Raw genomic sequence first — 121,896 nt, 5'->3', positions numbered from 1 at the left:
ACCCTGCAATTTCTCATAGGTGGCTGCTTAATACAGGTCTGACTGTATAAGAACTGGGAAACATCAGTTAGCTATCGAGCAACCATCAGTGAACAGAAGATCAAATATTTATAAATTGTCAACCAAATATTAAGTCAGTTAACTTTTGGTGGACTTTTCCATCAGTTGTTGAATGATATAGCAACCAAGGCTATGTGTAGCTTATACACATGATCAGATGCTAATAACCATAGGCCTACTCTGATAAGAAGAGCCCTAGCATTAATAGGAAATTAGAACATGGTGATCAAATATTCTCTTCTTGCAGTGACTGTGGAAACTTTACCTATTACGTCTTACAATCCTAAGAGGTCTGATAGAATTTTGGTATCAATTTGATTGTTTACCATTTTCATAACCAGAGATTTTTTTATTTACTTTGATTTTTACAAACTTTCAAACAAAAACTTATTTGACCATAAACATTGTTCCCTAGCAAACAGATCTTTAAGCTTACTCTGAATTAGCCTCAAGAGAGCAGCCTGGAAGAAAATTAGAGTATACCATTAAAGATTGCACTTAATATGCACAGAAATCTTGCATCGCCACATCAACTCTCAATTACTTTGAGGGCTTTTTCATACAGAGCCATGTTCACTTCAACATTTGCAATTCAGTGGGTTTTGTTTGTTGATTGTGCGATTGATGTGATGTTAAAACAGAACTTGAGGTCAATAGCGATCATTAGTGTGGAGATAAAGTTGTTTTGCGGATCAGCTTACTGCAGCTTTTAAGACCAAATTGTCATATTTGTTTCAGTGAGACAAAGCAATAAGCACTACTAAAAGTCAACTTCAAATTCTCAGAAGAGATCATTGGTCACAGCAAATTTGATCTTTTAAATTTTTGGCAGACTGAGTGGATAATCCCAGAAACGATTAAGATTGTGCCACCGCCCAACCAGAAGTTGATAATCTGGCATTCTTAAACCTAAGAGACTTGATTAATCCTTTCTGTCTTATATTCCGTGGTGAGAGAACTTCAAGATCCTAATTTTTTTTGTCAGGGATGCTGATCAGCATACTACAGATAAAAAACAGTCATTGGAACACAGCAATCACAGCATTGATCTTTTTTCAAGTAATGTGTAACTCAGACCCTTTGGAATGAATTCCCAGGGAAGAAGACAGCTGTGAATACTTTGAACTTTTTGAGATTTCAAGACAAATCCCTTTAAACCATGAAATTTTGAGACAGTACTTCCCATTACTTAGAACAGATTTCCTGTTGCTAGACAATCAAATTTACTATTTTTAGATAGAACATAATGCTATGGAGAAATGTAAATATTTTATTGTACATGAATATAATTTTATAGGAAAAATATAAAAGGCAAAAACTGGTTTAGTAAATATTTGTGGTATATGTTGACTTTCAATTGCTTCATCTCACATCTGGCTTTAGTTCAGTGAATCAAATACCCAAACAGGAATCTATCACTGGGTTCTGTAACCTGTGAGCAGCTCTCCCTTCTCTTCCTCCTCCTCATGGAGAAAATACAGAAAGATACTTGAATACGTCAAATACTTTGCAAGAGTAAGCAATGGCCACTTCGTCTGTCCCTTGTTTCTTTTTTTGGGGGGGGGAGGGGTGGGGGGGAAAGGGAGGGTAGGGAAGGGAGTGGTAAGATGTCATGACCATGCCATCCCCTCTGCCCTCTAATCTCTGTTTCCGTCCTGTTGTTCTCAACCAATAATTCGGCTGCTCATCTCACCCATTCATTCATAACAAAAATTTCCCATTTCTTCATGAATCCATCCCACTTCTGGATTTTTCCATTTTCCCATTTTCCCTGTCACCATTTCCTCGTCTCCCTATTTTTCTTTTTCTCGGTTTCTTAGTTTCTCCGTTTCCCCTTTCCCATAATTTCCATCACCTTGTTATCCCGTTCCTCTCTTCTCTTCTTTCCATTTTCCATTTTACCATTTCCTGTGTAAACGTTTTGCAAGACTCCGTCCCTTTTCTTCTTTCACCACAAAATTTCTATGTCCCAATGTCACTGTTTATCCATTTCTTTACTTTCCCTTTTCACCGCTCATTCCTGCGTACTTCGCGCCCGGGCCAGTGGCGGAATGGAAAAGCGAGGGAGGATTGGGACCTCCGCGTTCTGACGCAAATCTCCCTCGTTTTCTCTCTTTTTTCGAACTCTTCCGCAACTATCTCACCGTTTTCAATCACGCTTCGTTTTGCATGGTAAACGCCTGGAACAGGCTTATACATATCAATAGGAGAAATAAGGGAAACAAGTGATCACGTGACCAAGTGCCTGGCATTGCTAAACATGGCAAAAAAACAGACTTTTTATTTTTTTCAAAGTTTCTTTTTCTCTGTCTTCTTCCTGTCCTTCTTGTTCCTTTTTTAATACCAGTGTTGCTAAAAAAAAAATGATGCCTCGAGATTATGAAAAAAACAATTCCAGTTCTGATCATTACGCACAGAATGCTGAAGTTAAGGATGATTTGGTCCGCTAGTCATTCAACTCGTTTGTTATATCCTAAAGTAGGGGCATGACGAAAGCGCTTGTTAACCTCACTGTCAGTCAACACGGCAGATATTTACCTTCTCTCCAGTGAGAAATTGCACAACGAAAGTCTCTGCGCAACTATGAAAACTTGGCCTGAACAGTGTCAAAATTACCCGCAAAAAACTAAATATGACCAGAATTTCCTTAAAAGGAAGAATGATTGTAAACTTTGAAGGGACTCAAAACATCGAAAACATCATCAATTAATAATAATTTTTCGCAAGTCTGAATTTGGTCTTTCGTCTTCCTGGAGCTATTCGGCAACATGACGTCTATAACTGCTCAGAAAAGCAGAATGAACTAGAATTCTTCACATTGTTAGTTGCATACTTTCTTGAGAATAAAATGCGTATTGGATTATGAGAATTAAACTTCAGATCAGGACACCCACTTTATTCACATTGAAGCCAATCCTATACTCCTAATTCCAAAATGGCGGCGGCCGATGAGAGTCTGGATCGAATAGCATGAAAACGAGGCATCGAGGGCCAAGTCTCGTGTTTACGTATGTAAATTAATGGCAAAGAAAGAGCGCATCATGCCGCAAAATTGCTGTGTCCCTGGCTGCACTAAGAAAGTTTACGAAGAAGATGGTATTAAGATCTCTTACCACAAGTTTCCTGAAAATAGAGATTTATTTATGAAGTGGATCGTTGCCATTCGAAGAGATGAGGGTAAAGATTTCAAGGTGACAGAACACACGAGAGTTTGCTCGCGACATTTCAAATCGTCAGATTATCTACCGTCACTCACAGGCCGTAAAAAGAGTTTGAAATCCATGGCAGTCCCATCTTTGTTTCCTTGGAAGCAGGGTTCGCCGATCAAGCGAAAATCACCGAGGAAAAGAACTCTGATTTTGAAAAAAACCGCGACAAAATCACAGGAGACGACAATTGCGCCAGCACGAGTCGACAACTGTTCCACGTGCGATCTAGTGACATTTCAAGAATCTCGCGCTTCCTCCCCGTCAACACTAGCAGATTCGGCAAGCACCACAGTAGAAGAACCAGCTGAGGATCTGGAAGCTCTTATTTGCGAACTTAAACTTGAAAATGAACGGCTTGTCGGGGAAATCCGTAAAATCACTATTTCAAATAACAATTTCCAGTCGGAAGTAGAGGAACTTAAACGCCGGAACGATTCCTTGCAGTCAAGAGTGTTCTGCATTGAGAAATTTTTGCCCTCGGAGAAGGATGTCGCTTTTTATACGGGGTTCCCAAACAAAAATGTCTTAGAAAGTGTTTTCGCGTTTTTAGATCCTGGTAAGAAAGGGGAAAATATAAATTACTGGCACTCGGATTCACCATGTGATGTCCCCTCCCCACCCTGTCAGAGGGATGAGGAAGATATTCCCAAGCAGGGTAGGCCACGCCAATTGAGCCCAAAGGAAGAATTCTTTTTGACCCTTTGCAGACTAAGGCAGGGGTTCAAGGAGGAGCATTTAAGCCACTTGTATGGAGTCTCACAGACAACAGTAAGCAGAATAATAATTTCATGGATAAATTTTATGTTCTTAAAATTCAGTGTAATTCCAGTGTGGCCATCAAGAGCAAAAGTGGATTTGTGCATGCCTGCTGACTTTAAAGACAAATACCCCTCAACTAGGGTCGTTATTGACTGTACTGAGGTACGATGCCAGATGCCCAAGAGTCTACGCCTTAACAGTGAACTTTTTAGTTCTTACAAAAACCACACAACTCTTAAAGGTTTGATTGGCATCTCACCAGGAGGTGCTATTACCTTCATCAGCCAGCTATACACTGGTCATATTTCTGACAGGGAAATTGTTACAAGATCAGGATTTCTGAATCTGCCTTTTAATAGGGGAGATTCTGTCATGGCCGATAAAGGCTTTACTATTCAGGACCTTCTACCCCTTGGAGTGTCCCTAAATATTCCACCTTTTTTGGGAAGCAAGGGTCAAATGAGCGCAGCAGAAGTTGTTGAGACACAGTCGATCGCTTCTGTTCGGATTCATGTTGAAAGGGCAATAAATAAAATTAAAAATTTTCATATATGGGATAGTGTAGTACCGTTCACCCTGTTTGGGGTTGTAAACCAAATGTGGGCGGTATGTGCCATGCTATGCAATTTTCAGAACAGTATCATAAGTGCATAACTTGTTTTGATAGCAAAATATTTATGTTTGAGGGAAAACTGAAAAAGGCCCTGGTGTTGAAATCTCTTGGCAAATGATTTTTTTAATTCAATTCTTATCCTTTTAGTTTTTATTTTGTATGTAAAATTTTCAAGAAGTAAGTTGTAAAATAACTTTTTGGGCTAATTAACAGCACGATGTTTGTTGAAATTGTGCATTGCCACGTGATGTAGACACCGTAGAGACTTGCGCTATGATTACAAAATTGCAATCCAATATATAGTAATTTTGCAAATATTTTTCTATTCAATAGTCTCAACTGACACTGAAATATTTGCCAGTATTTTTTATTATTACAATAAATTATGATAAAAGGCCAGTTGTCTTTGTCAGGGTATTTGGTTTCTATAAAAAAAAAAAAGAAAAAGAAAAAAACTACAGTTGGCTCCTGATTACTTGAACCCTCAGGGAAATAGCAATGATTTGAGTTATCGAGGGTAAAAATCATATAGAAAATGACCTGAAGGAAAATGTAAATTACTTCGAGTTAGCGGTAAGTTAGAGAGGGTTCGTCAATTATCTGAGTCAAATGTAGTCTTGATTTCTTTACACATTTATGATCACGACTAACTTCATATGAATAGATCATGAGTATTCATTAGACAATAAAATTTGTAACATACTGCTTTGTATTTTTTGGCTATGTTTTACAGAGCAGCAACTGGAAGAAAGTGCTTGAAATAATAGTCACATAGTTTTCCACATAAGTTGTTCCAGTGGTCCTGATCAAACTTGATCCTCTCCACACTTAGTCCTTTACTAGTGTAAACAAGAAAGTCACACCATGGTACCCCTGATAGGCCCATAAGTCCTTGCACCTGATCGTAGTAAACATGGCTTCTTTTTAAAGATGGCTTCCCATTTTTGTTTTCCATAAAGAAGCCAGGGTCATCACAAGCCTCGAGGGGAGTCACATGGAATTTCGACGATGGGCATTTTACCTCACCAAGCCCAAACCTGTCTTTGCAGCTCAAGTCAATGATTTTGGCATCTGGGGAAAATCCTAAAATTGGAACCTTCGGAGAAACAAACAGTCCACTCTTTAACACTTTTACAGGTTTTCCCATTTTCCTCATATGTTTCTCATATTCCTTCAGTGCCACCGGCTCATACTTTTTGCCATGTTCTACAGCAGCTGAAGAAAATGTCTTCTGTGCTAAAAGATCTTCCACAAATTTGGTGTGGTTCCTCTGTCTTCGAGAAATTTTTCCAAAATTAGAGGCAGTGAATCTCAATTTTCTTTCTCGCATCCATTCCTCACAACTTGCTTGCTCTCTGGTTTTCTCTTCCATTTTGTTTGCCTCTATAACACCAACAGTCAAGCTCTTCAGCAGTTCCATTTCTTTAACAGTGAGGTTGTCAGGGGTCTGAAATGATCCGCAGAAATCATCCAATGGGAACGAAGGGTAGGCCGGGAATTCATTTGCTGTGCAGTGTTCTGTACAGTCAAATCCATCAAACAAGGTTACAAATGTGAAGTTCGATTCAGTAAAGGAAAGCTGATACGATCCAAATGACCCAACTGGGCATTGCCCAAAACGAGTGTCAACAACAGGTGATCTATCAATACTCGAGGGATCAACCACTTGAGTTATGCCAAGCGTTGAGCTATGCTGCTCAAGAGAATGTAGTAATTGTTCAAGCTTCCTCTTCTGACCACTTTCTCCCTTTCTTGCTTCTGTCAGAAGACAAGTTACTCCTGTTTTTTTGACACGTTCAGCATTATTTGCAGGATTTGAAACAACCACATCCATGACAGGCTGGGAGCGGATACCTTCTAGTCTTGATTTGTGCCAATTTTGCAAAGCTGATGTGCATGCACTGGTTGGATTTTCATCCTCCTCATCCTTCAAATCTCGCACATCTTTGCAATTATAAATAGTGTATTTGCAAACTTTTATCATTAAAGCCAGAATGTGATTGCAAAAACCAGATTTACCTGCAGCACAACTTGGCCCACAGTAGGCATACTCCACATTTCCTGTCACCATACAGAGTGCTAGTTTTAAGTTGTGCGGTGCTTCATTGACCTTGAAACTATGAAAACACTTAGCACGGAAGTAAAAATACCTCTGATCAGAGTGCGTTTGTATTTCATGCAAATACTCATCAGCCAGAAACTGCTTGGCTTTTTGTAATCCTGTGGGCAGCGAATGATGCTCACCATGTCGATGCTTTTTTCCAGAATCACTTATATGTTTCTCTAATTCTGCACGAGTAAACATCGGGCCTTTGGCAAGGGATGTACCCCATCCGTTCGCAGGAAAAGCGATGTTCTTTGTGTTGTCCGGGTCCGGCGGAGTCGACAAGTCGGAATCGGCGGATTCGGCTCTTTGGTCCTCAGTACAGACTCTGTTACGATTCTGTTTACGCCTTGTGTAGATAAAGCTTTCATCCGGATCCACAAGGAGATGAGCAACATTTGCTTGGAGGTAGTCGTTGACTCTGTAAAGGAATGAATCCAGTAAGATTCAAGGCCATAGCAACCACAGCAATGATTTGAAGTCAACATAAACACATATCTTACCGCTTGCAAAGTTGCGCTTTAGTCGATAATCCTTTACAGCTATCCCCGCGACATTTCAACCAAAACTTCAGCTCAGAATTTTTTAAACGATTCGGATCTCTTCCGTTTAATGAACTTCCCGGAATATCGTCTTCAGTTAAAAACGGAGGACCGTACACAAGAGTGTTTGCAAGAGACGCCATCTTCTGTTGTCTTTCGCGTTGGCCCTCGATGCCTCGCTTTCGTGTCAACTCGGCCCAGACCATCCGCGGTGGCCGCCATTTTGGAATTAAGCGTATTTGGGTTCGGCTAGCAGTTTTCTTTATTTGTGCTATTTCCACCATCACACCCTTCCGGAAATCCGAGTATTATTTTGTTTTCGTATAATACTATCATTTCTTAGTGATCCGCTTTTTGTATGATCGATAAGGATTGCTCTTTGCATACATCCCAAAAAAATCCCTAATTGTCTTAAATTTTTGCGATAGAAACAATTAAAGTTATGCTTCCACAAACTAAAAGTCGCTCAAAGAAGTTCCTGAACTCCATGGAAACTGTTTTCAAAGCCTTTGTTTGTTTTCCTTTGAAGCGATAATTTGTATCTAGTAAATGTTTTAGGGCTTCCTATGGGGCCAATATTGTCTTGGTTCATTAAAACAAAACAAAAATTGTCAGAAGTTAACAACGTTTACGTCATTCTTTTTCAAAGCACACGTTTTGTTGTGTTTGTTTTCTTTCCATCACAATGTTATTTTGCATATAAAGGGACTCGGAAATAGTAATTCTGTCATTGGTGTTTTGGGCTTGCTGCCAGAAGTGTGAAAGACGCTTTTACAAGTTGAGAGGCTAACCAGCTTGTGAAAATCTTAAACGTCGAAAAAGGTTTGCTAACTTTATTTTGCTTTATTGTGCGTTGGAAAATTGTCAGTATACTGGAGTGAAAATTCAAGAGCTAAATATATGGTATGGTGGATTAAGATAATTTGGCTTTCCTACAAGATGGAAATACCATCGCATGAAACACGAAGTTTTGAACGAAGGCGGAGTGTTAAAAATTCAAGGAACTGCTTCCCAGATAATCAACACTAAATATATCTTAGCTCCTCTCATGGGAAGTTCATTTTGCTGCTAACCACACTTGCATGACCCAAGAGACTCCAGCTGACAAAGGTACGTAACTTGAGCTCCAAATTAAATAAATATCGTATTATGCAAATATAATGCGAGCTTACTATTTCGCTTTCGTTAAACGATCTTGCGGTCGACTAATTCCTCATCTCTTTCAGCTAAAATGCCGAAGTGTCCCAAGTGCAACAAGGAAGTGTATTTTGGTAAGTGCACCCTTCTTTTCGTCATTACAGTAACATAAGGGAACGGTTTAGTTAGCTTCACAATTTCGAGACGTACATGGGGATTAAAAATTCTTGACAAGGTCACCCATTCTGATCGAATTCATCGAAACTGTTTTGTCGTGCAGAAAAACTGATTCTCTATCGATTTGATTTCGTAGTTCCAGCTGGAGCTTCTAACACGAATGATCGAATCAACTGTAATCCCTGTTCGAAAGATTCTTGCAAATGCTTGCAACTTTGGAGAAATGTTCACCACACTCTGCATATTTAATTATTTTAGTTGGAGCGGGACCACCTTTTGGGAGCTTTCTAGCCGTTGGTATTCAGCAAATCGTAGAAATCTGCGGTATTCATGGAGAAATTTAATTTGAATTTATTATTATGTAAAGTTAGAGGGTTTGTTGAACCGGACTTTCGCGTTTTTGAGGTAACATGTTAGGATAGACTTTAAGCCATTGCAGCCTCAACGCCCTGATAGAAGGCCCCTCCGTTTTGCATATCACGCCTTTGGCGCTGACTTATTACACTAATTGGCCCCAGTAGGGCGTTCTTACAATCTAAAAAGCCTTGACTCAAACGGGTGAATAAAAAGTAATATTAGAGATATGCAATCCATCCTCTGAATAATATTAAAATAACGAAATTCGATGATTGAATTGTATATGGGAACAGTAACACGATAATTTGAACTCCGTCTACGAGGTCTTGGAATTAATTGCAATGATACTTCTCTAAGTACTGAATTTAGGGATACTGGACCATCGATACTAGACACTCCTCCGAGCAGTGGACCGGCAAATGACAATAATTCGTTTGTCTGTGTTTCAGCTGAGAAGGTGACTTCTCTCGGCAAAGATTGGCACAGGCCTTGCTTGAGATGTGAAAAATGCAATAAGACTCTGAGTTCTGGTGGTCATGCCGAGGTAAGAGTTTTTCCTTTTAAACTTGTCGGAGAGTTGTTTTTCGAGATTCTCTTGTAGTCAGAATTAGTCTCTATGGTATTCAGAGAATTCCTAACAGGAAATTTATATTATTAGCGTCTGTTCAGGGACTATCATTAAGACAAATAGAAAATGCTAGAAGCTATGTTATCTGTCTCATTAAATTGATAGCCGCGCATTGTTTACAGCGAACGGATGACGAGCTCTGTCTGGTATAAAAAATTGTGTTAATAATCGCTGTGCGCCACCACGCGAGACCCTGTCCTCATGTGCATTCTTTTCATAAAGGCGCGCGGCACGGAAGGATGAGAGGAAAGAGAAAAGAAGTAACGCTTTCTCCGTTCCCAAAACACCTAGCGTTCCCTCGCTCGACGTGTTATCAAGACGATTGGGAACTAGTCTGCCCGAAAGCCGATTAGAGTGTGCAGGAGTACCTTGAGACGTAAGGTCTGAAGTTGATTTTTACAAAAGTTGTGCAAAAAAAATGTGCGGGGTCCACGTTGCTCAAGTGCTACAACGCAGTTGTTCGTGGCCTGCACAGGTAGCGGTTCTCTAGGTGTTCGATGAAAATAAAGGCGTTGGAGCCGCGAAAATAAGGGGAAAAACCTTCCGCCCCAAGCCCCACCCGTTTTGTCCAGGTCTGCTTCTCGACACTTAAAAGCGCACTCAAAAACCGCTAGCTATGCCGGCTAAGGTGACCGCTAAATCAAAGCCTCAGTAGCGCATAATAGCCCCTAAATCCTGGATTGCATTGTTAATATGACTATATTTTTTTTAAATTTTCCAGCACAAGGGTAAGCCGTATTGCAATAAGCCATGCTACTCTGCTTTGTTTGGCCCAGGAGGTTTTGGCCACGGTGGAACAGAGTCACATAAATACTGACTTCACCACGCACTACAAGTGAGAGTCACTCTGTTGCTTACTGTATCCGCACACGCCAAGCTCTCGTTTGAGCAAGCGGCGAACGAAGCGAGCGCGGGAGAGTTTTGCGAAAGGTCTGGAACGAGAAATCCTCACGTTTTGAACCCTCGCAGATCCTGCACAGAGCACTCGCGCACTTCCATAGCTCGCGGGCTCAAAACTCGCAGGCTTTCCTTGTTCGCTCGTTTCGCTGTGCCAATGGATGCCTGGGAGCCTAATACGCGCCACGCACTGATGGAAAGAAAATGTAGGTATATAATTTGACACTCCTATCAACAAAGTGCTTTTCGATTGATCGTCATTAAACTGTATTCGATATAATCCACCAGAGTAAATAATAACAACAATTCGAAGATTGCAAAGAGCCAGTGGAAGCTCAAATGATGTTAAAAAACAGATCACCTATTACTTTCTGACGTCCAGACACACATCAACACACACCGCTCGCGTGCAAGCTTGCATATCCCCAATTGGAGCTCACAATCCTTTTTTTTGGGGGGGGGGGAGGGGGGATGGGACAGAAATATCCCAGCCCTGGCTACACCCTCCTACAAAAAGAAGCATTCCCCTCTTCCTACTAGGGAAAGTCTTGCGTTCGTTCTCGATCATCAAAAAAAAAAAAAAAACTGCAAAAAATGAATGTTAATAAACAAATTAACGTCTATCCCACTTGCTGCAGAAGAGATGATGGGAGATAACCGTATACCTTAAAACATGACAGTGAGCATATTTTTGAATCTCTAATCCCTAGGTTCAGTTCAGACATGACTGACGCTGACCGCACCCAAGGCATCATTAGGACGATGACATGTTTTGTCTTTTGTAGCTCTTGCCAGTAATCCTAAATAAAGACGAATGTATTTTGTCACTTGTTGGTTTATTTGTTTGTATGTACTTTTTGACATCGGTTTTTGCTCTCTCGCAAACGGCAAGTAATGTATTTCTCAAGATTTAGTACAGTTACCTTCTCAATATTATCAGGAGGGCTCCTTGCCTTTAGTCTGAACATGAGTTGGCTTTTTTTCCCTTCAAACTCCAGTAGATATTTATTATGGAAAAAGGAAGATTTTCGAAAGGTTTCACATTCCCAGCGACTGCAACTGAAAAAAAATACGTTGCGTGAAGAACAAAAATTATCATAACAGTCTCCCAATCGACCCTACAACCTTTTCTGTAGACTTTCATTTAAAGTTACCTTCGTCTCATGCTCTCTTATGATCATGGGATATTTACTGTATTCCTTACCTCTCGTCTGTTGACCGTAATTGTTATTATTTAATTATTGACGTAGTAATTTGCGGCCGATTTGTCTCATTCTTGTGCGTCTCTGTTTACTGCATTTCCCCCGAAATGTCAAAGTGTCCGACTTGTAATAAAGAAGTGTTCTTTGGTAAGTAAAAACTACCTTAGAGGGGTTTATTTAAATCAACACCGCTCACATGAAAACTACACGCGCGCTGTTCATATTTCTGTCAACGTGATATTTGTATTTTCAGTATCTGTTTTGTCCTTTTTGCTTTCTACGCGTTGAATTTCATCAGTTTTGATTCATGGACTCTTAACTTGACGTTGTTAGTAGAAAATTATCAATAAAATCTTGTTCAGTATCTGAGGTAATGGCCTAACAAATATTTACAGATTTGGAAAATGCGTTGGCTTACGCAGGTCGGGAGATTAATTCATTCGCAGTCTTCGTACACGAATAATTTTATTTCGGTATTGTTGCTTATTTCTAGCTACTCAGTATATAGGTCAAAGCCTTATTATAGGACGACAAGATTAACAGTTAATTGTCAAACAAGCTCTTTGTATAGCGGAGATTGTTAAACTAATTAAAATAGTTGTCTGGGGTTAAAAAAGATCTTGACTTTATTGATTTATCTTTTTATCGCGAGTGAAACCTGTGTCTGATTAAAAACTCTCTCGTTTTTCTTCATTTCTAGCCGAAAAAGTGTCTTCTTTAGGAAAAGACTGGCACAGGGGCTGTTTAAAATGTACAAGATGCGGGAAAACGCTCACTTCAGGTGGCCATGCAGAGGTACATTGTCTGTTTCCTATCAACCTATCTTGTGCTGCGGTTTACCTTTTAAAGTTCGGAATCTGAAGAATTTGTCAAAAGTTAATCGAAACAGGGGGTAATTTATATGAAATCCATCAGCTAATTATAATTATCAAATTCCCTCTTACACTCTTACAACATGCTAAGATAAACATTTATTTGTGAACTTTCTGGCTACCATTTGTAGTAAATTATTTTGAAATGCGCGGGGTTGAATACTTTGCACCTTTCAGTCAATCTGAAATTTGAATTTGCACTTTTCATGCAATTAAGCAGTAACTTTTAGTGGTTCTTTTATTCATCAATTGTCGTTTTGTGGTGACAAACGATTCAAAAGATTGACAGGTGCTGTCTATATGATTTATAGTACAAATGGAATAAATTAAGATTCTTAACCCTCTCTACATGCACAGGAGTTCTCTGAGTCAGAGTGAAATTAATTTTTCTGTGCTATAAAAATTCCTAAATCTGTTCAATTCATGACTGTTTTATATGTTTCGTTTTTAAAGATGAATCCACAGATCTGAACAATAATAATTATGATTTCTTACACAATATTCATGACCTCTTTCTCAAAGGTACCCTGGTATACCAGTGAGATAGCCGAGGCAAAAAGGCGACGCCGGAAAGCAGAACGGAGATGGAGAAGAACACGATGACAGGAAGATTTGTTGGCATTCAAGAAACTCAAGAACCACGTTACTTATTTAAGTACACGGGCTAAGCATGCTTTCTACTCAGATTTTGTGAACGACAATAGTGAAAACCAAGGAAAGCTATTCAGGGCCACTCGATCATTGTTCAGGGTCGGCCAGGGGGGGTAGTGGAATACCAATATACCCGAAAAAAAATCGACAAAATACCCCAAAATACCCCAAATTCCTCCAAATATACCCAAAAATAATCGAAGCTTTGAATACTTTATACCTGAAATTCAAAGAAAGTGATATACTGAATACCCATATTTAAGCTGCAATATACCGTATACCCGATTTAAAACGCCCCTGAATACCGAATACCCAAAAACCCTGGCCGACCCTGATTGTTACTTCCTAGGAATGAGTTGTGTTTTCCAGAATACACGGACAACTCAATCTTAGCCAACGATATCGGGCGGTTTTTCGACCGTAAGATTGCAAAGATTCGGGCAGAGCTTGATGTGTGTACTCTTCATCCTGGGGCGGTGGCTGAGGATAGAGTGTTTACAGGCGATAGGAAACTTGATCATTTCAATACGTATTCTGTGGAAGATATAAGGAAGCTGGTCAGTAGATCATCGAAGAAAAGCTGTCAACTTGATCCTATGCCGACCAATTTAGTAGTCGGCATGTCCGATATGCTTCTCCCCATCATCACTAATGTCGTGAATTCTTCACTTTCCTTGGGACACTTTCCATCTGATTGGAAAACGGCCCTTGTGGATCCAAGACTGAAGAAGACCAAGCAAGGGACTTCCTTATCCAATTTAAGACCTGTGAGTAATCTGCAATACCTCTCTAAATTGGTTGAAAGTGCAGTTTATGATCAGACAACCGATCACGTTACTCAGTCGGGTTTGTATCCCATCCTCCACTCAGCCTATCGACTTGGTCATAGCACAGAGACTGCCCTATTGAAGATACAGAATGACATACTAGCTGCAATGGACAATCAACGAGTTACTCTTTTGGTATTGCTAGACCTGAGTGCAGCATTCGACACGATTGACCACCAAGTGTTGTTGAATCGCCTGTGCGTGACGTATGGAATTACAGGTACCGCTCTTAAATGGTTTCACTCGTATTTATCAAACAGGAAACAGCGAATCCTGATTAACGGGAGCTATTCGAGTGACTTTGATCTGCCTCAAGGGGTACCTCAAGGATCATGTCTTGGTCCCTTGCTCTTCACGTTGTACGCAAGTAAGCTCTTCGATGTTGTTGAATCCCATCTCCCTAACGTTCACGCATACGCTGATGATACGCAGCTCTATATCTCATTTAAGCTGGATGGTTCTGCTACTGAGACGGATGCTGTTGACGCTCTACAAGCTTGCATCAGGGAAATAAGAACCTGGATGGTCCAAGACAAACTTCGGCTGAACGATGCTAAGACCGAGTTTCTTATTATAGGTACACGCGCACAGTTAAATAAGGTTATGATAAGTGACTTGCAAGTAGGTAAGGTAAAGGTTTCTGCGGTTTACTCTGTTAGAAACCTGGGTGCTTGGTTTGATGCAAACATGAATATGACCACACATATTAACAGCATATGTCAGAATATTTATTACCATCTACATAACATCCGGCGTATTAGAAAGTATTTATCATATGATAATAGGAAGTCCATTGTACAGGCTATTATAATGTCACGATTAGACTATTGTAACGGTCTATTATATGGTACGCCCGCTGGTCATCTTGGTAAGCTGCAACGCCTGCAGAACGCGGGTGCTCGCCTGGTATGTACTATATCTAGGTATGATCCTATCACACCATCCCTGATCAACCTGCACTGGCTTCCGGTTACCCACAGAATAGAATTCAAGATAGCAATGCTAGTTCACAAATGTATCTACGGTGTCGCACCACAATATCTTTCAGACTTGATAAAAATCAAAGAGAGCTCGCGGTATCAGTTGAGATCATACCGGGGCATACTCCTAATGGACAATACCTATAGAACAAAAAAGACACTCGGGGATAGGGCGTTTGAAAATGCTGCGCCCAAAGTATGGAATCGACTCCCTCTAGAAATTAGACAATGTCAATCATTGAACATTTTTAAAGTTTTACTAAAGACACATCTTTTTAAATTAGCTTTTTATTAGTTCTTTTATTAACTCATATTTTACTTTTATTGTTTTCCGAAAATTGTAAATTATTATTATTATTATCATTATCTGGACTAGCCATTTATTACTTTAAGATTTTAGGGTTGTAATGCGCACTCGATCATATCTTTATCGCATGCTAGACTGCGCAATATAAGAAATAAACATTATTATTAAGGTTTTCTTTTTTCATACTTTTTTTTCCACTTGGGCCTCCACCCTACCCTGAGGGGAATTCCAATTCTGCTTCAAACTTTCCTTCCTTCCCTCAAAGTATTTTCTTTCTTTTTTTCCCTTTTAAATCTCTACCTTACCCATTACTTACCCTTACCAACTTTCCATTGCATGAAATGACTAGCCATAATACCACATACCCAGGACAGTTGGAAAGTCCTTTACAGACCCCCCATCCCTCCCCCACTCCTTGAAGTCCTGTACTTCACTGTGGTTGACCTGGCAGACCTAATTACCCTGCACCCCGTGTCTGCCGTGCTAGGAACGCAACAACAATATCAACACAATATAAGAATAAAGAAAAATATCAATTAGGGGATCATTGGTTGATTTAATACCAAATACTTGGAACTAATATTGTAGGAATTGTATAGCATCGGCAGTAAAAGGGTTAAAGAACTCAACACAGTAATCACATATCAGAATACCAATGCAACCCTTTTTTGATTCTAGAGTCCCATGACACTGTGTCACTGACAGTTTTGCTCAGATGATTGTTTTTTTTTTGGTATTTGCAGAAGGATGGTAAACCATACTGCCATATCCCATGTTATAGTCCCTTGTTCGGCCCCAAAGGGTATGGTCATGGTGGAACAGAATCACACTCATACAACTAAGGATGTCAAGTTATCATTCCTGAAGAGCATTTTGGTAGGTGAGATTTCAAGGCACATACACTTAACCCTTTAACTCTCAAAAGTGATTAACATAAAACTTCTCCCTACAATATCCATACGTTATTTAGCAAACAGATAATGAGAATATTCAAACTTATCAGGTAGAAGCTGCTATCTTGATCTAGCAGCAAGTTCTCACAATTAATTTACAAGGAAATGAGTAGCAGCTAGAGGAGAGAATTAACAATCAGATCTTGGGAGTTAAAGGGTTAATTATCATATGACCCCCTATGGCCCTGCTGGTGCTTTTACTGAAAAACATTATCCACAAATTTGCCTTATGGGGGCTGTATTTGATGATGTAAACCTGCGAGCTTCAAGCTTAACCCTCTAACTCTAAGAAGTGATTAACCTGTAACTTCTTCCCTTAGTATTCATATGCTATCCAGCAAACGTGTGATTAGAATACTCAAACTTATCAGGTCGAAGTTATCATGATTTAATGCCTAATTCTTGTTACTAATTTACAGGGAAATATGCAGCAGCTAGAGGGGAGAATTAACTATTAGATCTTGGGAGTTAAAGGGTTAAAGAAGAAAGTGTAAAAAGATAGAATGATGGCAATATGATAACATGCTTCTTGACTGAGTTAACTTGGGAAGAACAGGAAGGTATTTGGCTCTTAAAGGTCATGACACTTATTTCTTCACCCCAACTTTTTCATCAGCCATGGTGACCAAATTGGTCACAGCTCAGAGTACTGGGAGATGTAAATCATGGTCTAAATAAAGGTTGACCTAATTGATAGGAAAGGGCTCCAAAGCATCTCAATTAATTAAGAAAGTGCAGGGGTTAATCCACAAAACCTAAAGACTGATATCTAATTTCTTCATACAATATCTCCCCTAAATCAAATATTAAGGTCAGGAAAATAAAGAAAATGATCTCCAAAAGGAGGAGCTCTTGATTATTTGACAAATTTTCTTATCAGTACCATAGGAAATGTACAGAATATGAATCAGAATATGCATCCAGATGTAAGGGTGCTTAGGGTTAATGTTAGTGTCCATGGACCAGGTTTGAAAAAAAATATATGAGAAGCATGATTGTTGTTAGTTTTGGAGCTTTATGAATGTTTATGTTTGTTTTCCTTTTACAGGTTAGAGAGAGAGTACAGTTTTCGTTAAGATATATTTCCTTTATAAATCACCTTTGTTCACTTTTTGGAATGACACAAGAATAAAGGTTGACAATAAAGTAAAGTTTGTTTTGTGACAGAGTCAGTTATTTCACCGTAGGGTGGGGTTTGTTCGCCCGCGTGAGAGCAAAGCAAGCCGGTGAGAGGTTTCGAAGAATCAGGCGCCAATAATGAGGCCTCCAGCGATAAAATGCTAAAATATACCACTCGGTGTGTATACTAATCGGTTCCCCTGGAATAAATACAAAGCTGAAACCAATGGCGACTTGATCAAACGCGGGATTTCTCGCTTCTGGCAATTTTTTTTCCCTTTGTGTGAGCCATTGAGGGATTTTCAATCGGGCCAATCAAAAGTAATCCACGGATACTTTTGGTCTTGCTTCACTACGACCCATAACAAATCACGCCATTCTCTCAGCCAATGAAATGCATAGCTGAAACCAATCGCGACTTGTTCACCGGTGGGTTTTCCCGCGCTTCAATCAGTCTGCTTGTTTCTACTTTGAGTTCTCATTGGCTGGCTTCTTGTGATATTTTCCTTTATTCTAATTGGTCGCGCTCTGATGGGCTCCCTGTGACATTTTCTCTACCCCAGATCGGTCGTAGGGATTAGTTCGCTTTTGGCTTTAGTACATCCAATCAAAACGCGCTCTGAAGAACATGTGGATGGTTTTGGTAGTCGTATGTAGACGGAAAAGATTAAGGTGCCTTATGAGATAGATATGAATTAAATGAAGATCTTTTGAGCTTTAAAACTAATCCAACCACTCTTCTCTAATCAATCTTATTAAGGCACTTCCTTGCTTTACGCTAACAGAGGCTAATGCAAAGCTTATGTTAATCTCATCGAGTAGCATGGGAGTGGCTAAAACCTGACGGTAAGATCGAAGGATACTGTGGGATACTTTTATACCTTAATTTTTACCAACGAGATACCAATGTACCTATAAACTTTTTAAAAACGTCCTCAACAAATTCATGAAAATATTGTGCACCAAAAGTGAATATAAAGACCACGAATACCTGAAGAACTAAAACACCTGGCTTGCGAGAATTCCCTCTGTTATCGCTGCAGGACACACGGGTTATCAGTCCCAGACCCCTTAAATACCTCTCGCCAGCTCATGTTGTTCAAGGCCTTGTGCTGAACCGCCGATAATAAGAGCGTGCTCCCAGTCTATAAAACACCCGGCGGGGCTTGGTTTCGACACAATACACGTCAAACTGAGTATAACAAAGCACGCTTCAGTCAATCTTCTCTGCTGAATAATCGACTCCGCGTGAGGCCTTTGACAAATCAACTGTTCTATCGACAAAACAATTTTCTTTTGTGCTTTCATGCACACAGCTTACCCTATGGCGACATCTTCAGTGCTAGACTGTCATAATCTGTGTATCAACGTTTCAAATCAACATTTTCTTGTACTCAACCTCTAATAGTGTTTTTATTTTAGTTTCAACAACAGTTTGTACGATTTTTAATTCAGTTTTAAATTCTGAAACCTCAGAATACAGAAGGAAAATCTTGTGTTATTTTCGTATGTTAATTTTGAGAGAGCATAATGGCCATATGAGAACTCTTGAACATTACCAGATGTTCATGTAATATTTTTCATGAAAACTTGCGATCAATGATTCGGCCTCATTTTGAAAAGAAGTGTTTACTAAAATGCTCTTCTTTCCTCTCGTCTCGTGGAATTGAGAGAACTAGAAAAAAAGAAGAGAAAACTGTGTCTACTGTTTGTTATTTTATATCGGCTGTACAAAAACTCGCAAATAGTTCTTTTGTACTCTAGTATTCAACTTTACTTGTCCGTAAGGGGACCTCGGGCATGTAGACTACGAGCAACCCCCCTTTTCGGTAGTCGCGCGAGAAAAAAAAAACTCAGCAAAAAAGAAATTGATTTTAGTACTAAAATCGTTTTTTTAAGTTGAGTTTTCTTGACTGATTTCCCCAAAAAAGAAAGGACTGCTCGGAGTGTAATGGGCACGCTAAATTTAACATTTTTCTCGGAACAAGACACGGTTTTAGATGTATAAACTAACCAGCTAAACTACGATGCTCATTCAAAATTGATCGATCCTGTTTTTTCCTTTTCCATCTCCTCGTGTTGGAAGCGTTACCCACGCGCATTCTGATTGGACAAAAAAGAAGATCACCCGGTGAAAATATATGCAATTTGTATTCAAATGGATTGTCTTCTTATAACAACAGGCAGGTGAGAATTCGGAAAACGCCGAGCGATCTTGATTTCACAACCAGGAAGAAAGCTTTTTCGATCTGCTTTGAGAACAACAAGAATCTATCTGGATCATGTCGCGAAAATGTCCAACTTGCGAGAAGACCGTCTACATGGGTATGCTCTTAATTTTTTGTCGATCATTTGAAAATTTAGGATCTGTTGTTTTGACTTCGACGCGCGCTTTTCCCGAGTGGTATTTTACATCCGTGATGTGAACGACTCATGATAAAAGCTGAAGAATTCCTCGTTGCTTTTGACCTTCATTGATGCTACTGGCGCTAAATGGAAAACGTTCTTATGAAGTTTTTTTGCTAATGGGTAAAAAATAACAGATTTTGTTCTTCGATGATCATGATCTCATATTCATATCTGCCATTTCTTTGACAGGCGAGAAAAAAGAGTCTGTTGGAAATTGGTATCATCCATTGTGTCTAAAATGTAAGAAGTGTGGCAGGCAGCTTGCGAAAGGAAACCATGCTGAGGTCTGTTGATTTACTACTATTTGAGCGTATGCTTTGCTTTGACAAGCTAAGATTTCGATTTGATGCAAATTCAATAGAAAAATGTCTGAAAGTACGCTCTTGTTTATATATGATATTGGATGTCGTGACTTGAATTCATTAACCTAAAATTAAGCTTAAGGTAACAAACCCCACCTAAAGAATTCGCATTTGTTTTATCATGTTACCAGAACCTATGAGGTAAGTCAACGAGAATATTCAGAGAGAGGTCAGTCATCAAAAGAGGCGACCCTTCAATAGTTGCAAATTGGAGACTTCTCGTTTTATCAGGAAACAAAGAAAACTCCCTTGCTCATATACAAAATACACAGAGAGGGTGAACTGTGCCGTTGGTAAATGTTTCAAATTTTTGATTAACCTGTGGATGGGTTTTCTTATTTGTCTTGATTTAGTTTCTTCAAACGGCCTATGTAAAGTGACCTTCATTTACGATAGTAAAGGGGTGCTAAATAAGGAACTATTACAGTTTCGTATCCTGGGGGGGGGAGGGGGGGGGAGGATTAATAACCAGCTAAGGTAGCTGGCTACATTTTCCGAAGAGTAGGGAATTTTCGTCCGGGATGACGAAGTACGCTATTGCTTAGGCCTCTCTGCCCCCAGTTCCCCCGCCTATGTTGAGTTATTCGTCCCGTCTTATTCCCTTAGACCAGACACCTCAAGTCATACTCGTTTCTAGGATTGCTCTTCTCCCTTCCCGCTGGAGGGAGGGGAGCGGGAAGAGGAAGAAGAAAGACCTGAAAACGAGGTTAACCTTTGGTCTAAAATTACTGTTAATCGGAGGATGCAATATATTTGCTTGATCTTCTCTTGGCGGAAATTTTTCGTTTTAAATTGTTCGATGTTTTCAGCGCAAGGGTCAGCCATACTGTCATAATCCTTGTTATGCCTCAGAGTTCGGCCCTGGAGGATTCGGACATGGCGGAACGGAGTCACACAAGTACTGACACATGACCGTTTTTAAGTAAGTTGCCAACTCTAAATATAGCTTACATTTGCAATACAGAGGTTGTCCTTAAACAAATCCACGTTTAATCGGCAAAACAACCTCTACACAGTAACATGGCTAATACTAAAACTTCGTAAAAGTCCTCAAAAATACGGCTCTCTAAAAACTAAACTCGCACACGCGATAATTATATGCGTCACTTTGCCTACGAGCTTACAAATTGAAAATATCTCTGAGCCTGCGCGCCATGCCAACTCGGTTACTGTCTTCTTGACAGAGGTTATAAAGGGGTGTTCGCGCGCGAGGGAAGGACTGCCCCTTCTCTCGTACGTGACACACCTTTCGCGTTCGTCTCGCGCTTGCCAAACTTCTCGCCTGAAAAATAAAAATGTACGCATCCGTCCAGTTTCTACATTAAGCTCATCAAAGAATAGATGATTTATCTTTAATTAACTCAGCTATTTTCATTTGTTTATTGATGTAGGGTTTAGGTGTTCCCAGATCAGATTGGTCAACCATAAGGAAACATGATACCTGCCATCAGTAAACCCGAAGGAAACTTCCACTGACTAGATTATAAAACAGACACAGTCTCTCAGGAAACATAAACTTTTTAATAAAGTGCCTTCGTGCCGTGAGTGCACCAGCTGTTGATTCATAAGTTTGTTGGCGTGTAGAAGCACAAAAAGATTGAGCGCGCGGACAGGTAAAATTTATCCCCTTGCGCATGCCCAATGTTTGACCGCTGTGTTGCCGCGTGCCAATTTCCCGCGTAAAATTTCATACAAAACAGGAGAAACAACTGTATTCACAAAGCTGTTTTCAAATCTCTCTGACGTATTTTGCGAGGCTTTTAATACCACAAAATAATAATAATGTTCCTGGTCTAGGCTGCAGGCAGCCATCATTATTAGCGCTATAGGAAAAGCGTTTCTCTGCACACGGGAGAATTTGAGTCGAGTAGGGGAGAAGTTTGCTGGGGTCTGACTAATTCAAAATCATCAGTGACGGACCACTTGTAGACCTATCATTGGCTAGCGTTCCTCAAAGCCTAAACGCTCTTGCAGATGAAGAAACGCGCGCCCTGAAGCTCTGATAATGAGGGCCTGACCGTAGGCTATTCGTGCCCCAACAGATATCAAAGTAATTTAGGCAGCACCGTCATATCTTTCAGGGCTACATAGATTCTCTGTTATAAAACAAAATGTTTCCTCTCTGATTTCCAACCAGTCAGCCTACTGTTTAAATGCTTACGAAAATAAGGTAACGTAACCAGTTAGGGATACCGCTTGCTATTGAACTACCGAGCAGTCGTGGATTTCAAATCTAAACTTATTGGAGAAATACTTCTTGCACACGTTGCATTTGCAAATAAAAATAGAGCTTTGTTCTTCCTTCCTGTTCTCTTCAAGATTTGATTTCAGTCGCGGTGGTAAGTGTCCTGCACTGAGAAAGTCGATATGACAATCAAGAATACACCTGAAAGTATAAACAGCCTAGTCATGTCTTCGTTAGAGACTTGCAAGGGCTTATAAAGCTGAGAAAAAAGTCTACCCTGTTCCAGGCGTTCAGTCAGTAGAACGAAGCGCGATGGTAGCGGCAGAGTGAAAAAGCGAAAGGGTTTGGGTCGGGTCGGGTCGGGTCGGGTCGGGTAAAACGCTTGCACCCGACCCAGACTTCCCTCGCTTTTACTATCACGCTTTGTTTTACAAACATATGCATATTCACGATTCTGTTCTCTATACATGTCCTACTGGGCTGACAAGAAGAGTTTGTTTCACAATTAAGAGCTTCTTTAGTTGGTGATCCTTTCCTTAATTCTCGTAACCTTCAATTTTTGATTCAGGGGTGATATTGTAAGGAGAAATTAATTGCTTGTCATGTCACTCTTAGGGTCAAAGGATTTCAAAAGAACAGAAATACGTACAAATTCTTTGACACGACGAAGCAATACTTACTTGATAGAGAGTTCAAACAATGTAGATACTTCGGCAATAACAGGGCCTTTGTCCTCACAAAACCACGGTTTGAAGTTGCAAAACAGGTTTCTCCTACCCTTCCTCTTTTTTAAGCAATCTAAAATGGATTGTAACCCTTGTTCTACAATTTCTGGTGGAGGTGATGTTAAAGGATTCTCTCGAACATCAAGACTTGTTAAACTTGGTAAATTGAGAAGCTCTGTTGGCAAATAAGTTATATAGTTGCCCCTGCAAGAAGGAAACAAATTAAACACTGATTGTTAGGACTTTGCAAAGCGAACACTAAGTTGGAAGAATTGCTGGTTACCAGTTGTCTACGCCACCTTTGAGACATCTTACCACCAGCTTTTTAGCCAGCCAGCAGACTCTTGTGTCTGAGTTTTGCCTTACATCCCCTCTTTGGGTAAAGCTGCCTATTACACTACCAGCAGCTGCTTATGGAGGAGTAATTAAAACCTCCTGGATATCTCCTTCTTTATGCAGGTATTTGTATGACTATGATGATACATAACTATTTTTTTTCTACATGTTTGAGGCAATTATCAATTGAGTGTCAAAAGTAAACTGAGGCTGCTTTGGTTGTACTCCAACTTGCTATGTGATTGGCCACCTCCTTAACCAATCAGACTCAAAGCTAATACCACTAATGTCTTGCTTATCTGCGATTTCTTGTACTTCATGCCCTTTGGTTTTTTTCAAACCTTTCAATAACAACCATGTTAAAGCAAGATTCTCAAATAGATTACTTTTTAAGAACAGAAAAAATGTGTGGACTAAAATGGAATTGCATTGTTGGTACCTGACTGAAAGAACTTCCAGGGTTGGAATATATGCAATGATTCTTGGAAACCTTTCCTAGAGAAGAAAGAGGAACAAAAGCCCTTTGACTCTCAGAAATGAAAAACATGCAAGTTTGTTGAATACATTACCCAGCTGGTGGGTGATAATTTACTTACTGACCAAGTAGGAGGGCCAGACTGAAAAAATATTTGGCTTGAGGTTATGAAGTATGAACCATGAGCAATACCATTCACACAGTATAACTATGAGTGAAATGCCTTCCTGTCCCGCCTGACCAGACACAGCTAATAAGCACTTTAACATATCACAGTCACTAACAATTTTTTGGATCAACCTCAGTATCTGAGCAACTGCATACCTACCCCTCCCCTCAAGTGATAAAAAGTTAGGCTTGATAACAGCTTAGGGGAGGGGTAGGTGCGATACACTTGCTCAGATACTGACATTAATGCATTTTTTTGTTTCCCTTTTGGAGCTCGGCGATAAAGCTTAGTCTCATCAACATTAATTGTTAATATTAGCTACTACTGCAACTAATGAATAGCCCATAAATAAATCAAAATAATTACTTTAGATGGGTACTTACCAAGGCATTAAATGATAAATCAAGCTCTTTGAGTTGTTTGAGGTAAATTACCGACCAAGAAATATCAGTCAATTGATTCCCACGCAATATGATTTTTTGGAGATTTGAGAAGGAGCAAAGCTGAATTGGAATTGAACAAATTTGTTTACCTTGGGAAAGAAAAACAACATTATATTCAATCAATTCACATCAATAGTAAGTAATCAAGCAAGAAATATTGCTTATTAAAAATAAACAGACAATAATATGGGAGAATCAAAAATTGGGTCTATTGTGGTAATGATGATGGTGGCCATAATGATGTTGACAATGGTGACAATGATAATGATAACCCAGATGACCTGTCTGGAATGAACTGTAAGGAAAGCCACATGAAATGCTGAGCACTACTTTGGGATAGACAAGCATATGGGAACTAATTTTAGGGGAGTAACAGTATATCCTGTTTCTTCGGTATTTTCCAATTTTCATAAGAATAATATGCAATAATGTTATTAATTAATATTAATCGTTTGGCACACCTTCTAGAATAAATTGCTGAACTTTGAGAGGATTTTTGTAAGCCTCCAAAATTCTACCCACATCTTCTTCTTGTTCAGATGTGAGGTCAACATCGGATAAAGATATCTAGAAATCAAATGAAAAAAACAGCTTCGCACTATTCCGAAAAAAGCCGTGGTTCCACTTGGTAGACGAGCACTAAAGATACAACCGCATAATAAACAACGTCTTGAAGTTACCGATCAGAGAGGGAAAGTAAATAAATATCTCGATCTCATAAACATGCGAAAAACAATTTCACCTTTGTTGGATTCGAAGTCAGCCCTCTACCAAACAAGAAGGAAATTATATTTCTGAATGGCTCAAGAATGCGATCCATGAAAGACAGACTCGAAATCAAGATATGCTCTTATTTCAAAAGCAACCTGTCACTTCTTTCCACGTGGAATATTTCTCATTGCATTAATTTCATAAACTCTTCGCGAAATTTGCAGACCTCAGTTTGTTTTGCTTACGTCTAAAACTAAATGTCGTGTAAGAATCATCGAAACATCTCTAATTACCAGCTCTCCTACCTCGCGCCGGCAGGATCTCAGGAGGCTTAGAAAACACTACCAGCTAGAGGTACAGCTTGCATATCTAGTCAACTTTGCCCTATTGTTACAATAGTTTGCTTCGCATTTTAGTCTTACACTCCTTTGAATCACTTTTTTCAGGAATATGTAGACATTTATATATTTTTATTTGGTCTTGAACCTTTAGCTGGTAGGATCTTAGGAGGCTTCTAAAATGCTACTGGCTAGAGGTACAACTTGCATGCTTTGCATGGTTTGCTCCACATTTTGCTTTTCTGCACTCAAAGTTGTAGTCTTACACTCCTAGGAATCATTTTTTTTAAGAATACATTTGAATTTTTTTTCTCTTATTCGGTCTTGTACCTCTAGCCAGTAGGATCTCAGGAGGCTGAGTTTCTTGCTCAACAGTCTTAGCTTAACACTGTAGCCGCTAAGACCTATGCTTGCAAAGGTAAACAAAACTTATGAATAGTATCGCCACTTTAATGATCCTGTCGTAGTGCTAATGGTTGGAAAGATCCATAGGATGAAATTTCTATTGTCTTGTACCTCTAGCCGGTAGGATCTCAGGAGGCTCAGAAAATACTACCACCCAGAGATACAGCTTGTATATCTAGTCAACTTTTCCCATTTTACTTTTGTGGTTTGCTTATTTTACTTTTCTACACTCCAAATTAGTCTTACACTCCTTGGAATCACTTTTTTCATAAACACATTTACATTTTGTTCTCTCTTATTTAGTCTATAACCTCTAACTAGAAAGATCTTAGTAGGCTTCGAAAATACTTGAAGTATAGCTTGCATATTTAATTAGCTTTGCCCAATTTTTATAACAATCTGCTTTGCATTTTAATTTTTGGCATTCCATTTTAGTCTTATCCTACATTGGAATCATTTTTTTCAATAATATCTTCTTTTCTTTGGTTGTGTACCTACCACTGCTTATTTGATAGCACAGCACACAAGCTATGAGCAACAAATGACTCTTTATGAGGAATCAGCTGAAACTAAAGCAGGCATTGTCTAGCAATAAGCAAAGGGTTTCTGGTTGGTGTTCAATAAGAAAGGTTTGACTTATTTTTAATAGTTGCAATTTTTATTAAATATACAATAAATAACACAGGCGCAGGTTAATCTCTTTAGATAATTGTATAAATCCTGTATATATAGTAGATAACCATTCTATATTTTCAAGAATAACTTGCCTTAAGGTTTTCATACAGTCATACAAACTGTTAAATATCATTAAAAAGACAAAGGGAAAATGTCAATTTGGTGAATTAAAATCATGTTATCCTATGACTACCTAAAGATGACTTGATTTTAGTATTTCAGACAATGGTTGGCCTTGTAAACAATACTTCTGATCAAACACAAATATCATGAAAATAGAGACTGTTCCTTTCTAAGAAATTCCACTTAAACTGAGGCAGAGTATTACATGAAAAACTTCAGTAAATCTGGTGGACATATTCAAGTCTAAAATGAATTTCAAGTCAAATTCATCTAAACCTTGTTATATTTGTATTGAAATAAATCCACAACCAAAGAAAATACAAATCAGGCTATTTTAAAATTTATTACCTTGAAATTAATTTAAAACATAACAGTGTTAATGATTTCAAGTTTATTTCATATAAGCTGCCCCTCTGGCTGGTAGTGTTTTCTTAGTAATCCAAGATCCTACTAACAAGATGAACAAGACTGCAAAGCATAAAAATATACCTATGGAGTGACTCCACAACAGTACGAGACTAACATGGAATGTAGAAGGGTTTTTCCATAAATCAAGAAGTAAACGAAATGAGCTAAATTCACCTTGAATGCACAAAGTACCTGTAGCCTGTAGTATTTTCTAAGCCACCTAGGGTCCTACCAGCTAGAGGTACACAACCAAGAAACAAGAAGATATTCATAAAAAAAGTCATTCTAATGTAGTGTAAGACTAAATGGAATGCCAAAAAAGTAAAATTCATAGAAAACTGTAGTAAAAATTGGGTAAAGTCAACTAAATATGCAAGCTGTACCTCTAGTCAGTAGTATTTTCTAAGCCTCTCAAGATCCCATCAGCTAGAGGTACAAGATCAAATGAAAAAAAATAAATATACATTTACTCTTGTAAAAAATGATTCCAACGAGTGTAAGACTAATTCGGAGTGCAGAAAAGTCAAATGTGGAGCTAACCATAATAAAAATTGGTCAAAGTCAACTAAGTATGCAAGCTGTACCTATAGCCGGTAGTATTTTATAAGCCCCTACCAGCTAGAAGTATAGGACCAAATAAAAATAAATAAATGTATAGGTATTCTTGAAAAAAGTGATTAAAAGAAGTGTAAGACTTATTTGGAGTGCAGAAAAAGTGAAATGTGAAGTAAACCGTTGTAATAATTGAGCAAAGTTGACTAAATATGAAAGCTGTACCTTTAGCCGATAGTATTTTATAAGCCTCCCGAGATCCTATCGGCTAGAGGTACAAGAGAATACAAATTCATCTTGGGGATCTTTCCAACCACTAGCACTATGTCAAGGACATTATAGTGGCGATACTATTCATAAGTTTTGTATACCTTTGCGAGCGTGGGTCTTAGCGGCTACAGTGTTGAGCTAAAACTCTGCTGAACAAGAAACTTAAGATCGGCAAGGGTGAAAGAAACAGCCATGCAAAGTTTCCTTGATTTAAACTCAAAAATGTATTCTTCACGTGTAGTGTATGTTACAATGTTCATTTCTGGTCAATCACGTCGCTTGACTTTTGGTAAATCGCAAATGGTGTTACTGGAATAGTCCGCCATATTAGCAGTTGCAGACAATTTGCGATAACCACCGAGTCGGAAACTCGTCAGTAGTGCTCCCAAGCAAACAAGGAAAGGCTTGGTCACAAATTCAGCGGGCTTGGCTACTGAGTTGAGCCTCGTTTCTAAGCTTCATTAAAGCAAATTTTAACAAAGTTTACAATTGAGCGTTATTGTCAGTTGCAGTTTAAAAGCACTCTCCGCGAGAGTAAGTATTAGGGTTTGTGTCAATTTAAATTCTTGCTCTTTTATCACCTTCCATCCTTTTCCTTGCCAACAACCTTCTTGCAACGAATACAGAAGCGATCCTCGCAGTTATGATCACTACTGCACTAGTAGTTGAAATAAGGCCTAAAAAAAGAATTTAAGCTCGCACCGGTAAGGTTTAAGGTTAAAGGTTTTTAGAGCGCTACACCGGTATCGCAGAGGTCATGGGTTCATATCCCGTACGGGCCTGTATTTTTTTCAGTTGCCATGATAACAAAACAATTTACATTTAAAAAACAGCAAGGTTTGTATCATAACATCATCATCATATCTTTATTTGATAAGTAGGTTAAAAAAATGGTAACTTTACAGCTGATGTGGACCTACTATATTTTAATATAAAAGATAAATAAACGTAAAATAAGATAAATAAATCGAGAGTTAAGTCTTAAATAAGGGCCTGTTTACATGGAGGTGGGGGACCCTAGGTAGGTGTGGTAACCCACCTAGTCGTTTACATGCAATCTTACAACCCTGGGCTACTGGGGTGAGGTTTCTTAAGGTTGATGTTGCACTTGCAATTAGGGAGTTTGTGTGTATTAATTCATGAAAGCTTCATGCGTTGTGTCACGTGGTGTTAGGTTATGCAAGGAATCGTAGTCTCAATATGCTATAAGGAATGGTTTGGGAAATGAAATATGGTCGATTTACAATGCTAAATATTCTGAAATGTGAACATTTTACACTCCTTGTATGTCCGTAGTGGTTTCTGGTGATTTCTGCGATGAGATGGCTGGGAAATGTAAAAAGTTTTAAAATGTACGTGGTTAGCTTTTAAGCTTTTTGCCATGAACGTGACCCCGGCTAGGTGGGTTACCCCACCTTGAGACGTCTACATGACAAATTGTCACCCTTGCTGACAGGGTTACCCCACCTGGCAGACCGGGCAACCCACCTTGGTAAAGGTCTTGTAAAGGTCTTGTAAAGGTCCAGTTCTAATGTTCTTACTTTTACCAAGTATTCGATTGGTTATTTTCCAGAAGTCTTTGGGTATCTATGACTCTTCAATTTGACTGATCCAATGTTGGGCTTCAGCTATCCTTAGCATCCTTTTGATGCAGTTTCCTTTAATCCTGTATCGATCCCATAACATACTGTCATCTGGATTAGCTTGTGCTGCTTTCAAATATTTATACTTTTGATTCATGGCCCCTCTGTTTTCTGTATTAATCCAATGAAGAGATTTGGATCTGGCCTTTACTTTCCTACTTTTTATGTGGGTCTCCAAGATTTCTTTGAAGATAGTTTCCCATATGTACCCACTATCCTAAATCTCCTCTACGGTACTAACAATATGCCATGGGGCTTCATCTAGGTCCTTTTGTAGTTTGTCAATTTCTAATGTCTTATAATTTCTAACAGAAAATATATAAGGCTTAGAATTTCTCTTCTTAAAAGAGAAAGTGACATATGTAAGATGATGGTCAGAGATGCTCAAGTTAATTGAGTCAGCTAAGATATGAGATGCTTGGAGGTTGGGGCTAACAATGATAAGGTCAATTAGAGTCTTAGGACCTGTTTACATGGAGGTGGGGAACCCCAAGTAGGTGAGGTAGATGTCGCACAGTAAATTTGAGTTGAAATCACCCAGCAAGATAATGTTTTTCCTTTTAATCAAGATCCTGCCAAGCAAATCATACATACGGTTCAAAAAGGTGGTAGATTTAGGTGGGTGACATAAGCAGCCAAGTAGAGTAGATTGGGAACATACTGTAATATTTAACCAGACAGCTTCCAGGTCCTGGACAATATTCCATTTGAGATCTTCATAAACAGTTAGACTCTCACGGTAATGCATTAGCACTCCTCCACCCCTCAAACCATTAGATCTGTCACGTCTTGCCAGTTCGTATCCTGGTATCTTGATCAGGTTATTGGATATTTCCTCAGTGAGATGAGACTCGGTAATTTCCAGTATATCAAATTTAGTAAAATACTAACTTTATTAATGAATTTCTTTCCAGAACATGCCAAACATAAGACTACAGAGCTCAGATGGAGAAATATTCGAAGTAGATGTTGAAATTGCTAAAGCATCAGTCACAATCAAAACTATGCTTGAAGGTAAGTGCGTTAACCCTTTAACCCCTAAGAGTGATTAGTAACTATATTCTCCTGTCAGTGTCACCCTTAAAACAAACATTGAGGTCATGAGAATAAAGGAAATGATCACCAACTAAAGAAGCTCTTGATTGTTAAAAAAATTCTCTTTGCCAATACCATAAGAAATGTATAGAGAACGGTATGGAGAAAACTGATGAATTGATACTGATGTTAGAGTGTAAGATTACAAGAGCAGATCACAGATAACTCAATTTGCTCAGTGCTTTCCCATTATAGAAAGACAAATGTACAAATGGTCTTGATGGTTGGGTCTTATAATAAAGCTCTAAGTCTATGGTATTGTTCAAAAGTAACGCAAGCGAAATGCGCGAATTTCGTTTTTTGTTCTCGCGAACTTAGAAATTTCGTGCGAAAGTTCGAATGACAATTCGAGGCTTTTTGTGCGAATTTTCCGTCGAACAAAAAGCGCTATTTCGTCGAATTTTCGCTTCGAAACGAAAGTTCAGCGAAAGTTCGCGATAAAAAGCGTAGGTTTACTGCTTACTGCTCGCAATTTTGCGCTAGATAGACACGGTTGTTTGCCGTGCGATCTATCCTTCATATAACGTTCACGAAATAGACGACAGGAGCCAGTAAGACGCAGGTTTGGTCAAGCGAGAGATGCCTGAAAGGCTCACTTGTAATCCTACGCTTTTAAAGGTTTTAAAGGTTTTATCCAGTCGGATGGAAGCCCTAGTTATACAGGAGCTCGATTCGAGTTCTAGTATAGTTTGATATTTTTGGCATAATGACGACCAGAATGTTACGAGATGGATAAATGAATGAGAGAATTGTCTACGAAGCATTGGTATACCATGCGTTGTCATGGTTGTGAATAGTTTACGTCACGCTTCCTCGCGCGGAGTCTCGCCTACAAATCGGGAATTTCATATGTTGTTATATGATGAAGTTAATCATAAAAAATGGCGCCTAGTTCATGTTCCACTTGCCTGAAGAGATTACGTGGGCGTTTGTACTGAGACTCGAACACCTGGCTGTTCGTATCACATCAACAATCAAACATTCACTGAGGTTTCAACAGGAAAGAGCGATAGAATAGTTGCTTGAATGGATGAGAATGATTTCGAATATTTCTGCAATGCATTACAACAATACGTAGACTACACTTTGCTGCAATAAGTAGAGCGAATTTTCTCTCGAAATTTCGCACCGAACTTTCGAGAAGAATGAACTTTTCCTCTTGAGTTCGCAACTCACTAGCGTCCACAGCGAAATATCGTTCGTAATTTCGGCGTACTAAAACAATAGGTGCCTCGAAAGTTCGCGGAAATTTCGTTCGCAGCAAAATTTCCTCGAAAAGCCAGGAAAAGCCAGGAAATTAGTCGGAGTTCGTTTGCGTTACTTTTGCACAATACTGTACTTACCAATCTTAAACCTGGTATTATTAACGGTACTTTTTAGCATTCTAAGGAACATACAGCAGTATACCACCTTTTCCGTATATCCAGGCAGTTTGGAAAGCAGTAAGGCACTTTTTATCCCCATGACAAATGCTTTTCATTCAATTAACTTATTCTTGTTTTTTCGTGTTTTCATGTTCCCGCTTGTGGCGTAGCTCAATCTCTCTGTATAAAAACCACACACAACCCACAATTCCTCTATTAGCTGTGATGAGGGGCTAATGCTTATAACATGAGCTTTACAGACTCTTTTCTGTGGCCAATTTACATTATAGAATAGAGGAAATGATCATCAACTTGAGCAGTTCTTGATTGTTAAACAAATTCTCCTTGTTAGCACCTTGGGAAATGTATAGAGAGCAGTAAAGAGAATATGCTTAGTGATGTCTGGGTGTAAAGGGTTAACATGATATTTACTTCCATTACAGATCTTGGCATGGATGAGGATGATGATGAACCTGTCCCGCTTCCCAATGTCAATGCGGCAATTCTTAAGAAGGTAATGCTGACTGTTTAGCAGAGTCCTGGGTGTTTGCATACCTCTAACTATTTGAGGTTGTGGTCTGTACTTTATGCAATGGACCAAGTTTTTCAGCAGATTTATGGAATGGGTGGGCCATAAGTTAAAGTACTGACCAAGAAAATGTGGTTAGGAAGACATTTATTATATACTGGGTTCAAAAAGAGAGGGAAGATTTCAGTTCAAACAAACTTTCAAATTTAGATCTCACCAACAGTAAAAAATGGCCAGCTAAGGTGACCAAGAATATGCCACAAATATGTTTTTGTGGTTATGTTGTAGGTTAAAATGGTACTAAGTTTGAAATTATATCAAACTTGGTTGGTTTTATTTTCCATGTTATGGAATTATCATATGATAATTTAAAAAAAAAAGAAAACATTTGTACATCAAACCAGTCTAAAATCACTTTGACGCAAATTTTTCTTTAACCCTTTAACTTTTGGCAGTGATTAACATGAAACTTCTTCCTATAATTCCAAACATTATTCAGCAAACAGATAATGAGAATACCCAGACTTAGCAGGTAGAAGGTGTTGTCTTGATCTAACATAGAATTCTTTTAACTAATTTTCAAGGAAATGTGTAGCAGCCTGATAGTAGAATTAATAATCAGATCTTTTGCTTTTATGAAGGTTATTCAATGGGCTACTCATCACAAGGATGACCCACCCCCACCAGATGATGATGAAAACAAAGAAAAAAGAACAGATGACATTGATCCTTGGGATCAAGAGTTTCTCAAGGTGGACCAAGGAACACTTTTTGAGCTCATTCTTGTAAGTTTGATTCCTAAATGAAGTACGACTTTCTTATAGATGAATGAGTGGAACATGGAGCAACTTAATCCTTTAATTCTTTACACCCAAACATCAGTTTGCATATTCTCCATACTGTTCTCTATACATTTCCCAAGTTACTTACAAGGAGAATTTGTTGAACAATCAAAAGCATCTTTGCTTGATGATCATTTTCTTTATTCTTGTTACCTGAATATGTGATTCAGAGATTATCTTGTGAGGAGAAGTTAGATGCTTGTCACTCTTAAGGGTTAAAGAGCTAAACCCTACGAGTGCCTGGTGTCTCATTTCTCCTTCCTGTGTCTCCCTTGAATCAAATATAAAGTTCATGAAAATAAAGGAAATGATCATCAATTTAAGAAGCCCCTGATTGTCAAACAAATTCTCCTCCTCAGTACCATAGGAAATGCAAATAGGACAGTATAGAGAATATGAATCATCAAGTAATAGAAATAGAGCAGAGCTATGTATAACTTTTCCCATAAGCAGTTGCCAATGGTGTAATGAGCAGCGCTGCTGTTAGGCAAAAACCAAACATGGGAGGTTTACGCTGGCAGAAGATGATGTTAGACCCTGGTTACTGGCTTTTAATGAAATCCCTTGATGAATAGTGGTGAGAAACGGAGTAATATAATTCACAAGTGAAGAGAGAATAGCAAGGCAATCAAAATGTAGGCTTAGAATTTTAGATCGTTGACCTTCTCTCTGATACTGAAAACGCTGGTAATCATTGTGGTTAGCGTGTTAGAGGACACGATGGACATTTTACGTGGCAACTCCCAAAGCTAAGAAGAAGTTTTTTATTATTATTGATGACTGTCTTCTTTTTTGATTCAGTATTCCAGGTTTGATCTGTTCTGTGATTCCAAGAAACCTATTGTTTTGAATCACCATTATTGTGCCACATGATAGTACATTCTGTTTGTGTCATTCAAATGAATTGAGCAGAGATCATCAGTTTCTTTCTCTTTAAGCATAGCTTACTAAATCGTAAGTAACAACAGTACTTACCCCAGTAGTGTGTGGTTTGTTAGTTGCTCACATTTCCTGATCTCTGCTCTGATTGGTCATTAATGCAATGAACATTCCAAAAACATATGGGTAAAAGTAAAGAATCTAATCTCACCAACGCGTCGGCCAATGCATTGGCCAACACACTGTCAACACGTTGCCTGACACACTACCAATGTATCAGCTGACACACTACCAACGCGTCAGCCGACACACTACTAACACATCAGCCGAAACACTACTAATGCATTGGTCGACGTGTTGGTAGGATCGGATTCTTTACCTTCTCCAACATATGGGGTGTGTATGGTGTTCTAAGTTAGACTCTGATGAATTAAGTGTGTGTTTCTCATTGCAGGCTGCAAACTACCTTGATATCAAAGGTCTTCTAGATGTCACATGTAAAACTGTAGCAAACATGATCAAAGGTACAGTATACCAGAACTTTTTTCTGTGTTCTAGCCTTGTTTCCAAAATAGGCCAAAGTCTCATGCAAAGCACTGTAAAGTGCCATTGGCAGATGGGGTTTACAGTCAAGTCGCCCGAAACCTGAGTCATGTTACCCGAAATTTTAGTTATGAAAAAAAAAGTCAAGTCGCGCGAAGAAATAAATATTAAAAAGATCTGAGTTTCAGACTGTTAATAGGCAATAACGTTGAGAAATTTTTATCCCTGAAGCGCTCTTTGTTTCCGATAACACCATGAAGATTCTTAAAGCGTTGTTCGTTTCTAAAAGCAAAGGGAAGCATTCTCCGTTTCTAACAAAAAAATGAAGCGTTGTTCGTTTGGTATGTACTCGTTTCTTACTCATGGACATTTCGTAAGCTTGAGAAACTTTTTCTTGGTTTCTAACAAAACCATGAAGACTGACTACACAGAAATCGATCATATGGTCAGAAAGGCCATATGATCGACCGTAATCGTCGCACTGTAGGGCTTGTTGGCATGGGCTAACTTCATTATCACACTCAATGCAAGGGTGAATGCTCATTTTGATCAGTTCGTATTGTAGCTAGCTTTACCCTCTTTATATATACTTTGATCGGATCAAAATAAACATGCGACCGCCAGAGCACAACTACATAATTTATGCTTATTCTGATCCTAGGGGAAATGATGCTATCAGACTACTATTGTGAAAAAAGTCACAAGCATAAACAATAGATTGTTATCTTAAAAATATCTCACTTACCTTACGCAAGGCAACAAGTTAATTTTTAATTTTACCAAGTTCACAAAAAACACAACATAACTTTATTTGTATGTTACTCGCTTTACCTTTTACCGACTTGTCGAACGCGATAATCGACATTCGCTCACCAGGTGTTTTCATCTGTTATTGTTAAGAAAATCACAAACAGACACAACAGAACTTTACTTGTATGTTACGCTGTATCCGTGCATTTGTTGTTATAGAAACGAACAACGCTTCCCTCTGTTGCTAGAAACAAACAACGCTTTTAGAGTTGTTACTCAAACATATTTCAATTCCAATCATACAATCGATTTCTGTGTAGTCTAAGTCTTCATGGCATTTTTAGAAACAAGAAAGAGTTTCTCAAGCCTACGAAATGTCCGTTAGTAAGAAACGAGCACATACCAAACGAACAACGCCTCATGGTTTTGTTAGAAACGGAGAACGCTTCCCTTTGTTGCTTGAAACGAACAACACTTTTAGAATCGTTACTCAAACATATTTCAATTCCAAGCATACGATCGATTTCTGTGTCGTCAAAGTCTTTATGGCTTTGTTAGAAAAAAAGAAAAGGTTTCTCAAGCTTACGAAACGTCCGTGAGTAAGAAACGAGTACATATCAAACGAACAACGCCGCATTTTGTTGTTGGAAACGAACAACGTTTCCTTTTGTTGTAAGGAACGAACAACGCTTTAAGAATCTTCATGGTGTTGTCGGAAACAAAGAGCGCTTTAGGGATAAAAAATTTCTCAACGTTATTGCCTATTTACAGTCTGAAATTCTGATCTTTTTAGAATTTGTTTCTTCAGGCGACTTGACTTTTTTTTCGGGCGACATTACTAAAATTTCGGACAACATGACTCATGTTTCGGGCGACATGACTTCGGGCGAGATGACTCTTGGGCGACTTGACCGGTTACCGCAGATGGATATGGTGCTAAAGTAATCCTTCATTATGCATGATATTTCTTTTCTACCAGGCAAAACGCCAGAGGAGATCAGAAAGACATTCAACATTAAGAACGACTTCACACCGGAAGAGGAAGAACAGGTTTGATTTTATATCTTTCTCTGTAGTAAAATTGTAAACAAACAAATATTCAAACAAAGAGAGAGAAAGAGAAGAATGATAAGGAACAATATAGCCATAGGTTAATATTGCTCTTCTTTGCTTCAGGCTAGTTTAAAATCATTTTGTCCTAAATTTTAATTTGAAAATGGAACATAACTATTTGCATAGCATTACCATTGCATTAAATGTTTGCCCTGTTTTTTCCCCCTTATGGTTTTTTTTTTTTTGGGTGGAGGGCAAGTGTTGAAGGATTTATCCATAACTTATCAATATCTTGATCTTGTTTGAAACACAGCAAACAAAAATCAGCTTTCAGGCTGTCAAAATTACAAGATCTTTTGAGAACTCCAGGAACCACAAAGAAATATAGTTAAACTTGAATCGCTCTGATGAAGGGCTAACGCTCGAAACGTCAGCTTTTTTACCCTTTACAGTGGCTAATTTACGTTTTCAACTCAGTTGTTAATGCTAAGTTACCAGCTATACTCTCCCACCAACGCAGCACCACAGTTTCTTTAGAAACTTACCCCTTCAAACATTTCTTGTCTGTGCTTCTTGTGACAGGTTCGCAAAGAAAACGAGTGGTGTGAAGAAAAGTAAAGTTGACTCTAAATGTACACAGTATTTACTTGAAAACACTTCAAAGCCTTAAAACTTCAAGAACTTTGCAATGATAGCACTTTTTTTATGACCCTATGGATTTTGTAATTTGTGAACGTGGTACACTTTGTGTAGCCAATTCTATTCTTTAATTTAATTCAGTTGAAGTTAAGCAGTGATCAACCTGCCTTAAGTTTAATCTTTTTTTTGAGAGTAGAAGCCAGCAAGTGTATATTTGTAGCAGAACTAGTTTGTGAAAGGGAGGTCATAAATTACTGCATTTTATTTGACTTGTCATTTATAATAAAGGAGTGTGATTCTGTTTTTTTTGCTGTAATTACTTACTACTACCTCATCTCAAATTTGTTTTGTTTACCCTTGATTAAAATGCAACTTCTCCCTTTAATATCCATACATTATCCAGCAAACAGGTAGAGAGAATACTCAAACTTATTAGGTAGAAGTGGTTATCTTGATCTAACACTAAATTCTTGTAACTATAGTGCAAGGAAATGTATAGTGGAAGGGAGAATTAATAATCAGGTCCAGAAATTTTTGATGGGGAGGGGGGAGGGGGTCAGGACTTTGACTTATTAACACAGAAATTTTATCTACTAAGCTTTAGTAAGTTACCAGTAACAAACATTTCAAGACAAGTGAATATTAAGTACTTTATCATGGGTATTTGTATAAGTCTACCAGGATCCTTTTATGAATACTACTCTCTTTCTGTTCTGTGATAAACAGGAATTAAAAGAAGTAGCTCGAGGCGTGATCTAGTTATACCATTATCCAAGAAAAGCAAGAGCCTGTCTTCTTGTTAAGTTTGGAACATCTTGCAAATCATGTGATAATTAATTTGTGCTTTGCCCTCACCAGCTTTTGCACAATATAAATCTGAAGCTTATAAAGTAATATGCAGTCTTGTTATTGCAAGAATTACGGTGTTAGACATGTAGGATTGGTCAGTACACTATGGCCTGAAGGTACAGTTTAATTCCAGCCAATAGTCATCATTCAATCTATCAATCAATCAATCCTTTATTTATTTAAGCAGGTTAATAATTGCAAAATTGTTGGAGACAATATTGTATCGGCAGCCAGAGGCGAATGTGGACCTGCTATATAGAATAATAATATTATAAACTGAATAAACTATAGCAAACTTAATAATAACTTAGTAATTACTAAAATCATCTGATGTGGACCTAGCATGTAGAATCATAATAACAATAATATTAAATAAAATCAGCTGATGTAGAACTGCTATGTACAATAATATAATAAATAAGACTATAATGAACTTAATAATAGCTTAGTAATAAATAAAATTGTCCTTCTTATTTGAAATCATAATAGCCTCATTGTTAAATGAAAATTGGAGATTATATTTGAAGCTTTCTTAAGATTACTTTAAATCCTTCTTTACTAACATTTGAAAGTTTAACTTTCTAATTTATAAAGTTTGAAATATCAGGACCCCTGTATTGAAAAGAACTCCTTCCTAATTCAGACTTTACCCTATTAATATGATATTGATTACTGAATCTAGTTGATTGAAATGATCTAGAGAACATGTCCAGATTTTGGCTAGGAGCAGACCCTATGAAGACTTGGTACATCTTAAGTAATATGTGTCTTTATTAAATAATTAATAGGATGCTAGTTGTATTGAGACAGACATAGGCTACTTTTTAGCAAACAACTATGTGACATGCACAGGCAGGAGTATAATCTAGGCTGTTAAGTAATGGTTGGGAGTAATTTCCCCACACTAGTATGCCAGAAGTGACACTAGGAATAATTATTTTGAAATTTATTTCTTCTAGAACTGACTTGGGTAAGTATGACATTCTCCTTAAACCTTTAGCTGCCAGAAGTGATTAACATGTAATTTCACCCTGTAATATTCACACACTATCCAGCAAACTGGTAATGAGAAAACTCAAACTTATCAAGTTGAAGTTGTTCTTTTAATAAAACTTCAAATTCTCATCACCAACGGACAAGGAAATGTGAAGCAGCTAGAGGGGAGAATTTACATCCAGATCTTGGGAGTTAAAGTATTAAAGCACCAACTATTTCAGAAAATGAAGTTTTAGCTCTGTCTACTTGAGCATGCCAAGAGAGTTGGTTATCAATCATAACACCTAGGCAGGTTGTAAAACTGACAAACTTCACAAAGCCATGGCCAAAATGTAATTGCATCTTGGCAAAGAAGAGCTGGCTGAACAATGGTTTGTAATGAAGCCTAACAGTGCCTCCCTTCACCAAAAGGTACACATAGATGTCAGTGCACTGTTGGATAACCCTGTCAAAATGCTAAGATTAACTTGGTATGGGTCAGTATGGATCTGCACCCCATCCAGGGAGAGAAGTATCAAACAGTAAAGATTCAGACTTGGTGAAGGCTGTGATAGGCTCTTTGCTACTAGCTGGTAGAAACTGGTACCAAGTGTGATTGATAGGAGGATTATGGGGAGGGTGAGCAAGTAGAGAGAGTTGGTTGTGAACAGAAGGTTTGTGTATGGATTTGAATGCATAAGCAATAAACGGCAATAATCAAGTTTTTTCTGTTTTGGAGATTTCTTAACAAGAGCATTTCCAAAATAGCTAATTTGACTTTTATTACCATCATCCTACAATTGTGTCACAAGAAACCAATAACATATTTGCAGAAAATATATACAGGCTCTGGGATTTTGTGAGAGGTTGATGTCGAGGGAAACATCTTTTTTTGAGGACAATGGTTGTGCTAAACCCAGTCAGAATTTTTCAAGTCCAGCAGAGTCTAGCATTCCCCAATGTAGTGATAAGCCCATCAGTTCTCACTTTCTATCACCAATTCTCTCCTCTAACAACTCAAAATATCTTTGTTTATCAGCTTAATGTTACAGATTGTGTACTTAAGGGTGAAAACATTTTGTGAGTCTTTTGGTTGCTAGATTTTTATCCTTGTTTCAATTGTCACCATTTTCATAGAGGGATGTACAGGTGGCAGTAAAAAAAAGAAGAGGTTGATACTAAATCAAATAAAATTGTTTGTTGTGGTAATCCAAACTCAGATACCCCTTTGACCTCCGAGAGTGATTAGCATCTAATTTCTCCTTAAAATAGCACCAATGATTCACACTTTAAGCTCTGGAGAATGAAGGATATGAACATTAACTAAAGATACTCTTGATGATTAAATTCTCTTAGTCAGCGCCTTACCAAATGTACAGAGAACAGTATGGAGAATATGCATACAGATGTAATAGTGTTTAAAGGGCAACTGTTTCTCTGAAACTGAATTGTGAAAAGGTTTAAATGACAGAACTGGATTGGATTTTAACCCTTTCACTCCCATGAATGACCAAGATAGAATTTCTCCTTACAATATCAATACAATATCAACCAGAGAAGTGATGAGAATAAAGAAAATTATCAATTTAGGGATACGTTGATCCAATACTAAATTCTCTAAACTAGCATTATAAGAATTGTATGGTTGACAGTAGGAAGAATTACAAATTTGATCTGGGAATTAAAGGGTTAATGTGATTGGGTGAATAAGGGTAGTCACTGACCCGTTTTAGGATCCACTGTTTAGTGGCAAAAATATCTGGTCTAATTATATATTTACATTCAATTTGGTAATTATTATTATTTAAAGAAAAGGTTCTGTCAGCTTTCTTTCTTTTTACACAAGTTGGGGTTGTGAAGTTGGGAAATTGTAAAACCTTCTACTATTTAGATGAAAATTATAAATGCATTTCAGTTTTATTATTTTAAATGTTTAAAGCACCACACCCATAAATTAAAAACTGCATTGTCAGCATGACCAATATTGAAAATAATGGTGATATATTCATTCATAGAGCAGAATCTAACAGGAACAAGTTCAATTTGATCTATAGAGAAACAGAAATGCATTTATGAGCCTAGAGATTCCTTTCAAGTTAAAATTCATTCAATTTTCATTGATTCAATGAGGATTACAACTTGTAGTACAGTCCTAGAACTGTAACCACACACCTTTGTAAAAGATAGAAATATATGTACAAACTTTCCCTACGGCGATTAGACAATTAGGCAAACAAGACGAGATATGAAATCGAAAGTCTGCCCGTTTTTAACGCGGAATGAAATGTAAAAAATATTTTGTCAAATTTTTAACCGTTTGTACACTAAGACCTCACATTCATTTGTATACGTGCATTACGGCGGATATTTACACATTTACGAACATTACACATAAACTTCTTAGAACACACTGTATTACCAAAATATTGCATTTCTATCGAAATAAGGGTCTTTCGTAAAGATATGGAGAATTTTACTACGATCAGAAAGATGAATAGGGTTTTGACACGAGATTTGTATTGTCTGCATTCTATATCTTTTCGTTTGTAAACAAAGTCCGTAAATGTTCGTACACCGTGTCTTACTTGATAATATTCGAGTTCATTCATCGAGATTCTTCTCCTTCGTCTGATGATCGAAACGAAGATTTCCTTGACCTCGATCGATAATCGTCGGAAAGATCGGAATCTTGTGAATCTTTAAAGTTACTTTTTTCTTCTTCGTCTCCCACAACGTCGATTTGGATCTCGTGGTCGCCCGTTGACGAAGACTCGTGGCCGACCCCATCAATCAATTGCAGACCCACAGTTTTCGTCCTGTTAGTCAATAATTTTTGCAGCGAATCGTATTTTTTCCTTGCTTCGTCGCGTTCTCTCTTCAAGCTATCGTTCTCTTTGGCAAGCTGCTCTAAGTCTTCGCGGAGTTGTTGCCTTTCGACTTCGAGATCTTCCTTCTGACGCACGCGCTTGGTCCGACTATTTTGAGCGTAACCCCGATTCTTCAATGTTCTTCTTCGTTGTTTGATGCGATAAATCTCGTCGTCAGTGAAACCTCGTAGAATAGTATTTAAATCCTTCACCGGCAAGGTTACCAAAAGTTCATCGGTAAGGTTAATTTCTTTTTTACCTCCTTCCTCCTTCTTTACTCTCTTCACTATGGCGGGTTTCTCATCTTCCGCCATGATGCCTCCCCAGCATCCTTTGTTGTCTCGTCACGTAACAATGCTCCTTGCTTCCTGTTCCAAGAAAGCTTAGCAAGGAACGCGCCGACGTGATCTCATTACGTAATCTATCTAAGTAGGCGTTAGGTATAAGCGACAAGAAATATGACAATTTACCACCAAAGATCCTCGTCCAAAAATTACAAATTATTTTGAAGAACGAGAGAAAAAAGTAATTCATACCATTTTCACTGTGCAGTGTAAATTTTAAATGGGGCTGCAGTTCCCATTACACTTTTGTGGCTTCAGGGAAGACGACTAAAGGGTGGTGTTTGAGCAATGGTAATAGGGTAACAAAAAAAAGTGCCAACCCAAGTAAAATCACAGCCAAAAATTGGGCGAATTAAGCTTCAGGAAAAGAAGAAGACCATTACAATAAAATACAAGCTCAGAAAACTTGCTGCCCTACCCCCTCCCTCTAAAACAAAATGGTCTGTCCATCACCTATTTATATGTATCATTTTGGTGTATATCAAGGAGCATCCTTTAACTGAGTGACTGACGTCTAATTTCACCATACAATATCACCCATGAATCACACATTAAGGTCACAGGAATAAAGGAAATCATCACCAAATAAAGAAGCTCTTGATCATGAAACAAATTCTCTTCATCAGTACCTTAGGAAACTTGTGGAGAACTGCTACGGAGAATGGGAATTCTAATGTTAGGGTGGAAGGGAAAAATGAAAAGAAGGAAAATGTAGCTGATTAAAAAAAGATCAATATGAGCCAAATAAATCTGAAATTTTTCTATTACAGTTTGTATGTGAGGATCAATTTGTTACTTCTTTCTTTAACCCTTTAACTCCCAAAATCTGATCGCCAATTCTCCCCTCTAGCTGCTACACATTTCCTTGTAAGTAAGTTATGAGAATTTGGTGCTAGATAGAGATAAAAACTTCTTCCTGATATCTTTGAAAATTATCATAACCTGTTTGCTGGATAATGTTTATATATTACAGGGAGAAGTTACATGTTAATCACTTTTGGGAGTTAAAGGGTTAAAGGTACTCTCTTTTCCCTTCCTTTCTCTTTGGGGTGAGGAGGGTGGGTGGGGGCAGCTATTTCTAAACTGTAGACTGCTTCATTTCTGTTGCACCAAGGCTGCAATACCAACACAAATTTTACCATGGGGAGGTTGGGGCACCTTTTTCAAAACTCTATACTGCTACATTTCTGTTGAACCAAGCCCAGAATACTGACATAAATTTTCCCAGGGGTAGGAAGGGGCAGTTTTTTTAAAACTGTATACTGCTGCATTTCTGTTGACCCAAGCCCAGAATACCAATATAAATTTTACCTGTGGATCTGGTTATAACAAAGTTAAACTAGAAAAAGTGTTACAAAAACAAACCAAGGTAATCATAACCGGGCAAAGGATAATATCACAAGAAGCAAAACAAGTTGCTTCTGCAGTCAACCCCTTTCACTCCCAGAAGAGATTAAAAAGTAACTTCTCCCTATTAAAATCTATACACCATCCAGCAAACAGCTAATGAGAAATACTCAAACTTATCAGGTAAATGTTATTTTCTTGACCTAACACCAAATTCTCTCAACTAATTTACAAGGATATGTGCTGCAGCTAGAAGGGAGAGTTAACCAGATCTTTGGAGTGAAAGAGTTAATTATGACTGAAAGTTTCATAACCACTTGGAAGTGAATTTTTACAAAGCCTCCCCAGATGACTACCTTAAGTAAATAGTTAAGTTTATTTAAACAATTTAAACTTTTTAAAATAACTTTGTATTTGTTGTTTCGGATAAGGTTTGGTCGCAAGACAGGTAGGAATGTTCTCTGGTTGTTCAATCCATAGTTTGTGATCAATTTCATCAGCGGTTAGTTCCCCTGATAATTTCTCCAGTTCATCTTGACTAGGGGCCTGAGTGAGAAAAGGAAAAAAGGATGTTTCATTTGAGTCCAAAGCTATGGGTTTTACATGAAATTAGATAAGGTCATATGGAAGGAGAGATTTAATGATGTGGCATGATCATCTCCTGAGAGTAAGTCTTGAAAAGTACTGTTGTTGGTAGAATTGACTTAGGTTTTTTACAACCTCAGTGGAAAGTCATTATCAGAGTAACTTGTGCTCAAGTTGTCAAAAAATCAGTCACTGCTGCAGACAACAGTCCTTTTCAAGACTACTCTCACCCTTATGATCAGATTTCACTACCCCATTCAAACCATTTACTGTAAGCCTTGGACCACATCCTTGACTTTAATGTGCTCTATATATGTGCATATGCACTCTGTATGCACTTTTGTTCACTTAGCAGTGTTTGTGGAAACGAAATTTTTGCTGATCAAGAAGACAGACATTTCATCTGCAAAATAATTTTTGGGGTTTTCTGTTCAAGTATCAGAGGAGCAGCACATTTAATTTTCAACTTTTCATTTAAGGTATGTTATGACATGCAATGTTATGTTTCTCTCTATTTAAAATTCAGAGACATACTGTAATTCCTTGAACAAGCCTACAAACTCTGATACCCTGAGCCATAATATCAAAGTAGAACCCCTCTCAAATAAGCACCCCTCTCCAGCCTCCCTCACTTTCTTAAATGAGTATGAATACAAGGAAAACCTGGTTCTTATGCAACTTTACTTTGGAATTTTCAGGCTTCAACTTCAGTGGAATCAAAAAAGATTAATAGTTTCTTGATAAGGGCTAAAATCAATTAAGTGGCCTTCCTTTAGGCTGAAATTTTTGCAGGTACTTATTCGAGGAAATAGAGCATCACTGCAGTATCTTACTGCACAAAAGGAACTGAAAAACAGCAAAACAAAACAGAAAGCCTGTCCTTACTAAGGAAAATCAAGCCAATGTTCTTGTTTGAGTCCATTTTATCTTGCCCATAGGGCACAAGTTTAGCAGATCAGAAGCATTATTTGAATATGACTGAAGAGAGTCCATTTCCATGCCATTTCAATTTGAGGGTTTTTTTATTAAGGGGGAACTAAAGTCATATGCAAAAAAGAGAACCTGGAAAATTTTCATTCTCCATAGTAACTTAAGTGTGGAGGCACGGTGGCCCCATAGTTGGTGCGCTCAACTCCAGATTGGGTGGTCTGGGTTAGAGCCCTGGCCAGGGTCATTATGTTGTGTTCTTAGGCAAGACACTTTACTCTCACAGTGCTTCTCTTCACCCAGGTGTACAAATGGGTACCAGCAAATGTGTTGGGGGTAACCCTGCGATGGACTAGCATCCCATCCAGGGGGGAGTAGCAATACTCCTAGCCACTTCATGCTAAGAAAACCGGAGTTAAGCACCGGCCCCATGGGCCACTTGGGCCCATATAAAGGCTTTACTATAGTAACTTAGGTGGGAGTTGCAGTGGCCTAATGGCTAGTGACTAGAATCTAATTTCTTCTTTACAGTATCACCTCCAAATCACACAGTAAGGTCATGGGGATAAAGGAAATGATCTCCAACTAAAGAGAAGTTCTTGATCATTAGACAAACTCTCCTTGTCAGCATCTTAGGAAATATATAGAGAACAGTGTATGGAGAATATGCATACTGATGTTAGGGTGTAAAGAGATAATTATGAAAAGTTTACCTGTAACACAACCTTGTGCATATTATCCAAGTCACTAGTATATTGGAGTGTGTTAGAATCATCACGATGCATCCACAGGGCAGCTGTACTTGCATGACAAGCTTGTGCTATTACGGCTCCTATCGGCCATGACAGCAACCTCAGGAGATCACCTCTTACCACAACATACTGAACAAGCTGAGATGATGTTGATGACATTGAATGATCACAGGAGTCCTGCTGAATAAGGGATGATAGTTGAAAATTAATTTCAAGACCTCATGTGATAATAACTGTTGCTAGATTCTATGATCTAGAGGTCAGCTCCCCAGACAGGAGAAGAAAAGTCCAGGTTTGAGCTTATCCGCAGTAGAGGCGTTGTATTAGGGTTAATTCACTGACTTTACAAGCTTGTTTTCATTTATTCATGTCTGAGTTAGAGTCAGAGTGGATGGTGGGGGGAGGGGGCAGGGAAAGGTGTAATATTCAGTACACAACTTCTTCCACTATTCATCCTTTTGACCGTCACTCTCCCTCTTAATTCAAAGGTATTTCTTGCCCCAACCTTCCCCTTTTGTAAAAATCAAAGATGACAGCTATAACTTTCACAGAGAAAATTCTGAGCACTCGTTTGCCAGGTTTGAGCACTTTGGGGTTCACTTGGGATCATTAGCGCACCAATAACTTGCACAGTAGTAATTTCATGGCGCAGTGGAAAGCTACACGCAAAACCTGATAAATACTGCCAGATTCCAGGAGCCTCCCGCTGAGGAAACTGCCGATTATATTTATTAATGAATAAATTCACTTCTGTAACAATATCTGCAGGCTCAGTTTACAAATTCTTTATCGACATGGAACTCGACTACAATGCCATTGGAAGTAGTGCGCTTACGAAGCCTGAACTAATTTTGATTGGTAAATAAATAACTTACTGCCCAACAGAAAGTCAGATTGCTTCTCTTACCGATGTGGTTCTGGCTAACAGAAGAAGTTGGTGTATCGAACCGATCTTGTAAGTGTCTGACAAGTCACTGTGCGGTCCAATTGGATCCCAGGTTCCTTTCGTCCTCTTAATTGAGGCATGCGCAGTTGATCCATACTGAAGCGCGCGCAAAATTCTAATTCCCATCGTCCCTCTCGTGTGTGGTAAGTGAGGATAGAGGAAGTAGCTCCAAAGTCGCAGACTTCCTGAGTGAATTTCTGAAACGTTTTGCTGCTGAAGGGGAAAAGGAGAAAGGGGCTACTGAAAGGTAAGTTGGATTCGATGGATTGGAAGTAAAAAATATCTTCACGATGAAGTACCACACATCGCCTTGGAGACTGCTTGCGTGAAATTGGTTTGTGTCCTGACGGGAAGGGAACAGAGAAGTATGTTCGGGAGGGGAAACAGAAGAGTGTGTATGGGAGTAGGGGGGACAATTTCCCCCTTCTCCCTCTCTCTCTCTCCCTCTCCCTCTTCCCTTCTTCCTGTCCCTTCCTGTCCCCTCCCCATCACGATGTGAACATCCTGTCTCCGTTAGAGCCGCTACTGAAGGACAGGGGATATTCAAGAAAAAAAATTGTGGAGACAATCAACATGAATTCTTTCACAATATTTCATTTCTTAAATCTTTCCTTTCAAAGAAGATTTCGAGCCTAACAGCAACTTGATTTATGGAAACGAATTCATATTATGCGGTCTGTGGGTAATAAGTGGCAAGTTATCCTCTGAGGAAAAAAAAAAGAGTTTATGTTCTTGGATATAAATATATTTTGGCCTTTCTCAAAGTCATTTTAACCTTCACCTGGCGGCTCTGAATCGGGCCTAAAAAACATATGTGTGCCCACGAACACACACTCCTTTGTCTTATTCTGAGAGAGCTCCTTCGTTAATTTATGCATAGAAGCTATAATTTATGAGAAAACGTCATGAGTTTCCACGGCGATGCCAGGACCCCCCGCATCCTCGAGGTTGAAGCACGCCCGCTCATTACGCTCTCGTTTGTGTCCAGCCATATTGGTAAGTTAGCGACAAGATTTGCAAAACCCGGCAGATTTTAGTCGGATTGCGGCTCTAATCACGATGACGACAGAAGATAAAGTAGAGAAAGCAAAGCTCGCTGAGCAAATGGAGAGGTACGACGACATGGCAAAGTTAATGAAGGAGGCAACAGAGAGCAAAAAAGGTGACAAAGTAGATCTTACAAGTGAAGAGAGAAATCTACTTTCTGTAGCTTACAAGAATGTGGTCGGAGCGAGACGCGCTTCTTGGAGGGTTGTGTCAGCTTTGGAGCAGAAACATGAAGGAACTGAAGACAAAAAGCTGGCTATTAAAGAGTATAGGGAGAAAATCGAGAAGGAATTAATAGATATCTGCGATGTTGTCCTGGTGAGTCCACCACCCTTCCTTGGTGTCTGAACGTACTCGTCCTTCACGGAAGTTATTGTAATTCCTCAGTGCTAATTTTTATGGTTCAAAGTGATTTATTTTTTGTACTTGAGTTTCAGTTTCAACCGAAATCTCTCTCAACAGGATCTTCTGGTAAAGTTTCTGATAAAAAAATCAGATGATCCTGACACAGACCAAAGTAATGGAGCAGAAGGCCAGATTTTCTATCTGAAGATGAAAGGAGATTACTTAAGGTACAAAGCAGAAGTGGCATCGAGCCCAAGCAAGGATGGTTAGTATTTCTCTATCAATTTTCGTTATATCATGATCAATCTTACTTTCAAACTTTGCTCTAAGCATGGACGTTTTTAACTCGTCACCTCCGATGTTCAAGTTCGCAAATCCAATTCGATGTAAGGTCGGCTCTCTACTACGGTTACGGATTTACAGAAACCATCTATCTGTAACGATTCAGAACTCTTTAAACTAAGGCTTAAATCGATTATTCTTGTTTTCCTGGAAGAGTTGTATCCTTGTCGGGAGATCCATTCAATAGGAATCAATTAGTGATATCAATCATAAATCGATAAAATTCAATAGTAGTTCACTGATTCTTACTGGCTGGTCATCTTACCAATGAAATTTGATGATCAATGAAAGAAATACCTTGACTTCACTTGGTTGTTTTTGTTCTATATTGATAATCTTTGGTAGGTTATGCATCAGTCAAAATCAAGTATATTTGCTAGACAAGTGATGATCTTGGATTAGAAAAGTGCACTATAGATAGTTTAGGAAGGGGCATTTTCTTGGCAGGAATTCCAGGGTATAATTAAACCTGGGAGCATCAAACAATGGCTTGGCTTACAGTTCTGATTTGTAGTAACTCATTTTATTTGATTAAATGGGTGTAATTTATCAAAATATCTTTCTAAGGCATCCAGAGGGAGGTGAATCATCTCCAAGGACTTCACTTAGCCAGTGTGATTCAAAGCTCTTGCATGAAACTAAGGTAGATAGATACCTGCATGAGAGCAAGGCTGTTTCAGTAAGTCTAAGATGCTGTCAGAAAAGAAAATATAAGACTGGAAAATTATATGAATAGTATGTTTTCTCCTACATTAAACACAATTAAGAAATTTACCCAAGTGAGTAGGCATTTGATATGGTACAAAATGCAAATTAAGTTAATACTGATTTCGTTTTTAATTCTGAAAATGGCTGAAATTAGTTGATGGCTGCCATTAAAATCACAAAACCAAGAAACTGTCCTCTGGGATGAATAAAACCTTTATTCTTTTTCAAAAAATGGAATTAAAAAAGGCAAATGTTGCTGTACAAAATAGTTTTTACTGCACAAGAAATGGTTACACTCTGAACAAAATAAAAAATAAAAACATGCTTTTGAAGAAAAAAAACATGAAATATGCCACTGTTAGGGATGGATCCAAAGATATCTTTGTCAAGAGGAGAAGAGCTATCCATTTTACCAAGTGTGCAGACCTTGCTTTTCTTTATCAGGGTTAGATGGCAATTTAAAAGGACTCGACACCTTAGCCTGTGTAATTGAAAAGGGATCGTAGGTAGTCAGGATGGCAGCGGCAAGGAAGACATCAATTGAAAAATGAATTTTAGTGAGAACTTGTAAATGGCTGGATGTACTTACCCCTCTTTTCCATTTGGAAACTAAAAAAATTTACAGTCAGGGTTTATGCTCTCAGACCATGCAAGTTTTGATGAGTATATGTTGTTGATTTGTAGAGGACCACCAAGAATTCTGCAAAGTTTTAGAATGCATGTGCTTAGCTATTGTTCTGCCTACTAGGTCTTCTGTTTTTCCAGGTGTTCATGTTGCCGCCATGGTTTGCTTAAGCTCTCTTTTTTTTGAGCTCAGAGTAACTGGTGGTAAATTGGTGGCACAAACTCACAGAAATGTGTCGTGAAATACCAACTGTTAATGCAGCTATCATCGCTTTTCCTGCCAAAATGACATTCATGCTTACTTTTCTCAGATAAACTAATGTGATAAAGGATGTCTCATGCAACATAACTTTTAAACTATACACTTTAGGCATTAAAAATGCCACAGCTTTCTATGTGACTACTGAACATTTACACCTTTTCTTGTAAATTTAATCACAAAAATTTCTTTCTACTAATCTTGGTGAGCAAAACAATTGCAGCTTGGAAAGCTGAACATCCTTTACCGGAATGTTGAAGAGGTTTACAACCTTATTGGGGGAGATTTGAAAGGGCCCTTTCCTTTTCAAGGGTCTTGGTGCACTGATGTACCTAATTTTTAAAACAAATATGAGTAATATTTTTAATGTCTTCCATTTGTAATATAATTAACAATTTTTATTTTTATTTTTAGAAATAATTGAACAGTCTGAATTATCATACAAGAAAGCACTGGACTTAAGTAATAAAGAGCTAGCTCCAACTCATCCTATCAGGCTTGGATTGGCACTTAATTTCTCTGTCTTCTATTATGAAATAAAGAACGCGCCAGACCAAGCATGTAAATTGGCAAAAAAGGTTGGTGTATGAGCAGAACTACAGAGTTCAACAGTACCAATAAATATGTAAATATAATTTTCATATATTCACAGTTATTTATTCATCACTTTACAAGTTTGATGCAAACCAATATAATGACCAGCTCCTAGTTGACTTGTTAGCTCAGTTGGTAGGGTACTGCACTGGTATTACAGGGGTCATGGGTACAAATCCCATACAGGCTTGGGCTTTATTTTCACCACTGCTTAAGTAGTGTTCATTGCTGCATAGCTTCCTTTTGTATTCATTAATTAATCCACAGTTCACACGTATGATTTCCATATATCCATGATCAGTACTGATAAACTAATTACAACAACCTGATCACAGGACTTTACTTACTATTAACTACTCACAATACAGAAATCACAAAATGATGCTAATAATATTTTTTAGTATATACTAGAACAGTGGATTTTGCTGAAGGTACACCCCAGCCAGACAAGGTTCAAATTCCCCACCCCCTGGGCACATACAAGGATCAAATGCCTGTAGGTTGAAGGGGGGGAAGGGGTGATGAACCTTGAAATTGATTGGTGTGTAATGTCTGTGGCATTGGGAGTGTCAAAAAATTAACTGTTTGGCAGAAGCAAAACTTCAGGGGAAAATGTGAAAGACAATTTTTGACAGGGGTCTTTGAAGGATAAATTTCTCAAAAAATAAATACTAGGTTCCTTTAAGTAAAGAATGTTTTTGCACATAAGCAAAAGCTTAGATTTCTTGCCCATCAAGTGGTGTGAAACCATCTTTGTTAAGAGACCTTTTAAGTGATTTAAACAATAGCTAAGCAGCTGAATGTTACTTGGCTTGGAATCTCCATTCCACAAAGCTGTTTATAGTTTCACTGATGGCCAGTCACTTCAGCAGCAATCAATCCACCAAGAGTAAGAAACTTGCTTCTTGTGTCCGGTGCCCTGCTACATACCACTTAGTGAATGAACTAGAGTTTTCCTCTGAAGCAACAAATGTAGGGCAACTTTCTAAAGACTCCACCTGTGATGTCCTGATTTCCTCCCAAAAATTCTATCTCCAAAATTTGAGTTTCCAAAACTCGAGGTTTGGCTTATCTGCTAGTGGCACTCATCTGTCAGTGTTTGTTGTAGTAATAATAACAGGGTGTTCTCAGAACCAAAAAACTAAGTTAGCCTCTTTCAGAAGTGTAAACCATGGAATGTACCTCTCTCAACATCATCATGATTTGGTTTATTTGTTTATTTTAGGCATTTGATGATTCAATTTCTGAGCTTGATACACTAAAAGAGGATTCCTACAAAGACAGCACTCTTATAATGCAACTATTGCGTGACAACTTAACCGTAAGTGTTCATTTGGTGAACCCTTTACACCCTAAAGTTAGTTTGCATATTCTCCTTACTGTTCTCTATACATTTCCTATGGATACAAAAAGAAATTAATATAGAACAGTGTGGAGAATATCCATACTGATGTTAACGTGTATAGTGTTGAACAGAGGGTGCACTCTCTCTCCGGTGCCTCTGAGGTTTTAAGTCTGGGGTGGAATAAAGTTGGGTTTTTAGTGTGGAAAAAGATAAAAACCATTTGTTATAGTGTACTGGAATGAAGAAAATAATTTGAAGAAATGATTATCGTTTTCTTTTTCCTTTTTTTACATTTGTTAAACTGCAATTTAAATTTAGGTCCTGTAAAATGTAGTAAAAAACCAAGCAAAGTGAATAGGTTGTTGTGGATTGCAAATCTTGTGAATTGAAACCCAACTCAAAACAGGTTTAGTATCATTATGCAGGTGGTTAAAGAAATTCTCATGCTCTGATTGGTCCAGGATTATGTCATATTTTGCATGATCACCTTGCAAGAGGTGACTAGGAGGAGCACTGAATTTCGAAATGGCTGCCTTGCATTTTATCAGTGTTACAGAGAAAGTAATAAACACAATAGTAGAAAATTCAGTTCCAGAGAATACCAAAGATTGGTGCAATATACTTTTCAAAAGCTGGATGTGAATTTTTGTTCATTACGGTAAATTCCATAAACTTGCTAAATTCTTTTTTTTTTTCTTTCTAAATTAAAAGTAGCGGCTCATTTCAATACAAGCAAAGAAACAATATGTTTGGAGCAGAATGGTTTTTAAAAGCAACAAATTTACAACAGTTTGCGACCTGTTACATTCTGCCCTTCATTTTATTTCTTACAGCTGTGGACTTCAACCTCAGGGGATGATGAAGATGAAGATGAAAAGCAGTGAAGCTGTTGCATCAGTGCACAGCCAGTTTCCTCACTTTGAAACTGTGTCCCTTTCATATTAATCTGAATGTCCATTTGTGTGTTACAGGTGCTGCTTATCCTTATTTTTTGTGCCTAAAACAAATCCAAATCATTGATGAGAATTGAAAAATGTTTCCCCATGATCACACCTATCTGCAGTGTCATTCTACTGTAGATAAGCCGCAAGTTTTGTACCAGAACTGGGCATGAAATGGTAGCTTCCTTATAAACGAGATCCTGTACTTTTTTTAGGGTAAATGTTTGCAATTCCATAGATGGCTTGTGATGCGTTAATAAATCATCTTCTGAAGGGTTTGTTATTGGGTGCACAGAGTCAATGAAATGGGGATAATTTTGTTTGATTTGTTATGTTGTGATGGTGACAGTATCCAGCGAAAAAGTTCTGAAGCAAAGTGTAATTTTCCATTCAATATAACCAATTTGTTAACCATTAAATGTAAGTTATGCCATTTTCGTTTTGCTTCTTGTGTTTTATCACAATGATATTACTTGAACTCCTAATGTGTGGTTGTAAATTCTCCCCTCAAGGTGCTGTACATTTCCTTTAAAATTAGTGACAAGAATTAGATCACCCTAACAACTTCTGCCCAATAACTTTGAGTATTCTTGTAGCTTGTTGTTGGATGTATCTGGATAACACAAGGAGAAGTTACATGTTGATCACTTCTGGGAGTGAAAGGGTTGAAGTTTCTTAACCCTTTAGCTCCTACGAGTGACTAGCATCTAATTTCTCCTCACAATATTATCCTTGAATCAAACATGAAAGTGATGAGAACAGGGGAGATAATATGCTGGAAAGATGACATTCCCGGTTCAAATGCCCCACCCCACCCAGGTAGGGTTCAAATTTCCCATCCTGGACATGGCGGACAGCCAAATTCTCTTGGGTTTCCTGTAGGGGGGATGTTGAAGCTTCGAATTAATCTGCGTACTATACACGAACAGGGCTGATGCACCAACGGAATTAGAGGATGAAGTTAGAGGTCCCGAGGGGATTAGAGAAATAGCAGCCACGCCTTCAAATGGCCGAAAAGATAACCTGACAATCGTCAAAGAATGTCAAACTTCTAACCAACCTTCTATAATCGCCGTCAAATTCCCTGTGAATTTTTTCCTAAGAGCTAAAATGAAGTCTTTTTGGCATTAAACAAAAATGTTGGCCTGGGTTGAGGTGGATTTTAACTAGAGTGCAGTGCACGGCTTATTGCTTAAATTCTTTCCTTTTAAATGTTTCATTTTCCCCCAATTTAGAAAATAATGATCAAATAACTTCAGCAAGTATTGTTCAGTTTTTCTCTCTACCAACAAGGGAGGTCTATTTTCCGTCTCCAGCCTTCGCGGATTAGCCGCTAGTGTCCACTGGCAGGCTGGCATCCTCATAACATTTCAAAGCCTGCACGAAACCGCCGGCCGCGCAGATCACCCACAGGGAGCGCGAGCTGTCCGTAGGCTTGTCCTGATTGTGCTCGGCAGCTTTTCAGCAACTTTCGGCATTTGGAGCCACTTTGAGCAATTTTTGCCTTTGTGAACAATTTTTGAGCCAAAAAGGTGTTTAGAGCACGTATATAGCGTAAAAAAGGAAACGATTTCATAAAAAAAATTAATACATTAAGTTTCACTTGACAACGTTTCATATTCCTATTGCGATCTTTATCTAATATTATAGAGGATAATTAGCTGAAACGACGTTTGGTAAGACGTCAAATGAACCTTGTGTTTTGTTCCGTAAGACTCAATTATCAGCTAACTCTCGAGCTATTTATCTCCATCGATGTTAGCAACTATTGTGAATAACGAAGAATAAAGCCTAAATGTAATGTTTACACAAAAATAATAAGAAATCTAGGTAGTAACTTATGAAAATTAGGTGGTAACTTTTTGGATTTTGGAAATTTTCTGCAACTTTTTGGCACTCTAGTAAGCAATTTTCCAGCATTATACGAGCACACTCGGGACACGCCCAACTACAAAAACCTGGGGGATCAGGTAAATGTTTTTGTGACACAAAAAAAATTCTCCCACTGACAGTATCTACTCCTCACTTAGTCGGGATAACCTTTCCGACGCCTTATAGCCATGTTTTGCCCATATAACCATAGCAGTATCGTTACTGAAGGACGCATGCGAGACTAGCCCTCAGCCTATGGCTGTATTTCAAAACCAAGATATAAGAATTTCGTCAAATACAATCAAAGAATAGGAAACTTCCGTACTCAATGCGACCTCAAATAATGGAGATTACTCACTTTAACCCTGTAACTCCCAAGATCTCATTAATAATTCTCTTTACTCTACTCTCGGCCAAGCGTTTGTGTTTCAATTAAAATTACACGGTGGGGTCTTCGTTTATCGAGATTATTATGATGTAGGAGTTAACGTGAAGGACATTTTAAAATTTAACGCTTTTTTCTCCCTTCTTCTTATTTCACAGTCAGGTGGTAGTACATATTGGACATATTAATTGCCTGCGTTGCTGACCATGGTGGTTTTGTGCGATGAGCTACGCTACTCGTTTTCACGGCTCCGTCGCTTGGTGCTCAAAATCTAGCCACGCCCCTCCAGTTTGCGTTGGTTCACGGCCAAGCGGTTGTTACAATTCACTTATAGTTATACGGTAGGATCTGGGTACGAGATTACGTTGATACCGACAAGGAGAGTTCGTTTAAAGCTTCCTAACTTGGCGATCATTTTCTCTATTCTCATGATATTAATAAATGATTCAGTAGTATTACTGTAATGAGAAATTAGATGCTGGTCACTCTTTGGTTTTAAAGGGTTAAACTGATGAGACGCAGCGTGAAAACAATTCATAGTAATTATGTAGGCTTAAGATTATGAGAAATACGAATTGAAAAGTTAGCTCTTTGATGTACTCTACAATTTAATAGTATTTATACAATAGCCTGGTTTTGATATTTTACAAATTGGTAGGAATTAAGATATAGGTCTCAGCATTAACCTGTCAGAATAGACAAGAGAAGTTGTGGAATCTTTTTCCATAGCCTTGCAGTAAGTTCTATTGACGCTTAATACACGTCATTAATTTGTACAATATTGCTAGCGTGATTATCTATAGGAGTGTGAAAAAACGTTTTTTACATTTACTGCGATTTTCAGTATCTAGAAATTCTGATAATGCGAACTTCATGCTTATTCAAGCCATAAAACTCGCGCCACTTTCTAAACCAATCAGATCAAACTAGAGCCGACGTAATTTGGTCACACGCGTTTTCCCGCGCTGTGAGCGGTTTGTCTCCTTCGCCCTGATTAGCCATTTTAGATTACGTTAGTTTTGTTTTTACGACTCTCAATCGAAAAGTGCCATCCCTCAAATTTATTTGCTACTTCTCTGGGGTTTAAACTTGACTCAATAGATTGTGCTCCATACGATGAAGTCTGAAAATTTTAAAGATTAAGATTCTTAGAAGCATGTAATTCTGTTGTTCCCATGGGTTCACCTACATTTTTACGAAGAAATCATGGGGTTTTTTTCATTGTCCAATCTTACCAGAAGGTGGTGCAAGTTTTTTTCACTAAGTTTCAGTAGATTACAGTTCACGTCAATTCTTAAAAATATGACAAAGAGGAAATTAATATTAATATATCACCGTATCTTTAGAGTGGAAATGCTCGGCTTTTACCATGATCAAGGCTCGCTTGTGGAAAGAAACATTTCTTCCCATGAAAAACAACCCTCCCGTTAAATATTACCCGCTCGGTGCATCTGGGCTAGGAACACGTGATATGTGTATAGTCTCTTGGTCCTCGTCTTCGGAAAACCCTGAAGCGCCGTCGCTTCCACGAGGCGACGAAGGCTCTTGTTTCTCGGGTGGATACCTTACGAGGGAAATCTGCTTTTCGAACCCATCCGGAGTAGTTACGAGATAGGTCGTCGGTATGACGGGCAAGCTCGATTGGCGGCGAAGTTTATTCCGGAGTTTCTCGGTCCAGCTACCATTTGAAACTCGGGACTGTCTTCGAAAAACCTTCGGGTTTTCAGCTGGCTTCGGTGGCGGTGGCGATGGCTTCGTTTCCTCTCGAGCGCTTTCCGAAGATGACACCGAGGAGGCCCTCAGCTGAATTTTTGGTTCCATTTGCGGTGGCACTTTGTTGTTGTCCGGTTTAGTTGTCCAATTACCATGATGAAGAATTTCTGCTTTTTTAGGCTTTTTTACAACTTGTGGAATTGGAATTTGGATGGTGGCGGGCTGGAGAGGTGTCCTATTCCTGGGCACTGTTGTTTTGGCACTTGAAGTTCCAAACGGCAAATGATCGTACGTGTTGCTACGGCGTAGAAGAGAGCCCGTGCTCGATGCTCGCTGGAGTTTTGGCGGTGGAGAAACATTTGTGAAAATAAACCCGCACTTTGGACATTTCGTTGGTGAGTTCGTTTTGTCTTGCCGCTGTTTATTCACCATGGAGGCATTCTCGTTCGATCGCTGAAGAAATGCTTTTTCGTTCTCGCGTTGCGCACATGCTCTGGTCACTTTATGGACGAGCCTTTCGATGCAAGATTTGTGAAAATCTGGCCCGTAAACCATGGAATGTCTAAAATCAGCGATCAAATGTTCGGCGAGCGACGACGCTGTTTTTTCAGCCGTCCGCTTGCTGTCAAGTACTGACTCGCCGCTGTTATCGACGATTTCCGTCCGGTAATATTGCTCTGGTAAAGAGTTCCGTATAAAATAATTCGTCAATCGCATTCCCACCACGGGAATTTTGTACGATTTGGCGAGTCCGTACTGATTCAGAAAATAGCTGTCTTCCAGAGTCTTTTTACTGAAAATGAACACGAAAACACTCGCGCAAGGAATTATTTGGAAAAGCTCCGCTGAATTTTCTTGTCTTGGGTCAAGAAAATCCGTGACGGGATGCGTTCTTATTGCCCAAGTAGTTACTAAATTTCTGATGACTATGTCCCTGAGCGAAGGACCTCCAGGCGTGTTTAAGTTCGCTTCACCGCAGACATAAATCAGCGGATCACCTTGGAAGTTGTTTTTCGGCGTCGACATGGTTTTCACGAACTACATAAGTCAATTCTTATCTCCTATTCACTCACGGACACCGGTGCTTCTTTTCCAAATAGTTACTACTTAAATTACATTTCCCGTCGTAATTGCTAAAATCTTCGGCGTGTTAATAAAATTTGTTTAGACTCGTTGCTAAGTCCAAGCTCGTTCTTTTTAAAGTGTTTTTGAGTCGACGGCGATCGATGAAGGTTTCAGAGAACAGGTGTTCGCTCCCGGTAGGTGAGTGACGACGGCTCGATCCAAGCTATAATCCTCTTCTAAACATATGCAGATCTAATTGTGAAGGTTTGTTTTATGATCTGTACGTTATTTTCCTTCGTAAAGCGTTCAGTTCTTGCGTTTATTCCCTTAGCTTGCTTCGCAGAAACGTTCTGGTGAAAATTAAAAGCTCAGAGATTGATATTTTCATTTCTGTCTGAAAAGGACATGAACAACTTTTGTCTCCGAAGGTTTGTAAAATTCTTTTATATGGCTCCTGAATTAAAATAATAAATTTCCGATGCCTGTCTTTTTGTGTTCATTTTTACCAAATTTAAATTTAAAAATTTCGCTTCAGAATCGCAAAGCCTAGATGTAAACTACACTTTTTTTGCTCATTATTCACTTACAGGACAATCGGCCACGAATTAGCGAAAAACTGTTTCGAGTCACTTCGACGGTGAAGACCATCAACCTCTACTATCGGTTGTTTTAAAAACAGTCTTTCGACTTTCATTACCATATCAAAACAAAGAAAGAAAGAAAATTATCAGAGACGTATGGAAAAACAGTAAGAATTAATACAGACCGAGTAACACAAGCTGTAACCGTTCCATTCAGTTTTCAGTCCTCAGTTCTTTGACCTCTTTCTTGATGCTAATGGTCTATTTTCACCTCGGCTCTTCGAAAGAGTGTCATTAATAATGTTCAGTGCAAACTGGAAGACCTATCAGAGCACCTTCTGTTGTCGTTGTTGATAAAAGAGGGACAAAATGATATTAGTAAAATGAATATTCATGAAAGGAAAACCCATTTTAATGCGATGGTCCGCTCTTCAAATGGTTTTCTTGTAACATTCGATACCCACAGTACTTACATTTAAAAATAATAATGTTGATGTCATAAAGCTTTCTGAATACATCATCTATCATAAATTGTTAATATTGATATGCATCTTACTTTAGATGTTGGTAAAGAGAGATCAGCGAAGCAAGAAGAACATAATAGTGGGGGAAATGAAAAATTTAAAATTTCCGCTACATTATGCAATAGAAGTCGCTATTGATAATTCAAGCTGGTTTTGTTCACATTTCAGTGGGATGAGAACCCACTTACACCATTGTGAGCGAAGACTTTGCATAAATCTTCCACGAGGCATTATTTTTTAACGATCGCCATGAGTTCATTGAGGTAGCCTGCCACTATACAGGTGCGAGAGCTTTTCTCAGGCTCTCATTGGCTTATCTGACAGCCGAAGACAATGCGGTGACTTTGCAAGCGGCAGTGTTTTTTTATTCCAAAATTATTTTCTCTTTGTATTTTAACACATCCAGCCCCTCGACGATAAAAGCCAAAGTAAAGTCATACATTAAGAGCAAAATGTGGAGATTAGTCGATTGGAAATTAACGAATGCGATATTACATCCGCCCATTCGATATTCCCAACGATAAATGCTTATGTTCTTCATTTTTGGCAAGTTTAGCGCCTGAATCCATTCCTGCCGGTGGCAGATAAAGAAAACAATCGAGAACTTTCCAAATGTCATGGTAGTGGAATTTGACAGATGTTTTCTCCTGAAGCTGACAATTGCTAGTGATGTTTTGATTGGCTTCAGACGAGGACTTTTTCTTTCTTAAATGTAAAAGTATCTTTCACGAAACGAGAATAAAGCAACACGAAATAAGGTAAATGGATTCAACAGACAAACAGGAAATCAAAAGTAGAGATAGGAATTAAAAGCTTACGGAAATTCCGTCCAAAAAAAAAAACCCAGGATGAAAACACAATAATGATGCGTTTAATTTTTTGGGAAAAGCACTTGACTAATGGCTGAAGTTCATTACTCGGGAATATTTTAAAGAGAAGTCAGATATTTAACGATCTTACTTGGAGAAGCCAAAGTTTTTGAAGCAATTATGTGGTATCAAGGACCATCAAACGCAAGCAATTACGAAATTAAGCCGGTTTTTAGCGCAATGTGATCGGACTGAGATCACGGAGATTTGTCACAATAATTTACTATGAAAGAAAGGAACTGAATTTGCGAAGGCAAGGCAAAAATCACGAACATTTAAGATATGAGCGAGTCGCTGAAATTATGAATTGTCGATACGATATCTCCCTGGTAGAACTCTCGATGCAACTCAACGGGTCTATGAATTAAATTGCGGGATTTATTCAAAACAACTGATAAAGCGCTACAACTGTATGCATCTTAATACGAAGCTGGAAAACACTTCGCTTAAGCTGTTAAGAGCGATAGTCCTTAAAAATGGAGCCAGATCGAAATTTTGCGGACAGGCAGATTCACCGCTTTGACTTAAATTTTTCATGTAAACTTGGTCAGGGGTTGTAATCGCGAAGGGATAATTTAAGATTGAAATTTATTTGGGTAAGAAATTACGCCTCACGGTCATTTGGAGCCCCTCTCAGACATGGAAACGAGGCTGGCCAAGAGCAACTTTTCAATGCCTGGGCTTCCTTTGCTTTATCATTTTTGTATCCTTTTGTTTTATTATAAAACAAATCTGCAACTCTTCTTCTGAGTTTTGAATAGCAAATGTCGTAAAAGAATATAAAGGGAGAGGTTGAGACGCGCCATTCAATTTACTCAGTTTTAGTTGTTTTGATATCCCTTAAGAAATACCGTGAGTTTAGAAGCTTCAAAGAGCACAGTTGATATGTCGAGTTTGAAAAATTTGTTAATTTCTTAAACAGCATCTATCATAGGTTATCTGCTGCAAAAATATTCAGAGCTGGAAAATTTCAGTGTGCTCCCACACCACCTGGTATAATATGATGAGGTTTCTGGACATTAAAACGCATTATTCTTGATATTTTCACCTTATTTTTTTTTTGACGGACTTTCCGTTAGCTATTAATTCTTATCTCTGCTTTTTATTTCCTGTTTTTTTGCTATATCCATTTGCCTTATCTTATGTTACTTCATTCTCGTTTCTTAGAGGATATTTTTGCATCAAATAAAAAAAATTCTCGTCTAAAGCCAACCAAAACAACACTGAATGGCTAGATGCCGGTTTGTTTCTTTTCTCTCTCCGAAAAGAAGCTTTTATCTTTTTATTTTTTAAGGAAACATTTTTTTAAGAGTCATAGATTTGCCTCTTAGCGTTCATTTTGAAGTTTGCGACTTACGAAATGCAACCTGAAGATAAAAGGTAGTTTATTTCAGATTTTATGTTGAAAAATTTCTCCGTTTGCGGTATGTTAGTATACTTTAGATCATGTCGATGAGGTTGAAAGAAAGACTTCTGAATGAAAGACAAATATCGATATACAGTGTTGCCGCATGTTCGCTTTCGCCTATAGATGTCTCTAAATGTTTTTTTTTTTCATTTCTTTTTATCGGGTATCTGTTCCTGTAAGGTGATCGATGATAAAAATTCGTTTAACTCGCTAAGCCTTTGGCTACTAAAAGATCACTATCAACAAACCCGCGGTAAAGCCTGAAACGAGGATCAATATGCCTTGATAACAAAAGAGATTAGGTTAAGGCATCATGTCTTCGCTCTGACGAAGGGCTAACGATCGAAACGTCAACTTTGAAGCTCTTTTACGATAACCAATTTACATTACCAACTCAGTTCGTGAAACCAAAAAATTATCTTGTTGCATACAACGCAGCAACACAATTTCTTTAGAAACTTACCCCTTTTATTCACGTATCTCAGTTTGGTCTGAAGGCCTTCAGAATATGCATTGCAAGTAGTATAAAAATGTTTTACGCCGACATTAATGTCTATTGATATATCTTTACTCTGCGTATAGTTTACGTACATCCTTCTACGGCTAATGCTCAGCTTCCGTCGGAGCGAAAAAGTCGGGCGTCCGTGATACTTTAGAGATGCCCTTATTTCAATTAGTTGTCTCTTTTTGCAGCCTTTTTTTGAAATTAAACGAGTATTGCTTCTTTACGTCGGTACTTATTTCTTGTCAGTAAACCATCGGAAGTTATTAGTTGATATATGTCAGTCGTAAAGTAAGAGACAATTATTATTTTAAATTCATTAGATTGCAGTTCACTCTCGTTCCCAGAGCTGCTCGGTCTTACTTAGCTTTCCCCTCTTCCATCTCCTTGCTGATGGCTAAACGAGAAATGGACCCTTGGTGCGAGGATGAATGTGATATTGTTTGTGTTAATTTTATACATTCATACAATACTCTCGTCGAGTGAAATGAGGTCGTTAGAAGAAATAGAGTGAGGTCGACTTTTGCAAGGTCGCACCAAGTTCCGTCGCCCTCACACGAAGTTCTGTCGCCCAAAAGTATGGTTGCGAAGCCCCCAACTAAAAGTTGCGTCGCCCCAAATTTTGACCTATGTTTAATATGCGTTTTAAATAAAGAGACTGTTTTGAACGTATTTCGACATAAGTTTTTAAGCCCAGAGGTTCCGGACGGCCCGAGTATCAAAACCTTCAACCAACGATCGTTTTAGAAATCTTATTTAGGAACTTGCGTGAGGGATATGTTATTCCAGGTTATTAAGCAGTCGCAACATTGCAATTTCTGAATTACTTTTGCCTCTTTTTCAAAACGAGGCCTGGTGCTCAACCTTCTGCATGAAAATCAGTTTAATTTCCATGTGAGTGAAAACTTACAATCATATGAAAGGATGAACACCAGGACTCGCTTTGGAAATGTGGCCGAAGGTAATTCGGAAATAGCCTGGCTCCAAGCAAGAAGAAGAGAAATCCTGGGAACGGGTGTGTAATCAGATACAATTGGATGCAAGCCAGAAAGACGAATACGCAGCTCCCGAGAAATTACACCACAAGAGAACGAGATCACGGATCTGAATGTTGATTGGTGAGACTGGATTATTTGTAATGCAAACTCTTTGTTGTTAAGATGTGTGTTAAAGTTTTATTTCCACCTTCTCTTTTTACTTTCAATATTCCTGTGAACTTTTCTTAAATATCATAGAATCTTCACCGCAGCGCTTTTGACGTCAGACTCAGAAAATAATTAACAATTATTGCACGAGCGCTCTTTGGATATGAGCTGATAGATAGCCAACTCGGTCCTACAGGCCTCGTTGGCTATAATCATCACGACTTGGTCACTCGCGTTTTCTTGCTATGTTCAATTCGCGCGCCTTGCTTTCTTTCGGACGGTCGATGTTTAATCCTCGCAGATCGAGGCACACTAAAGGGAACGGGTGGGGAACTGAGTTTGAAGTGTTAGTGCCACGAGGTCTAACTCAAACCACGGTTTTTCGCAAGCAGTAGGGCTCAGGCTCTCTCTTAAAGATCTAGAGGATTGATTGAATGCAATAAATGTCCTTTCACCGTGCATGTACACTGTTAACTTTCGGCCCTCTTGACGCAGTTTACAAAGATAAATGTTCGAATTAAAGGTACAGCTAAATCGAGGATTGTTTAGGACGCGGTTTTGTTAAACAACGGGTAAACTTTGTTTAAATCATTAAACCTTAGAGGGGTGTGCAACTACGATTAGGATGCCATTCATCGTTAGCTGTTTCTGGTTGCTGAAAACTAATGAATTGTTGCCATCAACAAATAAATTCACCTTCGAATTTGTTACAGGCATGACTGCATGAAAATTGACTCAACCCAAATCCTTTACACCCTAAAATCAGAATGCATATTCTCCTTACATCTCTCCATACGTTTGCTCAGAAGCGTATAACCTAAAGTAAGATATAAGGGTCTGATTTCCTAAGGTGCTGACGCGGAGAGTTTGTTAGGCTAACAACAACAGCTATTTCAGTTGGTGATCACTTCCTGTAGTCTCCTGATATGGTAGGGAGAAATTAGATCATAATCACTCTTAGGGGTTTCTGGGTTAAAAGATGACAATTTTTCTGAAAATGAGTTTTGATCATTTTTTTCTGACACTTATTTGCCAGAATATTAGTTTATTCGGAAGAGGTACTTCGCTTGCTCTTCCTCGATTTCGTTGTACAGAGATGCAATCAAGAACTTTTCAACGTTGCAAGTAACGTTTAATTTTGCACCGCAGTTGCGATTATACCTACGTATGAAAATTTATCCGCGGTCATCCGAAGAGAGAACTACTTCCCCAAAGCATGTTTGCGTAGATTTATATCGCAATTACACCAAGGTTTCGACGTAAACAATTGCGAATGCTGCGATACTTTTTCTCGTTCTAGGTTTCTGGACAAGGTCACAGACCGCTAAGTAGAGTGGATTAGAGTAAGATGGAGGAGATTCGACCTTGAAATCAGTTATAATTGCTTATAGAAATTCTGCCGTTTCATCGTTTATCGAAAGGCCTATTTTAATTTGCGGTGGTCATTGTGAAGTAGGTCGTGTATCTTTTCAAACGCAAAACATACGCTTGGGTGAGTACACTCGTTGATTTTCTCGTCTCGTTAAGTCAATATTTGGAAACCAGTTTACTTGTAAATGAACTTTCATACCTACATGATGTGGTTTTCTTGTATTGAAGAGTCAATTTTAAGTATTAATCAAACCCCTTTGTCTACACAAACTCACATGTCAAACAATGTGTGAAGTAATTGAAACCTTTTGCGGCAAACAAAACGGATTGCTATGGAAACAGAAAGCTAATTCGCCTGTGTGCTTTTCTGCGGGTAGACGACACGCTATGATCAAACGGGATGTCCTTATTTTCGGTTTTATTTGAAATCCCTTTGTAAATAATCGTTCACGAAACGTCGACTTCTCTGACGCGAGATGTCTTTGGAAGAATCAGACGAGTTAGAATTTAGTGCAGAGTCACTGGAGAGAAAGCAGCGAGGAAAGGCATATGCACTGGTTGAAAAAACGGCCGAGGGCTTCTTGGCGGATGGACTTTGGAAATCGAAGAGAGAGGAGGAGTTGCATCGAGAAATAGAAGTGATGTCTGCAGAAAAGGCCAAACGTTTGTTCGAAGACGAAAGAGATCGAAAATCCTGGGTGGCTGCTATTAAAAGATCCGTAGAGCAAAGTATACAATCTCAAGTGCGGGCCGCTTTAGGAACTCCACCGGGTGAAAAGAGAAAAAAATTACACGAACAACGGCTTGCAGAAGAGCGACGGAGGAGGCAGATAGAGATGGAAGACTCTGATAAACACAGAACAACAGAAAACCGTAACTACAGCTATCCGTCTTTTCATGATGACGACGGGGTGTTGTTTCAGAGACGTCAACAATATTTACAGAAGTACGCGATCAGACGTTCGATGAGATCTCTTAAGTTCGATCAATCTTCGACAAGAAATTCTGTTCGTGACTTCGACGACATAGATCCTTTATCTAGCGACTTTAACAAACGATTTAGCATCTACACGCGAGCTGCACTCGATAATGCAGGTAAAACGTGCTCAAACGCAAACACTACTGTTGTTTATAAACGTTCACCAGGATGTGTATGGATCGATCACAATGGCGATCAACATGACATCCCCGGCCCATTTTGGCCCAAAGATCACCTACCGCGTTTTTCATGTCAGAAACATATTCACTATATCCCCGATTTTGTCGAAAGGTTGAACACGGAAGGTAGGTGAAATGCTTTTAAGTTGAAAAGTTCGCCATGCATGTCAACAAATCTATTTGTTTGCGAACTGGATTTCCATTAGGCACACATTGAAACTAATTCACGCCTTCCATGGACCTTGTGATAATTGTGTGCGTTCGCGCGTAATTTGAAGACTTTTAGATGTTTTAAGCGCATTGGTTACGGAAAAATTAGGAACAAACGTTAGCGTGTTTCATAATTTTCCACTAAAGTTTAGTCTAAAGTACTTCACAACATGCAATTAACAAGTCACGCATATGAAATCGACATTGGCTTTGGGATCACATTACAAAAGTCGGTTAACGTCGGTGAAATGAATAATCGAGATTGATGCATTTCCATACCACATCATTATAATTTCTATATTTCAGATTGAACATTTACATTTTCACAATCAGATAAATCTTTTCGCAATAAAATATTCTATACAATTCCCAAAGAGCGAGGCGATTAAATTCGTGTTTTGAAAGATTCAAGCGCAAATGTGAAAAGCAGACGTTGCTGAATAGCGCTGAATATTAAGAGTCACGCAGGCGGGATAAAACAACAAAGAAACATTGTTTTGAGCCATTCAAAACATATCTCGCATCGAAAAAACAATCTGCGCTAGTAACAATGTTTTAATTTGTTAACTAACACTTAATATATAGTACCAGCCGCAACGCAAAGGGAATAAAATCTCTCGAGTTACGGCATAATAATTTGAATAATGCCTTGCGAAAGGTTGCTGTCAAGTGACATTGTTGTAACACAACTTCTTAGTCAAACATTGGTGTCATTAGATTTGCATTTAAAATTTCTGTCTAGTTGGTGTTTATGTCGAGATAATAGCGAGGAGGTTGCTTAAGGAGAACACCAGCTGGCTACTTTTGAAATCCAACTGTGAAAAAATTCTTTCAATCGGTCGTGGCGTGGAAAGAGGAAAAAAGTTTTAAGCATTAGGGAATCAAATAAACACCAATGAGCGGGGGGGGGGGGGGGGGGGGGCTGTGTGAGGAAGAAGTGATATTTAGTAGATTATTTTGGAAGCTATTTATGTTGTCTCTGCATCATCAATTTTTTTTTGTTTTTCAGCTGAAAATGCCAATGCTGGACACAAAGTACCTAATGAAGAATCCCTGTATCCTCAACAGTGGCGAGGAAACCTCACAGTTTATGAACGACAGAACAGAGGGGAGGTATGCAATTAAAACATTGAAAGTTAGAATACTTCGTTTTATTTCTGCTAATGGTCAAAGTAAACATGGCTGTATTCAGCTAATGACAATGTTCACCCATAATCATTCTGACCTAGGGGGGGTAATCTCCTAATCATACTTGTACCCCATCTAGGAGTGGTGGCAATACTCCTAAGTGCTCCATACTATAGAGAGTAGTGTATACGAAGATGGTATAATGTACGGCGCGTATGTTTTGCAGGTTGCTGGTTGCAGGTTGAGGGTTCAAAATTAAATTAAAAATTATTGCAAAACCGTTATTACACATATATATTTTCGGAATTGCACCTTGTGAATCTGCCTTTCTGGGCCAGGCTCCATTCGCATCACGGTAAAAGCTCTGACCGCTTTCAAACGCATTCCAGCTCGCAGTGAATTTGTTTGTTTCCTCAGAAACATCTGAAATATTTGCTGAGTTTGGCTTCTTGGTCGTGTGTACCAGTACAAATTCTTAGTTCGCGCCTGTCGGTTTAGCGATCAAACTGGTATCGGTTTTTGACATCGGTAAAGCTGTTACATTTTTCATTTTCTACCGTATTTATTACAGACAATCTTAAAGCGGTATGGCCTTAGGTAAACCTGGAACCGGTGGAAAATTATTATATGCCTTTGAAACAAAGAATGTAACTGAATTGAAAAGACGGAGTGTCAACAGTGGAGACCTCAGTCTCTACGTGGTTTCACTCAATTGTTTCACTGCGTGACATATAAGAACCATTTAATGTAGGAGTCCTTATGAGTGTCTAACTCACTCGGTTACAAAAGTACCAGCGATTTCCCAAGCTAGTTACATCAATTATTAATTAACTACATCCTGCAAAATATGTATATGTACCAACTGTTTTGTGAAATACTCCAAGGTGCTTCATGCATTCATAGATATAGTTGGTTGAGTGTATTGATTTTGAAAAATGAGGAACTGACTAAACATGTGTAAGGCAGGCTCACACATGTTTTTAAAATTCCATAAATTTCCCATGCTTCATTTGGGTTTGCATAAACAAAACCTCTTTCTGATGCTAACTTTTTCACACCTAAGAGTGACAGGTATTTAATTTCCCCTTACAGTATCTTTCACACCATGCTAATTGACTGCCAGTGCGACAACATCCTTTGCTTTGTCTTAGGAGTTCTAATTCATTGATCAAATATTAACTGCATGTCTCAAAACAAAAAAATGTTCTTTTGTGTCACAGGGTAACCAAGCTCATTATGTTCCAGCTGGGTGTCCTCCCTGTCTTACATTTGAATCAAGGTTTGAATGTGGAAACCTGAAGCAGGTCAAGAGAATGTAAGCATTGAGTCCATAGAACTTACATTTATGCTCTTTTAGTTTTCTTTTCATTGGTCCAAAGCACTAAGCTGAACATCGAACAGTGACTGATTATGCCAAAGGTCTCTTGTTAAATCACTCCCCCCCTTTCCTGTTTGTAACTGTTGTTGGCTGGGCTATTGAAAATATATTTATAAGGAGGTCCATTATTACTTCTTAACCAACCCACACCCCTCCCTCCTCTCCTTCACCCAGTGTTACACTCTTGGTATCAGACAAGAAGTAAAGACCCCCAGAGGTATGATTAAGGGGATGGTGGGAGAAGAGGTGTCTGGACTCCCCTGACTTTTGTTCTGGTGCGGCCATTAATCATCAACAACTAGCATTCATTCAACAGACACATGAGGCCTTTAGGCTGTAGGGATAGCATGGAAGTGAATGTATTAGCTCCCCCCTCCCCCCCCCCCTCACCTGTAGCCCCAGCTGGATCCCGAAACCTGAAGTCACATGTGGTTTGAATTTTTGTTAGTTCCTGTCCTTGCTCCAAAGTAATCTCTCCAGGTTTTCCACTTTTGCTCCCTTCACAAAAACCAGGACTCTAAATTCCAATTTTACCAGAACATGCTGGACAAATAGCCACTCCATGGAAATGCTACTACCAACATCCAATTTATTTTTTGGTTTTATTTTCACTTTTAATTTAGAGTTTTGAAACTGAAATTGTTCAAAAGTTACACTAGTGGTTACATTTAGTAAATGTACCTTTTAACCAACCCCAATTTGACCAATCAGAACAAAGGAAATACTTGGAACCAATCTGAGCTTAAATTTAACTTGTATGATGACATATATAGTAGTAAATGATTTAAGTTTTGCTATTGATAGGGTGGCATAGGGTTAGGGTTAGCAGTTCCAGAGTTTTTTTGACCCTGATTTGAAATATTCTTTAAAAGTATTGTCAAGTTAAGTTATTACTGTAAAAGTTTAATCTTTTAAGTTCTGCTGCCCAGTTATTGGTTCTGGTTTATAACAGATAATTTTTATTTCTTGAGCTGACCCTGGTAAGGAACCCTTATGATGCACCTTTGAGCTATGATCTCTATTTGATTTCCTTGCCATTCCTGTCTTTCAGAGGAAGTTATGAGTATGATCTTATTCTCAGTTGTGACTTGTACACCAAACGACACACGCAATGGTAAGGAAAACAGTTTTACAGTTATAATTCCTAGTTTGTTATCAAAAACACAAAATAACTGTGATTATGACATAGCTAAACGAAAAAGGAAAAGAAAAAAAAAACGCTTAAAATCTTTCTTTTCTGTCCCATAATAGGTATTATTTCCGTGTCCAAGACATGGTACCTGGCACCACTTACAAGTTTAACATAATCAATTTGCTGAAAAAAGACAGTTTATACAATTACGGTGGGTTTTAGTTATCAGACAATTTTCTCCAGATATTTTATTCTTTTTTAATCTCATTCTACAATAAAGAATATATTCAGACAAGCTTAAAAGCGATGCTCGGAATTTTACTTTCTCCGCAAGTCTGATCAATAACAACCCTACTGGGCTTGACGTCAGAGGAAACTCTTCCATTTAAGAATTTTTGGTTTTTGCTCAAATCTATTTAAACCTTGGCTTAGAACATATTTACCGAAAAAATTAACAATTTTTAACGAATCATGGCTCTCTAAAGATATTTTAATATTATTTTCTGCAAATTAAGTTTTGAAATTCTTATCTCTTTGGCTATTCCACGTAAGAGATTTACCTTGCTTCAAATGCACCTCCTATAAATGAAGTTAAAGCCGGTTGCGTAATGCCCGGACAAACTTGCGGTTCTGATGTTACGACCAATTTTCTAGTAATTTTTTTAGTACATTCTCTTCGTTATAGTGTTACGCTGCGCGCTTTCCGCTGTAGAATATTAAGATCTTTTATTGAAGCTGTTTGCTTTCGAAACGTATTCAGTTAACTATTGTTCTGATATCTGTAAAATCTCAACTAAGGGATTTGAAAAAGTGCAAAATCTTAAGATGATGTCAGAGCACTTTTCAATGGGCGTGGTCATCTAAGATAGAGACCAGGGCCTGCGTCACTTGCATCGCTGGATATTCTCCCTTAAAAGCGGTCAAACACGGAACTCAGGATCCGAGGAGGAAATCAGCACAAAAAGGTTATTTAGAAATCCCGAAATACGACCACGGTCGGGTCGTGAAAGTTCCGTAATAATAAGCAAATGTTATGAAAAGACTATCACCCTATTCGGGGCTGTAATAAGTTTTTTATTTCCATAGAGACTAAATGTAATGGATTCCCTGCTCTTGTTGGGTAACTCGTGACATGAAAGTGACGTGTATTTCTCGTTTCAGGAATGAAACCGCTGATGTACTCCGAGCGTGATGCTAAAGCGAGAGGTCTGGGTTGGAAAAGAGTCGGTTCACTTATTAGTTATTACAAGACTTCATCTTATAAAAGTCCTCTGCTTCAACGGGAATATGTCTACTACACTCTCACATTTCACATGGTAAATTTTAGCTATGTTTTCTAGTTTTTAACCATCTCTGCTCTGGTGGTCAGATTTGATAGGAAAACAATCGCATTTAATTATCTCTACGTAAAATTACATTCATGGTTAATTTTTTTAGGAGTTTCCACATGAGGATGACACATGTTACCTTGCTCACTGTTATCCGTACACTTACACTGACTTGGAACTTTACTTACGGTCCATCATCGATAATCCGAAGACTTCTCAACACGTTCAACAGGAGGTAAATAAACTTTAAAATATTTACCCACAAAGATTATGTCATAGACTACGAGAAATCCTTCCTTTTCGGCGAAGTCCGTCGCACGAGTTAAAAAAATCAGAAAAAAACAAAGGTTGATGTTAGCGCACCTCGCGGAACTCTGGGATTGAGGCGCACTATGAGTAGAACTTCCAGAATTCCGTGCGACGCGACTTCGCCGAGAAGGAGGGTCTATTCTAAGTCCAAGAATGTCACAGTTTGCGAGCTTGGAAAATTTAGGCCGAGTTTTCAAGTTCTTCATTTGAAATCCGTCCTAATATTCAAGCTCTATCTTTAATTCGTAACAGTGACCAACATATGATTTCTCCTTGTAATATCACTTTTAAATCAAACATTTTAATCATGAGAATGAAGAAAATGATCACCAACTAAAAAAACACCTGATTTTTTTAACAAATTAATCCGTCAATACCATGGGAAATATATCGAGAACACTCCGGAGAATATACATACTGATGTTAGGATCTACAGTCTTTCTAGTCTGTTATGATAACTTTGGTCAGATTTTGTTTGTTGACTTTAACAACGACTAAACGGCAGTTCCCTTTTTCCTTCATAATTACTCAAAATTTCGTGGTTAAGTTCGTCTAAATACAAATTAAAGTGGGTTTCTGTAGAGCTGTTTTCGTCAAGTTTTGCAACATCAACCTTTTAACCTCTAAGAGCGGCCAGCATCTAATTTCTCCTCAAAATATCACCCCTGAATCATACATTAAGGTTACGAAAATAGTTGAACAGATCACTAGTTAAAGAATCTCGTGATTGTTGAACAATTCTTCTCGTCAGTGCCATACGAAATTTATGGAGAACGGCATGAAGAATGTGCATACTGATGTTAGGGTGTAAAACGTTTAAAGCTCCACTGTTCTCACTTCTCACAGGTACTGTGTAAAACTATGGCTGGAAACAATTGCCATGTGCTGACTATCACATCTTCTCAAGGTAACCTCTACGTGACCTTTCGTATGGATATCACTGTCCTTAATTGTCTTTTTCTTGAAACGATGCTACTATTGCCCTAGATAGTTCAGCTCAAAGGTTTAGTTCTCTGTCCCAATGGCCGCAGAACTTATCTTCTTGGGCCATATTTTGTTGGGGCTTAGAACGAACGGTTGCTCATAGCCCTTTTAATCTCAATGTCGTTCCCAAGACCCTCTCTTTTTCGCACCCTGGAAGAGAGATGACAATTACGATATAATCCTTGTTAAAGACCCTAAGCTCAGTTATGTCGCCATTTTTTTTCGTTATTTAGTAATAATTCTCATGTTGGAAGAGAGATGGTGGTTATATCACTTGGGCTGTAGCCTACCCCAACATGCTTTTCTTTTTACAGTTCCAGAAAGCAAGAAACTCGGTGTTGTTGTGAGCGCCAGGGTACATCCGGGAGAGACGAACGCTAGTTGGATGATGAAAGGCATGCTGGACTTCCTAACCAGCGGTCATCATATTGCAGAGGTACCAGTAGTTTCCAGTTTCCCTCAAACAAAGTGCAGTATAGTCAACCAAATATCTTAATAGTTATTCATGCTTGCGCAACAAAGAAAACTTGGTGGTGGCGTTTTCGTGGAGACTCTTGTATGTTTTTTTAGGCCTTGAACGCTAACGAATTGTTGAATTATATGATGCGGCTATTGATTTATAAAATTTGCGGTACCTTGAAATTACCTATTGCAGCTTGCTTCGAGTAACCTCTGGAAAGCTTTTCACTGGTTCTGCAATTTATAACCTTTTAACCGATTTACTGACAGACAGCTAGTTAAAGTTTATCTGTTTTCCATTTTTTGCGTTGTCTCAAGTGATTGATAATTCAGTTTTAAATCACTTTGTATGAGTTATTCCGCTGTCTTCGTTTTGGCCAAGACCCCTATGAGGTCGTGTAGAAATCTCTGCTCTGTTTTCTTTTTTCATCAAGGAAAAATACAGAACTACCATTGGTCGCCTTCTATATTATAGTTTTCTGAAGGAATGATGAGCTTCCTTTAATGTGACTGTATTTATTCACGTGTCTCGCTGGGGTTTACCGTTATCTGAAGAACGGCCAAACAAAATTAGCCGTTAGGTGTAATATAGCCAGATTTTAACTGTTAGTCGCAAAAGGAGAACCATTAAAAATTTTTTTCTGTTAGCGGTAACGGAAAGAATTTAAGCGTTAGCCGTATAATGGTCGAAATTTCAACCGTTACCTGTAAAAGCTAGAACTTACTCCTCTAAGATCCTTTCCTAATATATTAGAGCTGTGTGAAAGTCACTTACGTTTTCTTTTCGTCTTCTGTGTGCAGAAACTTCGTCGAAAGTTCGTGTTCAAGCTAGTTCCAATGCTGAATCCAGACGGCGTAATTGTTGGTAACTACAGAACGAATTTAGCCGCCAGAGACTTGAACAGGACGTACAAAGACCCCAAGAAGGTAACCACTGCTTGTTATGAAAAATTTGTTACACACGCATACTTCCAATGGCTGTTTATCAATTTGAATGAGACAACTAGAACATAAATATGTTCTAAAACGTGAATAAAATAATAAAAGGTCAATAATCTCCCACGAAGAACAACTAGATTGAAACTTTCCAAAAAGTCTGAGGGAGCGAGGCAAAAGTAGCTCACTGGCTATACACGAAAACAATCGCCTTAAGGAAGTGTCGACTTTTTACTTGCTTCCAAAATTACTTTTTGTGTTTGAACAGTAGCAAGTCCACTGGAACTAAACTTTAGTGGTACACACTGTTGGAGGCTACTCTTCAAATTAAAAGTGGATGCTCGGGGCTTGTAAAGAAACCCTGAACTATTGAATTTCTTACGTTACAGGAGAGCTTTCCAACTGTTTGGCACATGAAGAATATGCTGGAGTCATTCAAAAAGGACCATCAGGTAAAGCTTAAAGATAAAAAATTTGGTGTTATCAACTGAGTTGATAAATGTAAATTGACCACCTTAAAGAGTTTAGAAAGCTGACGTTTCGAGCGTTACCCCTTCGTCATAGCGAGTAAATGAATTATGAGTTGTGTATGGTTTATGCATGTATACAGAAAGATCGAACTGGGCTATTGGTGGAAACATGATGACGTGAAAAAATTTTTTAACATGAAAAGCTTTCGTTGATGCAGAGGGTATTAAAGTACCTATTTGAAAGATACATTTTTTGTGCAGTTTTGGGGCTTCCCGAACTGCCCAGATGTAGTGAAAGGCCATGTGTTGCTTTCTTCCTGTTCAAAAGATTGTAGTCCAAAGCAAAGCTTTTTCAAAACCAGAACGTTTCATTCTAGGTTATCATTTACTGTGATCTTCATGGACATAGTCGCAAGCCAAACGTCTTCATGTACGGCTGCACGGCTGACCCCAAAATGGCATCGATGAGTGACTTTGTCGAGGAGCGACTTTTTCCTTGGATGATGTCGCAAAAGGTTAGTATGCTGACCTCCGCATTAACAGGTCCATAACGCGCACATGTGTTGATTGCTGTTGTAATTCTACACCTCTTTACTTCTGAAGTTCTATCGCGCACGCGCGTTGACCAGCGCTTGATTCAAAATTAAGTTAAAATCGAGATGATGGGTGTTGTTGAAGAATTGACACGTTGATGTAGTGAAAAGAAAAAAACAGATTTTTTGGGGGAAGATCACAGATGGAAATACCAAATTTAATACTAACTGAAGTGCTAAGAGTGCAGATAAATAGCTCACAATGACGTAATTGCAAATTACAGCACATAATTAGTGTCACTTATTCGGCTCCAACAATTTTGGGGAGAAATTTTATGTCCCGATCCCGTTTCTCGAAAGTTCCAGTTTTGCAGTACTTACTTTTCTCGAAAACCTGTTTTTTCTTTGCCATGTGTACTTTCGAGATCTAGGCTTTTATAACAGACCCCCATTCAAACCAGCTTGAAGCTGAACTGGGCCAGTCTGCAAAAATATCGCTAATAAATAAGTGAAAAATAAATAAATAATATTATTATGAAAGTGCCAAAGTGAACCGGTCTCTGAACCAAGACCCACACCACTACTCCTTAAATTGAAATTTTCAAGTTAAAGGAACTTTAGAGAAACGAGCCCCAGTGAGCAAACAGCTACTTTTTCCTTTTCCAGGCTCCGGACAAATTCTCATTCAGTGGTTGTAAATTCCGAGTGCGCAAGTGCAAGGAGTCAACAGCGCGTGTAGTTATGTGGCGTCAAATGGGAATCACGAACAGCTTTACCCTGGAGGCGACATTCTGTGGCGCTAACTTTGGTGACATGTAAGTTATAGAGAATGCATCTCTTTATCATCATACATGCAGATATAAGATGCCAAGCTTCATAAGTTGCTAATTAAATTGTTACATTTTTTTTTCTGCGCAAAGCTATAAAACCCCTCTCTGGGCCGGCTTTGATGGGGTTATTGCTTTCAATTTGTCAAAGCTTGAAGAAACTTGAACGCGAAAGGGTTGAAATTTAGGGGTTAATAGCCGCTTTATATATACAATTGTTCGCTTACATTTATTTAAGCATGACACTGTTTTCTTACTTCTTTTTTAGTGAGAAAGGTAGACATTTTCATGTTGGGGACTTTGAAGAGATGGGACGACATTTCTGTGAAGTGCTGTTGGAGTACTCAGAAGCAAAGAGTGGCAATCGGTGAGAGAGAATGTTCGTGAATGAGTTGAGTTAGGCAAGAACCTTTAGCAGTCTTACTCAATTCTAGTTCGCGGATCTAAACTTAGCATGCAGCCACGGTTTCACAGTTCCTTTCGGGGCATTTGCAAGGCATTGTGGGAATAAAGCATACAAGAATACCAAACAGTGACCTTCGCCGGGGCTTAAGTCTGGAGCTCTCTTATGGAAGTCTTAACTGCTAACTCCCTGCATGAAGTGAATCATTTTTGGTACTTTTACAGAAATTCTGTTAGATTTTCCCCTTTGTTGCCTTGTTTCAGCCATTTAGTATTTACCAGAATGTCTCTTCTATTTATAGAAGTGAAATGACCCAGGCATTCGTAGAACTGGCTTGCAAGATGACTCGAGACATTCTTCGTCAAATGGTAGGCAACTTCAATGTGGAGAATGTTTCCAAAGACAGCGCTGCTTATAACAGCCTCGAAAATACAGAAGCAAACGAAAGAAATCAACGAAACGATTCATTAAAGAAGAACGAGGAAGCAAATGAATCTGGTGTCAAGGAATTTCCAGTCTCAAAGAACAAACCCGTGAATTTTATGGATGTTCGGCTGCAAACGCCCACAGAGGGACATGAGAATGATGTGGAAGTTTCAGTCAAAGGTGTCCGCGTGGATTCGTTTAACGATTGCTTGAAAATACTAGATAATTTAAATCTTGTGGACCGCTTCGATGAGTCAGAGTAAGTCAGTGATATTTTTGTTCACGGTTTATTTCATCGGTAGAACTAAATCAATATCAGTGCTTTAGCAGCTTCGCACCTACCCCTCCCCTAACCCAACATCACTTAACTAATAACAAGTTAGGGTCAATATTAGGTTAGGGGAGGGGTAGGTGCACAGCTGGTCAGATATTGACATTGATCCTTGGAACTAACTAAAAGTGCGCTTAACCCTTTCAATCTTTAGAGTGACTAGCATCTACTTTCTCCTTACAATATCTCTCCTGAGTCAAACATTGAGGTCATGAGAATAAAGGAAATGATCACCAACTAAAGAAGCTCGCGATCAGTAAACAAATTCTCCATGCCAGTGCTCAAGGAAATGTATAGAGAACAGTATGGAGAATATGCATACTGATGTTAGAGTGTAAAAGGTTAAGTCCGAAGTTGCAAAATGACAAAATGGCTGGCGTGGTTATATAGAATTTCGATCTCTTGAAGGTCGTAAGTCACAGTTTATAAATCTGGAAAAAATTGGCGAAATTTATCAAGTTAGCCACTTTAAATCTGTGTAAATTTCTTCCATCCTCATTCAGCCTCTTTCCGTTTCTGTTTCATACTGTGTCTTGAGTATTTTTCTATCTTTGCATGTTTATATTTTGTGGTATTCTCTAATTCACGATAGTTTTGTTTAGCGTAAAATAAAACTTAAAGTGAAATATTGTGGTTTAGCTCCTTAAACGTTGCAGTCAGTGCCAAGCGCGGAAAACGTGCCGAGGTTTATGAACGCGGGAAACAAACGAGTTACGCCAAGCGCGGGAAAGTGCACCCACCAAATCGAAGGTGGTTTTAAGATTTGCATCTGATTTTTTATAGCTGAAGATCGTCCGCGTGTTTCTGACTAATCAGAGAGCAAAGCGTAGCAAACCCAATACAATCCAGCGTTTATTTTAACACTCTGTTAAAAATTTTTCCTAATCGTTCCCTTTCTTCTTAGCTCCAGTGACTCAGACAGCGACGACAATGACTTTGATGACAAGGAAGATGAGCTGAGATCTAGTGGCAGTACCGTAAGTGTACAACCTATGTACTGCGCATGTCAAAAAGGAGACTGTTAAAAAATCGCCTGTATGGGTCACGAACCTTCGTGGGCTCACGCTAATCGAGGGATTTTCTTAATTTCCTTTGCCCCGCTTCTTTAGCGAATGATAGATCACATTATTGGCGGAATTGATCGCTCTTCAGCAGAAAGCGAAGTACGTCCTTTAAATCACTAGCCATAAATCACTAAGACGAACAATCTTCAAAGTTGAAGTTTTGATTTTACATAAATGAAAGAAGGAAAAAAAAGTGAGTGTTAAATGTACGTACTTAATTGCGATGGTTTTTTTTTTTTTTACGATTTTCAAGGGGGAAAGGAGGAGGAAGAAAAAGAAGAAAAAGAAAGCTAAACATTGGTGGGATACATTATCGGTAAGCTTAATTTGTAACGTTATGTACCCATGTTTAGTCGTTAATTATATTTCCAGGCTCAACATTCTCGCGCTGGATTCGAAATTTTGCGCGCGCTTGTTTCTATAGTTACATCTTTAGCGTTTATGACGTCAGGAATCACCGGGTAACCCGTACTTTAGAAAAACGCGCAGATAGCGACAATTTTTTGTGGAAGTGTTTTGCGTTGCATCTCCACGTCGCATTGCTATAAATTTGCTCGGTATATCTTTACAAGGGATGTTTATCTGTAAAGTGCACGATGGAAAACAAAATTGAATTCAGGTTGCATTCGGGAAAAGCTTGCCGGCTTTGGTCGGAAATTTGTTAAAAGATGTGGTAATCTGGGAATTGTTTCCAGAAAATTTTTTTCTTGGCAGAAGCTAGTTTAGAAGCAAATTGTCAAAGAAAAGAAATATACAATACATTTCTAGTTACGTTGGGTAGCGTAAAGTACTAACAAATTGTTTTAAATAATCTTTCTCTTCAAATGTCTTTCAGAAACCTCCCGGGGCTTCAGAAACTGGTGACAGTGCAACGGCAGACGAGAGTGGCGGCATGAAGGAGGTAGGACTTAAATAAAAGTTAGAGGGTTAAGTTTGAAAATTTTAGGCGTAATCTTTGCAGCAAAGCAAACGGCAAAATTAATTCTGATAAATTTCCCCTAACTTTTAAAATGTTATCCACAGCAGAATTTAGAAGCATTCACTTAGTCACAGCCATTGTAGATATTTCTGTTAGGCGTTTCATTGGTAGATTGAGATAAACGGATAAACGGATAAACGGCGAAAAACCTTTGCGAGTTTTGAACATAACGTAACATCAGAGATTTAGTACCTAGATGATCTGCATTATATGCAAAATGCACCTAAATGGTTTAACTGCTCTTCATGAAAAGCATGCATAATTGCCTTCTTGTCTAACTCAGATGTTATCGTTCCTTGACAGAACACCTGTAGGGAATGGCGTGGAAATATCCACACAGTAAAGTATTGTTCCTACTAATAAAAGTACCCAAAATATGAGACTAACTTACTTGAATACTTACCAGGCTCTTATTTATGAATATAGTTTAGAATTAAACATAACCACAATTTGGTCCTAATATTTAAAACAACGAAAAATAAACCATTACAACAATACAACAACCACAATGAAAAAAAACAGGAAGTTTCGAAAATATTTAAAGTACCCATAACTGTAACAAAACTTACCGAATTTTACCATTTAAATTTCGCAAGAATAATTTTGACAGACTCTTGATTGACAAGTTCGTTTTTTTTTTTGACGAGTCTTTTTTCCCCGTTATTTAATAAATAAAACCAAACGATTTGTTTACAGTTTTCTATGAAACTATTTTAAATTTGTTGTAATCTTTGTTGAGCGTTTCAAAGTCATGCCAGGAAAACTTACGATCGCATTTACGATCTCTGGGCTCGTACAGAGTCGTAAGATGTTTTGGTTAAATGATATCGGGAGTTTAGGGGAGCCTCGAAACAAGAAGATAAATAGGTTATCTTTTTTATTTCACCACATTGAAAAAGATTCAAACGGCACCTTTAACCCTTTCACTGCGACCGGGAGAGTGACCAAGACAGAATTTCTCCTTACATTATCGATACAGTAGCAAGCAGAGAAGTGATGAGAATACAGAAAAATATCGATAAGGGGGGTATGAGTTGATCCAATGCCAAATTCTCCGAACTAATATCGTAAGAATCATGAAAAGACAATAAGGAGAATTATAAATGAGATCTTAGGAGTGAAAGGGTTGATTGGTTTATAACAAAATAAACTCAGACGTCGAATTCGGTAGTGTTGACGAGGTCAGTCAAAGCTTTCCATCTTGTTCTATACCTGAACATTATTTTCAGACTGTTCTGTGAATGACTGGGAGATGAAGGGGTGGGAGGGGTGGGGCATTTATGAAATAAAAAGCTTATTCAGAATCATTTGGGGCAATAACTGGGGAGGGAGAGGAGGATGGGTTGACGGCAAGCTCTTTGCGGTGGCCTGGGGACAAGTTCATCTTGAAGACTCCACACTTTGATGCGCATTCCTCGCATAAATAAGTGATTTGACCAATTCTTTGTAATCTTCTTGTAAACAGAAAAAGATAAAGACGAACTTTGGAAAGTTTGTGAATCCTTATGTGCACCGGACAAATGGTGGAATCCCTATTTTCTCTCAAGAGAGGATTCAAAACCGAGCGAAAAAGGTAAACACGTTTAGTCTTCTCTATTTAATTAGAACTGCAGACAAGTTTGGATGCCTCAAAAATAATTTCAAACAGTTTACCGCACATACACTTAGATAAATCTAGACATCTTAATTTCATATTGGGTTATATTGGCGGATTGCAAATTTTAATTTGGTCTAAAGGAATTGTCTCACATGGTCATCAATTAACCTGTGTTATTGATGTTGCTAAAGCCGCTAGGTTACCAAAAAGGGTAAGAAATAACTTTTCGTAAAGGCCTCAAATGCTGATAAATTGAATAATGCAATCCGCAGCTAGGAATTGAACGAAATATTAAAACGCTATTATGCCACACCAGAGCAAACCACGACGGTGACGTTCTAAAACTTTGCAAATATTTTAGCTACCATCTGCAAAGCAACCTGAAATCATCAAAATTTGCGTGGTCTGAGAACGGAGACCCCACGCCAAATTATTTAAGTTTCCATTCGGAACTCCACTCTGATCACATACGAGATGCCGAGATTGAGGTGGTAAACTCATCCAGTCATTTGCGAATTTTTAACTGAAAATGTAAATTCATCTCCCTCGACGTTGCCTTCCTGACTTCTTAAGGACCCACAGTGACTCACGGGGATCGACAAGCTGAGTGGTTCAACTGATCAAGCAAATAAAGACGAAAAAAAACATTTGTTCTTTTTCATACAGAGAGAGGAATCGCAAAACGGTGGCTCACAGGAGGCAGAGAACAAAGATTTCCTAGTAAAGGTAAAAAGAGGAAACTTTCAAATAACCAGAGAAGCATAATTTACATTAACATTTGTCTACTCTAACAAAAAAAATTATCTCAAAATGTTATTAATTTGCCTATGTAACTTTTTCTTTTTCATTTTAGTATGCAACACAGGAACCTCAACAATCACCGCAGGTTCTCGCCGTAACTGATGACACAGAGATGAACTTCATCACCGCTCAGAGACGTGTGGCGTATTACATGTTTGCTGCAAATAAAAATCAGCAGAACTGGGCAACGGCGAAAGCAGGGCCAACACGCACGAAACCCCCACCCAGTCCCCCTAAAAACGTTGTAGAGATGGACTCGTTAAAATTTGATTATCTGATCGGGGACGGGTATGGCTTCACCATCCGCATTCCAGGGAGAAAACCACAGAGATCTCGCACTCAGCCCCCACTGCAGACATTCGAGGAGGCGCGACTCAAACTCAGGAAAAAGCAAGTTTCTCCGGCTTATGCTTTTGACTTGGGTGACGATCAGGTAGCACTCCCGGATGTGACCCCCGGTCTTCACAATCGTCACCACAACCGTTACTATAGGAACGATTCCGAAGAAGAGTTTGATCGAAGAAGACCTACCAAAAACACCCAAATGAGACGAGGATTGTCTGGTTCATTTGGGGGCGAATTGCCAGAACAAAAGAGAAACAACTTTGCTAGGTCACGAAGTGAACATGGAATGTCAGTTAGGAGCGAGGACAGTGAAGATGTTTCGTCTAAAAGTGCTGGTCACAGACCCAGAAACGAACGCCCAATGTTTGAGCCTTCAGCGCCAATTCCGTCATATGTGTCTTCTCCTTATGCCAGTCGTAAAAGATGACCCTAAATCGGCGACTTCCTCTAATTTCCACCATCTCTTACATAGCCCTTTTCTTCAAACGACCGCTGGCCTTGATATCTGAAGGCTCTGAGCCTCATCAAGGGAATTCCGCCACATGACGAAAGACCGCCTGTTGGACAAAGCTATTCTGTTACTTAGTAACCATGTTTAAGAAAGCGTTGTACCTGGCTTTAGAGTTTAGCTATTTATAAGATCGGGTGTTAAAGAAATACCATGACGCTCTATGATTGGTTAAAAACTCACGCTACCTTCTCAACCAATCAGGTTCAAACTAAAACCAGTCGTGGCTTTCTCTCTCGCCTTTTTTCGCGCTTAATGACGTTTGTTTTTCATTGGTTCCTTTGCAATTTTTCCTTCGAGCTAATTGGCCGTTATAGTAAGTTTGGTGTAGGTGTGGTTTTAAAACACTAAATTAAAAAGCACTCTAAAAGTTTGCAAATTACATTGGCATTTACAAGTCATAAAGACAATTGGTGTGTTACCCTCAGAGGAAAGTTCCTCATTTACTCTTGTTAAATGAACAATTTCATGCATTCAAGACTCAAATTTCATTTATACTTAAGATTATATATTTTTATTAAGAATAATTTCTGACAAATATTTTATACACAGAGTTCTTTAAGCTCATATCATCCATATATTTATTCACAAGGGCTCACAGCCATGTTGGTTTTGTACATCAGAAAATTAAACAAAATACAGTGAAGAATTATTTAAAGTTTATAAATCGGCGCGTTAGAAAGATTTGTTTGTAAAAAGCGGAGTGCATAATGTGTTTGTTTTTGTCTCAGGACCGGAATTTGTAATGGGAAGGAAGAAATAAAGAACTGCAATAAAAAGAATTCTCGTTCCAAGTTTCTTTTTTTGAAAGATAAACATCATGAAGCTCACTGAGAAGGACTGGACCCGAACGGGAAAGCTGTGCAGCTTCATCGTCCACCAATCAGGGGATGATTTAACTTTGGGTCATGTGAGAAGGCGTGCGGTTTCCAACCCCGTTTCATCCTCTAACAACGAATTTACTCGGTATCTCTGAAAGTATGAACAATATAAACATAGTTTAGCTAACAGGTTCTCTGGCAAATCCTTGCAAGAATTAGCCTGAGCGTGGACCTTGTTTCGCTGTTAGCCTGGATGCCATCAGCCGGTTATTTGCTAATTTTTTTGCATAGATCTTTTTAGTATGCGTAATGCTCTTTTGTTTGTTCTCTATCTGCGGTGTAACTTTTTCAGCGTTAGGACTTTTATTACGTAGTGCTTTTTTTGTTCGTATCACACAATGTATTTGTTATTAATGACTGTAAATATGCGAAAATGATATGAGTGAACTGCAGTTTAAGAAATGAAAATAGAAGCCATTGTGAACACTACTTAAACATTAGTGAAAATAAGGCCTGGAAAAATTTTTTTTCATAAATTGTACTTTGTACTGTGATTCAAATTCGTATACGGTTTCTCATGTGAAAACCTTTTTTTTCTTGTTTAATGATATTTCACTTTTTGCTTGAGTTTACTATTTTTTTTGTTCATACATGATGTGTAAGTAATTTTACCTCGTTTTTCACCAACAAGTCTCTGATGTATATCTTGTCAGGGCTGGGAGGCACAAGGCTTTGTAGGCGAACAGCTTTAAGTGCTGTTGGTTGACAGCCAATTAAATGGTTCACTTCTGAACTCTAAAAAACAATTAAGCAAGATTTATAGTTTTGAAGGTAATTACATATGTGTAAAATGTTAAAAAAAAACCTTCACAGTTTCAGAGTGCCTTGGCCCTTTGAAAAACCAGGGCCAGAAGTGATCAACACATAACTCCTTCCCACAGTATCCATAAAACAGGTAACAAGAATACTTAGACTTTCACTTTTCAGATACAAGTTGTTATCTTTATGACACAACAAATTCTTGTTGCTAATTTACAAGGAAATGTGTAGCAGCAAGTGAGCTAAGAGGAGAATTAATAATTAGATTTTTGGAGTTAAAAGATTCAGCTTACTCTGTTATTTTGGTATCTGAGCCTCATCAGCCTTATTCGGTTCCTTGCTTCTGCAGCTCTGGTAAATAATTTAATAAATGATAAATATATAGATTAATCAGAGGCCTACCCAGCTGCCTTGGCATGAAGCAACTAGGAGTATTACTAGCCCTCCCCCTGGATGGGATGCTCATCTATTGCAAGGTTACCCCCAAGTGTTTCATCAGGGTTCCCTGATAATTTTCTGGTACTGGTACTGGTACTGGTACTCATTTACACCCTTTTATGTTATTGTGAGAGTAAGGTGTTTTGCCCAAGACACACAACATGATGACCTGGTCAGATCTCCAACCCATACCTCTAGACCCAGAGTATAGTGTACTAGCCTTTCAGCCACTGTATCCCCCACAACAAACTTTAAAACCACTTTATATTCTAAATCTGTATCAAATAACATCAACCCTTTACTCTCTAACATCAGTATTCATATTCTCCATACTCCTTTCTGGGTATTTCCTTTGATGCTGACAAGGAGAATTTGTTTAACACTCAAAACCTCTTTAATTGGTGATCATTTTTGTTTTCTCATGATCTTAATTTATGAATGATTCAGCAGTATTACTGTAAGGAGAAATTAAATGCTGATCACTCTTAGGGTTTAAAGAGTTCACACTTTATTTCACAGAAACGATTTACATGAAACTTCTCCTTACAATATCTTTACATGATCCAGCAAACGGGTGATGAGAATATTCAAACTTATCAGGTAGAAGTTGTTATCTTGATCTAACACCAAATTCTCATAACTAACTTATAAGGAAATGTGTTGCAGCCAAAGGGGAGAATTAACAATCAGATCTTGGGAGTTAAAGGGTTAAATGCATTCACTTACTTTAGTTGTCCGATAATCTTTGTATGCCTTTCACCCTCAATAACTTCTTCATGAGGGGGGGGCTTCTGTTGCCTTCAAAAAAACATTTTAAAATTAAATAAGGGCTGGCATGTGCAAAATTTTACGATGATTATATGGTAGCAGGGGTTTCAGTAATAGCAATTTACCCACAGTATATCACCACCTGTGTGGCCTCTGTTTAGCCCGCAAGAGAGCTCTTGCATCTGGGTTTTACTTTATGGCACTGCTGCTTATTGAACCACTGTCCAGCTGCTTATGGAAAAAGTTATTGAGACCCCTGCGCTAGTTCAGGAGAAGTCTAAGAATCATAGGAAGTAGTGAGTTACTTTTCAGAAAAAGGGCTACCCCAGAGTTAGCCTGCAGAAAAGGTATATTTTTTTTACATTTTTTAGTTGAATGGAGGCAAACACAAAGCAGCACAAAGTGTGTCATGAATGCTACATGCTCACCTAGCGCTTGTTCCTGTTCACCTGTAAAACACAAAAAGTTACGCCTGTTCTGCAGGCTAACCCAGCTTTTGAGGAGTAACCTGTGCCTTTGAGCACTATTTCTGATCCTTCAAAAAAAATTTTTTTTCTAGTAGGTGAGAAAAATGAGGAAAAAATGATGATAATGATGCCTGTTTTGCTGACTCATGAAATGTGGTAATTCATTTTTTCCACAAGTAAATTATTTGTAAAAGCAATTCACCAAAATGTTTTTTGTAACTCAGTTCAGCATTAGGAAAATGAATGCATTTGATGCCTGTCATTTTGAGCCATATTTTTAACAACTGCGTGGCCATTAATGAAACTATTACAGTGACAGAGACACAGGCAGATAAGGAAAGAGATGACAACGCAACTTCCATAAATGTCTAGAGAAGTTGTTTTGTCAGTTCTGAGGCCTTAACCCCTCCTGACTTAACACTGTGAAATCCTATTTTCACAGTAATGTCTAAAATTGCTCATTAGATGGACACATGACATACTACTTAAAATGAGTTAAGGGTTTTATCAACCAGGAATTTTAGTCCACCTATGAGCTATAACATTCCTGTCCAGAGAGTGGTGGGATGTAGAAATTCCCTCTTAACCCTCAACACTCAAAAATCAGAGTGCATAATCTCCATACTGTTCTCTATACATTTCCTATAATAATGACAAGTGGAAAATGCTTAACAATCAAGAACTTCTAAAGCTGGTGATCACTTCCTTCCTTCTCATAACCTTAATGTTTAATTCAGTTGCATTACTGTTATGTGTGTATTCATGATGTAACATCTTTTGTATGGTAGCAAACACAATATTTAATTACTTTCGTTTTGACTTATCCAACTCTTTTAATCTCTTTCTTGCTGCAGACATTGCTTCATTGCATTCTTTTGGAGCAGGCTCGTACTTCAAAGCAATAGAAAAAGAAAACCAAAATGAATAATATTGTCTATAACAATAAATGAAGATATGAATGTACGAACAAATCAAGAAAAGAATCATCTAAAAAATGGCCAGTCAGAACTTGTTATGCTCTTTCGTCCTGCTTCCTGGTAATAATAATCGACTAATGATTTACGAGTCATCAAGAAGACCTATTAATATAAAGTTTCTTATGATCTCCTTATCACTTATCTTACATTGGAAAACTATTCTTTGTTGAGCTTATGGCGATGAATAAATTTGAACTTGAGTTATCTGAGTAGCCTGAATGTCTAAGCGGATTGAGGGAAATCCTGAACACGTCTTTTGTTATTGTAATTTACAAGGAACTTAATAGGAGGTAGAGGTAAGAACTACTCATCAAATATCTTGAGGAGTTCTATGGTTAAATAGTAAAAAACAAAACAAAACAAAAATAATGGTAACTAAAAGATCTGTCTCTTACAGCCAGGTATTTGCTCCGCTGTTGTGGAGGCAGCTTCTGAATTTCTTTTTTGCTAAGAGATTTCCAGTTTGTCGCACGGAATTTTTCCCGTGGCTGTTCTTCTCCTCCGGAGCTTTTCTTTTCTATGTTAGGTAGCTTCACACTCGACGAAGATTTTTCCTGTTCGGATGAAGTATAGTTACACAATGAACAATGACATAGCACGGCCGAAAAGCAGCACATCAACACGTACACAAGCAAAGTTTTGGCGAAATATATAAAGAAAAGTCCTACAACACTGTCATAAAAAAACGGAGAAAGATCAATTTAAACTAACCATTGTTTAAAGCATTGTTTTATCAGATCATGAAGCAAACAACAGATCGAAAGGGAATCGTGATCAAAAACGCCTCTCTATCAAAACCCTGCGTCTTTCTTCTTTCTCAACATACTGCCATCTTGTTCACTTTTGCGCCAATAGTTGTCATGGGAACAAGGCGATTATCTCTTTCCCAAGTCGAGGCAATCCTCTTTCCGCTGTTCAGTAGTATAGACGGCGCAAAAAAACATGGCGGCTTCACAAATGCGGGATTGTGTAAACTCTTAGTTTAAAGTTAACAAAAATGAAGGTTAAGGTCCTTTCAAGGAACCCAGCAGACTATATTCGAGAAAGAAGGACCGATATTCATAAGATCCATCGCAATTTTGATCCTTCTTTGCATCCATTCGAAGCACCGCGCGAATATACTCGGGCGCTGAATGCCATCAAACTCGAACGCGTGTTTGCCAAACCGTTTGTTGGTTCGTTAGGTGGACACACAGACGGTGTAAATTGCATTTCTAGACATCCAAGGAGTCTATCTGTGTTGCTGTCTGGGTCTTGCGATGGAGAGGTAGGTATTTATTACATTTCTGTGGCGAAATGACTGATTCGGGGGACTAATCGATTTCATGAACACGTGTTTGAAGTGTAACTTCTCCTTATAATGTTAACACATCACCACTATACGGCAATGAGAATAGAGAAATGCATCAGCTAGAAGGTTTTATTCTCATTTAACAAAAAAAAATCTCAAATATCAGATTTTGCTAAAATAAACCTTAAACTTCTAGTAGTGATCAACATTTAACTTCTCCCAATAATATCCATACATTATTCAGCAAACAGGTAATAAGAATACTTAAAGGGGGTAAGTTTCTAAAGAAACTGTGATGCTGAATCAGTCCAAGAGTATAACAGGGTAATTTAGTAAAGTAAACAAGTTGATAACATAAATTGGCCACTGTTAAGAGTTTCAAAGCTGATATTTCCAGCATTTGCCCTTTGTAAGAGTGAATTTAACGATACTTCAACTTATAAAGCAAACTTGTTTTGTTGATCTAAAACAAAATTCTTGTACCTAATTTACAAGGAAAAGTGTAACAGTTAGATGGGAGAATTGATAATCAGATCTTGGGACGTAAAGTGTTAACCCATTCACTCCCAAGATCTCATATATTTGTGATTTGCTTTACTCTCTGCCACACAATTCTTATACTGGGTGTTTGGAGAATTTGTTATTGATGAGGATAATCCCCTAATTGATAGTTTTCTTTATTTCCATCACTTGTCTGGTTGATATTGCAATTAATTATAGCTAACAATTTTCCTTACAATGATGCAAGGTGTCATTGTAAGGAAAAATTACATGTAGATTCTAATCACTCTCAGGGATCAAGGGGTTAATGTGGGACTAAAGACTTTCCAAACTTTGGGCTGCAGTTATTATTTCACAAGATATTGAGTGATGTGTTGTATTTGTGATATTTTAGATTCGCTTGTGGAGTTTGCCACGTAGAGAGTGCCTGAAGACATTAACAGCACACACTGGTTTTGTGCGTGGTTTGTGTACCTCTCCCTCTGGAAATACTTTTCTCTCTGTAAGTTCTATACCTGTACTTAGTTTTACAGTTGAATATAGGGGGTAAGTTTCTAAAGCAACTGTGGTGCTGCATTGGTGGGAGAGTATAACAGGGTAATTTAGTATTATCAACTGAGTTGATAACATAAATTGGCCACCGTTAAGAGTTTCAAAGCTGATGTTTCAAGCATTAGATCTTCATTATTTGCTCTGAAAAACGTTCCAAACGTCAGCTTTGAAACTCTCAACGGAGGCCAATTTACACTATACATCATCAACTCAGTTGGTAACACCAACTAGTTAGTTTTACAGTTGTTTGTTTAAGTGCGTGAAGTAGTGGCTTAGTCCTTATGAGCTCAACTTTGAACAGAGAGCTCTTTGGTACTTACTATTAACATAAACATTGATTAATTAGAAAATAGTAAATTTATATAGCACTTATGGCAGCCTCTCGGTGCTTTACAATATGAAAGATAAAGAAACATAGAGATTCCATATTTCCGTGCTTCTATTTAACAAATAGATTCAAAGTTGCCATGTGTCTGTTCAGTAATAGATCACAGATGACGTCAAAATGTGGTAAGAACAAAGAAGTGGCACACAAGGTGCAGTCAAATGTGTCACTGATGTTCTTACCACATTTTGATGTTCTCTGTGATCTATTACTGAACAGATGCATGGCAACTTGGAATCTATTTGTTTTATATAATAAAGAATTGAAAAAAGTTTTAATGATGACGTCATCTATATGTCTGTCCTCCAATAGATCATAAGCGAGAAAAAAGCCGAATGCATGCATAACTGAGCTTATTATATAATTAGTAATAGATGGCAGATGATGTTAGAATGTGGTTACCATTAGAACGAAAAAGTGGTACACAAGGTACAGATGAGTGGGTTACTGATGTTCCTATTAGTTTAACAAGTAGATTTCATGTTGCAGTGCTTCTGTTCAGTTATAGATGGCAGGTGATGTCAGAATGTGGTTACCATAAGAACAAAAAAAAAAAATGGCACACAGGATGCGGCAGAGTGTGTCACTGCTGTTCTTTCCATATTTTGACTTTTTCTGTGATCCATTACTGTACAGACTCACAGCAACATGGAATCTATTTGTTTTAAGGAAGCAAACGATTGTTAGTAGTGAGGTTGTCTATGTGTTTCTCTGCCAGTAGATCGTAAGTAAAAACCTATAAAAATTAGTGTGTAAATAAGCTTATTACATATGAAAACAAAAGTAACCATTTTCCCTACATAACAGGTTGGAGATGACAAAGTTATAAAACAATGGAGCATGGAACAAAGCTTTGATATCAGCTTGGAGAATTCACAGACTCCAATCAACACCATCATTGGCAAGGTATTACTTAAAAAAAAATGTATCAAACAAAATTATGAAGGTTCTATCCCAGTGAGACTGAAAAATTATTTTTTTCCTTTATCAAATATACAGAAACAATAGCCTTCATAACCCTCCACACCCTAACATCAGTATGCATATTCTCCATACTGTTCTCTATACATTTCCTAAAGTGCTGACAAGGAGAATTTGTTTCACAATCAAGGACTTCTTAAGTTGTGGATCATTTCCTTTATTCTCATGACCTTAAAATGATTCAAGGGTGATATTGTAAGGAGAAATTAGATGCTGGTCACTCTTGGGGATCAAAGGGTTTTTACAAAATGGTGCAAAAACTTCCCTGGATATGTTCCCAGAAGTGAATAGTTTTCCTTGAGGAAACTGTGAACTCCAAAGAACAGATAATGTATGTGGGTGTAAATATTTGAGCATGTTTTCTGCCAAATGAAGACTATTGTGTTTATCATTCTTCAAACACTTATTTTGATGTGTTGAACAAAATGTTTATAAACTGCTTATGGTTTGAAGTGGATCTTGACTATTAAGAGCAACTTTCTGTATGAACAAAAAATGGAAGAAAAGAAAAAAAAAACTGAAAAAAACTGCCATCACGAGGGATCAATCCAGAGCCCTTTCACTTGAGAGAAGAACCGCTATCCATTGTGCCAAGTTTGCAGATGCAGAGCGTAACTGTTGTTGGGAATTCTCTTTAAGCAAGCAGACTATATGGATAAAATGCAACTTTTTCTTACTAAAAGTTTTCAAATACGAAGTCAGTTCAGGGGACTCAACATCTCAACCTGTATGATTAATTTTCTACTTTCAGTGGCTCCATGCCACTTTGATTCTTGTCACTGATATTGTAGCTTCTCTTCTCTAGAATCTCTACCATGGTATTGACCACAGCTGGAAGAGCAATGACTTTGCGACATGTGGAGAGCAAGTTGACATTTGGAACGAGAAAAGAGCTGATCCCATTCGGAGCTTCAACTGGGGCGTGGACACTATTCACAGCATCAAGTTCAACCCCATTGAGGTTTGACCTTTTGTTTGAATTTTTTAACCCTTTAATCCATGAGAGTGACTAATACAGAATTTCTCCTTACAATATCAATACAATATCAACCAGATAAGTGATGAGAATAGAGAAAAATATCAGTTGATCCAATACTTAATTCTCTGAACTGAAATTATAAGAATTGTATGGTTGACAGTAAGGAGAATGACAAATTTGATCTGGGAGTTAAAGGTTGACACCCTAACATTATTATGAAAATTTTCTATGTTCATCTCTACATTCTCTTTGTGAATGACATGAAGAATTCGTTTAACAATCAAAGCCTCTTTAGTTGTGGATCATTTCCTTTACTCTCATAAATTTAATGATTGATTCAGGAGTGTGATTGTAATGAGAAGTTAGATGCTGATCGCTCTTAGGGTTTAAAGGGTTAACTCGGTTTGTTACAAGAGCTACGTTATTTTGATAAATTCTAAAATTTCTTTCAAAATGCCACACATAATCAATATGGTAGAGAGAAAATTTACTTCTATTAGTGAGACTGTGTGAAGTGTTTTTACTTAAAATAAATTCAGAAAACAGCTTGAAAAGTCTCTTTCCATCAAGCTCAGTTCGAATTATGATTTGTGAGAAGTACGAGGAGTCAGAAAATTGGCGCCTTGATTGAGCGCTGCTTCTGAGTTGATGAAAAACTTTAATGAATGCCGCGGCACTGTAGAGCAATTTTCTCATGAGTAATCAGAAATTGCTTTGATTTTGCTCTTACTTTACTCTACACTGTGATTGGTTCAGAAAACTTGCGGCGTCGACTCAGCCAATCAGATGCAAAAGTAAAACAATCGCGACTCGGCCATTCGCATTTTCCCGCGCTTTATGCAATTTGCTCATTTTGACTTTTAGTTCTCATTGGCTAATGATAATGTAAAACTTTGTTCTGATTAGTTTTGATTTTTGTGTGACTCTGGATTGAATGCTGCCCCATCGATTGAATTTGGTTTTCTCCGATCTGTGTTGAATACCATAAAGAACGAAAAACAACAACAAAACATTTAAATAATGAACGCTTTATTCCTCTAACTAAAAATCTTTGGAGAACATTGCTTACACTGTTATTTCGTTCCCAGACACACCTTCTCGCTAGCACCGCCTCCGATCGTAGCATCATCCTTTACGACATGCGGGGTTCCGCTCCGCTGCGTAAGGTTGTTATGGAAATGAGAAGCAACACAGTGGCTTGGAACCCTCTCGAAGCGTTTGTCTTCACTGCAGCTAACGAGGATTCAAATCTTTACACATTTGACATACGCCGATTCAAAGAGCCAATCAACGTGCACATGGATCACGTGTCTGCCGTCCTCGACGTAGATTACTCACCCACGGGACAAGAATTTGTGAGTGGCAGTTATGACAAGACGATAAGGATTTTTGAGCGGGATTCTGGGCGAAGCAGGTAAGAATTTGCGTCTGAGGTTTAGAAAGAGACAAGATGTTTTTAAGTCAAAGTTTGCACTGGGTCTTGAATTCTTGAAAGAGAATTTTTAAAGGAAAATCATAGATCTGATACAAATATGACGACCACTCGGTCGGGTTGAGTTGCACGAAATGATTCCCCCCCCCCCTGAAATGCAGCAAACAAACTTTAGTTCCCTCTGCGATCTCTAAGTCGTTTCCTTCGTCCCAACGAACTCCACGAATCCACTGTTTCCGCCACAGAGGCGAACAGGGAAACTGTAAAACAAAAAGCTCTCCCCTTGATCTTGCTTCCTTTTGATGGCATCCAGGAACACAAAAAATTGTAGGCATATCGAAAGAGAACAGAATGGATCGACCATGACGCATTACTTTTCAAGGACCGCGCACTGAAACAAAACCTGGGGCCGTACAAGCCTCGTTTCTTTTGCAACTCAATCTAAGCCAACTGAGTAGGCCGCCATGTTTGCATTCGGTGTATGGGAAACTTGTAACTGAACTGGAAATAAACATAGATAATACCAATCCTTTTACAATAGTCTAAAGTTCTTCCTGTGCTTCATCAGTGCTTAATTGTGAGGAGAGATTTTTTTTGGCAGGCCAACTCAGTTTAATTATTCCCTCTAAAACCTTTTTAATTGGTGTTGGCGAGGGTTTCTTTTTTTTTTTTTTTTTAATTTTGTACATAACAATTGTCTGATGTCGGCATTGGTCTTCAGTTTGACAGACTCTAATGGCTAGACTTTGGTTTGTTTAAACAGGGAAGTCTACCATACCAGCCGAATGCAACGCGTATCCTGTGTGAGGTTCAGCGGGGATTCCACTTATGTACTTTCTGGAAGTGACGAGACAAATATCAGGTGAGTTGCGACGATCTTACAGCGTAGCTGTAAGCAAGCATTCACACAATACGACCTAGAAACAGTGGACAAGAAGAGCACTTCGTGGAATGTCCCCTGCCTATTTCCCATTCCTATTATTTCCATTATACTGACGAGGACGTATCTTTCTTAACAGAATATGGAAAGCTAATTCTTCACAGAAGCTAGGAGCGGTAAGAGACCGAGACATTCATTCGTTATTTTTCTATTCACTGAATTTTTAGTTGTTTTTCTTTCCATATCTAGTAAGCTACATTTTCTTCTGCATTTTAGCTTGCACCACGAGAAAAAGCAGCTTTCAGTTACAATACAAAGTTGAAAGAGAGGTTTAAACATCATCCCCAGCTGAAAAGAATTAAAAGGTAGGCGAAATTTGCAAGATAACAAAGAAGTTTGTAATGAATAATCAAGGTGCATTTGGTTGGTGATCATTTCCTTTATTCTCGTGACCTTAAGATGTGACTCAGGGGCAAAATTGCGGGGAGAAATTAGTTGCTGGTCATTCCTTGGGGTTACTTTGCATGTCTTTAAGATTTCCCTTAATTAATAATTTGTTTTTTGTTGTTTTATTTTAGACATCGCCATGTTCCCAAAGCGGTTTTTAAGGCAGCCAAGGAAAAGAAGATAATGATGGCTTCTATAAAGAGGAAGTATGTGGCCATTACAGCCATTTTGTTGTGTTACATCAACACAGCGGTAAATTGTCAGGCATGCGCAAGGGGATGAATTCTGGCCGACCGTGCGCCAATTTCCCGCGCAAAATTCCAAAGGGAAACATAGGGAACAACCGTCGTCTCGCAAAATAAGAAGAACGTTCACTGAAATTCGTAAAAGGAGACAGAAGTAAGGAAAAGTAAAACTAAAGATTTTCGGAAACAAAGCTCATTCGGGTACAGGTATCCTGTTGATTTACCATTTTGTTGTGAGCTTTAACAAAAAAAAAAGGAAAAAAAAAAAACCAAAAAAATACGCTTTTAAAACACCATGACTTACTGACTTGTGCGGTTGTTAGTAACTCCTGTGAGACAACTTAGTGCTGGAAGCCTGTTTTAAACCTTTATGAATGGAGTCGTTATTTATTGATTTCCAATATTCTTTCTCTACAGGGAGGAGAACAGACGTATTCATAGTAAGCCAGGAAGTGTGCCTCGTGTTGCGGAAAGAAAGAAACATGCTGTTGCCGTCGTTGAATAAGCAAGCAAACAAAGAAAGGTGCGCTGATAAGTATTTACAGGCATGGCGGATCCTTGGCCAGGCGATTGCAACAGAGGAATGTGAAGTACATCAACGCAAATCACTTGTGACCTGTGACACAATTCCGATATAGTGTATAAAAGGAAACGTTTTGAGCTTCTTTTTGTACGAGAATTTGCGGAGTTATTAGCGGTGATTGTCGGAAAAAACTCCTGGACCGAAATTTATCGACTTGTTAAAGCAGAATATCGGATTTTATTTTATTTTGTTCTAAGAATTTGGCGAGGAATGACTTGATTCTGAGAACAATTTGAAGCGTCTTTTTCGGGGCATTGTGGCACATTTTGCGGACTAAAGGGAAGATTTTGGTGCGCTAAAATGCATTTTAGCCTGCTCGCACGCCCTCATGATTGTTCAGACTGTTATGTTGTCATATTTTTCAGTTTATAATTTTTTAACGTCCTCCAATGTGATTCAAATAGTAATAGGGTTTGTGTTTTTGGACATAAATATGTTTTGAGCCTTTCTCGGGGCTCATTTTAACCCTATAACCTCTAAGAGGGACTGGTATCTAATTTCTCCTCACCATACCACCCCTGAATCAACCATCAAGGTCAGGAGAATAAAGGAACTGATCACCAACTAAAGAAGCTCCTGATTTTTAGACAAATTCTCCTTGTTAGCATCTAAGGAAATGTATAGAGAACAGTATGGAGAATATGCATACTGATGTTAGGGTGTAAAGGGTTAATACTCGCCTAGTTGCTCGGGCTAAAATGACTCTGAGTCTGGCCCAAAACATATTTATGCTCGTGAACATAAACTCTCTGAAACTTTAGTCTAATCGTCCGTGTGAGTGTAGTCCTGAGAAGGACTGTTGTCGGTGTAATTGTTAAGAACAACTCCCTGAAAAAACCTGTTGGCCGACAATCCGGCAATTGTCGGCTGACAGTTTTAAGCAGACCTTTTGGCCGATGACAGACGGCCGACAATCGGCAATCTGTTGGTGATCTGTCGGTTGCTTGTCTGTCACGATATACCGTATTTATCGTCCAAACTTCTTCGGACTCAAACGCTACAGTGGGTAGAGGGATGTATTCTCTGGAATTCCGGCCAAATTTAGCGTCAGTACGTACGGGAATTGACGAAATACTGATATCGCAATGTATCCGCCATATTGGAAAGGTAATCTCGAACCCAGCTACCCGCTCACTTATGAACTAATAATCGTATTACTCCGCAGAAAAGTTTATTAGGACGACGATGACATGGTTGATCAATCAGACATGGTTTGATGCTACTCTGGTTTACAGATTTAATGAATGTTACGGAAGAAGTTACAATTCATAGACCCAACGTTTCGACTCTCCTGTCTAGTGCCTTCTTAATATATTTTATGGTTGATCAATTTTTGGTATCGTTTATACTGTACTTCAAATTCATTCACTCAAATTCATTCATTCAAAGACATAAGAAACTAGACTCATGATAAACATCAAGTATACCCACATTTCATACCAAAAGGTGGTTTGCAATGCATTTTAGGGCGATTTGTGGTTCTTAAGTTGATGATTTTCAGCAATGTGATTGTTGACATCAACCTTCCCCGTCTTATGCTTGTGTTCAGTCAGTCTTTTTGTAAGGTTTCTGCCAGTCTCTTCGATGTAGAGGGCTTGGCAGTCGGCCGAGCAGTTGATCCTATAAACCGCTCCCTGTCTGTTCTCTAGATCATCACGGCAAAACTGACCAATCGGGTTTTACGAACCGGACTTTGAACTTCCGACTAACAAAAACTACCCACTTGACTTTGATGATGACTTCCGCTCAGGTTAAAGAAAACTCAGTCACTACAACCGATAACAGTCTTTCTCACGACTTCAATGAAGCCATTTACTGTTCGACTAAAACTCTATTGTTTTATTTATATTTACCAAAGAGAAGGAGCTATAGCTAACAGTGAAACGTTTTTAAGAATAGATTGGGGTAGTGATGTTAGCTTTTCGTGTTGGAATATCATTTTGTGATAATAATTTTAATAGAGCTTTTAAAATCATGGCAATTATTTTTGCATTAGCGTTCAGCGTTTGTATGTCAGTTCTTCAGCCTTACGTGCCATCGAGTTGAAAAATGATTATGCAGAAAAATTCTCAATAGATACCTCTAAGAGATGACCATCGATGCGATTTGGAGTATAATTGAAAAATTCGACTTGGAAAATTACCATTTTCAATGCGCCTTTCTATGAGTGTTTTATTTCCGTCTATTTGTTCAAGATATCGGAAATTAAAGTAAATTTTTAGGTGATTTGAATCATGTTCCCAACAAGATTTGCAAACTAATGCCGCTATTTTTCGTGATCAGTGAAAAATTGAATGAGAAAACAATTTTAGTTAAAAGAGCCGCGTCTGAAACAGTTATATTCAAGGAGATTTTCTGTCGTGATTCATCAACTTACGATTTCCTGAAGCTATTATTTTGCAGGTTCGCCTTTTTTTATATTCACGCCAAGGAAAAAAACCTGATTGAAATATCAATCCAAAACTTTGAAAGAATCAAATTAGGCACGAATCACCTGTCTGACTTTTAAAGTATAATAAAACATTGAGATGTGTTGGGTTTGTTAGGCAATTTCGGTGAGTCTCTTGTTATGCCACTGAATGTCTGAATTAAACTCATGCTTGATTTTCAAAGCTTCGCTCTTCTTTTCTTTTTATCTTTCCGAGTTGTTGCGTTGTTTCAGTGTGAATACTTGTTATTTAGTTGTTACAGTGGTTAGGCTTCTCTATAATTGTAAAAATACTTCTTGCTCGCGTTTGATTTGTTTGCACTGCTGTGGGCGTCATGTCACGAACGTTTGGGAAACATAGAACCCTCCAGCTGAGTTGAACTTTCAAGTCTCGTGAATCTATGAACATTTTCAATTGTTTGACTGTCTTGAGTTATATACTGTATTCACTAAAAAAATGCGTTGATCTATCCTTCAAGTATTTTCAGGTTAACGAGGGAAAACATCTAAAGTATTCGGTTTCTCAATCCATGTTAATTTCCGGAACTTTCACTCAGGAATAGAATGGCTTTCTTTTGCTGTCGTTGTTCTTTTCACCGCTTGTTGGACGAATAACATTTCTTTTTTTGTTCTTTTTTTTGGCATGTGATATTCGTCACAGATTAATTTTTGCTATGCGGCCTTTTTCTCATTTAAAATGGAATTAATGAAAGATCTCGTGAGGACACTGTCAATTTTGGTATAAATATAAAAGAGAGCGTAAGGAATACTTAGTTATTTTTGAACGCGGCGTTCTATTTTTTCTATTTTTTTTTTCCTTATTTCGAAGTCAGAGCCGAAGGGGGTTGTCCAAACTTCATCCTGTTTTATTCAATTCAGTTTTAATATCGGCAACAGTGATCTTTAAGTGTCCATAGTTTAGTCTAAATCGCTCCAGTAGAACCAGACTACATGCTTTTGAAGACTCAAGCGCATACACAGAGCGGCGCTGGGCGAAAGATCTATAAATTGTGAAAACCAATCTTTGGGAAAACCATTTAAGTTGCACGCTTTTTTCCCCCTAATTCTCTCATTCGAAGCGTCTTGCATGCAATAGATCACTGACATGGAATTAATATGAATATTTCGTTTCATTTCAAATGCAGTCGCGGCATCCTTTTTTGCATCTTCGTAATAGGTTTGCACCTGTTTGTTTTTTGCTTTTTTTCCCCCTCACAAGAACGAGTGCCATTTGTAAACACGTTCCACCCTCCAGTTAGTTATTTTATTGCCCCTAATGGGCTTTCTCTAGTGGTTGGCTGAATCGTTTATTTACCACTGACTTGAAGTGTTGTCAAAATTGATTTGTGTATATGACAGCGCAAATAATAAACTATTCGGCAAGCTACTCGGAAATTATGAAGTATTCTTCCGACATCAACAGCACAAAGACCGACTGAGAATCAACGGAATCCTCTCATTTTGCAGAGCGTTGTAATTTTCGCCGAGAATTTTCTCCGAGGCCGTGCAGAGTTTGTGACTTTGTCAAGGCTTATTTAGCTGGGCGGATTTTAACTTTTGCGAGAACGATTTTACATTTTCCACATTGTAGAAGCGAGGTTCCTCGAGAAAGAGCTTATTTAACTGCCTGAGAGAAAAATTTTCTTCTTTTTTTAGGAAAATTTGGAAGACCTTCAAGGTTCGGACTAATTTCCACGTACGGGTGACGATTTGTTTTTGGCAATTTAAATGCGGATTCATTTAAATATTTAAAAAAGATCGTTAAGTGCACCAAACAAGTAGCTAGTTCCTGCTTTATTCTTCTGGGGTCTTCTTAGTCAACATGAGAGTTTCACTGGCGCTCTTTGCGCTAGCGTTTTGTTTACAAGCTGATTCTGCAATTGGTCGTTGGAGAAGATTCAAAGAAGGGAATTTCATCATCGGAGGGCTTTTTCCCATAACCGAAGGGCCGGAGTGCAACAAAGTGCGGAGCGAAGGATTACTGCTCGCTGAGGCGTTTTTTTACACAATAAACAATGATTCGGTTTATAGCGATGCAGTTCTTGGATATGATATCAGAGACAGTTGTTCGAGCCCTGAGGTGTCTGTGAAAGAGGTTCTAGATATTTTGAGACATGAAAATGATGGAACATTATCTGAAAACTGCTCATTGAAGAACGCACGCAAACAATGTGGAGTGCTCGCGTTTGTGGGACCAGATTTGTCTGGCAACGCTGTCGTTACAAGTGTCATATTGAGCGCTTATGGGGTACCTCAGGTAAGAAAACTTTCCCTTTTTATCTTACGTGACATTTTCCTTTTATTTGTAGAGGAGAATTATTTCAATTGACCCCTGTTCCATTTAAATTGCAAATTTTAACTTGCCTCTGACTGGATTCTATAGTGACGTTCTTCGTTTTAAAAAAAGCGAACTGTAACATGAACTTTGATTCAAAACTTTATTATAGGTCTTATTCGGTTAGCGTTCAAAGCCCGAATCCCGAATCCCGAATCACTCATTCTTAGCCTGTGGGAGCATATGTGCAGATCGATCTTAGAGGCACGTTTTCATTTGTCAATAAATTTAAATTGTATAGAAATATCTTTAGACAATGATCACTTCTCTGCAAGAAAAAAAGGAAGAAAATTGCTCCGCGTAATGTGGTCTTTCGCTCGAGGGCAAAGTGCGCAAACCTCAGAATGGTTTTGCAATTCTAAACATTGTTCAAAACTGGTGCCTAAATTTGAGCTCGTCTGACAAAAACCAAGAGAAAAAGAAAAAAAAACGGAAAGTTTTTTTTGTTTTTAGTCTTCGAATGTATGACATTTACGAAAAAGTCTTCCTGTGTATATTTCAGATTATCTTAGGATCCGTTTTTAATGTAATATTTGTCTTCATCTTGTGGTAGTTTTTACAGATAGTGTTTTGAGGATATAGATTTAATAGATATTTTTTTTCTTGATATTTTATATTAATTCGCATAATAAAGTCACATTCATGTGTTGTTTTAGATATTTCTGATCAAGCACCTTCCGCGTAATCTCAGAATGATTTCGCAATCCACTTGTTAACTTTTTTTTTTTATTTAGTAGATTTGGAAGTTGTAATGGAAAACTCGTTTAATTTTTCTCTCGAATGAAAACGTCTTACTTTCTCACCTGCGGAAATAGTGGCACCGAAAAATTCATTCTATGTTTGTAAGATCGGAGACGACTTTGTTTTCGCGCTGCAAACGTATCTCCAGTATTCGTAGGTGAGAAGAATTATGACATTTTTTGGAAATATTTTGGTTCCAAGTGAAGCCGGATGCATTAATTTAGCGATTATTTGTACTAAATTGATCTTATCGCTTTACTCCTATTAACATGTTTTACTATCGCGAAAATATATAGCCAATTAATGCCACCGCGTTCTTTTATCATGACACAGTTTTCCTTGACACAGATTTGAATATTGTGCCGAAAATCTCTTTATTCAAACATTTGCTTGTCCGCCTTCTGCGGAATTCACAAAGAAACTGACAGCTAGTCTTGATAAACAGACACAATTTCCCCGTGTTTGATAAATTACCGGGTATCGTGTCGACATTTTCCAAAAGATTACGAAATTTTTTTCTTATCGGGATGTGCTGTCCACATTGTCTGTTAACAAGAAAATCAATGGTGACACGCTTTTTCCGTTCTGAGTTCATTAACCGCTTCCCAAAACGATCCTAAAGTGAAGGATGTGAAACGTTTCCCGTGGAGACGCCGTGCTGCCGTTATTCTTCTTATTTATTTCTTTTTTTGTCTTGGTCATGAATAGAATATAGTTACATATTCTTCGAGAATAAAATTCCATCTTCGAGAAATCGTGATCGTGATCGTGGTCGTAATGACGCGAAGACTTCATCTTTGTGGTCGTTTCGCGCCTTTTCAGACACTTTGTGCGTCACTTTTGATTAAAAATGTTAATTTTGTTTGATGTTTCTTTTGTTTGAATCCACTTTAATCCTCAGATTTTAAATGCACTCTTCGCTGCTGTTAAATGGTGTTCAAATAGTTGACAATTTGCATCTTTTTGAGAGCAGCAGGGAGACCTCTTCAAAGCAGTTATTGTGACGTGCGAATGGATGGGTTTGTTTTTTACCGGGGCTTATCTAAGATATTCCTATTTTTACAGCGAGAAATGATTGCTTTACTTTCCATTCGGAAAAAAAAGTGTAAAAAGGTGGATGGAGAAAGTTTTAGCATATCAGCAATTTTCTCTAAATACGCTGGGTTATTTTAAATTGCCACCAGATTTTGAATAGCAGTGCAGATGAAAACAAAAACATCATTTGGAAATTTTTAAAGTGCTCTTAAGGGTTATGCGATCTCCCCTGTCGAGTTGGAATGCATGATTTAGCCTTTGGTCTTTCCTTGTCGTAGATTAAAGCATTGCAATATCTTTTTTCGAGTGGGGGGGTGGGAAATTGTTGTATTATACCAAGTGCACAAAGCTGCGTTCGAGAAGTTTTTTAGCTGATATTTGAGTGGGTTTTATCCTTTGAAGAAATAATACATCGTGGACCCATTTACGGTGAATGAAAGGGTACTTCAAACGAATTCGCTTTAAAAAGAAAATCTTTTATCACCTCTTCTACAAAATGAAGTCACGTTAACACACTTTTTTTTTCAAGCGGTTAAAAATAACTTTCATCCTGGGTGAATGTTAGAGTGCTCTGTTCAAAAGCGATAAAAATTTTACAATAACGATATCAGTGCTCCAGTGAAATGTTTTTTTGACTTTCTATTTCTCGACTAAGAATTGAGGATGTTATGTAATATTTAAGGGTTCCAACTCTCTTTGGGGAGCGTAGACTTCGTATCTGTTTCATGATCATGTTAAACATATAACCGCCACCGTTCCTTAACTGTTACACATTGTGAAGCAGCCAGGATTAAGGTTTTGCACTAATACCTAGTGTGTCTCTGAGAAAATATTTTAAGTGCTCCATCGACGAACTTTAGGGTCAAATCAGTCGATATTTACAGAAAGAGCTCTGCCTAGTATTTAACTCTCAATCGAAACGTTGTGTATTTCTTAATTTTGCAATTTCGCTGTTTATATATTTTTGTTTTTTTTTTACGACTTTTCTCTTTTTATATCAACTCGAAAACCTAGAATTCTATGTAAACACCATTCAGTTTTTGAAGCGAGGGTTTCCTTATGCAATAGGCTAATTACAGTACATTAGTGAGAACAATACAATATTAATTGAACACGGAGGCGAGTTCCCTTCAACTGTCTGAATTTGTGGCGCCATAGAATCCGGTCGCTTGGTTTTTATCTCTCTTTTGGAACTTCCACCGACATTTTTTGGTCGTCTTTGGTCTGTTTGTTCCTCTTTTAAGTGAAACCAGATCACGTAGTAAGTGCTAAGGTTTGCACGTTAAAGCCTGAAGATAGGGGTGAGAGGTGGGGGGGGGGGGGGGAGAGAGTCCCCAATGTAAGACGTGCAGGGTCTGGTTTCGCGTGTGTTTTTTTCAACAAGGAAACCACTAAAGCGTATAATCGTATTTGGTTTTTTAATTCCGAATGGATGAAAGAGAGACAGATGTAACCAAAATGTATCACTCGAGCTGAATTTTTGAGTGATTTCCACCAATTCTTGGCTTGAACAGGTTAAAGGCAGTAATATAATTTTAAAGCTAGATCTGAAAAGGTATTATATATTTGGGCAGAGATGAGGTCAGCCGGAATTTTAAGAAACCGGCGGCACACCCCTGTAAAGAATCCTTGAGAAGTCTCCACCCTCCAACCCCTCTTCGCCCCACTCACAGTGTTTTTTTAGACAACTGGAATTTCTCAGCTTTGTCGGAAGATTACTCGGGTTGAGTGAAAAGAAAAACCGATCAGAAATGATTAAGATCTGTTTATTAATCGCTTGCCTTTTTCTTTCAAGATTATTCAAATTCATTTGTACAGTTCATCAAAACGCTTCATTATAGTGTTCCTATTATGGCTAAAAAAGCTATCAAAACACATGTCGTTTTATTACGGAAACTAGTTATCAGAAGCCTCCAGAAAGAATGGATCGGATGTTTTAAAAGCAATTTCTTGTACGTTCTTGTATATTTTAATGGCCTCTTTCAGCGAGATTTCGAGGGTTCATCAAAATTTTATAAACATGAGAACGTGTATTACGCTTCATTTTCGACCAAACTTTCGTAGAATTCACCTATATAAACGAGCACTTTTAAAAAACTTGCCGGTTTGATGCAAACACCCTTAAAATTAAGAAAAGAAGGCCGGAAGGAGTTACTTCTAGTCCTCCAAACAAGCTTTGTTTTTGTAAAATGTGTACTTAAATTCATGTGATTTTTGTACCATGAATTCCTGATAATTCTAAAGTCGGAGAGCAATTCGCGAAATGAGCAGGACCCCTACGGCCCGCAAAGATCTGACACAGGTCTTTTTTGAAACTTCAAGACTACTCTAGAGTGAACGAAAAATAAATCAGGTTTTTGTTTTTGTTGTTGTATTTGCTTTCAAATGTTTTGTATAAATTCCCTAAGAAACTTCAATGATCCAATTTTTAGCAGAAGAAAGGATTTTTACCAAACGAATGACTAAGTCAAAGGGGCTGTGTTAATTTTGGGCATGTGGATAGCTGTGTTTGCATCGACCCATTTTATTTTTCCTAAGTAAATCGTTTCTTGAATTTTATATTTCATGAACTAGCCATATAGGGTGTGTGCTTGCCCGAAAGGGCTTAGTTTTGGCCAGTTTTTGTCTGAGAACGGGTAAATGCATAGATCATCGTGGCTTCGAAACGGTACAGTCTCCAAGAGTGTGTCTAAACATCTTTATCTTCGGAAATCCAAATGAATCAGAGAGAGACAAAATAAAAATATATTATTCAAACTGAATTTTTGGGTGGTCATGACCAATTCGTGGCTTGAGCAGGTGAAAAAAGGCGATGGGTTTTAGAGACGAGTTCTGAAAACGGGTGTGGAAAATAAGATGTTCTAGAGGGGTTAAGATTTTGAGAAATGGATGGCAACTATTGCCAAAAATTCCAAAGAGAACCCATTCCACTCTCCTCCACCCAAACAGGTTTCACAGACGTCTAGCGGCTTTCCTTTGGCTATAGATTTGTCTAGTTAAGAAATTATTAAGGGTTCTTCATAAATCATAAACTTTTTTTTAAAATTTTTTTGTTTCATTTTAACATCAAATTAAATTAGTAGTACAGCTCATCAAAATGATTCATTACAGTGTTTCTATTATGGCTACAAAGCTTTCAAATTCCAATATTCTTGCTTTATTACGGTAAAAAGTCATCAGAAGCTTCTAGAAAAAGTCGATCGGATGTTGTAAACAATTCATTTTCTCGTCTTTTCTCGTCTTTTAGTGAGAATTCAAAACCCAATGGACGTTTGAGAGTTCATTAGTTATACTGAACACTAATGAAATAAAAACTTGCCGGTTTGTTTCGAAATCTCTGGAAAGCCAAAAAATAAAAGGCTTGAAATAATTACTTTCAATCCTCAAAAGAGACATTGTTTTCATAACATGCTCACCTAGTTTCATTTCCTTTATCTACCATGAAATCCAGAAATTCACTATTGTTTTCAGTCATCATAGCGCTGGACGAAAAACTTAAAGCTACAGAGCTGAAAATTGACATGCTCGTTTGATGTGGTAGGTAATTTTTTTGTCAGCCAACTATTTCCATGTAGGATTTTGCAAAGTGACTAATGAGGCTCGAAGTTGAAGTCGATAAGTTTATGATATGTTCGATATGATACCAGGCTATGTTCGGGAAATAAGCCAGACAAGCTCCGCGGAATTCGAGCGTTAGTTTATTAAAACATGAAAAGTATTTGAAAGTGATCGCATGGTAAATTATCATTATTTTTTATTATTGTTGTATTTGCTTGGAGAATTTTCTTAGAAGTTCTTAAGCTAGCTTTTTTTTATTCTTCAAAAAAAAAAATTTAAGGAACAATTTTGTTTTAAACTTTCCTCAGATGTTCCTTTCTAATGTCTGTGTCGAAAAATACTACAAAAAGGATGCTGTGGAGAATTATTCACACTCTAGAATCTAAATCAAAGGAAGGGGGGGCCGAGATGATAGTTCTGTATTTTGAGCGCCTTTGAAAAAGAAGCCAATCACGATACGAGAAAACCGACGACCAAAACTTCCCAATTTGCACTTCGATCTTATTCCCATCAAAACTAAGTGGGGGTGAGGTCATGTCTAGTTTAGAGGAAGGGTGTTACCTACAGCATGACTAGAGTCCAAAGAGAAACTGAACCGAAAATTTTCTTTAAATGTTCCAAGAAATTGACTACAGAAGCCGCCGTTTTGAACTTTGTAACCTAGTTGTAATCACGTTAAGCATTCCAGAAATTATTGAAAAAAATTGCCGCTCTATACAGTGCAGAACATTATCTGCTGAGTTAAGAATGCCATTTTGTGTAGCATGTAATTGTTCAAAATGACGGCTGGGAATTTGAAAAGAGAATCAAAAGTGTGTTATGTCATAGGTGAGTGGCCAGATTGTTCGGCGAAATTAAAAATGGTGGCTTCTTTTGCCGACTTTTTATACATTTGAAGACTATTCTCAACAGTTTAATTTAATCTTTGGATGTTCAATACGCAGTTTGAAGTAATTTAATAATAATAATAATAATTTATTTACTTATGTTGCGTTATTTAGTTATATTGCGTTATTTACTTATAAATTTGTTTGTTTCCTTTTGAATGAAGGAGACAAAATTTACGTAGTTCCTGGAGCACACTTCTGTTCGTAAATAAAATTAGCTCATTAAGACCTGCTTTACTCTCGAGATGTGGCTTCGTCCCTCAGTTGTTCGTAGCACCAGACAGGTCTAACCCATTGAATAGTCGATCAATTTTTCAGACTTATATTCCTGCCATGAGTTAACTGGCAGTTTACCTGTGAACATCAATTTGTTACTTATGATCCGCTCTTAAGATCTGAGCATTACTTTGGTTTGAAGATCATCAACAGGGATTAAAGCTTGCAGATTTATTTATGCTAGAGTTGAAGTTCGGTCCGTACCTCTTACTTTACTTAATCACTGAGCTCAAAATAAATAGATTTTAAAAGAGACATTTACACACTATTGAAAGTGTAGATTGAATTGTTTTACTGTTGTTATTATTATATTCGCAGATCGGTTACGGAGTTTCCAGCTCACTTCTCAATGACAGGTCAATGTTCAGAACGCTTTTCCGCACGTCTTTTTCTGATAAACAAGTTGCGGCGGTGTTGACGAGTCTTATAACTTCTTTCGGATGGTCTTGTATAAATATCATAAGTTCGAAAGAACGTTTTCATCGTGGAATAATGGGAAACCTAAAACGGGACCTTAAAAAACGCGACATCTGCATTGCCTTACATGAAGCCGTCGGTAGTGGTGAAATTTCGAGTATTGTAAAGGCAATCAAAGTTCGTAGGAGTGTTTTCGTAAACGTTGTTTTAGGAAGCGAGGATTTTATTTCCAAGATTTTCAGCGAAGCACGGAGAAAAAATTTGACAAAAAGAGTGTGGATTAGAGCTGACATGTCAAACGAGCGATCCCGATTGGTTGAAAGCTACGGTGACGTCATGGACGGAATGCTGACCGTGTCTGTGCCCAAAGAAGACTTAGGCGAGTTTAAAAATGTCGTCAGCATATTGGCGAAAAACGTTTCAGAAATGTATTGCACTTGGATTGAAAAAGACAGCCGCTGGTCCGCTGTCTGTGGAAATCGTAGTAGTGAGCAATCGGTCGGCTTGCAGGGTGCGTCATTGGACAAAACTGCTTACGTCATGAATGCAGTTCTTGCAGTCACGCAGACAGTGAAGAAAGTTACCCAGTGTACTAGGAATAGTGTGCAAAGCAGTTTTAACTGCTTGAGGGGGAATTTTACGCTGCAGTATGCGCGGGAACTTGTTTTGAAGAACTTAGAGAAGATTACTTTTAGAAATAGTCAAAATACTAATATATCCTTCACCTCTAACCGAGAATTGAATAAAGAATTTGATATCATGAACGTGCATGCCATCTGCAATAAAACCGTAGCGACTACCCGAGTAGGAAAATGGACCAGAGAGCAGAGACTGGTAATAAATGAGACTGACATTCAATGGCCTGGTAAAGAATACAGAGTCCCTTATTCTGGATGCCGGGAGCGCTGCCCCCTGGGTACCTATACCAAATATGGTTGGGAGACATGCTGGTGGAACTGTCATAAGTGTCCTAAGGGGACCTTTAATGATAACCACACCGCGACCCTTTGTAAAGTTTGCCCGAAGCACCAAATGCCAAATGAGCTTCAGACTGGTTGTGTAGACAAACCTCTCGCAGTGTTAGTCTTCGGAGAAATGCTAACAGTTACTCTACTCTCCGCGTGTGGACTGGGAGAGATTCTTACATTGCTCGTGTTGGGTGTTCTGGTGAGATATCAGGACACCCCTGTTGTCAAGGCAACAAATTTAACTTTTACGGTCTTGTCCTTGTTGGTGCTTGCTGTTTGGTTCCTGAATCCGGTTCTCTACATCGGTAAGCCATCTGACATTGTTTGCAAATTGAGAACCGTGTCGTTCGCAGTTTTGTACACCACTATCACTGCGGTTTTATTGACCAAGACGAACCGTTTGATTAAGATTTTTTCTGCTCTCAAGCAGCATTGTTTCCTCAGCAACTGCTGGTACGGTTTCTTAACATGCGCACTGATTCTTGTGCAGATTGGTTTGAGCGTGTTCCACCTTCTGGTTTTCCCGCCAAGAGTGACTTATGATTACAGCGTCGCAGGCGCTTTGTTTATGTCATGTGAGCACAATTTGGCTGTTGATTTGGCTTCGTTAGGTTATGACTCATTTCTCGCGACGATATGCTCGTATCTTGCTTACAAATCGCGTAATCTGCCGAGAGCTTATAACGAATTTAAATGGATATGTCTCAGCATGTTTACAAACTTTTTATCGTGGACTGCTATTTTAATTTGCCATCACACGTCGCTTCATGGAAGGGAGAGCTACATCTGCGCAATAATGGCGCTAATTTTGGGAGCATATTCAATGCTTTTCCTTCTGTTTCTTCCAAAAGTTCGTGTAATTTTTTTTCGGCCGGAAAAGAACACGAAGCAGGCAGCGATAGAAAGCACAAGGCGTTACTCAATTGACCAGGCTTCTGGGATTGATCTGTCGCCGATTCAGGGAATGACTCTGAGACGGAACACATCGCCAGCGTGTCTAGCGTTTCAGTTTATGAATGGATCTATGAACAAGCTACCAGTTGTGAAGCAAAACTTGGGACCGAGGCGCTCTCAAGGGTCAATTATTGCGACCATAAAAGAGTTGCCCGAGGAGAGAAAATCAAGCGTCTAAAATTCTGTATCGTTGTCCCAACAATTTTTGCATGGAGAGAGCAAACGTACGTAGAAGGAGGTGTTTGTGTATGCGCGTCCGCGAAGGAGGGTCGGAATGGCCTGTTTTGTCCCGATCTTGTTAAAAGAATCTAAAGAGCCGCGTCATAGTTTTTCAATGGTGATTCTATATTGATCCTACATTAAAGTTATGATAGGTCCGTCATTTTTAATCCGTGTTATACCACGGTGTAACTTCTCCCAACAGTATTAGTTCATTGTTAACCAGCAAGTCGATGAGAAGAAATAGAAACATCAACTGAGTATCACTGTTCTATTAAACAACAAATTCTCAAAGCAAAGGTGTAAGAAATGTAGGAAAGACATTAAGGAGAATTGATATTGAGATCTAGGGAGTAACCTTTCGTTACCTTTTCGCTTGCAAGTTCGTCGAACTGTGATTGGGAAAAATTCCTTTCCTATCACTTCTGAAATTAAAGGCATACAGTACCACTTAAAATAAGTAAAAAGAAACAAACATCGAGGGAAAACCACTGCTTTTGGAAAATTATCTTAGCCTGCTGCCTTCTTCGCAGTTTCAAAAGAGAAAATACTTCCACGCATTCAAACACTTCTCTCGACTTTTTTTTTTCGACTAAAGCTAAATTAATGTAATGTGTTTTAGTGAAAAATGACATCATGTCATCATCATGGATTACAATCTTTAAGTCCTTTCTCTTTTCCATTTTCCCCTGTTTTCACCCCGCGAGGGAATGAACCCCAAATTGCCTCGTAATTTCCCCCAGTCTCACTCGGCTTTTCGCACTTAGACCAACCCTTTAATTTTGACGACGAGAAGTCACATGTTCCCCCCACCGCCCTATTGCCAGGAAAGCATCGACCGATTTTTTAATGTTCACATGAAGAATCCAGGGCAAAGTCCTCTCCATATTCGATCTGAATTCTGTTTATTTTGTGTTGCTCAATTTAGGCATTTTTAAACTTCCTTTTTGATAACCAAATTACATTTAGAACTTAAAATGTTTTTGTTGTCTCGTATGATTTTCAGAACGCATTGGTGATGAATAAACTTGTCTTCTCTCAGAGCTTAGATATAAACCTCGCGAGTTTGCATGCCAATTAAAAAGGCATTAATAAGTAATGAGTTCTGAAAACAATCTTAAAAAGGTAGAAAATTTCAAGTTATCAAACACGTTCCAACATTCTTTAGTCGTTAATATTTGGATTTCAGTTTCAAACTTGTCAAAAGTATTTAGGTAATTCTACCTAAGATCTCTCACGTATCATGAAAGTTTATTTTTCAATATGTAGAAAAAAATTCTAATTAGACGACGATCATTCACTACAGGAGATAGGATGTCGAAAAGTGCCCTGAGCACACATCTGGAATGTCGGAACATGTTTTATCTTTAGATAGAAGTTGTCATCTTAATCCAGCAAAAGATTCTCGTAACTGATTCACGGGGAATTCAGCGAAGCAGCTAGCCGAGAGGATTAACAGTCAGATCTTGGGAGTTGAAGGGTTAAATTATCACTAACAGTTTTAATGAGCCTTTGTTGGAACGGAAAATGTACCCACGGTCACTACTGACATTCGGCGAAGATTCCGGGCAGCGAACGATCCACTGCGCGCGCGCATTGTGTAATCAAACATACTGGCCCGTACAAGTTCGGTTTTGTTTTTCTCGGGTTGGAAAAAAATGATCCGCAACCGGACGGAGAACGTGCAGAAGAGGATCGCGAAACCTGTGGAAATAAGTGCGAAACAAAACACAACGTTTTTGTTTTCTGCACTGCTGTCGAAGTAACAGGGTACAAAGACTATCCATATCACACATACTGTGAACGTTGTAAATCCTATCAATCGTGTTTCGTTGAAATTCGCCGGCAAATTACGAGCTCTGTACGCCAGATACGTCGACGGTATAGCCAGAACAGCGGTGTAACCCAATACGATCATGAGCAGTTTGCGCGCCATTTCGCCGCAGTCAACACAGATGCGTGTGTCATAATAGTACACAGTAACTTCCGGCGGAAATGACCACACCCATGGTATGATGCCGAGCATTATTGGCAAAGTCAGGAGAACGGCAAACAAGAGCTGCAAGCGAATGCCATATCCAAATTTACCAGGGAGCATTTTGTTTTTGAATATGAGTAACAAACGCCGGGTTTTTGTCAACATTAGCGAGGCCCAGAAGTTGATAACAAATGCAAAGCAGAACGGGCGCGCTTTGCAAATGACGTCGGTGGCTCTTCCTACATGTAGCAGAGGAAGAAGAAAAATGCCTGCTATCATGAGTAAAATCAACTGGGAGTATTCTCTTGTGGAAGCTTTTACGATCGCGCTGTTTCGATATCGATGGAACACGCCAAGAGTGAAAATCGTACTCAAAAACCCGAGGCCACTGAGAGCTAAAATAACACTTCCAGTCGTTGAATGCCATTCCAAGTACACTTCCGGGAGTTGCAAACATCTCGTGTGATTTTCAGAAGAAGTGAAACCCAACGGGCAAATGTTGCATTGTGATTGACCCTCTCTGTTCGTCATGCTTCCAAACGGGCACTGAACGCACTTCCAGCAGCATATGGAGTCGCCTTGGACTTTGTAGTGCCCAGGCTCACACGTTGAACTGCAGCGTGAGAATGGCACTCTGGGATTCCATCCGTTCCACGTGATGTTTGTGATATTATGAAAATGGAGTTTGCGAGTGGCCCATTCCCAAGTTCCCAGCGTGATAAACTTTTTTCCTTGCGCGGAGTCTGGATCGGGCTGTAAACTCTTGACCAAATAGTTACCTGTTAAAATATATAAAAGATATCACCAACTAAATACGCTCATGATTGTTAAACAAATTTTCCTTGTCAGGACCTTTGGAGATGTATAGAGAACAGAATGGAAAATATGCATGCTGATGTTAGGGTAAAACTACTCAATTTGATAACAGCTTATGATCGAACAGATTACAACGAGCAAATACAGGAATTCTGAAAATGAACGGGCTGTAAGGAAGCAATTAAACGAAAGTAGCTTGCTAGAAGTGCAATTAAGGTGACAACTGTAGTAGTTTACCTATAACTTTGACGACTTAAAATCCAATCAGTGGCTAGATATTGTAGCTGAGTTTGATTCAAGTCCGAAATTAAATCGTAGCTTCATTGTTTTTTCCCAAAAAATAGGAAGCTATATAAGAGGACATTTATTAAAGTAAAAGACGCCCTCAAAGTTCACTTTTTCTCATTTTGTATTGTTTTGATTACCCCTTACCTCGCTGACACCTTGTCTTTCTGTCAAACCTGACAAAAATACTAAAAGAACATGGCTGTTGTTGTCTCGATAAAACTGAGTAAACAAAGGCCTTTTTGACGGAACATTAAGATTATTAAAATTTGACACTGATTTTAAAAACGGCTCCAGGTGAGTTTGGACACAAGAGGATTTTATTGAATAATGTCATTTTGACCTTTGAATAGTTTGACTAGCATCTCATTTGATCTTTGAATTGGAGGAGATTTTCTGAGTTTATTGTAGGTTAAAAAGCCGCGAAAAATGAAAAAAAATTGCACAAATACTGGTCAGCCATTTGAGATGACGAGTTTCATAGCATGCGCAATTTATTTAAATTGAGGGGTAGTTCCTTTTTTTCCTTTTCTATAGCTCATGCGGAGCTTTTGTGATCGTAAAATGTCCTTGATACACAAGGTATCAAGCAAGCTTAAATACGTGAAATTATCATTGTTCGCTCTGCTTGTTTTCATTAGATAGCACGGCACCAAATCATGTTCATATGGTAATATATCACAGGGTTTGAAACCGATAAAATCCTCTTCTTGCCTGAAGAAAAAAAAAAGCCCGCAAAAGTCCGCATGTCACCTGTTAAGGTAGAATTTCTGAGGTCGCTTTTGGAAACCCTTTGTTTATTAAATATACGAATAAATTTTGTAATATGATACGAACAAAATTCGAAATAGGAAAAGTCACTTTGATCGAGTTTACGCATAAAATTTTTTGTAAATCAATCAACGTATTCAAATTTAGATTCGTCTTAAGTTCGCAGCCTCACTCATTTCCTAATTTTTACAATTGTTTAAAAATTAGATTAGGATGGATTCCTTTCAGATGAATTTTTATCCTTCAGAGACAATGTTTTTGTCAATACTCGACTATTGAATATTTAAACAGCGGTCGCGTTAAAAGTTTCCAGTTTAGCTCATTTTAACATGTTTGTTTGCGTTGTGATAAATTCTCATAATGTCCGACAAGCACAAGTAGCGCTGAAATCTCCATTCAATAGTGTCAAAGATAAATTAATTTGTGCCGAACGATGTTAACGAGCGAAAGGCCTCTTATTGTTTCTCAAGTATTTAAAACATGTTAATGTCTATTGACAGAGAAATGACTTACCTTTTATGTCCCCATATTTGTCAAATACGATTGGAAAACCGAGCTTTCCGGTAAAGGATATATTTTTTATATAAGTGAGGACGTCCGATGCTTCAACTCCATTTGTTATACTGGGACAGCTACCATTTGTTAAGAGGCCGTGTCCTTTTTTGCACCTAATTATCTTATCGAGAGCTAAAGCGACAGAATAAACTGCATCCATGACATTTGCGGCCTTGTTTAGTTCTAGCTTCGCTGCAGTTGGCAGCTCTTTGCCATTCGAAAATTCATCGCATTTCACTCGGTGAAGCGAGCTGTTTTGCTGGTCCTCCTCCGAAGTATTAAAACCATCTTTCAAATGTGCAATTATTTCTTTTCGACATCTGTACGTTCCGTGCCAATAATCTCTAAACCAAGGATTGTGTTCGGTATTAGCAGGTGTCAACTGCGCCATATGCTCCTCAAATCTCATAATATTTCCTTTGCTCGGTACAACTCCTAACATTCCACCAACTAATGAATCCCTGAACGATAAAATGGAGTTTTTGTCTCCCCACGAATCCGTTCCTATCCAAATTTTTCCTTCCATACCTTGCCTTTCCGCTTCTTCCAAAAGGGCAAGCGCGTTTGGAATCTCGCAAAAAAGCACAACAACTTTGGCGAGTTTGTCCGCTTTTAAGGCGCTAACGATTGACGACATCTGGGCTTTTGTGTCGGGTAAGGTGTAGTCGGGATGGAATAATTCGTCGATAGAAATACACACATTCCTCGTTTTTATTTCTCGTTTAAAGGCTTCGATTCCTAATCTTCCGTAATCTTCATCAGTGGCTATGGTAGATACGTAGTTCCAGTTGAAGTAACTCACAAGATCCGCCATGACCTGTGCTTGGATGTAATCGGGCGGGATCGTCCTGAGAAACGATGGAAAGTTGGCTTTGTTGCTGAGCGAAGGACTCGTGGAAGAATAACTGATTTGCGGAATGGAGTTTACCCCGAGTACGTAAGCTGCAGCTTTTGATATTTTTGAGCCAGCTCCACCAATGACAGCGACGATGGACGCGTTAGAGCAGGATCGATTTGTATTGACATCAATTCTGTACATCTCTTCTCGATTAGTTGAGAAGTCTAATGCGTTGCTCATCGCGAACTGCACCTCGTTCGCACTATCCCGAATATCGTATCCTAAAGTAACATTCGGCAAGATTTTCGAGTTGTTGTTTATCTCTTCAATTGCAAATAACATTGCTTCGACCCACATTAAACCGAACAAGTTCATTCGATAGCAGTTAACGGTCTCTCCGTGTACAGATTTGAAGAGCTGAAAGCGTTTGTCATTGCCGTTGCATTTCGTGGCATTTTTCTCATTCAGAAACACTGGAAATGACCCGCCAATGATGAAATCGGCATTCAAATCTTGCACCCGTTTTGGTGAACTCATCCTTGAACCGTGTACGTCTAACTCGCAAGCAACCAGTTGTAAAAGGAAAAAGCACAAAATTGTTTTGAATACATGAAAATTTCCATCGTCTCCTCTAAGGAAAAGAACGTACGCCATCAGGAATCGCTGTGGTGGTTTTTCGCCCATTCCAGAGTATTGCTCACCGTTTTTTTTCAGCCTTGTGATGAGCAAGTCAACAGACATATGTAGCTAGACACCGCTTCATAGGCTGAAAAATGTGTGCAATCTGCAATAAACTACTCGTGTCAATCTATTATCGCAAAGTTTAATTACAAAATGAACGATTTTATTGTCTCCCAAGTGGGTTATGAAACAAACAGAGACAAGCAACGGGGCGAGTTTTTCCACCGATTAATAAAAGTTCCCCTTGAAAGAAAAACAAGAATATTTAATAATAATTTTTCCATTACTCTTTCCTAAAGTGTAGAAAATCTCTTTTCAGCGATGCAGCTTTATAAGTTGGATTATTGTAACAGCCGCTTGCATAATGAAATTTTATTACATTTGCTTACAATTATATTTCAGTGAATTTTAAGCTTTTCAATTCAAGCAATTTATTGTTTGCATCATTTGCCCTTTAAGCAAATGGAAAAAAATTAGAGGCTTTTAACATGTTACCGTCATTTTTACACTTTGGCTTTATGTCTTGGGCAAATCTGTTCTCTTCTCTGTAAACGTATTGATTGAAAGCTAGTTTTAGTGATAAAGTTGTCAGAAACGTTTTGCAAGATTTGTGGTCTCCGGCGTTAAATCTAATCCGATGTTACCACAACAGTTTATCACAGCAAATGAAGGTATCACTATGGTAATCCAAAAAAACACTGATTTTGATTCACCTCAGTTTGATGGGTTGTTATTGCCCACATCATCCTCTACACCAATCAGATTCAATTTAAAAATAATTGCGACTTGACCATTTTCATTTTCCCGCGCTTCACTAAGCAGATTGCCCGTTTTTATCCACAGTCCTTCATTGCCTTACGCTTTCTAAATCATGCGCACCGAACAGATTGTCTTAAATTTGTCTTTGACAGTCTCCAACTATGAAATTTGACCAATTGATCTGTACCAAGCAGGATTAAAATATATGGTATCATTTGTTGAGCATTTACAAATTTGTGAGATGACATAAAATTCAAACGATAATCATTAACTAAATGTTTGATCCCTGATGATGCCGTAGAACGGCGAAAGCTCGGAGTAAATAAAGTAAGAAAGAACCACAGTAGCACTTAAAGGCTTCATTCGATCAATATCCCAGATAATCATTAAAAAAAATTAACATTATCTGCGCTTGTTATTTCATAGTGGGTGCAAATTTCTATCTTCGGCTCGGCTTTTAAACAATGTTGGCAATCAAAAGCGTCTGACAGTCTACCATTTTAGTTCGACTAACGCGCAAGTCGCGCTTCGTACTCGCCTAGCGCTTATCCCGTTTGCCTGTAAAACGCAAACAAAATACGCTTGTTCTGCAGGCTATCACTATCTGTAAATTTTGGAAATCACTCGTGCTATTTTCATCTTTCCCAGCAAAGATTCTGCTGAAAACTTCTAGAAAAGCTAAACAATGTTCCTTAATTAAGGAATAAAATTTATTTCAAGAGAAAACCATTTGAAAAATCTAATAAAACTAGCTTCACAAATACTATAGGTTTTGTTGAAATAAAGAGTAGCATTTAAGGAAATCAATGCACGAATTCAAAAATCTCTGCAATAAGTTTTTTGGTTCATTTCAGATTGCCACTTTAAAGGCCATAGAAGCGATTTACAGTATCTATTTCATTGAACGCCGCCCCTGAAAAACTTTTGCAGGAAAGAACAAAAACATTGTCATGTACCATCCTCGAATATAAGCAGTTATTGAGGAACAGCGAGTGGCAGGAGAAGGGAAAAGAGATTAAAAAGTTTGCACTCACGGCCATGGTCATTTGAAGGCTGGATAACGCTACCCACTGGATGAATCTCTGTCTGATGTATAACGCAGCAAATTTTGTTGACCCCTTATCCGCAGGATAGCAATTTATCTATGAACAATCGGGTCCAATAGAACAAGGTTTTTTTTTTAATTCGAGACGTCTATCCTTTCCACTTTTCTCGTGAACTCATATCACGGAAGGTGCAAATACATTAGAATTTTTTCAAGGTGGAGAAAGCAAGCGAAAAGAGGACAGCTTGTTTTACCAATACATCAAGACAGCTAAGTGTTTTACTTTTAAAATTTCCTTTTCTGAAGTTTTTGTTCAATGAATGCCGCCAACCAATTAGTGCAGCTTTGTAGTAAATGCCACACCTGAGTCGCGGGGAAACTTAACAACACTACAGCTCTTACAGGGGGTAATGCGCTAATGATTTTAGAGTGACTCGGGAATCTTTTGTTAAAGTTTTCTCACTTTGGTTTATGAAGGTTTGGCCTCATTTCAAGTCCGCCCCCCACCATCTTTGAGAGCGCACCCCTTGAAGTAAAGCAAGTTCGCCCCTACCTTTACCACTTCGCCCCCAAATCTTGTAACTATTTTTCTTACGGAAAAGCATATTCCTTTTATTTGTCGTAGGTGGTGGGCGAACTCGCAAAGGTGTTGTTACGGGAAATTTACTGATTTTCCCGTGTGTGTTATTCGGAACATATTTATTCGTAAACTTTCACATTTAACCATTTCAAGTCCTTTCATTTCAATAAGTCAAAAAATGCATAAAAACCACAGTAGCTTTTGAATAGATTTTTGTTGTTACTTGCTTTCATCATATGTACCTGCTTGTCGGCACTTTTGTTATTTATTACATGGTTTTTTTAGGTACATATAAGTGTTAATGGTCTTTCTGGAAACATTGGTTTTCATGGTAGATAGCAGCTGAGTTTATACTCGTAAATCTAATTTCTTTTCATGCAATGGTTTCCAAACCAATCTTGCGTAAATAAGCAGAAACTTTTAATTGCTTTTCCGTTTTCTATTTCCTAAGCTGCGCTGCTGCAATGAAGATAGGTATTGTTTTCTATATCAGAGCTGTAAATTCGCACCTAGGTTTCCTACCTTAATGGCCTAGAGTTTATTGCATCCGTCTTTCTAATTTTGAGATACTTTCCGTCGTAGAAACAGATGGAATAATTAAGTAGTTTTCGTTTAACTTCAAATAGATTTTTTTTCGCTCCTTTGTGTCCTTATTCAAATATTGCGATTTGTGTAACAATAGCACTTCGCACCAGTTACTTCTTAAGCAAGTACCTTGTACAGCTTTGATGATTACAAACTAGAGTATGCTAGAGGTCATGTCGCTTGTTGGCCTGACCTAGAATAAAAGTACTGTGGAACCAAAGATTGTCTTATCCTTGACGTCCGTATAAGCTCGCTCGAAGCAGATCTCCGTGTACCAGGAAATCGTGACGAGTTTCCGTTCTCGCTGCTAAGTCGTCTCTACAGAGTTAGTTCCCCCAGTTGTTATTGTTCCGTCCGCGAAGAGTCAGTTTTCCAGTTTTGGGGAGAGAAAAACTTATCGTCACAGTGTTAAGGGAAGAACTTCTTAATGACCATAATCGTCTCAGCGCTATATGCACTTTTTTACAGATTCAGTTTAATAACACGATCAGCTTGATTAAAAGTACCAGATAAATATATGAATTATTAGATAAAAAGTAAATTGAATAAATTAGAGGCTGATAAATATATTTATAGGATTGAAATATTGACAAAAGGTTGGATGTTTACTATCCTTGACTCAGTAAAATAAGCCGCAAATTTTAGTTATGTCACGCTCGTAAAATTTTTTAATCTTTTCTTTTGTGACTGTAGGCTTGTCTCGTTATCATCAAGACTTCTGGACGCTGAGAAATCAACTGCTGTACGAGCAAAGTCATTATTTATTCTGAGCAAACATCCAACCCGATTATCTTTTCAAAATACCTCCCGAGGAATCATGATATTTAAAACTTCCCTCCAAAATAATTTCAGCAACGAACGCCTTTCTTTTCAAAAGAAACAAAAGCCGCCCTTTGGCGAGACATTTCCTCCCTTTGCCACACAGTCTACGTTATCTCTGTTAAATGGGGGTGTCAGTAAACAATTATGATAACACTACGAAAAATTGCCCACATTGTGTGGTTTGGAGAAGACTCCGTTAGTTATTCAGATTACTCTTGGTTATTATGACAGATTTTCTTAGTTTTTTTTTTTTTTTAAAATACAAATGAGAGGCTCATGCCGGTTTTTGCAAAATATTTTTATAGCATAAAAGGAAGTTTTGATAGTGAATTTTCAAGCAGTTACAAGCAGGATATAAATTGCTGATAGAAAAATTGTGCTCCAATTTACGGCTCAGTTTTTTAATGTTTTGTTCATTTATGTCCTCCTTAATTTGAAATTTTCTTTTTCCTCGACAAGGCCTTTTTATTCGACGCTTAGTGGATTTCTTATCTGAAATAAACGTTTTTTTTAAAGACATATATGCATATAAGATTTTCCATTTAACGGGTTCCCGCAGCTGAAAACTGAAGCGAAATCTAACCAAAAAGTTGACATCAAAAGGATCTAGATTAGGCCAAAAGTTAGGTTGAAGAACAATTTCACACTCTTACCAGACTCTCACCGTTTCCACACGATGCAAAACTGAATGAAATTTCCCTCGCTTTCAATCCCAAGAAAGCACACGGCTTCGCAGCATCACATCCATATTTCTAAATTTACGAATAACATACTGATATTATTCTAAAACAGAAAGCCTTATAAATGTTTGATAGAGTCCTTGCGTTTCTATTATTCGAGGACAATGCCGTCCTGGGTACTATTCATGTTTGAAGATAATAAACGAGATCAATTTTCCCTTTCATCCCTAAGGAAAATCTCACTTAAGCTATTTCTGAATCTATCTTTGTCGGAAAAGACAGGACACCAGGTAAACACTTTGTTAGGCACCATGAGAGATGAGAATTTTAAAAACGGTAGTTTTCGTTAACTATGTAAATTAAAATCTCCATAAAAGTCATTCATTAGAGCTTCAAATTTGAAGAGAAGCAATTTAAAGAGGACGGACGATTTAATCACAGAAATGAAAAGGTTTTTATCACGCAATCTAATCCTTGTTGGGAAATTATCATGAAAAGTAAACAATTAAACCAAGAGAAGATTAAAAACTTGCGAAAGATAGGAATAGGTCACGCTAAATAATATTCTTGTAGGCGTCCTTATCTTGAAATTGTATGGAATAAAGAAACTTTAAAAGTTGTTATGTTGGATATTCTCCATTTAGTTCTCTATATCCATTTCCTAAGGTACTGACAAGGAAAATTTGCTTAACTATTAAGAGCTTCTTCAGTTGGTGATCAATTCGCCTATTCTCATTACCTTAATATGTGTCTCAAGGCTGATATTTAAGGAAGAAATTAGATGCTAGACAGTGTTAGGGGTCACATGAAGGGCTAACGCGTTCAATTTTATCTAATTGAAACCCGTTTCAAGCGAAATCAGATCAGAAGATTTAAAATGCAAATATAACCCTTGCAAATTTTATAAAGTTTTCTCGAAGAGATATCTTTTTAGAGGTTAGCTGTAATAGGCGCTGATCACGTAAAGTCGTGCTAAGCAAAATGACTTCATGCATTTTGGATGAAAAATGATTTTTTTTATACAACAATAAATAAATATTGAAATCTATCGTCAAGCCGCTGGCCCAGAGGAAACAGTGAGACAGGTGGAAAATGCATTTATCATATTAGTCGACTGTCACTCAAAGATATGACAATTATTTTTGACTGAAAAATGTTCACCCACTTATTAAACATGGCCTGGAATATTTATTTATCTATTGAGCTGCCAATTTTTCCCTTGATGAAAACATAATTATTTTTGATCCTTCAGAACAAGGTGTTAATTTTACCTCTCTATGATCAGAGATTGAAGTAAAATTTCGAGAGGAGTCGGCAATTTGTTTTTTTTTTTCTTTTTGCTTTTTTTTTTAAACGAATCTCTTTGCGAGGTAATGATAATAATTACTATGGCTATCACTTGGGCGCCAATTTTTGGCATGTATTTTTGACAGCTTATCTCGTCAAGACTAACAGCGGCTTTCTTTGGGGAAAGAAATATTGAAAAATGAAATAGAAGACTACAAGTTTTACAATCAATCTTTCTAACCATGCCAAACGCCGAGTTCTCCTTCAAAAGAATAAAATAATTTACTAGCAGTACTCTTCGTTGAATTATCAGTGAAGTTTACCTTTCTGAGGCAATTCAGGAGAGAACTAAATTAAAAAAAGCTATCGTTAATATTATTTACATTCTGTCAAGGTAGAAACGAACATTGTTCGGTTACTAATGACACTTAAAAATTTACTTAGTCGAAAAGAAATGAATTTTTCACCATTCAAATTTGTATTTTAATTAGCAAACATTGTGCTAAACCACGGAGGTTTAACGGGGCGCCTTTTTTTGATTCTAAAAATCCGTTCCTATGAAGTTTGTAATAAGTACGTCCGTTGCGGTCAACATTTGCTCTCGAATGATCTAAGATCGTTCGTCAGAAAATTTGTACATGTATGGCTGGTCATTGACTTGATCATGATGAAATGACAGATTGTTGTATGTATAGCCCACTGCCTGTTCTATTCCATTGTTTACACGCGACAACGAAATCGACAGCTGCAGTGTTGGGAGAAGAAAACCGGAAAAAATTAAAACAGGCAGCTTGTAAGACGCGATTTCATGTCTTCAGAAACAATTAATTTCTTTAGGTGATTGAAGATTTGACTGTGGGTAGCGCGACTCACTGAGTTCGGAAACAATGGGGATTTCAACCTGTTTCGTTGGCAACTGTTTCATCCGAGCAATTTTTACCCTCCATTTCCTCGCGTTTACTCATCAGCAATTCCATAGCAATGAGCACAAGTGGATTAGGAAAGATGGCGATGTAATGCTAAAGGGATTGTTCCCGATAACGTCGCAGAAAGGTGGAAAGTGTGAACATTTAAAACCTGACGGAATCACTTGGATGATGGCAATGATATACGCGGTCGACATGATCAACAATTCGACTTCGCTTTTGCCAAACAAAACTATTGGGTACCAAATTGAGGACACATGCGAAAGTATCCCTAGATCGATGAGTTATGCCATACAAATCGTTTCGAAATATCGACCGAATTCGATTTGCATATCGCGCGACGATTGTTGTCAAAACAGCAGCGATTCCCGCGCAGGAGATCGACGAATTTCTGCAGTTATCGGTCCTGCAGTTTCGTGGATTTCGATCCCAGTGGCAAGGTTACTGGGTTTGTACGGCATTCCGCAAATAAGCTACGCTTCGACGAGCCGTATTCTCGGTGATAAGACTCGTTACAACTCGTTTCTCCGAACTGTGCCTTCGGACGAATTTCAAGCGCAAGCAATCGCGAAATTCGTCCATTATTTTAAGTGGAACTACGTGTTTTTAATCGCGAGTGATGACGACTACGGGAAGTTGGGGGCCGCCGCGTTTAAAACCGCAGCTAAAAAATTGAATGTTTGTATTGCCAACGATGAATACGTCGCATTTGGTTCACCTAATTCCGACAGGCAAATTGCAGATACAATGAACAAGTTAAAAACTGCGGAGCGAGCGAAAGTTGTTATTGTCTTTAGTTACTTCGAACAAGGAGAAAGACTGTTAAAACAGGCCGAAAATATGGAGGTTTCAGATCGCACTTGGGTAGTGAGTGATGGATGGAGCTCCCTCAGTTCTGAGATGGCCAATTTGAACGTGAGCCAGTCTATGCTACTGGGACTGTTCAGCTTCTCAATTCGCTCAAAACAGGTGGAAGGATTCGAAAGGTTTGTGCGGGAATATTCAGTTCGAGACGCTGTGAATAATTCGTGGTTTACCGAGTACTTGGA

At 38.3% G+C, this 121,896-nt stretch overlaps 16 protein-coding genes and 2 long non-coding RNA genes across 27 annotated transcripts in view; 10 read left to right on the top strand and 8 right to left on the bottom strand.

Moving 5' to 3' along the window:
- The first annotated feature begins 2,982 nt into the window (after positions 1–2,982).
- Positions 2,983–5,040, top strand: LOC149053265 (uncharacterized). Its single transcript, XM_089187999.1, has one exon. It carries the CDS (start codon positions 3,081–3,083, stop codon positions 4,680–4,682), a length of 1,602 nt encoding a protein of 533 aa, XP_089044125.1. The 5' UTR covers positions 2,983–3,080; the 3' UTR covers positions 4,683–5,040.
- Positions 4,780–7,466, bottom strand: LOC149053264 (uncharacterized). Its single transcript, XM_089187991.1, has 2 exons — positions 7,249–7,466; positions 4,780–7,166 (listed from the first exon to the last, which is right to left on the bottom strand). The coding sequence occupies exons 1-2, from the start codon at positions 7,428–7,430 to the stop codon at positions 5,369–5,371; spliced, it is 1,980 nt and encodes a 659-aa protein (XP_089044117.1). The 5' UTR covers positions 7,431–7,466; the 3' UTR covers positions 4,780–5,368.
- A 410-nt stretch (positions 7,467–7,876) lies between these two features.
- On the top strand, positions 7,877–11,310 carry LOC113677972 (cysteine-rich protein 1). 4 transcript variants are annotated; one of them, XM_027194839.2, is made up of 5 exons: positions 7,877–8,109; positions 8,514–8,558; positions 9,408–9,502; positions 10,308–10,421; positions 11,194–11,310. In XM_027194839.2, the coding sequence occupies exons 2-4, from the start codon at positions 8,519–8,521 to the stop codon at positions 10,401–10,403; spliced, it is 231 nt and encodes a 76-aa protein (XP_027050640.2). In that variant the 5' UTR covers positions 7,877–8,109; positions 8,514–8,518; the 3' UTR covers positions 10,404–10,421; positions 11,194–11,310. The 4 variants fall into 4 exon arrangements, 2 of the variants coding, with proteins under 2 accessions (XP_027050640.2, XP_027050638.2); XR_016187640.1 differs by having other exon boundaries at positions 7,968–8,109; positions 10,308–10,689; XM_027194837.2 differs by having other exon boundaries at positions 8,014–8,397.
- Positions 11,311–12,338: 1,028 nt separating this feature from the next.
- On the top strand, positions 12,339–17,426 carry LOC149053263 (uncharacterized). 2 transcript variants are annotated; one of them, XR_016187644.1, is made up of 3 exons: positions 12,339–12,480; positions 16,066–16,198; positions 17,324–17,426. It is a non-coding gene; the product is annotated as an uncharacterized LOC149053263 (long non-coding RNA). The 2 variants fall into 2 exon arrangements; XR_016187645.1 differs by lacking the exon at positions 17,324–17,426 and adding an exon at positions 16,695–16,880.
- Positions 17,427–19,524: 2,098 nt separating this feature from the next.
- Positions 19,525–21,726, top strand: LOC113677973 (cysteine-rich protein 1-like). The gene is made up of 4 exons (XM_089209316.1): positions 19,525–19,719; positions 19,993–20,087; positions 20,975–21,087; positions 21,557–21,726. Exons 1-3 carry the CDS (start codon positions 19,677–19,679, stop codon positions 21,068–21,070), a joined length of 234 nt encoding a protein of 77 aa, XP_089065442.1. The 5' UTR covers positions 19,525–19,676; the 3' UTR covers positions 21,071–21,087; positions 21,557–21,726.
- LOC113677971 (uncharacterized) lies at positions 21,666–25,459 on the bottom strand. Its single transcript, XM_027194835.2, has 6 exons — positions 25,241–25,459; positions 24,960–25,065; positions 24,439–24,587; positions 23,851–23,906; positions 23,031–23,279; positions 21,666–22,551 (listed from the first exon to the last, which is right to left on the bottom strand). Exons 1-6 carry the CDS (start codon positions 25,316–25,318, stop codon positions 22,365–22,367), a joined length of 825 nt encoding a protein of 274 aa, XP_027050636.2. The 5' UTR covers positions 25,319–25,459; the 3' UTR covers positions 21,666–22,364.
- Positions 25,460–25,512: 53 nt separating this feature from the next.
- LOC113678011 (S-phase kinase-associated protein 1) lies at positions 25,513–37,618 on the top strand. Of its 3 annotated transcripts, none has more exons than XM_089209290.1 (7): positions 25,513–25,563; positions 30,538–30,637; positions 32,526–32,596; positions 33,253–33,396; positions 34,787–34,856; positions 36,605–36,675; positions 37,261–37,618. In XM_089209290.1, the coding sequence occupies exons 2-7, from the start codon at positions 30,541–30,543 to the stop codon at positions 37,294–37,296; spliced, it is 489 nt and encodes a 162-aa protein (XP_089065416.1). In that variant the 5' UTR covers positions 25,513–25,563; positions 30,538–30,540; the 3' UTR covers positions 37,297–37,618. The 3 variants fall into 3 exon arrangements, with proteins under 3 accessions (XP_089065416.1, XP_089065413.1, XP_089065421.1); XM_089209287.1 differs by lacking the exon at positions 25,513–25,563 and adding an exon at positions 28,416–28,514; XM_089209295.1 differs by lacking the exon at positions 25,513–25,563 and adding an exon at positions 29,282–29,332.
- Positions 27,539–28,207, bottom strand: LOC149053262 (uncharacterized). Its single transcript, XR_016187647.1, has 3 exons — positions 28,082–28,207; positions 27,936–27,978; positions 27,539–27,584 (listed from the first exon to the last, which is right to left on the bottom strand). It is a non-coding gene; the product is annotated as an uncharacterized LOC149053262 (long non-coding RNA).
- A 2,288-nt stretch (positions 37,619–39,906) lies between the features above and the next one.
- LOC113677987 (uncharacterized) lies at positions 39,907–42,402 on the bottom strand. Its single transcript, XM_027194854.2, has one exon. The coding sequence runs from the start codon at positions 42,320–42,322 to the stop codon at positions 41,747–41,749; it is 576 nt and encodes a 191-aa protein (XP_027050655.2). The 5' UTR covers positions 42,323–42,402; the 3' UTR covers positions 39,907–41,746.
- A 1,654-nt stretch (positions 42,403–44,056) lies between these two features.
- LOC113677988 (putative peptidyl-tRNA hydrolase PTRHD1) lies at positions 44,057–47,014 on the bottom strand. 3 transcript variants are annotated; one of them, XM_027194855.2, is made up of 3 exons: positions 46,871–47,014; positions 45,925–46,143; positions 44,057–44,245 (listed from the first exon to the last, which is right to left on the bottom strand). In XM_027194855.2, exons 2-3 carry the CDS (start codon positions 46,120–46,122, stop codon positions 44,075–44,077), a joined length of 369 nt encoding a protein of 122 aa, XP_027050656.2. In that variant the 5' UTR covers positions 46,123–46,143; positions 46,871–47,014; the 3' UTR covers positions 44,057–44,074. The 3 variants fall into 3 exon arrangements, with proteins under 3 accessions (XP_027050656.2, XP_027050658.2, XP_027050657.2); XM_027194857.2 differs by having other exon boundaries at positions 45,925–46,140; positions 46,871–46,975; XM_027194856.2 differs by having other exon boundaries at positions 46,839–46,962.
- An 875-nt stretch (positions 47,015–47,889) lies between these two features.
- LOC113677986 (14-3-3 protein beta/alpha-B) lies at positions 47,890–53,547 on the top strand. Its single transcript, XM_027194853.2, has 5 exons — positions 47,890–48,274; positions 48,419–48,566; positions 50,649–50,812; positions 52,054–52,149; positions 53,007–53,547. Exons 1-5 carry the CDS (start codon positions 47,969–47,971, stop codon positions 53,055–53,057), a joined length of 765 nt encoding a protein of 254 aa, XP_027050654.2. The 5' UTR covers positions 47,890–47,968; the 3' UTR covers positions 53,058–53,547.
- Positions 53,548–55,961: 2,414 nt separating this feature from the next.
- Positions 55,962–59,378, bottom strand: LOC113677985 (uncharacterized). The gene is made up of 3 exons (XM_089209253.1): positions 59,204–59,378; positions 58,916–59,068; positions 55,962–58,499 (listed from the first exon to the last, which is right to left on the bottom strand). Exon 3 carries the CDS (start codon positions 58,108–58,110, stop codon positions 56,806–56,808), a length of 1,305 nt encoding a protein of 434 aa, XP_089065379.1. The 5' UTR covers positions 58,111–58,499; positions 58,916–59,068; positions 59,204–59,378; the 3' UTR covers positions 55,962–56,805.
- A 4,975-nt stretch (positions 59,379–64,353) lies between these two features.
- LOC113677970 (uncharacterized) lies at positions 64,354–82,637 on the top strand. 2 transcript variants are annotated; one of them, XM_089209210.1, is made up of 22 exons: positions 64,354–65,833; positions 66,927–67,030; positions 68,266–68,360; positions 69,475–69,537; positions 69,675–69,766; positions 70,717–70,871; positions 70,993–71,118; positions 72,039–72,099; positions 72,491–72,612; positions 73,437–73,562; positions 73,961–74,023; positions 74,419–74,556; positions 75,241–75,389; positions 75,670–75,768; positions 76,106–76,489; positions 77,466–77,538; positions 77,879–77,941; positions 78,461–78,526; positions 78,908–78,943; positions 80,070–80,177; positions 80,868–80,927; positions 81,055–82,637. In XM_089209210.1, exons 1-22 carry the CDS (start codon positions 65,026–65,028, stop codon positions 81,772–81,774), a joined length of 3,711 nt encoding a protein of 1,236 aa, XP_089065336.1. In that variant the 5' UTR covers positions 64,354–65,025; the 3' UTR covers positions 81,775–82,637. The 2 variants fall into 2 exon arrangements, with proteins under 2 accessions (XP_089065336.1, XP_027050634.2); XM_027194833.2 differs by lacking the exon at positions 78,908–78,943.
- Positions 82,347–87,013, bottom strand: LOC113677969 (uncharacterized). Its single transcript, XM_027194832.2, has 7 exons — positions 86,857–87,013; positions 86,541–86,699; positions 85,977–86,059; positions 84,660–84,731; positions 83,789–83,846; positions 83,349–83,471; positions 82,347–82,827 (listed from the first exon to the last, which is right to left on the bottom strand). Exons 1-7 carry the CDS (start codon positions 86,857–86,859, stop codon positions 82,762–82,764), a joined length of 564 nt encoding a protein of 187 aa, XP_027050633.2. The 5' UTR covers positions 86,860–87,013; the 3' UTR covers positions 82,347–82,761.
- Positions 87,014–87,065: 52 nt separating this feature from the next.
- Positions 87,066–97,033, top strand: LOC113678006 (DDB1- and CUL4-associated factor 13). The gene is made up of 10 exons (XM_027194876.2): positions 87,066–87,412; positions 88,332–88,439; positions 89,682–89,780; positions 90,661–90,816; positions 91,923–92,248; positions 93,030–93,128; positions 93,286–93,322; positions 93,423–93,511; positions 93,725–93,799; positions 94,256–97,033. The coding sequence occupies exons 1-10, from the start codon at positions 87,143–87,145 to the stop codon at positions 94,341–94,343; spliced, it is 1,347 nt and encodes a 448-aa protein (XP_027050677.2). The 5' UTR covers positions 87,066–87,142; the 3' UTR covers positions 94,344–97,033.
- A 1,157-nt stretch (positions 97,034–98,190) lies between these two features.
- Positions 98,191–108,803, top strand: LOC113677977 (extracellular calcium-sensing receptor). Its single transcript, XM_027194844.2, has 2 exons — positions 98,191–99,106; positions 106,000–108,803. The coding sequence occupies exons 1-2, from the start codon at positions 98,672–98,674 to the stop codon at positions 108,196–108,198; spliced, it is 2,634 nt and encodes an 877-aa protein (XP_027050645.2). The 5' UTR covers positions 98,191–98,671; the 3' UTR covers positions 108,199–108,803.
- An 803-nt stretch (positions 108,804–109,606) lies between these two features.
- Positions 109,607–118,708, bottom strand: LOC113677976 (extracellular calcium-sensing receptor). Its single transcript, XM_027194843.2, has 3 exons — positions 118,608–118,708; positions 112,603–114,266; positions 109,607–110,996 (listed from the first exon to the last, which is right to left on the bottom strand). Exons 2-3 carry the CDS (start codon positions 114,221–114,223, stop codon positions 109,741–109,743), a joined length of 2,877 nt encoding a protein of 958 aa, XP_027050644.2. The 5' UTR covers positions 114,224–114,266; positions 118,608–118,708; the 3' UTR covers positions 109,607–109,740.
- Positions 118,709–120,419: 1,711 nt separating this feature from the next.
- Positions 120,420–121,896, top strand: part of LOC113678004 (extracellular calcium-sensing receptor) — a 4,453-nt gene continuing 2,976 nt past the window's right edge. The window contains exon 1 of the mRNA XM_027194874.2: positions 120,420–121,896. This exon is cut by the window's right edge and continues 2,976 nt beyond it. Coding sequence (XP_027050675.2) covers positions 120,809–121,896 — 1,088 coding nt within the window. The 5' untranslated portion in view covers positions 120,420–120,808.

Source organism: Pocillopora damicornis, chromosome 1 (genome assembly GCF_964200805.1).
Source record: "Pocillopora damicornis chromosome 1, jaPocDami1.2, whole genome shotgun sequence".
In the NCBI taxonomy this organism is placed as follows: Eukaryota; Metazoa; Cnidaria; class Anthozoa; order Scleractinia; family Pocilloporidae; genus Pocillopora; species Pocillopora damicornis.
Note: the sequence above shows the minus strand (reverse complement) of the source record. Positions and strands in the feature narration are given on the sequence as shown.

What these genes read in the sequence shown, in the direction of transcription:
- LOC149053265 (XM_089187999.1), top strand. Translation starts at nt 3,081, where the DNA reads ATGGCAAAGAAAGAGCGCATCATGCCGCAAAATTGCTGTGTCCCTGGC.
- LOC149053264 (XM_089187991.1), bottom strand. Translation starts at nt 7,430, where the DNA reads ATGGCGTCTCTTGCAAACACTCTTGTGTACGGTCCTCCGTTTTTAACT. An exon ending in AAAGCGCAACTTTGCAAGCG is followed by an intron (nt 7,167 to 7,248) that starts GTAAGATATGTG and finishes ATTCCTTTACAG; the next exon opens with AGTCAACGACTACCTCCAAG.
- LOC113677972 (XM_027194837.2), top strand. Translation starts at nt 8,370, where the DNA reads ATGACCCAAGAGACTCCAGCTGACAAAG. An exon ending in AGAGACTCCAGCTGACAAAG is followed by an intron (nt 8,398 to 8,513) that starts GTACGTAACTTG and finishes CATCTCTTTCAG; the next exon opens with CTAAAATGCCGAAGTGTCCC. An exon ending in CAACAAGGAAGTGTATTTTG is followed by an intron (nt 8,559 to 9,407) that starts GTAAGTGCACCC and finishes TCTGTGTTTCAG; the next exon opens with CTGAGAAGGTGACTTCTCTC.
- LOC113677973 (XM_089209316.1), top strand. Translation starts at nt 19,677, where the DNA reads ATGTCGCGAAAATGTCCAACTTGCGAGAAGACCGTCTACATGG. An exon ending in CGAGAAGACCGTCTACATGG is followed by an intron (nt 19,720 to 19,992) that starts GTATGCTCTTAA and finishes TTTCTTTGACAG; the next exon opens with GCGAGAAAAAAGAGTCTGTT. An exon ending in CGAAAGGAAACCATGCTGAG is followed by an intron (nt 20,088 to 20,974) that starts GTCTGTTGATTT and finishes CGATGTTTTCAG; the next exon opens with CGCAAGGGTCAGCCATACTG.
- LOC113677971 (XM_027194835.2), bottom strand. Translation starts at nt 25,318, where the DNA reads ATGGATCGCATTCTTGAGCCATTCAGAAATATAATTTCCTTCTTGTTT. An exon ending in ATTTATCATTTAATGCCTTG is followed by an intron (nt 23,907 to 24,438) that starts GTAAGTACCCAT and finishes TTTCTTCTCTAG; the next exon opens with GAAAGGTTTCCAAGAATCAT. An exon ending in TTGTTTGAACTCTCTATCAA is followed by an intron (nt 22,552 to 23,030) that starts GTAAGTATTGCT and finishes TTATACTTTCAG; the next exon opens with GTGTATTCTTGATTGTCATA.
- LOC113678011 (XM_089209290.1), top strand. Translation starts at nt 30,541, where the DNA reads ATGCCAAACATAAGACTACAGAGCTCAGATGGAGAAATATTCGAAGTA. An exon ending in TGTAGCAAACATGATCAAAG is followed by an intron (nt 34,857 to 36,604) that starts GTACAGTATACC and finishes CTTTTCTACCAG; the next exon opens with GCAAAACGCCAGAGGAGATC. An exon ending in CACCGGAAGAGGAAGAACAG is followed by an intron (nt 36,676 to 37,260) that starts GTTTGATTTTAT and finishes TTCTTGTGACAG; the next exon opens with GTTCGCAAAGAAAACGAGTG.
- LOC113677987 (XM_027194854.2), bottom strand. Translation starts at nt 42,322, where the DNA reads ATGGCGGAAGATGAGAAACCCGCCATAGTGAAGAGAGTAAAGAAGGAG.
- LOC113677988 (XM_027194855.2), bottom strand. Translation starts at nt 46,122, where the DNA reads ATGTCATCAACATCATCTCAGCTTGTTCAGTATGTTGTGGTAAGAGGT. An exon ending in TGCACAAGGTTGTGTTACAG is followed by an intron (nt 44,246 to 45,924) that starts GTAAACTTTTCA and finishes TTTCTCACTCAG; the next exon opens with GCCCCTAGTCAAGATGAACT.
- LOC113677986 (XM_027194853.2), top strand. Translation starts at nt 47,969, where the DNA reads ATGACGACAGAAGATAAAGTAGAGAAAGCAAAGCTCGCTGAGCAAATG. An exon ending in ATATCTGCGATGTTGTCCTG is followed by an intron (nt 48,275 to 48,418) that starts GTGAGTCCACCA and finishes CTCTCTCAACAG; the next exon opens with GATCTTCTGGTAAAGTTTCT. An exon ending in CATGTAAATTGGCAAAAAAG is followed by an intron (nt 50,813 to 52,053) that starts GTTGGTGTATGA and finishes TGTTTATTTTAG; the next exon opens with GCATTTGATGATTCAATTTC.
- LOC113677985 (XM_089209253.1), bottom strand. Translation starts at nt 58,110, where the DNA reads ATGTCGACGCCGAAAAACAACTTCCAAGGTGATCCGCTGATTTATGTC.
- LOC113677970 (XM_089209210.1), top strand. Translation starts at nt 65,026, where the DNA reads ATGTCTTTGGAAGAATCAGACGAGTTAGAATTTAGTGCAGAGTCACTG. An exon ending in CTGAAGCAGGTCAAGAGAAT is followed by an intron (nt 68,361 to 69,474) that starts GTAAGCATTGAG and finishes CCTGTCTTTCAG; the next exon opens with AGGAAGTTATGAGTATGATC. An exon ending in GACCGCTTCGATGAGTCAGA is followed by an intron (nt 76,490 to 77,465) that starts GTAAGTCAGTGA and finishes CTTTCTTCTTAG; the next exon opens with CTCCAGTGACTCAGACAGCG.
- LOC113677969 (XM_027194832.2), bottom strand. An exon ending in AGCGGAGCAAATACCTGGCT is followed by an intron (nt 86,060 to 86,540) that starts GTAAGAGACAGA and finishes ATTGCTTTGAAG; the next exon opens with TACGAGCCTGCTCCAAAAGA. An exon ending in TCAGATACCAAAATAACAGA is followed by an intron (nt 83,472 to 83,788) that starts GTAAGCTGAATC and finishes ATTGTTTTTTAG; the next exon opens with AGTTCAGAAGTGAACCATTT.
- LOC113678006 (XM_027194876.2), top strand. Translation starts at nt 87,143, where the DNA reads ATGAAGGTTAAGGTCCTTTCAAGGAACCCAGCAGACTATATTCGAGAA. An exon ending in CAGCTGAAAAGAATTAAAAG is followed by an intron (nt 93,512 to 93,724) that starts GTAGGCGAAATT and finishes GTTTTATTTTAG; the next exon opens with ACATCGCCATGTTCCCAAAG. An exon ending in ATGGCTTCTATAAAGAGGAA is followed by an intron (nt 93,800 to 94,255) that starts GTATGTGGCCAT and finishes CTTTCTCTACAG; the next exon opens with GGAGGAGAACAGACGTATTC.
- LOC113677977 (XM_027194844.2), top strand. Translation starts at nt 98,672, where the DNA reads ATGAGAGTTTCACTGGCGCTCTTTGCGCTAGCGTTTTGTTTACAAGCT. An exon ending in GCGCTTATGGGGTACCTCAG is followed by an intron (nt 99,107 to 105,999) that starts GTAAGAAAACTT and finishes TTATATTCGCAG; the next exon opens with ATCGGTTACGGAGTTTCCAG.
- LOC113677976 (XM_027194843.2), bottom strand. Translation starts at nt 114,223, where the DNA reads ATGTCTGTTGACTTGCTCATCACAAGGCTGAAAAAAAACGGTGAGCAA. An exon ending in CAAATATGGGGACATAAAAG is followed by an intron (nt 110,997 to 112,602) that starts GTAAGTCATTTC and finishes ATATTTTAACAG; the next exon opens with GTAACTATTTGGTCAAGAGT.